General features: G+C 41.0%; 1 protein-coding gene across 1 annotated transcript; it reads right to left on the reverse strand.

Annotated features, from left to right (window-relative positions):
• Positions 1-23447: 23447 nt before the first annotated feature.
• On the reverse strand, positions 23448-105039 carry LOC133771346 (ras and EF-hand domain-containing protein). The gene is made up of 17 exons (XM_062207093.1): positions 104609-105039; positions 71792-71938; positions 66957-67047; positions 63744-63839; positions 60092-60169; positions 57600-57715; positions 55399-55467; positions 53741-53825; positions 52082-52170; positions 48804-49038; positions 48371-48508; positions 48110-48257; positions 46259-46340; positions 44381-44495; positions 39985-40104; positions 37592-37668; positions 23448-23553 (listed from the first exon to the last, which is right to left on the reverse strand). The coding sequence occupies exons 1-17, from the start codon at positions 105037-105039 to the stop codon at positions 23448-23450; spliced, it is 2223 nt and encodes a 740-aa protein (XP_062063077.1).
• Between the last annotated feature and the right edge of the window lie 39140 nt (positions 105040-144179).

Below are 144179 nucleotides of genomic sequence, written 5' to 3' on the forward strand. Positions count from 1 at the left end.
TTCTCCCAAATGACTCCCCAACTTTCTAGTCACCATAAGCTATTGTCATACTTCAACTATATTCTTTCTATATTGGTTTATACCAGTTTCTGTGCCTAGAACCCCTTCCAATGCAGCCCTTGACAAAGGGCTCTGATGAAAGGTCTTTGGAGGGTACCCACCCCCCACCACATATACATATTCTCTGAATGTTTTCTTATGTCTAAATTTCCTCTCTCTCCCCAAATTCCTTCCTGACTTTTGAAGCCTTTCCTTAATACCTGCCTTAACTGGTATCTCTAGCCTTTATATGAGACACACCAAATTGAACTCCTACGCTGCCACCTGGTACTCACAAAATGAGACATTCAGACTCACTCATTCCATGTCCTCCATGTGTGACTGCGTCTGGTGACAGCTGAAACCAATAAAGCCTCATTCTGAAAGGAAGAGTGGATTGTCCTTGGGAGGAAGGGTGTGACTTAACTCTGCTCACTGCTCTCCACCCGCCTGCCTGGAGGAGTGTTTCTTCCCAGGGTACCAAAAACCCAGCTGGTTTCCATGATAAGTTATCTTCTGGAGCTATGCAAAGCTTGCCCTCTCTGCCAACAGCCAACCTAAGGAGCAACCCAGGACTGATCTTACAAGCCCAACTTCACCCCAACACCTAAACCCTGTCTCTGGCCATATTGTCCTGAAGGTGCACTTGCTGCTTCCCTGGGTCATTTTAATATTATTTTTATTATTATTTGACAGAAATACATATAATGTTGAGGTGACCGCTAAGATAATTCCTGGTGCACAATTTCACTGCATTCCTCTGATCTCGAAGTTTCTGCCCTGGTAGAGACTGTGAGAGCTTCAGTTCATCCTCCCAGTGAGAAATCATTTTCAGTGTGGATGTGGGTGTTTCTTAAGGAAGCACAGGATCAAACTCATTGCATGCCCCACCCCGCCCCCAAAAAAAAACACCTCTGCTTGTGAATTCTCACAAGTGCACTTGAAGAATTGAGAGTCCCAGCAGGTTCACTGAGGGTATGAGTGTCTCAGGAGAGTCTGTATAATGTGATTCACCTTATCTGACTCTTTCCCATTGAATTAATGGAGGATTTAATTTAGCTTTTGAACACATAATTGAAATGTCCTTATGCATAGATTGTTCCAATAAAAACAAATTCATTGCTACATCACACAAGTCTGAAATTGACAAATCTAAAACCTTTCTAGGGATGCTCTGCACATTTCATAGGGACAAAGCAGACCGAAGGAGTACTTCTACATATTTTGCATAGCATGGAAGTATATGTTTTTGCACAGGCATTTTATAAGTACATTCTTCACAGATATGCAAATCTAGGCTCAGTGATAAAGGATTAACTATCTTGTTATACTCCTGTTGCATATTTATTTTTCTAAATTCATAATTTTCTTTTTTTTTTCCTATTATAAACTGTCTTCAAATCTTTAGAGTTCTGAAATACCAAAATCTGAGAACTGATGTTAAGTGTCCTGGACTTTCAGAATTTGTTTTCAATGTGGGAGGACAGAAGGTGTCTGAGATGAAACTGTCGAATCCAGATTTGATTATTAACAACTTGCCACTGACCCAATGCATGACCCGGGCACATTACTTACCCTCTTGATGCCATGTTCCTTCATCTGGAAAATGAAGCTACCGTAATAAGGGCTCCCTGCCTCACAGGGCTGCAAGGAAGGGTCATGATTAATTCATTTCTCACATTGAAATCTAGAATTGTACAGCACAGTCATAAAGTATAAGCAATGAAGACACAGATGTTTTCGGATCCTTAAGTTAATGAGCTAAAGTATTATTTAGCTTTCAAATGCAATGGCAGACATATTTCAAAACTTGAGTATTATTAAGCCTTAAACTGGAAAGAAGGTACTTGTGAAGCAAATGTTGGGTAGGGTTTCTCAGGAGTCTTGACCTCACTTCTATTGCCATCTCATCACGCACTCCCTGCATGAGCTCAGGAAAGATATTAACTCTGTCAATTTTTCATTTTCCCCATCTTTAAAATGATGACTTGGATTCACAGTAGCTGAGTTCCCTGCCGGGCCAGAAGTTCAAGGATTTCTACCATGGGGAAAGGTCTATTCCTGTCCTCCTTAAACATCAATAGAAATTACTTCATTTTACCTTATAGTTCACTTTTTGGTGATCATGTATCTAATGATAGGCCCGAATAAGCTCTGTATTCACCAAATTGCAAGGGACCCTTTTTTGAAAGAAAATAGTTAACTTGTTTTTATCATTGTCAAATAAGATCCAAAATAAAGTTACATGGACATGTTTTTAGAAGGGCCAGTAACTTGTTATCTTCCTTCTTTTGTGAGAGAAATTTAGTATAATTTCCTCCATAGCTTTATGAGGATACAAATCAAATGATATATTTTAGTATGTAATATTTTAATAAAAATTGATATGTATCATGTATACCTATTATGAAATTATTTTTCAGAAATCCTTCATAGCCAGCAAGTAGAGATCCAGTATGTTCTGTTTTTATTAACTGTGTTATTTTCCACCATGAGTCTAGATCACAATATGGCCTTCCTTTTGATATACGTATCTACTTTATAGATATTTTGATTAATATATATATATATATATATATTTAATCTAATATGCCCCAATCTAAAATTTTCTGTTCAGAATATCATGGTACACAAGATATATCTTGGTACACAAGAATGATTATTGCAGAATGATTAACCAAAGACAGGAATTTGAAATTACCTTTTCGGAGGTGTTGTTTTATTTAATAAACCAACTTGTCAGTATGCACTACTTATTGGAACTCAGCACAACACATTGTCCTGTGAGGCAGATGAGAGTTGTATATAAGCTATTATGTATGATAAAAACGTAATTAGCCATTTGCCTCCAAATGATCATATCTTTTTTAAAATGTCTGCCACCTTTGTTTGCTATAAATATTCATTTAAATACATAAAATGTACTAAGCAGCATTTTGTGTGCACCCATCAAGCAAATTCATTGAGGCGTGAGGGCTACATAGGCAGTGGAGCAGAAGACCACGCTATTACATGGATAAATGCTCCGGAGTTACTGAAGCAAGACAAAAACAATCGCAGGAACATGGGTTTCAGAAGATGTGGAAGCAACCATGTTGGGGGCAGGGAAGGAGAGACTGCTCATAAATAGCAAAAACAGGGAACCTGTGTTTTTCCAGAGTGGTCACTTTGCTTCAGGTAAATTGTTCTCTTATGCTATCTGCCTATCATATATTTTACATTCATCAAGAAGCGCTGGCCATTTAACAGACACATATAATGGAACGTTTTATAGGATGATTTTCTTTTAATCACCCACAGGTCTAATAGGGTGGTTGGTCTGCTTCCCTAATAAAATTTAAATAGCTTTTGCCTCAGGTCAAAGTGAAGTCGTCTGTCCTAAGAGGAGTTCAACTGTGACGTGCATAATAGCTGCCCAGTCTCAAGAGGCGATTTGAGATTACTGCTTCTGTCAGGAAAATAAATACACACACACGCACACGCACACGCACACGCACACACGCACACACACACACACTCTGCAAGCACCGGTTTCGTAACTGCAGCAAATATCAGTTTAAATCTGTATCTTCCCTTTAGTAAGTCCCCAGGGAGCAGCACAACCTCCTACAAAGGCACTTCAAAAAGTTCAAGGAAAATAGAATTTAAAGATAGCATTTATTTTGATTCGAACGATTCGAAATCCATGTAGTTGTTTTCACAGTATGCATTTTCCGTAAACCCTCTGAGGACCCCTCCTATGCGCTCCTGGCTTGGGAACCCTTGTGAGTCCTTCCTTGTCTACTGCAAGGACCAGAATCGCCCTGTGAAAGAAACCTCCGCCCAAATGCAGCAGCTCAGAGCCTGCTTGTAGGTTCTGTTCTTATCCGCCAAGCCCTCCGCTGTGTCCTTAAATCTCTACCTCTCTACCATAGTTCTGTGGCTTCCTGCCTACTTCCCCCCTCTTCGCTTCATCCGTGAGTTCTGACTTGTGAATCATCCCTCAGGTCCTTTCTCTACAGTGCTGTGTCCAGGACCTTTATCTGGGAGGAGATTGGACTTACAGAGTTGAGAAACTTTGAACTGGGCAATCACACACAAGGAGTGTGTATTTTACACTCAAGTATCTAAGTGTGTATTTTACACAAATGTATCTAAGCATGTATGGTTGAGCTTGCCAGGTTCCATTTATGAGTAAAGCTCCAAAGCTTTCCCCCAAGATGTGCCTTCTCTCCCTGCACATCTTAAGTCTATTTTCTCCTTGCAGGTATGTTCCTATCCTCGTGGTGGTAAAATACAATGGGTGGCAGCTCTAAACCTTTTGAGTTCAAGCCCAGCAAGAAAACATCTCTCTCTGTCTCTGAAATTCCAGAACACATTTGGTTCTACATTACTGGCTTTAAGTCTAGCTCCTGACGCTCAATTTGGTCAAGAAAATTTTAAACACTCATGCCTCCCAATTTCACCCAAAGCACAATAGTAACAGTTGAAGAGAATCTCCACAGAAACTCTTGATTTGTTTCTGGGATAATGGCGGGGTGAGTGATCAAGCACCTGTAGATCAAGATAACCAAATCACTCACTGTATATTTTTTTAAAAGATTTTATTTATTTACTTTAGAGACAGAGTTACAGAGAGAGGGAGAGACAGAGAGAATTGTCTTCCATCTGCTGGTTCACTCCCCAATGGCCATAACGGCTGGAGGTGTGCCGTTCTGAAGCCAAGAGCCAGGAGCTTCATCTGGGTCGCCCACATGGGTGCAGGGACCCAAGTCTCTGGGCCATCTTCTACTGCTTTCCCAGGCCATAGCAGAGAGCTGGATCAGAAGAGGAGCAGCTGGGATTCCAATGGGTGCCCATATGGGATGCCAGTGGCAAGAGCCACAGCCCCTTGCTGTACATTTTTGTGCTAATTATTTAAATTAAGAAGTTATTCAATTAAATAGCTTTAAATACAACATCAGGTAGTAGGAATTCTTAGCAATCACATAGTTCCTGGCTATTCAAATTGTGCTTCATACAGCAACAACCGCAGGACCAGGAAGTTTGTTGAATCGGAGAATCTCCGGACCGACCCCTGGACCTACGTAGTCGGATCTGCATTTTACAAGACCTCCAGGATGTACCATAAATCAATGATCCTAATTAAACCTTCAGTTTACAGTTATGGAAACTCGGCTGAAGCAAATGAAGAATCTTGTCCCAAATCATACCACTATTAAGTGATAGAACTGGCACTGGAAATGAAATCCTGATCTCTTACCATTTGGCGGATGGTGTACTGCAAGTTGACATTACTTTGCAAGATGAACTTCTCTGTTAATCACAGTATGTTAAATATGTTTTTCTTTTTTATATATAATAAAATGAGTAATTTTTTATTATAAACTTTTTGAAAAAGCTGCATTTAAAGACTAAGCTTTATATCTAAATCCAAATTGGAACATAGTTTTGTTTTGGTTTTTTTTGAGAAGTTTCTTTTTTTTTATTATAAACACTTTTATTTAGTAAATAATTTTCCAAAGTACAGTTTATGGATTACAATGGCTTTTTTAAATATGTTTTTCTTATCAAAATGTTCAAATCAAGATAGATGACACTATAGCATAATGGCTCAGATGTACAACTGTGCAATCTTAGAGGCCTGAATTTAAACCCTAGCTCCAGTATTTTGCATCTGAAAAATGTGGGAAAGCAGGGCCAGTGTTGTGATACAGTGGATTAAACCACCACCTGGGACAACAGCATCCCATATGGACACTGGTTGCAGTCCTGGCTACTCTGCTTCTAATCAGTTCACTAGTAATGAACTTGGTTAAGTAGGAGAAGTCCTTGGTCCCTTGTCACCCAGGTGGAGGGAGTTCCAGGCTCCTGGCTTCATCATGGTCCAGTTCTGGTTTTGCAACCACTTGGTAGTGAACCAGCAGATTGAAGCACTTTCTCTCTCTCTCTCTCTCTCTCTCTCTCTCTCATATTCTGTAACTCTGTCTTTTAAACAAATAATGTTCAAAATGAAGAGAAATTTGACCTCTGTGAAACATTGTTTATTTATCTATCTCAAAGAATTATAGAAATTGAAAGATACAAGACATCTATGTTCATTATATATGAGGGGTCTTCAAAGTATTTATTGAAAACATGTATTATTAAAAAAACTACGTGTGGATTTCAAACATGCTTTGCATCAGAACTTATTTTTAATCCCATTTTCTATGAGCTTTTAAAGTATCTACCAGTGTTAAAAAATAATTAGCTTTTTGAGCACATGGAGATCTGAAGGCAAATTAGCTTTATAATTATTTTTCACAGGAAACTTTCTATATTCATTCTTTTTTTATCCATGTCTTTTTGGGCATCAGAAATGAATGTAAAGGTGAATAAAAATGAGTACGTGACATCTAGGACTTCCTACTATATTGGTAGAGATAGAGTAGAAAAAAAAAAAAACTGCATTGTGACAAACCCAATGATGTTAGTGGGAAGAAAGTGCATCCCAAGTGCAGAAAAGAAGCAGATAATTTCACCCAGAAGAGGAGTATAGGGCTACACAGAAAAAAATTACATGATCCTGGCCTCGGATGGGAGCCTGGTAGTCTCTCAAGGTAAATAAATACACCTAGTGTTTGAGGCGATAACATTCATTTGGTGTTGACTTTTGATGGCTCTAAAGAGTGAGATAGTGCCCCAACAGAACCACACAATCAGAAACTGTGGAGCTCACCCTGTCCTGTCTCCCCACTCCCTTGCGGTAGGGTGGGCCATGTGAGTAGCCGTGAGCAATGACCGAGCAGAAGTGATGCACCTCGGCTCCAGAACACAGCATGGTGGAGAAGGCCCAAGAACACATATCCCATATGGTAGCATTTCAGCGGTGGCCTCTTCAACATGAGTTAGATGTGCCCTGTGAGTCTGAAATGCACCCTGATGGTGGTACATCCCTCAGCGTGGGAGTCATTAGTTCCCACAAAAGGGCCTGGACCAACCCGACTCAACCCCCTGGAGAAAATGTTCATCCAGAGTGATTCTGCATTTCACAGCGGGGCACAGGGAGACCTCAGGAGGTGAGTGGGGGAAGGTGGTCAGGGGCAGCAGCTAATCTGTCTACTTATTTTTACTAAGCCTCAGTCTCCAATCAAATTTTGCCTGCTTACAGAGCAGTAGTTTTTAGAATTTAATCTTGAAATTCTAATAAGGACACAAAACCTGATGTGGCCAATGAAACAAAAATATGTCACTGGGTCATGGCGCATTTCAGGATTAGCGAGCTATGAATTGCCTTAAGCAAAACAGATCCATCTGTGTGACTTCGCAGGCTGCTTCAAAGCCACCCAGCCATCTGAAATCAGACTTCTTAGGAATAAAACTGCTGCAAGGTTGAGTCCCAGAGAGTGTCACTTTTAACCTCTAGCAAATTTTCACAGCTGAGTGGTAAACTCCTCCTCAACAACATTTCTAATGGGAGGCTGACAGACTTCTAATACAAGCAATTCCAATGTGCCACTATAATAACCTACTTCTTTTGATTGCATTTATTTTTAATGATTATTTTCCCTGCATGCCAATCCAACCTGTGCTGCCAACCCAGAAAGCGGGGGAGGGGAAGAAGCCGAGGACAGAGATCGTTGTCTTGGGCTGCATTGCCACCTAGAGGTCGTGCTGCGGAATTGACCTATTCTGTCAGCAACAAGAGCTGCTGGAACAAATCATATTAGGAAAACAAGCACGACCATGGGTGTCCAGTGAAAACTATGATTGGCCTTAAAGTGAGAGGTCCTTTAAGAAACAGCTGAGTTTTCTTTTCAAAGATTAGGTTTGATTTGTAACTTGAATTGACAGAAAATCATTTTGGGAATGGATTGGAATTTCCGAAAGTCTGAATAGGTTCATATGGTCGGAATATAATTAATTGCAAAAATAAAATTCATTCAAAAGTTATTCAGGCTCAACTAAGAAGAGAAGAAGTATTGTGCAGGTGGGAGAAAAAGGGGACAAGCCAACCTTGTTTCATATGGGCGCTGGTTCGAGTCCCAGCTGCTCTTCTTCCAATCCAGCTCCTTGCTTATGGCCAGGGAAAGCTGTGTAGGATGACCCAAGTACTTGGAGCCCTGCAGTCATGTGGGAGACCCAGAAGAAGCTCCTGGCTTCAGACTGGCCCAGCTCTGGAAGTTGCGGCCATTTGGGGAGTGAACCAGCATATGGAAAACTTCCCACTCTCTCTCCCCCTCTCTCTGTCTGTAACTCTTCCTCTCAAATAAATAAATAAAGAACTCTTTAAGAGAGTAACTCTAGAGTCCACTTTGAGTCTAAAGAGCACACCTCCACTCAGTGACACAGCTACCATGGAGCACATAACTCCATTTGTCTGAATTCTCTGAGATCGAAAATCTATGTGGAAAGAATAAATCAAAGTTACAAAATAAGAAAAAAGTATTTTGCAGCATGGAAATCGTCTTACTACCCATACACGTACAAGATTCAGAACAAATTCTGAATCCCCTTCTTGGAATATATGGTCATGTGGGTAGGGTAAAACCTGCCACAGTTTTTAACATCTTCTGTTCATCTTAATGCTTGACTCACTTAGTCCTCAAACAATCGTGACTTATGGGTACTGTCATATCTCCATTTATGAGATTGGACCAAGAGACAGAGACAGGTTAAGCAGACTTAGAGGTAGAGCCCGGTGTCTCCAGGGTCTGTACTTGTAACTACCAAGTCTTCCAGTGCCTTATAAAAGAACACTTTCTATAGGACAGCTGAAGAAACTGTCATGATTTTTCCTGTGTTGTTGGAGATGGCGTCTTCATGGGAGGTCACGGCCCAGACCTGCAGCTACCCTACAGGCTTTCTTTACTGCTTAGCTTCCAGTTCAGGTCAGGTCGCCTAGCTGATAACAGAGGCCATGAACCATTCTCAGTGTTTTGGGATCTCATTGCTGTTCTTGCTAGATCCTTCTCTGGCTGGAGCTGAGCCAGCCCATGTGTCAGTTACCCCATAAAGAATTTCCCTTTCCCACCCTCTGTTCACATGCGCTTCCGCCTTCCAGGCTTTCTGAGGTCAATTAGTCTACCATGTCTGAGGTAGGTGTTCAATAAATATTTGAATAGGATCAATGGAGGCATTTCCGAAGCTTAATCAAGCCAGAGGCATTTTCAATATTGATGGGGTTCCTGGCAGCACTTCTAACCTCACCCAATATCCCTGGTGGTTGGAGATAGAATGTGGTCAATTGCCTCCAGGCTTTCATTGCTCCTCCCAAGGCGCCCTCTGGGAGAACTGGAATACTAAGAAACCTCAATAATAAGGATTTTACTGGCTCAAAAAAGCTCAGCCAAGGGAAATAAGGCTCATCTGCAAAGGCCATTAAACTAAATGTCTCTTTGTTGTACCTTGGAGGTCCTTCCCAAGGCTGAAGGTGAAAGTAAGGTCACTGCAACTCCCAGAAGCTGCTACTATTCACACAATAGAAACAGGTTTTATTATTAAAATCTCATGCTATCAGGATATAATGAAATCTAAATTATCCATGGGGTTAGAGAAAAGGAAAATAGAGGCAGAAGGGATCTCAAGGCACAGTCCTAACACTAATCTCAGTGGACTTTAGCTTCTGATTCTCCTGCTTACAAACATTGAGTGAATGAGTGAACAAAAGAACCAACATCTCAACCAAGGATGAAACCAGTGACTAAAAGAGCCAAGATCCCCTAAGCCAATCAAAGGTAAAAGGTTGGCATAGGCTGCCCCACAGGTACGTATGCACAACGGACAACCATGTAGATCATTTTCCCCTGCTACATGGGCAGTGTCTGGAGTCATCAGGAGCAAGCTGTCTGGTGAGCTGCCTGGCATGGCCAGGAGTCAGCAGACCCCAGCAAGCTGAGCTCCATGGAGACAAAGGGTATTCACCGTATCATGCCCAAGATCCAGAGAGCCTTATGAAGTGCACTGTCAGAACCAAAGAGGCTGGTGGTAGGTAGTGGGAATCAGGAGGGAGAACCGAGGTGAGGACTCAAGAGATCAGAGGGCCCCAGAGGAGTGGATGGGCAGGGAGGAAGCTGTGCCAGCACTGAGACACACGTGTTTTGCATGGTTGGACTTTCTTTTTGCTTTTGTGTTTATTTTTAAAAATAGGTAATATAGGTACCAGGAACAAATCTGAAAAGGTTCCAAAGAGTACAGAGTGCTAATTTTGTTCTCATTCTGGTCCCCCAGTTCTCTAATTCCCCTCCCTTAAATTTTTTCTGTATCCTTCCAGAAATAGCCCACACATATATGAACATGTGTGATTCCATGTTCTTTACATCATGAACTATGTTATGGGATGCATGTCAGTCTGTACCTTTCTTTTGCACTTAACAGTATACCTTAGAAACAATATGTGTAGAGTTGGTTCATTCTTCTGGATGGATTGACAATATTTCATTGTGTAGTTGTGCTATTATTTATTTAACTCACTTTTTAAAATGTGTCCAAACTATAATAGATATTATGGTGATGACAGTAAATTTTGGGGGTGTGTGCACCTATCCATAAAAATGACTCTGCTAGATTTTTGTGTATGTATACTTTAAACTGGGAGGGATACTTCGAAGAGATAATACAAGTTAATACTCCAAACTGTAAGTATGCCTGCTTCCTCAGATACTTAGCCACACAATTTATTATCAAGCTTTTTGAACTTGCCAAGCCGATGATTAAGAAAAGCAATATACTGTTTTATTTTTAGCATGCATTTTTTCTTGTAATGAAAGCTAAAAACTGAGATAATAATTGATTAACATTGATTAGGATTTCTTGCATCATGTATATAACAATGGGCCATTTCACAAAGGGGAAATGTTCTGGAAACCAAGACATCCGGATTGGAGTCTGAGATACTGTCCCATTGATGAAGCACCCATTGTCTACAGACTATTTGCTCCACACAATAAGCAGAATTTTGTTCTTTAATAATACTACTTTTTAATTGAAAAATAAACTGAATTATGTTTGATAAGGGGAAGAGAGCTAGGATTCAACTCAACAGAGTCCAAGTCAACTGGACTCTGTATCTTGTACTTTTCCTGAGTCCTGTCTTTAGTAACTGTTCACTTGGAATGAAAAGACCAGCAGATATGAGATTAAAAAAAAACCTGGTTAGGCCTAGATCTCAGTGTAGTCAAACAGCCCTTCTAAGACAAAGAAAGAGGCAGGCGAGTTGGAGAAGGGATGTGATGACAGGTTGGGATGACCCCATTGCTGGACAGGGCCATAGGCAGAACTCAGGCGGCATCTAGAAGCTGGAGAAGACAAGGAATGGATTGTTCTCTAGAGCCTCCAGAAGGGATGCCACCTGCCAACACCTTGACAGGAACCCAGAAGGCTCATTTCTGTCTTCCTGGCTTTCAGACTTTAAGATAACCATGGGGGTTTAAGTCAAGACGTTTGTGGCAATTTGTAAGTTCAGCAATAAGAAAATAATGCAGATCAAGTAGACAAAATAAGTGTTATTATATCTAATTACTATTTTCACTTTTTGATATTAAAATTTAAGGGACATCACATGTAAACAAAGCATAGGGACAAATGGACTTTACATTCTTTATTTTTGAACTTTAGTAGAAAATATCAAAGGGATTAGGTAATTCACAGAATCAGTGGGAAGGCCTAAGAATCCAGTCTGGGTTATAGATGATGAGCAGAACCAAGGGAAACTAGACCCTCGGTGAGAACACAGCTAAGGCCAGGCCCTAAGGAGGCTGGAGTCTAATCAGTGCCCACTGGGGCAGGCATTTGGCACAGTAGTTAAGATGCTGCTTGGGATACATCCTCTATGAGAGCACTTGGACTTGAGTCCACACTTTGCTTCTGATCCCAGCTTTTTGCTAATCTACACCCTGGAAGGCAGCAGATACTTTGGTGCCTGCCACCTATGTGGAAGACCTGGAATGAGCTCCTGGATCCCAGCTTTGACATGGCCTGCCCATCTGTTGTGGATATTTGGGGGGTGAATGGGAAATCTTTCTGTTAATTTCCACCTCCGTATCTATGCCATTTGAATAGATAAAAATCACTACAGAGGTCAGTGTTCTAACAGCAGGTTAGGCAGGTTAAGCCATTGCTTCCAATGCTGGCATCCCATAGGGGCACCGGTTTGTGCCCTGACAGCTCCACTTCTTTTTTTTTTTTTTTAATTTGACAGGCAGAGTTAGACAGTGAGAGAGAGAGACAGAGAGAATGGTCTTCCTTTTTCTGTTGGTTCACCCCCCAAGTGGCCACTATGGCCGGCGCGTTGTGGCCGGTGCGCTGCGCCGATCCGAAGCCAGAAGCCAGGTGCTTCCTCCTGATCTCCCATGTGGGTGCAGGGCCCAAGGACCTGGGCCATCCTCCACTGCCTTTCCAGGGCACAGCAGAGAGCTAGACTGGAAGAGGAGCAGCCGGGACAGAATCCGGTGCCCTGACCGGGACTAGACACTGTGTGCCGGTGCCACAGGTGGAGGATTAGCCTAGTGAGCCACGGCGCCAGCCCTGGCAGTTCCACTTCTAATCCAATTCCATGCTAATATGCCTGGGAAGGCAGTGGAGGATGGCCCCAGTACTTGAGCTCCTGCCACCCACAAGGAAGACTTGGCTGTAGTTCCAGCCTAGCCTAGCCCCAGCCAATTGTGAGTGAACCAAAAGATGAAAGCTCTCTCTCTCTCTATAACTCTGCTTCTCAAGTAAATAAGAAACCATGAAAATTGTTATGAAAATAAAGATGTTCTCATCACTTGCCTCCTGCTACATCACTGTGGTGTGAGTGATTTAATAACTGCCATTCAAGTTTTTATCCTCCATTAGAGCCAGGTGCTCAGTGGAAGCATCACATGAGCTAAGTCGAAGTTTTATACCTACCATTAGGTCTTAGGGTAAAGGAAAAGGCAGTGTTTGTTCCTATAAGCTTCTCTTTAAATCTTTAAGATATACAGGGTTCTGCTTCCCACTAATGTGGCGTGGGATTCCCCGTAAAGAAACAGGGTATTCAGATGCTGCTAGGAAAGAAAGTGACAAATGTCTACCATGTGGTATTAGTCAAGAAATGTCTAGCTGGCGCCGTGGCTTAACAGGCTAATCCTCCGCCTTGCGGCGCCGGCACACCAGGTTCTAGTCCCGGTTGGGGCGCCGGATTCTATCCCGGTTGCCCCTCTTCCAGGCCAGCTCTCTGCTATGGCCCAGGAAGGCAGTGGAGGATGGCTCAAGTCCTTGGGCCCTGCACCCGCATGGGAGACCAGGAGAAAGCACCTGGCTCCTGGCTTCGGATCAGCGAGATACACCGGCCACAGCGGCCATTGGAGGGTGAACCAACGGCAAAAAGGAAGACCTTTCTCTCTGTCTCTCTCTCTCACTATCCACTCTGCCTGTCAAAAAAAAAAAAATGTCAAGTACTGTTGTGAAGACCCATTTGTCTATAGCTACCAAAAATATAGCCACGTGACTGAAATGTTTTTAAATGAAATTTAAATACCTATTGTCTCCCAACTCTGTTCCATAGAACACCAACTCCCCTCTTCCCTCCTCCTCTTTCCCTTCAATTTTTCCCCTGTATTTCTGTGCAAAAGTTTGATTTTAGCTTCCTAGGAGTTTGTGAGACACTCTGTACATGTTGGTTGATTTTGTGACAGATTCCTCTTTGGCTTCAGAGAGGGGAAATATGCGAAGACTCTGGTGTGAGCTGAGCACCGGACATCTGGCCGTGTGGTCAGCAGGGAAAACGTGCAGCACGGTGCTGCTTCTCTTCTTTCCTTCTTGCTTCGTCCCCATGGCCTACCGCCATCTCACTGGCAAGGTAAAAACAGTGCTTTGAGGTGGTGCATCGAGTTAAGCAGCAGGGCGTGAGAGGGAAGGAGGAACTTTGTCAGTACTTCGCACGTCCAGAAAAGGACAGGTAAGAATCTGGGTCAGGCTGCCCTGAGCACTCTGTCCTCAGACAGGAAGACTGAACAACAGCACGCTGTGATGACAGCTCTCTCGAGCCACACTGCCAGGCTGGACCAGCAAGCCTCTGCAAATGGTGCTCCCTTCACTCTCTCCCCAGGTTGGGACTTCATATCATTCTAGTGTTAGGTAAGCGATAAAGGATATGCCATCTCAACCTATGAATCATTCAGATCATTCAATATTTCAGATTCTTGACCAGATTATCCTTGATCTTCCACACACTGTGCCAATGTATAGATGTTTCGCATTTGGATGACTTTGTTTTACTTTTTTTTTTTTTAAAGATTTATTCATTTGAAAGTCAGAGCTACAGAGAGAGGAGAGGCAGATAGAGAGAGGTCTTCCATCCGCTGGTTCACTCCCTAGTTGGCCACAACGGAGCTGCGCCAATGCGAAGCCAGGAGCCAAGAGCTTCCTCCAGGTCTCCCACGCGAGTGCTGGGGCCCAAGGAGTTGGCCCATCTTCTACTGCATTCCCAGGCCATAGAAGAGAGCTGGATCAGAAGTGGAGCATCTGGGTCTCGAACCGGCGCTCATATGGGATGCTGGCGCTTCCCAGGGCATTAACCCGCTGCTGCCACAGCGCTGGCCCCTACTTTTGTTTTGATTTTGAGGGCTTTGTATCTTTTCTTGCTTCCTCTCTTGGTGCTTGTGACTCTAGGAGGTCTAATTAAACCAGGCAAGTTTCAGAGCCACAGGTAGTCAGCATGTAGGCTGACACACATTTTAGCAAAGGTTACATTTTGCTTAACCTTCCTGAATTCATCTGAAGGTCAAGGACTGGTGGCCACGTGTACTCTTTTTCATCCAAGAGATTAATCTTGCAGTGGTATAAAACAGCATGTATGATGTTAGCACCATCATCCTCTTACTTAAAGCTTTCAAGAAACTGTCAGTAGCTACAGATCAAGAATGGGGTGAGCAGTTCACATCCACGGTCCCCAGTGAGCTTCCAGGCTGAGATAGGCCTGAGCTGGGGGAGGATGACAATACTGCTAAGTCAAGCTTGCAATTTTGACTATTACATTAGATTATCATCCCATTATACTGTGTTTGCAGTTTAAGCATAGTATATGTTCCTCACTCAGGGTAGGGATTTTTAACTTGGCCTCACAGGCCCATTGGGTCTATAGAGATGAAAATCTGTATTTCCATCTTGGATGGGAAAGTTGTAGGTTTATTTTCACTGAGTTCTATCTGAAATTTAGCATCTACCATAAAATGCTGATAATAAACTCTGACAGTATTATCTGTACCTGAGACCATGTCACCAACAGAAATCCCAAGTATTTACAATTCACATTGTATTGCTTTCGATGTCTTGAAACAAAGTTTACTTTCATCACTATGTCAAAGGGCATCTGACCTATCATCAGATCTTTTTTTTTTTTTGCTTCCACAACACTTTTCTTTTTTTTTTTTTTTTTAAACTTTTATTTAATGAATATAAATTTCCAGTATACAGCTTATGGATTACAATGGCTTCCCCTTCCCATAATTTCCCTCCCACCCGCAACCCTCCCCTCTCCCGCTCCCTCTCCCCTTCCATTCACATTAAAATTAATTTTCAATTCTGCTTATATAAAGAAGATCAATTTAGTATATATTAAGTAAAGATTTCAACAGTTTGCACCCACATAGAAACACAAAGTGAAACATACTGTTTGAGTACTAGTTATAGCATTAAATCAAAATGTACAGTACATTAAGGACAGAGATCCCACATCAGGAGCAAGCGCACAGTGGCTCCTGTTGTTGACCCAACAAATTGACACTCTAGTTTATGGCACCAGTAACCACCCTAGGCTGTCGTCATGAGTTGCCAAGGCTATGGAAGCCTTCCAAGTTCCCCGACTCTGATCATATTTAGACAAGGTCATAAAAGACAGGGTGAGGATAGTAACCAATGATCCTAAGAGTGGCATTTACCAGGTCTGAACAATTATACAGCATTAAGTGGGGAAGAGGACCATCAGTACACATAGGTTGGGAGTAGAGCCATTGGTGGTAGAGTAGAGGTTATGATTACAAAGGAATGAGGCCCAAGTGTACTAGACAGGGTCTAGAACAAAGGACAGAGTCATTATTAGAGGAGCTAAGAAAGGTGTTGTCTAAGCTACAATTAAGTTTTCTGATTGAGAGGCAAATAGAACCTGATAGAAGGGGCTTGATAATAATCTGGTGGGCTTTAGGCCTTGTAAGTTAAGAGGCCCAGACCTATCTATCTCTTCACATGGCGTATATCCTAAGGGAGGTGTGAACCTCCTAGGGGAAGGCACTCTGTTGACTTTCATTACTTGGCTGGCCTGGGAGGAGAGCTGGCCAGGTAAAGGCAGGGGGCATCTCTAACAAGAAATTTACAGTTCTGCCTGCAATGTTGCTGACCCTACTTGACCATCCCCTCAGCTGCAGTGGTCACTTTGGAAGTTGGGCTGAGTGAAGGGCTTTTCAGCTTGGGGCCAATAAGATCTGTGGCTCTGACCTGGGCATCCTTCGACTCCAGGGCAGGTCCATTTCCAGTGACCCAACTCTTGGCAGAGCTGCCAGGGCTCTTCACAAGCTGACTTCTGCTGAAGCCCAGACTTACCACATTGAAAGCCACTGCAGTGGACTGGCCTGTTGGGTCTCCTTGAGGGCAGATCACCGTACAGATCAGCCATTAATAGGCCTGCCACCCATTGCTTCTGAATATCATCAGATCTTGTAGCTTGACGTGCCAATAAAGCAGCATAAATACTGCTATTCTCATGGAATTTTAAAAAATATTTTGGAAACAGTTTTCAACACCATTCACTTCCTTTACAACCTTATGCCGTTTATTGAGGTCAGTGTCATGGAAAACTCAAGTTCTTGACCATGAAGGATCAGAATTGTTGAGCCTCCTGGAGTGTTTGTCTGGGGTGGGGGTAACTTATCCCCCAGTCAAGTTTCATGGGACATGCCAGATCATGTGACATGCCAGACACATGATAAGGTGATTATGACAAGCAGGTCTGATGAAGTGCTGTGCTGGGCACTGGGGACAGCTCTGCATGGAAGAGAGTGTGTAGCTCAGACTTTGGGCTTGGGCAGAGCTGCTGGGACGATATGGCCCAAACTGAGCTGTGCAGCATGTGGAGCTGGGCAAACTTGAGTGGACATCAGTGAATCAGGCAGAATGCAGATTTTTACTGAGTAAAAGGTTGGTGGTGAGCAACAGAATGGCACGTTTGAGGAAGTTTCCTGCACCTGAATGTCAACTTTAGGATGGAGAAAGGCGGGAGAAGGCAGATGTGGACCTTCTCTGCTTGTATGCAACTTTGTTGTTGACCTCCACCAGGGTGTAGTCTCACTGACAGGCTGCCTTCCCACGGGGCAGAATAGTGCACCGGACACAGCTGGTCTGAGTAACTACTGATTTAATCACCTGGAGGCCGGCAGGAGCAGCACTACAGACAGCTTTAGATACCCTGTGAAGAAACTTTTGGATTTCATGTAAAGGGTAAAATACCCATTTCTGGAATGACCGACCATGAAGAGATTAACAGTAAATGGTAGAACATTAGGTGTCAGCATTGTCACTCGGGGGTGAAGCTGAAGTTTGTAACACCAGCATCCTATACTGGAGTGCTGATTGGAGTCCCAGCTGTTCCACTTCCAATCCAGCTCTCTGCTAATACATTCGGGAAAGGCAGTGAAAATTGGCCCAAGTGCTTTGACCCCTGCCACCTATGTGAGAGAACTACATGACTCCTGTCTTTGGCCTGGCCTAGCCCCAGCAATGGCCCAGATGTCACAACCATTTGGGGAGCAAACCAGTGAATGGACAAATATTCACAACAGCTAGGCAGCAAGGCTGGGCCAGGCTAAAGCCAGGAGCCAGGAACTCAATCCAGGTTTCCCATGTGGGAGGCAGAGACCAAAGCACTTTGAACCATCACCTGCAGTGCATGAGCAGGAAGCTGCATTGGAAGTGGAGTACCTGGGGCTCAACCCTGGCACTCTGATAAGGATAGCAGCATCCCAAGCAGTGATTCAACTGCTGAACCAAGTGTGTCATCTTCCCACCCACCTTCAATCACTGGATTCCACCAACCATTAATAAATGGAGAAGCTAATTATTCCATTCACATTTTTCCCTTCTAACTCTCAGGTTCTCACTTTTGGTTAAATTGTGTCCATTGATACATCAGGATTCTTTTCAATGCCCCAGCCTCTATACAAGGCAACCTGGCAAACTTCTGGAGTTGTTACTCACTGAAGGCAGGACCAGAGTCCTGATTGAGGCCCTTGCCACCAATGGTATTTCAAAACTTTTTTTTCCTAATTGATCAAAATGGTAGAAGTGTCAGGTACTATTCCAAGTCCCTTATATACACTGACTCATAATCCTCATAACAACTTTATAAAGCCACTAGTATTTTTTCTTATTTCGCAAATGAAGAAGCTAGGGTTCACAGAGGCTTACAGACCCTTGCCAACACTTACTGTACCAGTGGGTATGAGGCCAGGATCAAATCCAGGCAGGCTGAGGGCGAACCTATATGACATTAAAATGTGCTGCCTATGGGGCAGGTGTCATGGCACAGCAAGCTAAGCTGCTGCTTGGGATGCCTGCTTCCATACTGGAGCACCTGGGTTCGAGTCCTGGTTACCCTGCTTCCAATTCAGTTTCCTGCTAACACATCCTGGTAGGCAGCAGGTGATGGCTCAGTACTTGGGCCCCTACCACCCAAGTGGGTGACCTAGATGGAGTTCCAGGCTCCTGGCTTTGGCCCCAAAGTCCTGGTTGTTGCAGGCATTTGAGGAGTGAAGGAGTGGATGGAAGATTCTGCCTCTGTTGCTCTGCCTTTCAAATAAGATAAAATGCATAAATAATCACTAAAAATGTCTACTTTCCATGATTATTGTGTCTGTGTGTCTCTGTTTATATTTATTTTCCATGGTTATTGTGTCTGTGTTTGTGTATGTCTATAGAACATCTCAGCAATGCCTGCCTTATTTAACCAGTTAATTCTTTGTTCATCTACTCAGCAATGTAGTGTTAAAGTACTAAACACTGCAGGACAGAAGAGAAGTAGCAGTAGACAAGGTAGGTATGGGCAAGGGACACATGGTCTAACGAAACTTGTACAAGGGCAACAAGGATGATGTAAATTTAAAGAGTACTGCAAAAGTCAGAGCAGGCAGCCTCGTTCAAGTTTGGGGGTTTAGGGAAAGTGCTGGAGGAGTTAGCTCGGCAGTGTGGGAGGTGGGGGGATGGAGGTTCGTGTCAGAGAAAGCACCTCATCTGTCAGAAATCGCGAGGATGGCCAGAGCACATCCTGAAATTCTCCAGCAAAGAGCCTCACTATTCGCGGCTCTCATGCTTCAAGCTGGTGCACCTGCTGCCCTGTCGGCTAAGGTGACTGCTGCGCCACAGGGCTGCACAACATGGTCATTCGTCTCTCCTAGCAGCTGGCTGCCATGGCCTGGAAAGACAAGTTTCATGCACACACAACCTAGAATTAAAATTACTTCAGGGATCTCTGCAGTAAAGCTGAAGGAAACACCCCAAAGGCCAATGGAAGCACGCTTTATTGGATTTACAAGGCATAAAATATTTGTAGTTCCTTAGACATTTGCATTGCTATAAAATTATACTTTATCGTATAATTATTAATGGGTTGAAGAGAAATAAACAGTATAAACGAAATATGGCCTATACTACGAAAATGTAAACCATATAAATCAAAATCATAAAACAATTATTCAATACTCAGAGGCCTACTTAATATACACATAGGAAATTTCTTATATACACATACAATAAAAGCCCACAAAAACTATCATTCTGAAGTCAAATATGAAAATAAATCTTTATCTTTAACCTCAATTTTATCATCGGCAGTACAGCCGTGCAACTTGGGTTTATGCAAATCATGTCTAGTATTAAATAATCAAATGTCACATACGTCATATAAAGCAGCACATGGAAAAATAAATTATGAAAATGCACAGGGCTTGAAGTTAACAGTGAAAAATGTCTCCTTATCCAACATTATTTTCTATAATGAAATTAAAATATTATCCAATGTGTCAGGATACACAAAAAAGGAAAGTAGTATAATTGCAATTTTAAAATCTCTCAAAGGAAAAATAGAGACAAGGTGAGTTACTTCCATAGGAATATGCAAATATTTCAAATAAAGTCTATGATAAAAGCATTAAATATTTTTGTCCTTATCAAAAACACACTTTAATCTGAGGTCTCTTTGATGTAAAAATGTGGGTAATAATCATGATTCCCTGCAATGCAGCTAAGAGCTTTAAGTAGTTTTTCTTTAAACAAGATTGCTAACCAGAGCTATAATTCTGGATTTCAGGGCCAAATATTTATCCAGGTTCAAGCAGTTAACATTGATTAGTTTATCCATCAAAGCCCTCTATGAAATCTGCTAATCAATTTGGGTGCACTGGTAGTACACTGTGGAGGTGGATACTACGGTAATACTTCTGTATTAAAGATACACTCTTATTTACATATTATAAGACAAATATATAAAGAAACACTTCGGAGGAAATAAATAAAGGTAATAGGATAAAACTTAGACTATTGAGGCCAGCGGCTTTGGTATAGTGAGTAAAGCTCCTGCCTGCAGTGTCAGCATCCCATATGGGTGCTGGTTCAAGTCCTGGCTGCTCCACTTCTGATCCAGCTCTCTGCTATGGCCTGGGAAAGCAGTAGAAGATGGCCCAGAGACTTGGGTCCCTGCACCCATGTGGGCAACCCAGAAAAGCTCCTGGCTCCTGGCTCCTGGCTTCAGATCGGTGCAGCTCAGGCCATTTCTACCATCTGGAGAGTGAACCTGCAGACGGAAGACCTCTCTCCGCCTCTGCCTCTCTGTAACTCTGCCTTTCAAATAAATAAGTAAATATTAAAAAAAAAAAAAAACCTTGCCGGCGCTGTGGCTCAACAGGCTAATCCTCCGCCTTGCTAATCCTCCGCCTTGCGGCGCCGGCACACCGGGTTCTAGTCCCAGTCGGGGCGCCGGATTCTGTCCCGGTTGCCCCTCTTCCAGGCCAGCTCTCTGCTGTGGCCTGGGAGTGCAGTGGAGGATGGCCCAAGTGCTTGGGCCCTGCACCCCATGGGAGACCAGGATAAGCACTTGGCTCCTGCCATCTGATCAGCGCGGTGCGCCGGCCGCAGCACGCAGGCCACGGCGGCCATTGGAGGGTGAACCAACGGCAAAGGAAGACCTTTCTCTCTGTCTCTCTCTCTCACTGTCCACTCTGCCTGTCAAAAAAAAAAAAAAAAAAAAAAAAACAACAACAACCTTATACTATTACAGTTTTGAGCAATGGCACCAAAACCCAAACATGTGTTCCATATAGCAACACATAAATATCAGATCCGATCTAATCTGGGTTCAAAAGATGCCTGAGGCAGACAGCAATTGTTTCACCTTGCCACAAATATATTTATAATATGTGTGTATGTGTGTATATATATATATATATATATATATATATAGCCAGGCTCCCACACTCTCATGTTTATTTTGACAATGCTCTATAAGCATGGCATTCTTTTTGGGCAAACATCTATTTTTTACTGGAACCAAACAAAACAAGGAACAGGAGTTCATGGCAGAGTTACTGAGGGGTAGAGTCAACTTTTCAATAATAAAAATACAAAATATTTCAGTAAGGAGAGGTCACACTTTTAAAAGCCAGTGTTGTGGTTATTTATAATCGTTGTGTGTAATGTATCTTGGTCACTTTCCATTTATAAAAATCGAGGCTTAAGTGATTTAAAGTTTGATGATAAAAATCATAAAAGGAAAAAGGCTGCTATATGAAATTGCTTTAATTGAACCTAAAGAAATGTTAACTTATATAATAAATAATATTCATTATTTGAGTTTTTCAGCAAGCTGTATCCATAGGAACAAATGTAAGTTCAAATATCTTATGAACAACTTGATTGCTTCAGGTCACTGAAAGGCAATGTCACTGGCTCTCAGAGACATTTCAGTGAGGATGTCTGGGGAGGTAGTGCAGGCTCTAGAAAGAGAGTAAGACCATGCAGGCCATTGAAAATGATGAGTCGCTTATCATGTAAAATGAAAGACCAAATGCTATGGTTTGGTCAACCTGAGTTGAGCCCAGCCACTCTCTTTCCTGGCTTGCGTGCCATCAGTCTTTCCTGCACACACTCCGACTCCACCATCACCATCGACTGCTCTCCTCAGAAACCAAACTGATGGAGCCATCTGGTCTTGGACGTGAGCCTCCAGGACACTTACGGAGAACATCATCTGCAACTGGGGAGTTAGAGGATTTGCATTATTTGGCAGATTACACGTTGAAACCAGGGGAATGCTTGAAATAGGCATGAATATGTTCATATGGCCAAATGTGGAATCATTCTAAGTGCTAATATTTTAAAGTGAAATAGAGTAATTCACACACTGTAAAATTTACACTTTTGAAGTATACAGTTCAGTGGCCTTTACTTCATTTAAAAAGTTATGTGATCATTACCATTACCATTCTAACTCGAAGACATACCCATTAACTGTCACTCTCAGTTCCTCTCTTTCCTCAGCTCCTGGCAACCACTGGCTGGTATGCATTTTTAAGCAAAGAGAGACCACTTTTCTAGGCATTGTACTTACATGTTTCCATTAGAATTTTAACACTTTGTAAACCGCGGACTTTATACATTTGCAACGTTATAAAATACCTTCTTTAAATATACAACAAATATATTTCCTTTATAAGTATAAAAATAAATTTTTCAGTTTCCACTGGAACCTAAAACATTCCATTTTTTCTTAATTAAATTCTGTTCTTATTTCAGAAGAGAGAAAGACCAATATTCTGATAATAAAAAAAAAACCTCAGGAATAACTAAGAGTTCTTTAGGAACTGTGGGTCCTTGTGCTCTTTTCCCTGGTGCTTGAAATTTCAGAGACTCTGAGAGGCACCAAGGCCTGCAGGGCCTTTGAGGATAAGCTGCATGCTTTGCAGATGAAGAAACAGATCCAACATAGGCTGGCGACATGTCCAAGATCACAAGGCTGGTTAACGGCAAGGCTAGGATGAGAACTCCCTTTTACTAGTACTCTAGTATCAAACATTTTAGGTGAGCATTGTCCTAGGTTATGACAATGTCAGCTATCACATGAATCTGATTAGGCCACTGAGTTTCTTCTAAAGCTTTGATCTGAGCATGTGATTTTTTTAAACTGCATTCAAACACATACCCATGATATTTCAAGGCTCTGTAAGGACAGGACAAGTCTATTTAACCTGAAGGTCCAAATCGCTCATTGAGATACAGAAAGGAGTCAAGGTTGCGGACAGACCCAAGAGCATGGTTCTGACTTCCCAGGCTATACCCTCTGCAGGACTGTGTCAGGAGTATGCACCACTCAGCAAAGAACCAAACAAGACACGCGGATTTAGTAAGCTGGAATGACGACTTCACAGGCCAAAGCCATTTGGTCTTTAACCACTGCAACAATTCTTCATCTGGGCTGACTTTTTGGAACTGGTCCCACTCAGGTTGGCGATGGATTTGCTGTCCTCCTCCTCAGTTCTTTTTTTCACTTCCCTGGAGACAGGAAGAGAAGGTGAGAAGGAGAGAGAGAAAAGATAAACCAACCTAAGCCACAAGCAGTTCTGAAGAAATAAAACTAAATGTAGTTTAGTTGAGTGCAGACATGAGCCATTGGACACTGATCTGAATACTTTATGGGTGTTGATTTACTTAACCCTCACTAGAACCATATGGATTTATTGTGCCTCATTTTGTATGTGTGGGCATAAAAGCAAATGAAGTTAAGAAGTTTCCCTTAGTGGAATTCAAACCATGCAGGCTGCCTGTAGTGCCTGTTTTCTTCTGAGCACCAGTCCCACTGCAAAAACAGACATAGGCACACGCACACACACACATGCCCTAATGTTCTCTCCTGAGGCTACAGGTTGCATTAATAGTTTAGTTCATTGTTTAACACATGGAACTCTGACTTCCATCCCTCAGTGATGCTCACTGCATCAAGAGCAATGGTGGTTTCAAAATCATTCTTACTTATTTTATGTGTATATATGTGTATGTGTGTGTGTGCTTTATTTTAGTTTAGGAATACAAATTTCATGCATTTAATATATTTATACTTTGGAACATAGAGATTCTTCCCTCTTACCTCCTTCTCACCCATACACTCCCTTCCTTTTTTATTCTTATTTTTTACAAAGATCTGTTTTCAGTTAATTTTATGCTCATAAAATTAACCCTACATTAAATAGAGAGTTCACTGAATGAAGAAAAAAGAACAAAAACAAACAAGAAAAGCATTGTTCCTCAACAGTCAGGACACGGACAATTCAAAATCATCGCATCTCAAGGTGTCAGTTTCACCTATGGATTACCTTTTAGGTACTAATTAGTTACTACAGATCAGAAAGACCGTATGGTATTTGTCTTTTTGTGACTGGCTTATTTCACTAAATATAATGGTTTCCAATTGCATCCATTTTGTTGCAAAGGACAGGATTTCATTTTTTTTTTTTTGACTGCTATGTAGTAATCCATAGTGTATATATACCATAATTTGTTTATCTCTTCTTCAGTTTATGGACATCTCATCAATTCCATATCTTAGCTATTGTAAATTGAGTTGAAATGAACATGGGGGTACAGATCACTCTTTCACATGCTGATTTAATTTCCATTGGATAAATTCCCAGGAGTTGGATAGCTGGGACAAATGGTACGTCTATATTCAGATTTTTGAGGTATCTCCATACTGTTTTCCATGGTGGCTGCACCAGTTTACATTCCCACCAACAGTGGGTTAGTGTACCTTTCTCCCCACATCCTTGCCAGCATTTGTTGTTTGTTGATTTCTGTATGAGAACCATTCTAACTGGGGTGAGGTGAAACCTCATTGTGGTTTTGATTTGCATTTCCTTGATGGTTAGTGATCCTGATCAATTTTTTCATGTGTGTATTGGCCATTGAATTTCTTTTCTTGAATAATGTCTGTTCAGGTCCTTTGCCCATTTTTTAACTGGGTTGTTTGATTTGTAGTTGTTGAGGTTTTTTTTAATAGATTTTTATAGATTCTGGAAATTTTAACTGGGTTGTTTGATTTGTAGTTGTTGAGTTTTTTTTTAATAGATTTTTATAGATTCTGGAAATTAATCTTTTATCAGTTGCATAGTTTGCAAATATTTTCTCCCATTCTGTTGGATGCCTCTTCACTTTGCTGAATGTTTCTTTTGTCACACAGAAGCTTCTCAGTTTGATATACTCCCATTTGTTAATTTTATCTTTGATTGCTGGCGCTTCTGGGGTCTTTTCTAATAAGTCTTTCCATATGTCAATGTCTTGTAGGGTTTCCCCAATGTTCTCTAGTAGTCTGATGGTGTCACATCATAGATTTAGGCCTATGATCAACATTGAGTGGATTTTTGTGTAAGGTGTGAGGTAGGAGTCTTCTTTCATATTTCTGCATGCAGAGATCCAGTTTTCCCAGCACCATTTGTTGAAGAGAATGTTACAGCTCCAGGGATTGATTTTTGCTCCTTTGTAAAAGATAAGTTGGTTGTAGATGTTTTGATTGATTTTTGGAGTTTCTATTCTGTTCCAGCAGTCTATACGTCTGTTTTTGTTTCAGAACTAGGCTGTTTTGATTATAATTGCCCTGTAGTATGTCTTGAGATCTGGTGTTATGATGCTTTCAGCTTTGTGTTTGTTGTTTAAGATAGCTTTAGCTATTTAGGGTCTCTTTTGTTTCCATATGAATTTTAGCATCATTTATTCTAGATCTGTGGACCACCATTGGCATTTTGATTGGGATCACATTGAATCTATAAATTGTTTTTTGTAGTATAGACATTTTGATGATATTGATTCTTCCAGTCCATGAACATGGAAGGTTTTTCCACTTTTTTATGTCTTCTTCTATTTCTTTCTTTAATGTTTTATAATTTTCATCATAGAGATCTTCAATATCCTTGGTTAAATTTATTCCAAGGTATTTAAATTTTTGTGTAGCTATTGTGAATGGGATTGATCTTAGAAGTTCTTTCTCAGCTGGTACATTGTCTGTGTTTATGAAGGCTATTGATTTTTGTGTGTTGATTTTATATCCTGCTACTTTACCAAACTCTTTTATGAGTTCCAAAATCTCTTTGTGGAGTCTTTTGGGTCCCCTTTATAGAAGCATGTCATCAGAAAACAGGGATAGTTTGACTTCCTCCTTCCCAATTTGTATCCCTTTGATTTATTTTTCTTGTCTAATGGCTCTGGCTAAAACTTCCAAAACTATATTAAATAGCAATGGCGAGAGTGGGCATCATTGTCTGGATATTAATGGGAATGCCTCCAATTTTTACCCATTCAATAGGATGCTAGCTGTCAATTTGTCATAAATTGCCTTTATTATGTTGAGGAACGTTTCTTCTATACCCAATTTGCTTAAGGTTTTCATCATAAAAGTATGTTGTATTTTATCAAATGCTTTCTCTGTGTATGAGATAATCATATGGTTTTTGTTCTTCAATTTGTTACTGTGATGTATCACATTTATTGATTTTTAGATGTTGAACCATCTCTGCATACCAGCGATAAATCCCATGTGGTCCAAGTGAATGATCTTTCTGTTGTATCATTGGATTCAACTGGCTAGTATTTTGTTGAGGATTTTTGCATCTATGTTCATTAGAGACATTGGTCTATAATTCTCTTTTTTCTGTTGTTTCTGTTTCTGGTTTAGGAATTAAGGTAATGCTGGCTTCCTGGGAGGAGTTTGGGAGGATATCCTCCCTTTCAATTACTCTGAATAGCTTAAGAAGAATTGGAGTTAGGTCTTCTTTAAATGTAGAATTCAGTAGTGAAGCCATCAGGACCTGGGCTTTTCTTTGTTGGGAGAGTTTTTATTACAGATTTAATCTTCATCTTGGTTATTGGTCTGTTTAGGTGTTCTATGTCTTCATGACTCAACTTTGGTAGAATGTATGCGTCCAGGAATCTATCCATTTCTTCGAGGTTTCGCAATTTGTTGGCATACAGCTCTTGTAGTAATTCCTGATGACTCTTTTTATTTTTGTGATATCTGTTTTTACATTTCCTTTTTATCTCTAATTTTACTAAAATGGATCTTATCCCTCTTTTCTTAGTTGGGCTAATGGTGTGTCAATTTTGTTAATTTTTTCAAAAAATTAGCTCTTCATTTTGCTGCTATTTTGTAATTTTTTTGTTTCAATTTTATTTCTTCTTTAATTTTAATTATTTCTTTTCTCCTATGAATTGGGATTTGTTTTGTAAGGTTTTTTTCTAGGTCCCTGAGATACACTGATAGCTCATTTATTTGATGTCTTTCCTGTTTCTTGATGTAGGCACCAATTGCTATAAAATTCTGTCTTAATACTGCTTTTGCTGTATCCTATAAGTTTTGATATGATATTTTGTCATCTTCATTCATTTCCAGGAATTTTTTGATTTCTCTATTCATTTCTTCTATGCCCCACTACTCATTTAGGAGCTTGTTGTTCAGTCTCCATGAGTTTACATACGTTCTAGAGATTCCCAAGCTGCTGATTTCAAGCTTCAATCTATTATGATCACAGAAGATGCATAGTATGATTTTGATTTTTTTGAATTTGTGGAGACTTGCTTTATGGCCTCATATATGGTCTATCCTAGAGAAATTTTCTTGTGCTGCTGAGAAGAATGTGAATTAACATGTTTAATAAAGATTTATTTATTTGAAAGGAAGTTAGAGAGACAGACAGACAGGCACACACACACACACGCACACACACACAGAGTCGGGGTGGGGGGAGAGACAGAGACAGAAATCTTCCATCTGCTGGTTAGCCCTCAGATGGCCATACCAGCCACGGCTAAGCCAAGCTGAAGGCAGGATCCTGGAACTCCATCCAGGTCTCCCACATAGGTGCAGGGGTCCAAATACTTTGGCCATCTTTTGCTGCTTTCCTAGGTGTATGAGCAGGAAATGGGTCAGAAGTGGAGCAGTCAGGATATGAACCCATATGGGATGCTGGAAACACAAGTGGTAGCTTAACTTGCTATTCCATGGTGCCAGCCCCAAGAATTAACTTCTAAGGCAATCCTGCAACACATAAAATCTTTTATGAAACCTCCGGGGAAGAGTCCTTCCAATTGTAGCCTCTGAGGATTTTTGTGAAATATGAAGATATAGATATCCCACCTTAGACAAGTTGAACGATCACCTTAGTGAATGAGATGAGTGTTACACCACATCCCCAAAATGGTCCAAAATAACCCCACTCCTCCTTGTAAGGGCCTGGCATTCCTTCATCAGAGAAGGAGCTTTGCCCCCCTCTGCCTTTGGTCATGGACAGATCTCTGCCTACTTAGAACATTAGATTCTGCAAGAAATCATGCTCCGGAAATCCCATGCCCAGGCATCAGCATGTCTGGCCATTTCAATCTCCTTCCCTTGGAGCCTTGGGCTCGATTTAAGAAATCCAGAATCCTCAATGGACAAAGGCCACAGAATGCTAGTGGGGAATGAGATGCCACACGGAGAAAACCCACAGGGAGAAAAGGAGGAGCACCTGGAGGAAGATATCCAGTCCAAGTGATAGTCTCTGTGACCATCTGACCAAATATGTGTGACACATCCCAAACAAGAACAGTTGAGGAAACTTCCAGCCAACAACTAGCAAACTCTGATTTTAAAATGTTGTTTTAGGCATCTAAGTTTAGGGATGGTTTATTATGGGAGCAGATAACTAGAACTGATGGGAACCTACATATTTATGGTAGAACAATTCTGTTTAACAGAAATACAAAATGATTTTAAATATGTCACTTTAAATTGTTTAGTAGCCACACCAAACAAATGTGAAAATGACAGGTGAGTTAATTTTATTACTATATATTAATATTTCAAACCAAGTATAGCAAAAACATTATCTTTTAAGAATGTAATCAATAAATTACTTTAATGAGTTTATATTTTATATATAATTACATAATTTATGTACTGTGTTCAAAACCCTGTATATACTGAATACGTTTAGCACAACTCAATTTGGACTAGCCACATTTCAAGTCTACAGTGGCTACAAAATTAGCCAGTGCAGCATCAGAAATTTCTAATGTGTCCTCACTTTTGAAAGCCACTGTCTTGTGAGCCAGAATTTTTCTGATTTAAGACAGGTTGGGTCTTATTATCCTCACAAAGCAGATGAAGAAACAAAAATCAGGAGAAAAAAAAGAGGAAACACAATTCAACTTAGAACTTCATGGAAGACCCAGCTCGGACTGCAATCCTGCAGAACTGTCACCCAGTGAATGTGTATTGTTTCAGCCACTACATCTGGGAATTTGTACAGTGATAGGAGAAAATTAATACAACTCAAATACAAACTCTCAGCAATTTTGTCATTCAACAAATGCCCAATTTCTGCCAGTCTGCAGCCCTCCACTACTAAGCTTTAAGGGAGACAGATGTCTACACATTGGAAAGTCCTTAGAGAGCTGCTAACACACATGTGCAGTGTGTTCCAGGCTTCAAGAAACTTCATGCAAACTTTGACATTAGGGGGACCTCTTGAAACAACAAAAATTCACCTTTAGTTAAATGAGGGAAGGAAATTCCAGGTGCAGTAACTGACAGCTGTAAAGGAAAAGGCATCAAACAGCTTCGCCATGACCAGACACAGAGTTTGCTGTGTCTACAGATTATCCTTCACTTGGGGAAAAAGATAATAGATTTGAGCAGGAGGGTCTGTGCGGTCGGGCTGAGAAGGATCACCAACCACAGGCTAAGGAGCAGGGTCTTTATGTCGCATGCAGGACACCAGTATGGGGTTGTAAGTAGGCAAGTAAACATTCATTGGTTTTTTATTTATAAAGATCACCCTGATTATAGCATGGAAGTGAATGATAGTGGAGAAACTGAGGCAGAAACTCTTGCACTAACCCAGGCAGAACATTTTGAGGCCTGCACCAAAGCAAAGAGAGCATGAGAGCAAGAGAGAAATGCATGGATTTGAGAGAAACAGAGAGATCCCTGAATCAGCAGGGCCCCTGCAGAGCACAGTGGAAGTGGGGATTGAGGAAAGGAATAAGGTGCCTAATTTTTTAATCACAATTATGCAATTATGGTAGATTCCTGAGAAAGGGAATACAGGATGATGAACAATTTCCAAAGAACAGTAGCACATTAGGATTTGGAAATGATGTCATGGTGCATGTGTAGTTTCTATGTCTTAGGGAATTTTAAAAAGAAGTGAGGTTAAAAAATATAGAAACTGGAAATCACCAGGTAGAAATGGTTCCAGAAGCCATAAGCAGGAAAGACACCAGGCAGAGAGAGGGTAAAGAGGAAGAGAGTGCAGACTGGAATCCTGAGATCTCCAACATTCCAGTGGCAAGTGACTCGGGCCAGCAGTGAAGAGTTCCGAGTTCACCACTAGCTGGGTCACTGGGAGTAAGCTGAGTAAGCATTCTTTTTTTTTTTTTTTTTTTAACAGGCAGAGTGGACAGTGAGAGAGAGAGAGAGACAAAGGTCTTCCTTTGCCATTGGTTCACCCTCCAATGGCCGCCGCGGCCTGCGCGCTGCGGCCGGCGCACTGCGCTTATCCGAAGCCAGGAGCCAGGCACTTCTCCTAGTCTCCCATGGGGTGCAAGGCCCAAGCACTTGGGTCATCCTCCACTGCACTCCCGGGCCATAGCAGAGAGCTGGCCTGGAAGAGGGGCAACCGGGACAGAATCCGGCACCCCGACCGCGACTAGAACCCGGTGTGCTGGCGCCGCAAGGCGGAGGATTAGCCTATTGAGCCGCGGCGCCGGCTGAGTAAGCATTCTAATACTGTTTTCTCACCTGTAAAATACATACAATAATGGTACTCTTCTCACACAACAACCTGCATCTCTCCCTTCAGGGAGGTGCAATGGACTCTATCAGCCACATACCACAAGGTGGCCTGGTAATAGAAAAGAGTACGTCTAAAAGGTCACAGGAACATTGAAATAAAAGATAATGTGCATTTTCTGTAAGCTTTTTGAAGATCATGCATATTTTTCATTTTTTCCCCACTAATGTTCATACTCAAAGCCTGTCTTTTATTTCCTAGATATCTCTAGTGAATGTAGCATGGGGCTATCAACATGTTAAGTACTGGTAATAATATAGACATTAATAAACCTGAAAGCAAGTAGTAGGGAGGAAAAAGACATAACCTAACTTTCATCAGGCATGTATCACTTTAACAAAATCAGAAAGATCTAACTCCAAACACTTAAAATAGGTTTATGGTTGGGAAAAATGAAGTGACCTCACCAAAAATTACCATATACTTACAATGGTGCTTTAGACGACCCAGTCTATACAGAGATTTACACACAACAAGGTCAATTCTTGTGCTAAACTGATACAGCAGCCCAAGTATTTGTGTTTTTCTCTAATATCAGGCCATTGATCAATTAATTGACCATTGAATTGAGCTTACTACAAAAGGTTTGAAGCCTGCAGTCCTGGTGATGGCAAACTCCCATACCAATGGCACAATGGTTAGGAAAGCGAGCCTGTCAGCACAGCAAGGAAGTGGCATTTCTAAGATAAGCATTTCCTGGGATTGAAAGGTTTTCCAATAAATGGCTGAGTCGTTCAGTCTGTTAATCAAACACTTCTGTCCTCCCTTCAACAATGAATTCTTTTTCAGACAAGGCAAATCTATGCATTCTTCAGTTTAAGTTTGCCAACATTACATGGCATAGAAGGAACTGAAATTTAAATTGAGGACTTACAAGGTTTACATTTATATGTAACCTTCTGAAGATTGTTAAGACTTCAATAATTGATAATTTTGCCCATAGAGACTGTAACGTTTCCATTTAATACATGGGTGCTTTCACAAGCAAATCTGAAGACAGAATGTAAAGCAGTTGGACTTTGCATATATTTGCTTTATTTATTTTAACATTTAACACTGTTTCCATAACCAGAGGCTCGAAACCAGGCCTTACTACACCAACAATAATAATTTTTAAAAATGTTTGGTAATTCACAAAAGCTTGTCTGATTTCTTTAATTGTCAAAAGCTTTAAAACTAACTATAACATAACAGTATTCAACTAAAATGACCTTGTTATCCAAATGCCTTTGCCCACAGTTTTTTAAGCAAACAGCACAAGCTGCTGTCTAAGTACTACAAGCAGGGCTGATGCCTGCCTGCCTCGACAGGGCACACAGGAGCAGATGGAAAGGAAGGCATAGGCAGTCTAGGCCACTCCCAACTTTATGATACAATAAAGAGAATCGATTCTGCACTAGGTGTAACTGGGGCCATTTAACCATCATGTAACCCCTTAAGATAACTGAGCATTAAACTGTCATTATGTCATTCAGTGGAGTACAGGCTAGAATACAAAAGGCCTTCAAAAAGTTTATGGAAATGTGTAAAGACTGCAAGGACAATGCTGTCACAAGGATTTACAGAGAGCCTCCACCTGTTTGGACAGGCCCTTGGAGGGGAGGGTCTAAGGGACTCTCTTGAGGGGGTTGAAGAGATTATTTATTTGCTAGTCTGTTAACCTACTTGAGACTCCAATGTTGGGCATCTGACTAGTGCCCTTAACTTCCTAACAGAATGTGGCTACAGGTGTCCAAGGAGAAAGAATAACTAGTCTGTCAGGAAGCAATTTATGACTCGTCGTCACTCTGCGGAACAGAGACTGGCCCCAGAGAGAATACAGGCTGCACAGCAAATTCCTACTCCTACAATCTGAAGACAACTTCTGCATTTCTCTAACAGGTTATGAATACCTAGGTATGGGGAAGTCTCTGTAGAAGACTGTCAAGAGTGAGCCAAAACAGGGACTCCTCCATTGGGAAAGAGAACAAAACACAGCCTTTATCCAGGTACAGGCTGCTATGACTAAGGTCCCTCACTATGTTTGCCAAACCCAGTCCTTCAAAATGGGTAGACTTCAGACATGCTAACTGCTTCCCAAGGGGGTGTCTGTGACATGCTTCAAGACTGTTGATTTTGGTCAATCCAACTAGACAGATATAAAACTGTATTCAGCATTTCCTGAATGAAGTCAAGACAAACAGGGTTAAACAGAGCTGGAATTTCTGGCTTAGCACCGGGTCATGGAACTCCTGGTTGTTGTCTCTTTTTGGCTTGATAGCTCTCATTATCTTACTGTGTCTCTTTATATCAAATGTCTTTAATGTACTGGTTCATTTTTTTAAAGATTTATTTTATTTACTTGAAAGAGTTACAGAGAAAGGTAGAGTCAGAGAGAGAGAAATAAATGTCTTCCATCTGCTGGTTCACTTCCCAAATGACAACGGCCAGAGCTGAGCTGATCAGAAGCCAGTAGCCAGGAGCTTCTTCCAGGTCTGAACCATGAGGGTTCAGCGGCCCAAGGATCTGGGCCATCTTCCACTGCTTTCCCAGGACATAGCAAGTAGCTGGATTGGAAGAGGAGCAGCCAGGACTTGAACCACACACATATGGGATGCGAGCACTGCAGGTGGGGGCTTTACCCCACTGAGCCACAGTGTTGGCCCTGCACTGGTTCATTTTGTCTCTAAAGAATAAAAGCTGTCTAGCTCCAGAGAGTTGTGAGGCAGGGCTTCCAGCTTATCCCATTGGACAACATGCCCAGTCCTCTGGACTAGGCAGGACAATCTTTTCCAAGGCCACCTCAAGTACCACAGGACAGACAGCAAGAGAAGAATGCCCACAAACAGCTCCACACCCCAATGCCAGGTCAAAGAAAATACAGAAGACGGCGCTTCACCCATGCTACTCCTGTAAGATCATGGGTCACTTCTCTTGAGGGAAGAATGGTAAGGTAGATAGGTAGGCATTAGCCTATGTGTGTAAGAAGGGCTGAAGAAAATCCAAAGTTTTTGAAGAAAAGGGAATTTATTTTGTGCAATGGAATGAGGGAAAATGTAGAAGCAAGCCTTGGAAACAGACCAGTATTCAGACATCAAAAGTCTTGCCCTTGTTGCATACACTTGTTGGTGGATTCCAGCCCTCTCCTAGGGATACCTTATGGGAAACTTCCCAGTCCCACACTGAAGAGGCTATGAGGTTCACTATGAAGTTCTGGGAGGAATTTCAGGAATTCCACACGCAGGATGCACTTCACCCAGGGATATCTCCCACAGGGATGGGAGAGAAGAAATGGAGAGTCCATATTCATATCCATGAAAACTCCAGTCATAGTACAGACTGGTCTCTCAGTTCTTTACAAAGATGGCCCCCTTGTCTGTCAGTTGTACCCTCTTCATTAAACTTGGCTAGCATACTTACTGCACAAGGAAGGTATGAAGGAAGGAAGGGAAGGAGGAGAGAAGGAGAAAAAAGCTGCGTGGTTTTTCAAAATTTTTTCACCAAAATAAACATCTTTCCATTCAATTTACCAATAACTTTTTGAAGTCCCCTCATGGATACAATCTCAGACTGTTAGAAAGGATATCTGAGATGATTTTATTCAACCCTCTTCCTCAATGGAAAGATTTCAGGTGCCTAAAGAGAGACAGGAGCTTGTTGAAGACTCCTTAGCCATTTAGGAGTAGATTCAAGAAAGAACTTCAACTCTCCTTATATCACAATCCTTCGATATTCTGGGCAACAGCCTGTAATCACATATAAAGGGACTTCAAAAAGGTTATGGAAAACAGAATTTCAGATGTCTGCTTGGTGGAAAAAATGTTTGAAATCCATGCAGATGAAGGGCCTTCAAAAAGTTCATGAAAAATTGATTTATGAAAAAACTACACATGCATTTAAAAATTTTTTTGCAATAAAATAAACTTATCATTTAATTTGATTTTTCCACAAACATTTTGAAACACCCTGCCTGGTGCAGAATGAGTATCTCTTATCTGAAATGCTTGGGACCAGAAGTTTTTCATATATCTGAGTTTTCCAGATTTTTGGAATAATTGCATAGACTTTACCAGCTGAGTATTCCTAATCCAAAAATCAAAAGTTCAAAGTGTTCCAAATGCTTAATTAAGTTTTAAAAAATTATGAGAGAGAGAGAGAGAGAAAGAGAGAGTGAGAGAGCCCAAGATCTCTCCCACTGGCTCACTCTCCAAATGAATGTAACAGCCAATATTGGATTGAGCTAGAACTCAATCCAGGTCTACCACATGAGTAGCAGGGATCCAACTACTAAGCCATCAGAAGTCAACTCCCAGGGTCTGCAATGGTCAGAGTCAAGTATTGAACCCAGTACCACTGGGTTGTGGGCATCTTAATCACCATGCCAAAACACCTAAGCCTGCCCACCCCCAATTCCCCCCACACGCACATATACTCAAACTTTTTCAGTGTACATCTGTACTCAAAAAGTTTTGGATTTTGCAACACTATTGGATTTTGGGATTTGGGATTATGGATTTTCTCTTGTATAAAGGCTGACCCTATTGCAACCTTCCCAGCTTGTGGGAGCATCAATTCAGTACTCCACTGAACAAAGCTAAGGCAGCACTGACACTGTGTTGAACCTTGGGCCCAAGGATTCTCTAAAGACCTGCAGGACCTCTCCCATTCCTCTCCCTATCAGCTACATCACCTCTGTCCAAGAATCCTCAGGTATATACTCATGAAACACAAACACCAAACATCTACCTTTAGTAAAGTCAAACACCGAATTTCATTGAATTATTCCCCCTTTATTGAATGTAGCTTTCTGACCAAAGTACTTTATATTCCCTAAGAACTGCAAAGTGGCAGATTACATTACCTGACCCACCCTACAATCACATGGATTTCAACTTTTTGTCCCCAAATGAAGCTTATCTTTTAATTCCATTTTCCACTAAGTATTTGAAGTACCCTCACATAAAAGTTTTACTCAGGGACTTTTTTTGTCAAATGTGATATTAACTCATTATTTTCTTACCAATCACAGGCCACAGAACATGTAATTATTTGAATCTAAACACGTTTAAATATTTTATTTTTTCCTACCTGTTGTAGGAAACACTCAAAGTTTCTGCTTTAAACAGAGGATGTCTGGTGTTATGGGGAAGTGGGTGGTGGGGTGGGAGGTATCATAGTTGGACTGATGTCAAAGGGAAAGATGTTCAAAGACACTGGATATTAGCCTAGGTCATCTGCCAAGCCCTGCCACCTAAAGTCCTGGCACCTGTTTCTCAATCCTCTAAGGTGAAGGCAAAAACCCCAAGTCTCTAGTCCAAACATTCCACTAACAGAACACTGGTCTATTAGGCATTAAAAATACCAAGTCACTAATTCAAAACCAGCACTGAAAATACCACAGTAACTGTCAATGTTTACTAGCTGAACAGGTCAATTATCACACAAAAGATTCTAATAAAATCTCACAAGCACTCAAAAATATAATTGCACATTTAAAATTATGTTTTTGCTTTGTTTGCAATTGGAGATCATTGTTAAAAATTTTATTACTGTCTATTTTTATTTTTCCTTTCTTTTTTTTGATATTTAATCCCAGTAGGACAGTAAAGGATCATTTTTTCATTTGTTGCAAAAACTATGCAGAAGCAATAAATCTAACAATAACATTGTTATTTCCTAGAACACTTTAAAAATTAAAACATGAATATTTATATTCAAGTTCTTAAATAACATAATTTGTATTCTAATCTGTATTCCAAAATGTTATTTATTATTTAATAACACCACTATCAACATAATCATCACCTAGGTACTACTCATTTTGACATTGACCCACTACACCACTCTTCTTAAACTCAGGATAACGTCACAAGAGCTGTACCCATAATAGTCCCTAGTGTTTAAAATCTGGTTCCTGAAAATAACTCCTATAAGTCAACTATTAGCTTCATGGTGACATTTTCCAGAAATGTCAATGGCACTTCGGATACACCTGTTTTGTTTGACAGTGAAGATATTTTGCCAATGTTCAAAGAGAACAAGCAGCATTACCAGCTTTTATCATATCCACGCGTATTTGCTTCATGGTTGAAAAAAAAGATGATATTTCCTGTTGTATATACATGGACACCTCAAAAAATTCATAGAAAATGGAATTAAAAGCTAAGTTGATTGCCTTGCAAAAATTTTGAGATCCATCTATATGAATCATCAAAAAGTTCAGGGACAATACATATTATGAAAAAGCTATGCATGGATTTTAAAAAAAGTACCAAAGTAAACTTGACTTTTATTTTAGTTTTAGAAAGTTATTTATTCAAAAGACAGAGATACACCCAGAGAAAGACAGATAGACAGATCAACATACATACACAGAGAGATCTGCATCTAGTGGTTCACTCCCCAAATGCCCATAACAGCCAGGACTGGTCCCAGCCAAAACTGGGAACCAAGAACTCGATCTGCCATCTCCAGGCTGAGCATAGCAGAAAGCTGGAGCTGGAAGCAGAGCCAGGACTCAGCCCCAACACTGCAGTAATCACAAGTGGCATCTCCAGTGTTATGCCAAGTGTGTGTCCATCCCTATTCCTACCTTTCAACTCCTTTCCCATAAAGCTTTTGAAGTATCAGTATATTCTACCTATGCAATCTGGTCAAGAAATTTGACATATGCCCTACCTAGGTAGAAATGCAATCTCACATTCCAGTTTTCCAAATACAAGGCCAGACTTTACCGAGCAAGATGTAGAACAGCTTCCACTACATTGGAACCATCTTTGGCACTTGTTTCACAGAATAAGGCACCATAGGTCTGTGGAAAAGGAATGCACACAGTTAAACAGAGCCTTTAACTTGCAATTCCTGGAATTTCAAATCAGTAAGATGAAATAAAAATATATGTTCCCTTTAGCATGCTGAGAGACTAACAGTTAAGGATTTAAAGTCAGAGTTTCAATATTTAAAAAAATCTTTGAATGTAGTTATTCTAGAAATAAGTCCTACAAATTTTTACTCTGCATTAAAACAACACATATTTCATGCTTTGAGGTTTTATTTCCAGCATTCACACACATGCTATCAAATTTCATCAAATAATTTGAGAGAGACAAAGATGATGGCTGAAGGTAACCACTCACGAGTTTGATGTCAATCAGAGAGAGGTTTCCTTTTGGCTGGCAGGACAGGAACATCCTATTTCACATCACCATCTTTTCTACCAGAATTTGACATCCTGTGTCTCACTAAAATTAACATGTGTTTTCTAGTCCTCTAATATTCAACCTCCCAGTGGTTATGAATATGATCACTGATCAGATCATTCTCCTTCTTCCAAACTTTTTTTTAATTATATATTTAAGTTATACAAGTTTCATCTTTCAGTGACTCCTGGCTCTTCTTTAGGTAACGTTTAAATGATTTTCCATGGCTAACATGGCCCAGTTTGATGTGCCCCAATCAACCTCCCACAATTCCCCTGTAGCTGTAAAGCTCCTGTTACCCTGCAGTGCTCCAAATTCCCTCTGAACTCAGGACCTTGCACCTGCTATCCCATTACCTAGGCTGCTCCCTACTTCCTCCACCACCTTCACCAGGCTAACTACTTCCTACAGTTTTTTACTTTACAGTTTTAATTTTTAGGAAATCCTTCCTTGAAGTTAAGATTAACACTTTTCAAACCCTGAGAAGTCTTTACTAGGTCTTCTTAGAAAACCTCACAGCACTCTGTATTTTTCCTGCATCGTACTTGCTACTGTTGCAACTGCTGAAGTTATCTTTGTGTGTCTTTGTCTAACAAATTGAAGATGTTTTCTTTTTAAGCAAGGAGAACTGAGTGCACTGTGTCATTGGGTGTGGGTTTTAAACAACCTAGTGTGGGACAAGGCTAGCATAAGATGATTTCTCTGGAGCAGGGAGAGAAAGAAGCAGACATGGGAAGACTCCCTAAGGGGATATATATCCAGGAGACCCCAACTACATAGAATATCTATATAAACCATAAAATGAACATATTCTCTAGCAGAAGCAGCTGCAGCTGCTGCTTACTTCTATGAGCAGGATGTTACCGATACAATAGAGCCTGCCTCTGAGGATGCATGGGGGTGGAGGTCCTGAGATGCATAAGCAAGCAAACCCTGGGGGCTCTGCTAGTGTGGGGCAGAGTTGGGCATGTGGATTACACGAGTTTCACGTCTGTCTCTTCCAGACAGTAAACTATGAGATGGCAAAGACTGTTTTGCTTGGCACATAATGAAGTGTTTGCCACACGGCAGATACAACTTCATGTATGTTAAATGAATCTCTTCCTTAATTCACTGTCCAGTTTTGATGATTATCACATCCAGTTAGCAATTTTAAGATTTAAAACAAGACTTTCCAACTTAAAAGAGTAAAACTTAAAGTTCATACACATATGCTACAGAATAGTCCTTTCATGGTGCTGATGAGCGACCACACCACCATCAGATCTGACCGGGACAGGGTGAACTTGCTTGGCCCAAGGTGCCTCTGATTCCTTGCACAGGTCAACTCATAGGAGGGCTACACTACATCCTGACAGGATGACAGTATACAGGAGCAAACACGGCCCACAGTAGCAATCTGGACAGGATTGTACTGCATCCCTTTTACACGCATAACCCAAATTAATTTTAGACCATTTTAAATAAGCACGAATCTTCAAGAAAAAAGTCTTCTGATTCCCTTTCACCCAGGTGAGGCCCTGTTTATCTCCTGTCCCCTGGTATGGTAACCCCCTGAGGTCAAGCACACGTTTTCAGAACAGGACTTCCGTTCATTTTCCTTTACCTGGACTTCAGGACTAGAGAAGGATTCCAGGAGCTGGGTTAGAGGGAGGAGGATGAGGACAGGATTATTCCAGCTCCTCTTTGTAGTGATGCTCAGTGGAGGAATTGAGCATGTGCATGTTTTCCTTTAAGAGGGAATCGATCACACTCAAGGGGAGGGCGCTGGGAGCTCTGCCTGCGTGAGGGGGACAGTGCCTCATCAAACGGGGAGGAGGTTCGACTGAGGCTCTCTCAAGCAAAGGTAGACAAAAGGGGAAGGGCATTGACTCCAAAGTCTTTACCCCCCCACAGTCCCTCCCAGTTCAGACCACCCTCATGCTTACCATGGCCAGTTTTTCTCCAAAGTACCCTGAGACACACTTTTGCCCTTCTGCAGAAGCAGAGTCTCGAAGGTCAGCCTTGTTTCCCACCAGCATGATAGGGATTGTCTCATGGGCTGCATCCTTCCATGAAGAAACAAAACAAATAAACATCAAACATGGGTCACATGGAGATCATGACGAGGACAACCAGAGCAGGAGCAGTTACCGTTTTCCAACTGTCCCTTGTGTGCAAAATGATGGATTCCACACTTGGTGAAGTAAACGCAACACATAAATGTTAGCACTTTCAGTGTGTGCATAACTACTGTAAGTCTTATTTCTGTAGAACAAGGTGTCTTATTTATCCTTGTCAAAGTCTTGCTGTCAACTATAACAGAATTATTTACATTATATTGAAGATTATATCTTTAAGTCTCAAAATATCTCTAAACATCCCCATAGTCTCCTCCTATTCACAGGTGAGAAAATGGAATTCAGAGAGATTGAGTAAAAAGGTGTAAGGACTGGGGCCTGGTTCCACACTAACTCCATAACCATGCTACTCAGACAAGGTTCCATCCTTACATTAATGACAAGAGAGCAGGCACTGGGATAAGTCCGTTTTATGCAAAGGAAAATTGGTATTTACTAATTTCTTATCTCTAGCACACAAATACAAACTAACATAAATTAAGAAACATGACCTCAGAGTTCTATTTGGCTGTAGTACCCACACAATTTTCTACCTTATACTTTTATTTCAAACAACAATGATTACAAGTCAATGTCACTAACCCAGGCATAAAACACACAGATAATTTTTCCACCACTGTGGAACAAAAATGTAGTTCAAAAGTTCCACAACATGGGGCTGCCTTGGTGGTACAGTGAGTTAAGCCTCAGCCAGTGATGCCAGTATCCCATATGAGCAAAGGTTTGAGCGAGTCCTGGCTGCTCCACTTCTGATCCAGCTCCCTGCTAATGCTCTCGGGAAAGCAATGGAAGATGGCCCCAGTGTTTAGGAACCTGCCATCCATGTGGGAGAACCAGATACAGTTCTGAGCTCCTGGCTTCAGCCCGGACCAGTCCTGACAGTTGTGGCCATTTTGGGGTGAATCAGCAGATGGAAGACTCTCTCTCTCTCTCCGTGTGTGTTGTAACTATGCCTTTCAAATAAATAAATAAGTAAATCTTTAAAAAAGTTCCATATTCATTGCTCTTTGGTTTACAACAAAAGCAAAATGCAGAAATCCTAAAGATCAATGTTTGTCTGGTTCCTAAATAGGAGTGGCAGCAGCCCTGATTGACATATGTGAGAACTAGTCTCAGGGAGCCTACAGATAGCCGCTGCTCACTCAGTTTGGGACTACCACGATGACTAGAAATGAGGCTTGTGGTTGGGACCATGGCATAGCAAGTAAAGCTGCCGCCTGTGATGCTGGCATCTCATGTGGGCATTGTTTCAAGTCCTGGCTGCTCCATTTCTGATACAGGTCCCTGCTAGTGTGCCTGGGAAAGTAGTGGAAGATGGCCCAAATGCTTGGGGCCCCTGTACCCTCGTGGGAGACCTGGATGAAGCTCCTGGCTTCAGACCTGCCCAGCTCTGGCCATTGTGGCCATTTAGGGAGTGAACCAGAGGATGGAAGATCTCTCTCTCTTGCTGTAATTTTGCTTTTCAAATAAATAAATAATCTTTAAAAACAAGGAAACAAGGCTTAAAATGAAATTAAACTTGACTTCCTTTCTCTTCGGACAGTGTTCCTTTCACTGTAGTCAAAGGGAAAAGAGAATGAAAGGCTCTTCCAAAAATTGCTGGCTCCACCCATGAATGTGTTCATCAACTGTGCTCTTTGTTGATGTCAGGATTCAAGGGGGCAAGATTTAGAAGCCATTGACAAAACATTAACTTAAGTAAGCCAAGAGCGTGAGCCTCTAAATGACTTACCACATGTCACATAAGTAATATTGGAATCTCCTGCAAGTTGTGGCCTAAGTAACACCTCCACCTCACTAATGAAAACTTCAGCCCACCCCCTCCTCATAAGGCTGTATTCTGTTCTCCATTTTGTTTCTATAACATTAAATACTTTCCAGCATATGTTTCATTTATTTATGTTTGTTGCTTTAAAACTGCTTTCTGCACTACAATACAAGCTCTATAAGGCCAGGGCTCTTATTTCTATTAACAGATACATCTCAAGTACATAGAAAAGTAAATGCAGTGGAATCACTCAAAAAATATTTTTGATTGTGTAAAAGTTAGGACAAGGTCTTATATCTCAACTATCACCATTTAGGTTCTACCTAACTATTCAAACAACAAAATATTCACTATAGTAAGTAAATGGCCACAATTCTATTTAACCCATAATTCTAGTACAAGACTTTGTAACCCAGCAATTTTGGATCAAAGTGTACAATGATTAATTCCCAGGGTCCATTCACCATGTACATTTTACTGTTTATCAATCCTCTGGCCGACTGCCCAAGATTTGTTTCCAGCCATATGTATTGTAAGCTATTAATCTTCCCTACAGGATCTCATCAGAATTCAAAAGTGAGACTTAGAGAAGCTTCATTATGTTCTCTCTCTCTCTCTCTCTTTTTTTTTTTTTTTTTGGTAAAGTAAAAGGCAGATGCCACATGCTACCTAATTTGTCTACCATAACTAATTCAAAAAGTCATCTTGAATACAGTTTTCTACCTTTCCAGACCCTATGGAAAGGTGGTAGCCACGCTGAAAAGGTGACTTCACAACATGCAGGTGCTTAGCCAATTATGGCAGTGGAAGCCCTGGCACACACCATGGCTGACAACTTAATGTAAGGGCTGTGAGGAGTCTTCAAAAGTTCACAGAAAATGCACAGAATGAAAAAAACTAGGCACAGATTTTAGATAATTACACCATAATAAACATTTTAATTCTATTTTCTATGAACTTTTTCAAGTACTATCATATTTCACCGTGGCTGATCTTGCTAAAAGATTTTAAAATGAAGGCTAAGTTCAAAACTTCAACAATAAAAAAGCTTTTCTGGAGATCTTAAGTATCAGTGTGTGTGAGTCAGCTGGGATTGTCCCTTACTCTCTGGACTTATTGCTCTAGTCCAGAGAGCTGCACTTATTCCTGCACGTTGGAATTCCTTTCCTGACACAAATCCTTGCGTTAATTTGCTGCTCACTTTGGTGCTTTATTGCAGTAGCAGCCAGTGTTGACTAAGGAAGCTCCATTTGAGCACCCATTCTAACACTAAATTTCTACAAGCAAGTGCCTTATACTTTCTCGGTCTTAGTTTTCTAATGAAAGGTAAAAATAATGTCTCTTACTTCCTTTCTCAGATGTTACAGATGAATATGATAGAAAATTTTGTGAAGTAAAAATGTAACATAAAATAAGAATACATTTCTATTATTTTCATATTCACTGTAAGACATTGACGTTGATATGGATAAGCTGATAATGATATTGATAAGTAAATGCCTATTTATTTATCACTATCAAAGTCTTATTACCAATTGCAGTCATTTTCCACATTACTTCTGTAGTCAGAAAGAGAACATTTATTGCAGAGATCAACTTGAGAGTAAACAAAAACTGTGCTGTCTAGCCACTACTGTTATATAATGCCTGATTAAAATTATAAATAACGTACTTATTGCAAAAGTTGTATTAACCACTGGTTTAGTTTTCAAGAGAGTCTGTTGACAGTAGCTCAACTGTAGATTTCTATTGATCAATAACCTTTGGCAGCATTCTAAATGTGGTTAAAATAATTTGCTACCTTTAAAATTAGTTTACCATGAAATCAAGGGATATGAAAGCATCTCCAGATGGAAGGTACCACCTTATTTAGGCAAGGAAAGCACAGGTGATATGCCACACGTTGGAAATGCCAACTGGTATTTCAGGGGTACCCTAGGGTATCTAAAGACCCACCTTACTTCCAGATTAAGGTTGAGAACACCGTTGGCTCTAGATTTTGGACCCCGGCACACATGCACATCCAGGTGATGTATACCTCTGATTCTGCTGAGTGTGGAAGCCCCTGTGTACATGCAATCATACTATATACCAACCATACCACCTCCTTGCTCGTAAAAGCTTCTTGTTTTTAAATAACCTGCCTTTGCACTTGCTCACCATGGGTTTCTGACCTTATCTATAAGAAAATCCAGAGGTTTTATTCTCAGAAGCCCTCTTCCACAGTGTCCTTTGGGGGAACTTGTGCAACTCCCAAGGAAGAGGCCATAGCTGCCAACTGCCTTTGGAAACAGCCTCTAGCATCCAGTTCAACCTGACAGTTTCAGTCGCTGGCCTCTAATCAAGTTCACTTTGACAGAGACAAGCAGTAGCATTTTCTGAGATGAGCTATCCCGCTCCCGTGTAACTGTCCAGTTGTCCGTTGTGGTTCCTTACCGCAATCATGTCTATCCATTCTCGTACGTTAAGAAAGCTCTTCTCACACGTAACGTCATACAGCAGCAAAACACCGTCCGCTCTTCTGAAGTAAGATTTGGCAATGCTTCTGAACCTGGGTACAGAAAAGGACATAGGTGGTCAGTCTGCTTCATACAGCCTCATTCCCCATCTCTTATGTAGCAAACAGCCGCTTAGTGCTTTGTCCTGGACTACACCCAGCCTCAGGATGGGGACAGAGGAGGAGGGCAGCCCTGCTGCAGAGGCCAGAGCAGGAGCTGGAGGCCCCCGGAGCCCCTCCCCACACTGTGATGTCCCTGCACTGCCCTGCTGTCACAAACAGCATTAAGGAGGCTGCCGGTGGCCTGGCCTCGTGCCCAGAGGCTGAGCCTCCCAGGCTGCCCGCTGCCCACCCGCGAGTGAGGGGAGGGCGAGGGGCAGCCACTGCTGACAGGAAGCAGGCGGCCTCTGCCCTCCTGCTCCCACACGTCCTCGCTTGGAAACTTCTAGCAGCAGTTTGAGCTACCTAAGGAGGAGGCGTGCGGGAAGGGCATGTCCCATCCCCACGGAAGGCTCCTGGGGGCAGAGGGGGCCTCTCCCAGCAGGGGTGGGCGCCCTCCTCAGCCTGTTCTCTTCCCACCCACACCCCCAGGCAGGGTTGGAAATGAAGGACTTTTTTAACCTTTGTTTTTGTTTTTTAAAAATAAATCTGTAAAATCTCAAAAAAAAAAAAAAATCCTTTCCGCTCAATGTCAGTCCCAATTGATTTCTTCTGATGCCAGTCCCAGTGGAGAAGAATCTAACACAAAATAATGCCAAAAAAATTGCCATCTCCACGGCCTTGAATGGCCCAGTGAAAGTTAACAGGATGGAAATCTGGGTGACTGATCTGGAAAAGTCAATCATTTTCTCCACAATCTCAAGAACGTCTACAATCCCCAAAAAACAACCAGGACAGGGTGTAGGACATAAGTTCTAGAAATTTCAACCTCAGCAAAAAGCTACCAGAACCCACATGTTGGACCAAGAGGAGCCTGGGAGGAGAGCACATTTGAGAAAAATTGCCTTTATGGTGGTGGATAGGGAATGTTTTGGTTATGCGAAAGAACTGACAACATCCAAAATCACAACGTGCCAGAACACTCATGGGGTGGAAGGAATGTCTGAAGGAAAAAGCACATCTCAGCACACATGTCTTCACTCTGAACCAAGTGGAAAATGTGTTATGAGTGTTTCAGTAAGGCCATGTCAACCACAAATATTTTTTAAATGCTGAAACTCCCAGTCTGCCTGAGATTATAACCTCCATGAGGGAAGGTATTTGTGTCCATTAGTTCACGTTTTCATCTTACAACACAGAATGATGCCTGCTGCAGTGGCAGACACTCCCATACTTCTGTCGAATGACTGAATACATTCTGTTCCCAATGAGCCAGACAATATTAAAACCTGTTTCTAACCATGCTCATGGGCAATGAATGCGAGGTAAGGTAATTTCACCATATGTGAGTCTGCTGGTAGATCTGCACCAGCAAATGGATTCTCTTCTCCACCATTTACAGTTGCACAGCTAAGTAGCCCTCACACCATTACTGCATTGGGAGTGTTGCCTCATCTAAATTTTGTCATTAGTAAAGAATCCTCTTTGTAACAAGCAAACATCAGTTCAAAGGAAGCATAAACATCTTCTCCCACAACTGACACAGAAATGAAGAAGAGGATGTAGACAAAGATCAGTATTCATGAAATTATAATACATAAACAATTTTATGTATAAATTACCTTAACTTTATATAATTAGTACAAAAACACTAAGTGCCCTGCAAGTCTTGTCTATGCAAACCTAAGCAGAGTTTGAAGAGTTGTTCAAGTACTTGCCTCTCCTGACCAGCCGTGTCCCAGAGTTGCAAAACTGTTCGCTCTCCATCTACAATGAGAGTTTTCATTTGGAAATCAACTCCTGAAAAGGAATAGGAGAGTGGAGAACATGAGATAAATAATCCATGGGATTGTATGTTTAAGCTGTCCTCAGATGAGACAAAGCCAATGAGCCAGAGCTTAGTGAGATAAAGAGGAATAAACATGACCTTCATGAAGACTGGCCTTTAATGGTAAGTAGAAGTCAGACCACACATCATGTGCAGATGCACCATCTACAAGTTGGTTAAACTGGGGATGGTCCAACCTAAGGCCAAAGTGAAAATTCCTATTTTTATAGATGATTAGAGAGAAATTAAGTTATATGTGTGTGTGCTTACATGCAAGAATGTGCATGTATATATCTGTATTTATTAGGGTACATCAAAAATTGTAGAAAGTGGAATTAAAAGATAAATTTATTTTGGTGCAAATGATTTTGAAACACATACAAACGGGGTCTTCAAAAAGTTCATGGAAAACATATATTATGAAAAAACTATTCATGGATCTCAAAATTTTTTTGGCATCAAAATAAATTTATATTTTAATTATGTCCTTTCATGAACTATCATATATATATATATGTAGGTAAATCTATATGTATGTGTGCATGTGTTTGTGTGTATATATAAATGCATGTGTGTAAACACATGTAAACATACATATGTGTTATAGCCTTTAGCAACCAAATAACAAACTGTAGTCTTGTTGTGTGTTGAATTGATGTGAACTTTCAGCTTTGTTATCTCGAAGGGTGTATCAGAGAACCATAAATTTACATAGACGCCCATTGTAAAGAGGCCAATCTGTTCTAACATTTCTAGTTAACAAAATAACTCTAGAAGAGTAAAGTAAATAAATGATAATTTTCATATCTTCAGCTTCTTTTACTGACTATTATACAAATATGTGAAGTCAGAATAATATGGGGCGAGCACTGTGGTGTAGCAGGTGAAGCCGCCGCCTGCAGTACTGGCATCCCATATGGGTGCTGGTTGGAGTTCCGGCTGCTCTTTTTCTGATCCAGCTCTCTGCTGTGGCCTGGGAAAGCAGTGGAAGATGGCACAACTCTTTGGGCCCCTGCACCCACGTGGGAGACCTGAAGGAAGCTCCAAGCTCCTGGCTTTGGATCGGCCCAGCTCTGGCCATTGCAGCCAACTAGGGAGTGAACCAGTGGATGGAGGACCTCTCTCTCAGACTCTCCTTCTCTCTCTGTGTAACTCTTTCAAATAAATAAATAAATCTTAAAAAAAAAAAAGAATCATACATATTCTCTTTATTCTGCTGTGAAGGGAACCTGTATTCAGCCATGACTTTGGTCATGACAAACTGACCATCAATACTGTCACTTTATCAACATCAAATGACACCTTAACAGAAAGGCTTGCTTTCCTTGGTCACCCTGTATAAAAACTGTGTCTCTCACCAAGCCTCATTTTTTAATTGTTCCATATGGAGGTAAGTTCCTTGCAGGCTGGAATTTGGTCATTTTAGCACCTATAACAGCATCCAGTTTTTAGTACGGCTCAGGAAATTATAAAGAATAAATGAATCTGACATCTCAGCCTCTAAACTTGGTTTGGCTGATCTGTAGTCCTTCCCTTCCTAAAGTCAGCCTTGGCCAAAACAGAGGACAGTCCTACAGATAAAGACACAGGCACACATGTATATATATATGCACACTTACACATACAGAGAGAGAGAGAGAGAGAGAGAGAGAGATGTTTATCTGTATCAGGATCCATAAAACCTTAAAAAAACCTATGTAAAGAAGGTAATTTTCCCATTATTAACTGAAATTGGGCATACCCAGGGTGGCACTGGTATTTCCTCGAAATTCATTCTTGCAAAGTCTCATGAGGAAACTGGACTTCCCCACAGCAGCGTCCCCAGCAAGCACAATCTTGTAAGCCTTCTGTGGGCTAGACAAGTTGGGGCTGTCATTCTCCGTGTCTGTCTAGGGGAAAAAGCCACAGTGGGTGACACAGGTGGTGCCAGTTTGCTCCTGAAAACATAACATGGCACAGAAAATCAAGTGTTCATGAGTAAGGGTTATGAGAGACTACCTACATGGGGTGAAAGTGCTGAGATGGGTCTTCTTATTGAACCAACCACGCTGCCTTCACTAACAGATCCTTGGGATTTCCAGTCTAAGACAGCAGCCACACCTTCAGAGCCGTATGCCTCTTCATCCCTTATATCAGGGACCTATTTAAATTAAAAACAAGGAAAAAGGCCAGCAGTTAGAAAAGTCCCTCATGACACATGCACATCATAGATTAAAGAGACAAAAAAACACATAGCTGAATTTACAGTCCATCGTTATTGCTATGGAATAGACTTACATATGAGGTTCCTTCCTTAATGTAGAAAAAAAATTCTACTGACTGAACTTCCTAATTATAACATTTAAAATGGATTTCTATAACAGACAAAAGTCAAATATGGTGAGAGATTTCTGACAGAGACAAGGGCTACGAACGTGGTAGTTTCTGGAGCTTACATCTGTGTCTGAAGCATCGCCTGCAAAGCTCTCCTGCGCCCCGTGCGACCTCTGAAATCCCGGCTGGTGTTTGTATTCCACCTCTGAGTCGTACTCGTTGGGATCCCTCAGGGTAGACAAGCCGCTGTCAAAGCAGCTCTCGGGCAGGCTGTCAACTTCACAATTCATCCTGTGCATAGGATCGCAGAGGGCCAATGAGTCACAGTCCTCATCCATATAGGAGGAGCGGGACGACCTGGCGACAGAGGAGCAGACTGCTTGACCTGAGGGCTGGCAAATCTTGACTGCACAGACAGGCAACAGCCAGGATGGAGTCAGGAAGATCAAAATTCTCACTTTTGCTGAGAGCCAGGATGGAGTTCATGATTAAGCATTGGGGCAATAACACTAGTACATCCTATACAAGAATCAATTCACACAAAGGCCCTCAAATCAAACAGTTATTCAACGAAGCTAACTTTTAAAAGTCACCTTCTTTGTGTCCTCATAGAAAAAGTGCCCAAGATGTAAAGTGCAGCCTCAAGTTGTGTTAATAAATGTGTACACAGAGTATGTGAGCCTTTTAATGTTAATGGAGGGTCACATCACATTCCCAATCATGTGTTAAGATTTCCAGAGAACACCTCAAAGGGCATGCTAAGAACCCAGGCAGGACAGCCAATCATGATTGTGTGAGACTCAACACTCTTGGCTATGAGGATCAGGTTAGTCAACTTAGGTCTGAATGGTTTCCCTCTTCAAATACTTAAAGGGCTGACACGTGTAGAAGAGTACGTTCTCTCTCAGGTTGCACAAGACAAAATAGAGCCAAGTGGTAAATTTTTCTGGAGGTCATATTTCTTTATTTGAAAGGCAGAGTTACTGAGAGCGGGGGGAGAGAGAGATCGATCGATCTTTCCTCTGCTGGTTTACTCCCCAAATGGCTGCAATTGCTCAGGCTGGGCCAATTGAAGTCAGCAGTCTGAACTCCAGTTGGGTCTCCTGTGTGGGGGCAGGGACTCAAGCACTTGGGCATCTTCTGCTGCTTCCCAAGGCACATTAGGAAGGAGCCAGATCAGAAGCAGAGCAGCCAGGACTTGAACCGGTGCTCATGTGGGATGCCAGCATTGCAGGCAGAAGTTTAACCTTTTGCTTCACAACGCCGGCCTCTAGGGATCATGTCTTTCATCAACTTGGTGAAAATACTGAACAATGGGAAAAGTGTGGTTCTGAAATGAGATGCATTTTCTGACACTCAGTGTCTACACATAGTCTGGAAACACCCTGAGAAGAGATGTTTCACGGGAGATGTCTCAGACAAAGGCTAGACCTCCTGACTACAGATTCTTGCATTTGTGAAGCTGCTATTTTTTATGAGTGAGGGAAAAATTAACACCAAACAATAAAATTCAAAGAAATTGCATTTACATTTGCTTTTCCATTTTGTTTTTGTAAGAATCCAAGTTTATACTTAAGTAACATTGGCTATAGCTTATTTAGCATCTGCATCATCCTAATAGCATGCAACATGGAAAAGGTAGAATCAGCAAGGTACTAGGTCTGCAAGTGGGAGAAATAAGAAGAAATAAATATGCCTAGGATATATTTATAAATAAGAATATGTGCATCTCAAACAAAACCACATTTGTGGGACTGGGTCAGTGGTGAAGCAGGTTACACCACAATTTGCAATGCTGGCATCCCATATTGGAGCACCTATTTGAGCCCCAGCTGCTCTGCTAGTGACTTGGCTCCCTGTTAATGTGCCTGGGAAAACAGCTGAGAATGGCCCAAGAGCTTGAGTCCTTGCCACCCGTGTGGGAGGCCCAATTGGAGTTCAGTCTCCTGGCTTCAGCCTGGTGGTCCAGTCCCAGCTGATGGGACCATTGGGGGAATGAACCAGTGGATGGAAGATCTCTTTCTGTCACTCTGCCTTTCAAATAAATAAATAATTAAAAAAATACATTTGTGCCATTAGCAAATGTTTAAAATTCACTGAAAAAGTGACTCAACCACCATGCTCTCAACATATTGTTTAATTATAAAGCCTTTATTCTGAGGCAGGAATTTAATATCATACCTCAATCTACGTCACTAGATAGGTGTGGGGGGGTGGGTAGGTGTGTATCTGTATATATTTTTGCTTCATTTATGAAATTCTTCTGAAATGGATTAGTTTGTAAGGCACATAAGAACACCATTCTCAGAGTACAAACCACTTTAGCTCCCTGTTTTCAATGGCCAGAGCTGAGCTGAGCTGAAGCCAGGGACCAGGAGCTTCATCTGGGTCTCCCAGATCGGGGCAGAGGCCCAGTGAGTTGAGCCATCTTCTACTGCTTTCCCAGGCCATAACAGAGAGCTGGATCAAAAGTAGAGCAGCCAGGACCCAAACTGGTGCCCATATGGGAGGCCAACACTGCAGGCAGTGGCTTTACCCACTATACTGCAGCACCAGCCCCCATAAATAAATAAATCTTAAAAAAATGATCACCAATAAGCCTTCCTTTCTGGAATGGCAACTTGACCAATTGCTATCACAAGGATATTAACCACATTATGTTTATACCAAACCTACCCAAATGAAAATTGCTTGAACACTGAGTCATAAAGTTGCAAAGAAATAGAGCACTGGAAACCTTTTATTTATGCTTTCACTTTCATCTGCAAACTCGAGAATCCTACAAGATTAACTTAACTAGGAACACTAGACAACCACAGAAGTACTTTTCAAGTGTTTATTAGTAGGTCTCCCAAAATATAGCCCCCAAATCTTTCACTTGATATTGATTAAATAGTACTAAATTCTAACATTTGATAAGTCTATGTGACTCCTTCAGTGTTGTAGCTCGTGAAGCCACTAGCCAGATTTCTGTTTCAAGGGTTTCCTTTGCCTGGGCACAACTCACAAGACCTCTTAGACACTTACAGACCGTGACAACAGTTTCAAGTTCCTGTACTACATAAACTGCAACGTCATCTGCGGTAACCCCAGAGGCTTCCCTGAAACATCTCCTACAGAATCCACGTCTTGTTACATGGAATTAGGGAACAAAGGAATGGTGGGGCATCAAATGACATCAGAATATGTTTAAAAAAAACACTTTACTGTCTCTGAAGGATTTCTACTTTTAATTTTTACATGGTTCGTGTCTCAAAACATTAAAGTAAGATCCTAGAAAACAGAAATTAGAGCCCCAAATATATTACATTATTTTAATTCATCTGTATGGAAATTGGCCTTCCTTTTACTTGACCTAGAATTCAAATTAAAAAAAAAAAAAAAACAGATGTTAACATACCTGTCATAGCCCAGAGGTTGAGGAGAATGACCATTAAATTTAAGACTGCTTCTAGAAATTGTATTCCCTGGTGATATGTTATTTACACGCTGTAATATATAAGTAAGTATTTGTTATTCCATGTAAACATTTCTCTCTCTCTCTCTCTCTCTCTCTCTCTCTCTCTCTCAAACACACACACACACACACCATCTTCAAAAAGTCCACACAAAATGCATATTATGAAAAAACTAAGCATGACAATCAAGTGGAAAATTGCAGCAAAGATACCAACCTTTTCTCTTTATCATCTAATCTAAGTCTAAGCCTTACTGCATATTCCATTAAGCAGTGCTCTAATTCGCTAGATTTGCTAGGAACCTGGAATACCAACTTCCTTGGACTTAAATCTTTTCAAACCACAGCTCCTCTGCTGATGATATCACTACCATAAAGAATATTCAATCCATCAACCAGCCAGAAGTACTCTCTCCCTCTTTTTCTTTTTTTTAAAGATTTATTTTATTTGTTTGAAAGATAGAGTTACAGAGAGGGGTAGAGCCAGAGAGAGAGAGAGAGAGAGAGGTCTTCCATCCGCTGGTTCACTCCCCAAATGGCCACAACGACCAGAGCTGAGTTTATATGAATATAGGAACCAAGGAGCTTCTTCCAGGTCACCCATGTGGGTGCAGGAGCCCAAGCACTTGGGTCTTTTTCTACTGCTTTCCCAGGCCATAGCAGAGAGCTGGATTGGAAGTGGAGCTGCCGGGACTCAAACCAGCACCCATATGGGATGCTGGCACTGCAGACCAGGGCTCTAACCGGTCCCTCTCTCCTTCCTTTCAAGTGAGCAATATTTTAGCTCTGCTTCCGTGAGATTTTCCACTTGTTCTTACACTATCTACCGGCATACATCTTTTTTTTTTTAATTTTTTTTTTATTTTTATTTTTTGACAGGCAGAGTGGACAGTGAGAGAGAGACACAGAGAAAGGTCTTCCTTTTTGCCGTTGGTTCACCCTCCAATGGCCACCGCGGTTGGCGCGCTGCGACCGGCGCACCGCGCTGATCCGATGGCAGGAGCCAGGTGCTTATCCTGGTCTCCCATGGGGTGCAGGGCCCAAGCACTTGGGCCATCCTCCACTGCACTCCCTGGCCACAGCAGAGAGCTGGCCTGGAAGGGGGGCAACCGGGACAGAATCCGGCGCCCCGACCGGGACTAGAACCCGGTGTGCCGGCGCCGCAAGGCGGAGGATTAGCCTAGTGAGCCGCGGCGCTACCGGCATACATCTTAACTTCCTATGACATTAAACACTCAAGGCAAAGCTCATATTTTATACACCTTTCTTTGGTTCTAAACCATCTAACAAAAGACTTGGTTGACGTAGAGGCATTTATCTCTGCAGCAGGGTAACATATTTTTCTAATTTGGAAAAATATTGCCTTTTGCTATTTTATGGAAATAACTTCTCATTATAAGGATCTACATAAAAGTATTCTCTAAGAAATTAAGTTATTTTCATCCCCTTCAAATTATTCTAATACTACAAGGACTGAAATGCATCGTAAAACGAGATGGTATACCAAGGATTACTACAAGGACTGAAATGCATCGTAAAACGAGATGGTATACCAAGGATTACTACAAGGACTGAAATGCATCGTAAAACGAGATGGTATACCAAGGATCTGCTGAACTTGCTGCAGCTGTTTTCAAGGGCACTCCTAAGACCGTCGTTACTGTCACGAAGCTTCCGGTTCGCTGTTCTGCAGAGTAAAGAGACAGATAATGAGTAAAATGCGGATCGATACCTCCACTACTGTTCCATATCCGGCCTTCAGAATGTGGAATCGCTCACCCCCCTTTTGCAACTTTCTACCACTTCCCTTCACATCTCATAAATCGAGATCCTATTCTTTATTCAAAGTACAACACCTTAATTGATTTGTTATCTTTCTTTGGAGGTCTCATGGTGTTTTAGGAATGAATTGGCAATGCTGTGGACCTCAGCAGCTCAGGGAGCCCCCCGGAGGCCTGAGCCCGAGGGCCGGCTCTCCCACCCCTGTAGCCGGCGTGGATGCAATGTGACATCATGCTTTCTTTGTCCTCCTGGCTACGCCTGGCCTGGCGCTGTTCCATCAGGCACTGTCTTGTAGCAGGTGTGCAGGTTGGTGTTGATCTCAGACAACTTCGGGCTCAGATCCCAACACAGGTGCTCGCTTCCTTGTGACCTTCAGAGCCTGAGCTGCCCCTTCTGCACGGGGAGGACAACAGCGGGGTTGCTGCCTCACAGAGCCGCTTATCTTCCCTTGTTTCAGGCCTGTTCACCCTTCAGAGCTCGGCTCTGTCCTCACTTCCTCCGGGAACATATTGATGCCCTTCGTGGAGAGGTCAAGGCCTCCCTCAGGGCACAGGTGCCTTTCCTTTACCACCCCTCCCCCATTGGCACTGCATATTTATGTCTGAACACTTGACCAGTTTCTGTTTTCCTCCCCAATGAGCTCATGCAGAGGAAGACCCCACCCCCCCTTCTGCTTGTGGTTCTTGCCCTGGCTCCTGGAATACCTGACCTGAAAAGGTGCTGACTGAGAAACCTGTTAACCGAAGGAATGAATAAGAGAATCCCAGGATTGTTGTAGTCACTGAACGCCATAGCTGGCACAGGTGAGGCCTAAGAAGCATTCGAAACGGTAACAACAACAACAACAAATTCCGTCAAGTCTGACTGTGATTGGTTTGAAGGAACTTAAACGAGAAGAAAATACTGCCTGGGTAGAAAATAAAGACAGTAGATAGGGAGGTGGAGGCGGGGCGGGCCAGGCCCTCAGAGCATGGACTCGTTGTGACTTCATTATGAAGTTGACAGAGCAGGAGCAATATTTCTATATAGCGAGAAAATAAGAAAACCTACGAAAAACAGGCCTCTAGGGGCTGGCGCTGTGGCACAGCAGGACAACTCAAGAATGACTGCAGAGGCACACGTCTCGCACGTACCAACGTTAAGAAGTCTGGCCGACTCTCGACGTAGAGAGCAGCAGAGAAAGCTGAGAGATGAGGGCCATGACTCTTTACTGAGGCATAATGCAGACATATGCTCACATCAGCAGACTTGCAAGGACTTTCAGGGAAGAATACGCTATTTCTTGCATTTGAATAATTTACTTAGGATTAGAAAGATCACAAACCTGGCAGATGCACGGAAGGCACTGTAGTGAAACACACACACTGACCTGTGAACCCAGACTCCATATAGGACAACTGTGTTGTACGTGGCATGTGTTTTATTAACAAAAGAAAAGTGGAATGCAAATGTAATGAGGGTTTTATATGAGAACTTACTGCAGTATTTCAATTTGCCTCTCAAGACTATTTCGATCTTCTGTGTACTCTCGGATTATTTCCAGATCCCTGTAAAATTATATTTTATGTTTGAATGAGAATCAGGCGTCAAGTCCTGCCTTCCTTGCACCTACCCTCCCAGGTCCTTGCTCACCTTTTCTCAAAGATGTGTGTCCTTGCCCCTGGTCCTGCCTCATCTGTGCTCCTGCCCTGTTCTTCTGTGACATGAGCAGCCTCTCCCAAGACTCCACAAGCACACCCACACCCCATGCATCCTCCTGCCGGGTTCCACCCTCCTCTGCCACACTCAGCACCCAGCGGCCTGGTTATTTTCCTCACTGGACCTTAATTCTGAGCCCTTGGTCTGCTCCTGACCGTCCCCTCCCTCCCCCCAGGCAGGTGTGGTACAGCATCCCTTTACTCCTCTGAACTTCTCTGCCCACTCCAAGCCTTACAGGAGTCGACTTTAAAAAGTTCATGGAAATTGAATTAAAATATAAGTTCATTTTGGTCCAAAACAATCTGAAGTCCCAACACAGAAGACAAATGTGCATTATTTTAAAAAGTATGCATGGATTTCAACTCCAGCTGGTTTCTCTTTTCCTGTGACTCTTTGTCCTTTCCCTAACTTAACCTCACCCCTGCTTTTCCTCCCCACCTCACCCAAAAACCACAGAACCAGGCTTTCTGGGATCCCCAGCGACTCCAGTTTTACTGCCTCTGTTGCTTTATTATGGAAGCCCTGGGCCTCTTCCTCCAACTGCACTCAGAACAGGTGCACTCACTGTCACCCAAAAGCCCCATGCTCAGCAGACAAACCCCATCACCAGCTTTCCAAAACTCTTGGGTTTCCAAGTGTGTGCACAAAAACCTGTCCATTTGCATCCTGGACGGTAAAGCTAAAACTTCTCGACTGGCTGTAGGAATTCAAATTCCTTAACCAAAAATTCTGGGCCCTTATGTTATAGTCTTAAACTAACATTTCAACTATTTATTTCTTTACATGTTAACAGCCTTCCGCTTCAAAATCTCTGTTTAGTGGCCTGACCACCTCTCTCCAAACCAGCCTTATCCTTGCCCCAGGTTTTGGCTGTTGCCTCACCTGGAACACCTGCGACACTCTCTTTCCCCAGGTATAACGTGTGCATGCTGGAAGTGCCTCTCCCCTAGGGTCCTGGGGGTTGAAGGAGTTACACCTGTCCGGCTGAGCACAGCTGCTGGCCATGGCAGTGCCACCAGCTTCCAGTTGCTGGTGCTGCCCTCAGGGCTGCTTCCTCCCCACTTGCCCAACACAAACCTGTTCCCCAAGTCTCTGCTTTTAAAAAAATTCTTCAGCTCTTCTAAATGGAAAGAAAACTCTTCTGTGACACCACACCAATAAAACCCAGCTGTGACACTGTAGGTGATATTATTTCTGACACTGTTCATGTCTGTAACTTTCCTTTTTTCAAATAAACTTGAAGTTTCCAAAAAGCACAGACCACACCTTTTTTTTTTTTTTTTTATTTACTTCAAATTCCTAACTCTTTCTCTAGCTCAGGGACCTGTATATAGTAAATACTTAATAAATACTTTACTGTTTTCTATTATAAGATCTTAATTCTGATTAACGTTTGTGGAAAAAAAAAAGTAAAATGTATATTTCCCCCCAGTGTACATGTACTGAGGGACACACATATGTAAATGTCTATACGTTCTATACTTATAATAAGTCCCTCTACAAATATCCATGTATATATCCATTATATACATGCGTGTGTGTGTGAGTGTAGCAGGGGTTATTAATACCATACTGCAAAATGAAGAAATTAAAAAATAAAAGTACTTGTCTAACAAATCTCCTTTTCCCTTGTTTATGTTTTATGGTCAGGATTCCTACCTGCAAGGAGCTTTAATAAGCACCGACTCTCGACATTTTAGGATTATTCTTCTAGCTCCCAGAGAATTCAACCATTTTACTAAGCAAGCCCTACACTGTCCTAAACAGCCAATAATTAAACAAATTAGTCTGTCCCTTTAAAATAACTGAAAACACAGAGAACTAGGAATTGTGACACTGAAAGCAAAATAGAAAGTAAAGACCACATAAATAAAGTTAACGGGCACTCCTTTAATCTTACAGAACCGAGATTCATTCACACAGATGATCAGCTCAGCAAACACTGCACCCAAACTGAAAAATAAAACGCAAAGTTTCCTACCTCTCAGAGTTCAGACTTTGGTTAGCATAATCACTTCTCAGAGCGTCTAATTCACTCTGAAGGAAGGCTATGCTTGTCTGTGCTTCTAAAAGATCTTTTTTAACTTTCTGATTTTCCTAGAGAAAAGAAGAAGTACAAGATATTAGATTTAGTGTCTTTAGCCTGGGAGAAATGAAGTGAAGTGAACTGGATCCTCCCACATATCACTCCCACTTTTCCACTATTCCTCAGATCTTACTGTTCAAAGAACTGATTGTCAATTCATAGTAATTTCAAATTAATGTAACTTATTACATTATCAAAAATCTACATCCTCAATGCCATTCTTCAGTTTTTTTTATACTTGACATTAGGCACCAAACAATAGAGGCTTTAGGAAGTTTTTTGGCAAATTAACTGAGATGAAACCTTTGAACACCTACTTTACTTAATGGGAGCTACAAAAGTAATTTTAAACAATCTGTGCAATTAACAGTAGCTATTATAAGATAGATTTTTTTTACAATAAATCCTATGACTTTAACATTATAAGCTTTGCACTTAAAAATAATTCAGTATGTTAGAAAATTTCTATATTTTTCTTTAAAAAAAAAAAAAGATCCTTAGAGGCCTCTGGTTCAAGGTGGTGGACTGAACACATGATTTTATTTTCTCCTTTCTGAAACTGAATTAGCACTGAAATACCAAAGGAAATGGATGCTAATGGAAGAGGGGCTGATGAACAGTCAAGTGACTTAGACACATGCCTGGAAAATGGAAACTGGATGGAAATGTCCTCCCAGGGAAATCCAAAAGTGTGCTGAAGGCTCTACCCCAGAGCACAGAAGACAGAGAGCTGGGATCAGAAGCAGAGCTTCAGTTGTAATACCAAGATACTTCTCCAGGCCCTTCCCCCAGCAAGAACAGCAGCCGACCAGAATCGATTCCAAAGGCAACAAGACAGAGCTTGTGGTTTTAAAAGCGAATGAATGACTCCCATAAGGAAAGCCGGAGCTTCTCTCTGAATATCCCTGCCCCACGCGTTCTGTATCTGGGGCTGACAGCCAGCTTCAACTGAGCTCTCAGAAAACACTTCTCAAGGGAGAAGCCTGGAGGTAAACAGGTTGTTTGTCTGGTTGCAAGGGCCTCCTACACTAGTTCCCTAAAATAATCAATGTAACCTTTCCCTTCAAACTATGAACAGATTACAGAGATCATCAAGGATTGCCAGGTATTTAGAAAACAAACAAACAACAACAACAAAACACAGCAAAAGGGAGAGAGAGAGCGATAGAAAGAGAGGGAGAGAGAGCTACAAAGACTTAAATGAATAAATTCCAGAGAAGTGGGCTTTATAGACAAGTTTTCAATAAATTGTGAGGGGCATACAGATATATTCAGATATTAAAAACTGAGAAATTTTATTTCTCACATACCCTTTCCAAAGAATGTCCCTAGGAATGTACCATACCAAAATGAGGATGAACACCCAAAAGAAGAAAAACTGTGACACAAAAGTGTTACAATTCAGTGAAAGACCCAACGAAAATAAGTTCAGGGATGACATATGAGTATCAAGTCCCAATCAGTCCTGTTAATAACTGAAATGTTATGGATTTCAAAATTAACATTTCCAGGGAGAAAAATAAAACAAATTTCACGAATTGGGAAAAATAAATAAGAAGTCTTAAAATATCACTGATAATAGTACAGTTTTTTTTAAAAAAAAAAAAAAAACTTATTTACTTTATTTGGGAGAGGATGGAGGGGAGACAGACTTTCTCTCATCTTCTGGTTCACCTCCCAAATGCCCTTAACCAGAAACTAATAACCCAATCAGAAAATCCAAGAAAACCAAGTAACTCTTTGAGAAGTCATGATCCAAATATAAAGGCAACTATGGCACATCAACATTTGGAATACAGGGAATTCACTTGACCAGACTCTGGAACCTTCTTTTGAGTCATATAGGGAAAATGAATGGAGAAGAAGAAATGCAAGCCTACAACCTAGTACCGAAGGTCATAAAAAAGAAAATGTCCGTTACTTACTTTAAAATTTTGGAATCAATCTAAAATCAAAGTAAAGAAAATAAGAGCAAAACAGATGTAAATGTTCTCAACTCCGGCAACTGAATTAATAAAGATATGGTCAGCAGAAGATGTAAAATGGGCTGGAATAGAAAAGTTGGAGGGAAGGCAGCACAGTTACATCCTTTGCAAAAAGCCTGGATGCAAAAGAGCTGAGGGGATAAGAATGGCATTTACCTATGCTGTGGGAAGTCCCTGTTACTTTGAATAAAAAAACAAATAACAGCATTCACAATGGGCAGCATATCACTGAGACCAAAACCCAGTATAAATAATATCTTTGCTCACAGACATTTTAAAGACCTTCTCTGATTGGCCTATTCATTTCTCTTTAAGCTTCTATTCCTGAAACAGTGACATAGCAGCACGATTAAGTTTTTGTTGTCTAACAGGAAGTGTAGGTTAATAAAAAGTGATTCTTACCATTGATAAATCATAAATTTGTTTTTTTAGTGCAGTCACATCTTCCTTTTGACTTATGTGTTTTGATTGTTCTTCAAGCTGAAAGAGCAAATGAAAGCTGTTGAATTACAAATTCACTTCAAATTGCTTTGGATAAGTGTAGGGGTATCCTTGAATAACAATATGAGAATTATAGAAGTCTTAAATTTTCAACATATATTATTTTGTATATTACTAGCCTACATAAAATGCATAAGGATTTGTAGGTTTGTTTTAAATGATTTAAGCATTTATAAAAGATTTTAGTGTTAAATGGATTTTCTTGAAAACAACTGAAAGGCCATTTTTGGAAAACACTCAACAAGTAGGCAACTCAATTTTAGCTTTTTTCAATTATGTTCCACTCAAGCCTGGACCTCTATGTTCTGCTTTATAAATTCCATACTTGATACTTCTTGTTCTGTATTATAAGTATTTAAGAATGTCTTAATCTCCCTTCTAAATTGGAAGACTTTTTAAAAGCAGAATTCATGTCAGATTCACCTATGTTTTCTCCATGGCAAACTCAAGAAATGCTTATTGGCCGGCACCGCGGCTCAATAAGCTAATCCTCTGCCTGCGGTGCCAGCACACCGGGTTCTAGTCCCGGTCGGGGCGCCAGATTCTGTCCCGGTTGCCCCTCTTCCAGTCTAGCTCTCTGCTGTGGCCCGGGAGTGCAGTGGAGGATGGCCCAAGTGCTTGGGCCCTGCACCCCATGGGAGACCAGGAGCAGCACCTGGCTCCTGACTTCAGATCAGCGCAGTACGCCGGCCACAACGGCCATTGGAGGGTGAACCAGTGGTAAAGGAAGACCTTTCTCTCTGTCTCTCTCTCTCTCTCACTGTCTACTTTGCCTGTCAAAAATAAATAAATAAATAAATAGAAATGCTTATCAAATTACTGAAATCAAAACCTGTGCATGACATGAAGCTAGACACACACAACACAATTATATAAACACACAAGCATTGGGGCTGGTGCTGTGGCACAACGGGTTAAAGCCCTGGCCTGAAGTGCCAGCATCGCATATGGGCGCTGGTTCTAGTCCCAGCTGCTCCTCTTCTGATCCAGTCTTCTGCTATGGCCTGGGAAAGCAGTAGAAGATGGATCAAGCCCTTGGGCCCCTGCACCCACATGAGAGACCCGGAAGAAGCTCCTGGCTTCGGATTGGCACAGCTCTGGCCATTGTGGCCAAGTGGGGTTGAGCCAGTAGATGGAAGACCTCTCTCTCTGTCTCTACCTCTTTCTGTAACTCTGTCTTTCAAATAAATAAAATAAATCTTTTAAAAAAATACACAAGCCTTGCTTGCTGGTTAGGTCATTAGTATTACTGGAATCAACTGTTCAGGAGCATTTATAACATGGAAAACAAAAAATCTCCTCCAACAAATAGCTCACATCCCCTGGGAACTATGTGGACTTGGGGTGTTCACTTATGGGACATTTATGCACTGATCCCAACGGCCCCATATTTCATCAGGTCTGAGATCTTTGACACTGGACTTCACCTTGTCACATACATCAACAAAAGGCTTTTTACACTCAGCTGTGTCTCAACTGCTATGCGGCTGACGGTGACTGAGAAGAGCCAATGATTTCAAGATGCATTACGACTTCAAAGAAAAAAAACTGTGAGTAAAGTTGACTTCTTGGGGTCACTGCTGTGGCAAAGTGGGTTACGCTGCAGCCTGCAACACCAGCATCCCATAAAAGCACCGGTTGTAGTCTCACCCCTCTACTTCCAATCCGGTTTCTTTCTAATGTGCCTGGGAAAGCAACAGAAGATGGCCCAAGTAGTTGGGCCCTTGACACCCAAGTGGGAGACTCAGATGGAGTTCCAGGCTGCTGGTTTCTGTCTGGGCCAGCCCCAGGCTTTGCAGCCATCTGGGGGGTGAACCAGCAGATGGAAAATCTCTCTCTCTCTCTCTCTCTCTTGCTCTCTCTGTAATTCTGCCATCCAAATAAATAAATAAATCTTTTTTAAAAAAAAATGGATTTCTCAGAATAAGTGGCATATGTTATTGGCAAATGTAATCAATTTTGGGAAACTTTTTTAGGGTTGTTTACACCCTTTAACATACTGTCATAAATCATCTTACTGTTTTGCATAAGAACCACATCAGGCAGGCGCAAAGTCTATTATAAGTATGAAAGCACAAACTGCAGTAAGACAACTCCACGGGGTACTGGCTGTGTGACTTTGAAGAAGTTGCTCAACCTCTCTGGAACTCAATATCTGTAAAAGTAGGATATTTACACCTTCCTGGGAGAAAGTTTGAGAATTAAATTTTCTAAATTGTAAGAAGAGCTTAACAAACTACAGTTAATGAAATGCAAGTTATTGTGGTTGGGCAGGACAGTTCATCATCAACCCCTTTTTTACAGATAAGAAACTAACAATGGTCAGAACGGAGTTTCAGGGAGAAACCGTTACAGGTTGAACAAGGACTCAGTTCTCATCAGTTACTCCCAACACACAGCCTCCATTCAGAGCCAATTGGTTTTCACCATAGATGACATCAGGATAGCAGGGCAAGAAGCTCTGTGTCTCGTATTGCATACACTGTGTTAGTCTAAAGATTCTGGAAGCCACAGGAATAAGTAAAACCAATGACTTGCAGAATCTGTGGCTTTGGCACAAGCAGGAGACTGGGCAGAGCATATAGGTATGAAAATTGAACATAAAGTTGACGTTGGTGACAATTTTCCAAGAAGGCTATTGGGGAGAATTCTTAATCTTGCCAGAATTTTAACTCAGAATAGTTTGCAAAATACAATTAATTGTCACTCAGTCTTACTGTCACATTCGGAACCAATTGTTTTTTAATTACCTGTTTTCACTTTAACTACTAGGTATGCAAACAGCCCACATGTAACAATGGAGTGGAATAATGTACTGGAGACAACTTGTACCAGTGGGTGAGCACCTAAGTAAGCATCTCTTCCCAGTTCTACATTTAGGCATGTCAACTTGGTAGTGTGAAATTAATAATGGTGGGAGTCTTTTATACCATGGAAATCAGCAAACTTTAGAAATCCCTCTCATCTCTCTGCATCCCACTTCAGAGTCACTTATTAAATGTCTGACAGCACATGACTGAATGGAACCGCCAAAGCCCAAACAGACCACACCTCTGCTGATACCTCAGCAAGTTCTTCCCTGTCTCTGCTGATCAGGAGGGGTCCCTTAGGTCTTGGATTTCTATTTAAGGAGCAATAGGCATTATGTGACTAATATTCACAGACGAGCTATCAGTTAACTAGGAGTAGGGGAACAGAAGCGCATGACCAAGAGGGACAGTGCCACAAACTGTCAAGAAGTGTGCAGTGCACTCGGCAAAGGGGACTGAAGGGTACCTGGTTGGTGCAAATGAAAGGAATCAAAGTGGGGTTTGATGGACAACTCTTCAAGGGATCAGGAACATTTTTTAAATCTATGGAAAAGCTAGGTGGCCTCTGGAAATGGAGGAGAAACTCAAGTGCCCTTAAATAAAAGTCTTGTTAAGAAGTCAGCTTGACTCTGGAATCTGATTCTATCTGCCACCTCAATGCAGTTTCAAATGTTTTTAGCCATTGCATGAGACACTCGTTGATACTGAGGCTGTTCCTGAAGGTTTGGCTGCTACATCCTTACCTTTTTTAGTTTTTTTATTGTCACCTGCAGATCCCCTACTTCTGTTTCATACTGACGTCTGAGATCAGTGAGAGCTTCCTCAGCTTTGCGTTTTTCCTACAAGAAAAACAGAAATATTTTGTCGATTTAAATAGATTCAGACTCTTAAACAGCCTTCAAGACTCCGCAAGTGAAAACATTTTGTGTCAAATGAAGGCTGACCTCAATTCTCCTACCTGGAGGGAGGGAGGAGTAGGAAGGGATGATAGACAGAAAGCAAATAACTTTAAACATGCAGGAGTTCTGGAGTTGGAGCCTGCAAAAGTGAAAAGCACTGTAGAATCCCCACAACCTGCGTCCATACATCACCCTGGAGTGATAGCTCTGAGACCATACTTACATTGTGATAAAGGGTAATAGCACACCTATTAAGTAATGATGACTACTATTAGTAGTTAAAATATGGCCCAGCTAAGAGCTCCAATATGTGCCTAAATCGTCATGTCATCAGGACTCAGGAAGGTATAGTTAGTGGACGGGCCCTTTTTTTTTTTTTTTTTGGACGTGCCCTTTTTCTGAGAGTGCATGCTTTATCTGAAATCAAATCCTATCACTGCAAATTTCTATGTAAAATGTGTTCCCATTAGCTGGTTTTTCTCCAATATGTCCCTTCTCATTTTTCTCTTATTAAAATGTATAATTGCAAATCCCCTGTTCAGAATTCAAACATCTTTATGTTTATAACCAGTGAAATCTCATGTACAAATATTAACTGACATATCAAGAATGGCCCCATGGACATGGGGACATTGCAAATTGATATTCTAGTTGGGGAAGACAGAAAACAGAGATGACTTCAGGAAATGATACTAAGAAAAACCAGAGAGAGAGGGCAGAAAACAGTCTGAGGGGGGTAAGGGTGGGCACCTCCCCCAAGGTGCACGATCCCACATTTGCACACTTGCTGCAGGTGGGGCTCCTACTGCCTTCTCACTGGCTGTTGAGCCTGAGCAAGCTGCTTAACTTCCTTGTATGCCTCCATTTACTTAAAGGGTTATTATGAGGATTATATTAAATAACCCAAGTAAATTAAATACTCCTTGACAATTACATGCTCCATATAAATTCAAAAAAATCTGTGTGAAATGCTTAGTAGAAAAGCAACGTTTTCCCTACTGGTACTCTTTTTCTGAAGTGGCTATCTGGAGTTCATCCAGCTTTATGGGGGAGGCAACAAGTATTGCCTACTCCCATAGGTAGATGAAGACAGTGAGGTCGCACAGTGAGGTGCTCATGCAGGCATCAAAACAGACCTGGATGCAAGTCTTTCTACCCAGATATAACTACTTCTACAGTTTAAAAAATATTTTATTAAAAAATGAATAAAAGAAATAAACACTCTAGCTTATTCCATTTCCAATTTGTACAAGTAAGTGTGGGGGTGATATGGAGGTTATTGCAGTCATGAGGTGAGAAATAGTGGTGGCTGGGAGAAACTCTTCACAGATTTGTAGCACACTGATCTGGAGGGAATATTTTTTACAATTCCTGCAATGAGACCAGAACTTGTCTGATACCAAAATCAGACAAAGACATTAAAACTACAAGCCATTACCTCATATGAGTTCAGATGTAAATATGATAAATAAAATTTAGCGAACTGAATTCCATAATGTATATAAAAGATAATTCATCATGGCCAACTGGATCCTGTCTCAAGAGTGTCAATTTGTTGGGTCAACAACAGGAGCCACTGTGCGCTTGCTCCTGATGTGGGATCTCTGTCCTTAATGTACTGTACATTTTGATTTAATGCTATAACTAGTACTCAAACAGTATGTTTCACTTTGTGTTTCTATGTGGGTGCAAACTGTTGAAGTATTTATACTAAATTGATCTTCTGTATATAAATAGAATTGAAAATGAATCTTGATGTGAATGGAAAGGGAGAGGGAGCGGGAGAGGGGAGGGTTGCGGGTGGGAGGGAAATTATGGGAAGGGGAAGCCATTGTAATCCATAAGCTGTATACTGGAAATTTATATTCATTAAATAAAAGTTAAAAAAAAAAAAAGAGCGCAAGTTTGTTTTCACACCCAACAGTCAATGTAATTCAGTCAACATAATTCAACACAAACTCTAAAAAAGGAAAAGAAACCTGATCATTTCAGTAGACACAGAAAAAGCACCTGACAAAATCCCAGACTTATTCCTGATTAAAACAACTGCAATGACTCCCAGTGAACTAGGCACACAAAGGAACGTCAACTTAAGATAGGGGATTTATGAACACACCCCTAACACCAAATTTAAAGACAAAAGACTGAATGTAGACAACGATGCCAACTCTCATCATTTTTATTGCTCTAACCAGTGTGATGTGGCAAGAAAAACAGAAAGCATCACTCAGATCAGAAAGACAAGTAAAACTGCCTTCATTCACATATTGCATCAACCTAAAAAAACTACCATAAAAAGCTACTAAAACTACCATAAAAAGCTACTAAGGTAAACAATGCAAGCAACACAACAGCATATAATGGCTCAAATGAGTGAATAAAAATAGAACCTTTAACCTCACACTAACCACTCCAAGAAATATATTTCTATTTTCTGTTTTCAGTAACCATTAGTCACCATTAGTTTTTAAAGGGGAAAAGATAATTATTTATTCAAAAGAAATACTGAAGATAGCATGTGACTTTCAACTTTAAACAGTTCTGCCAGTGCTGAATAAAGGTATATTACATTGCGAAACACCAACGTTTGAAGACAGATTTTTAATTTCATTGTAATCTAGACCTAAACTTGGTAGCAGACAAGGACAGAGAGACAGGTATGGCTATGTCAACCCATCCTCTCCACCAAAGGCTGGTTCCGCCACCTCCTCAGGCCACATTACTCACATCACCTCTACCTCTCTGCTCTTCCTCTCACAACACCTTTTTGCCACCAGTCATCCAACCTCAGCAGTCTCCTCTCCTAGTCACTTCCTATCATCCATGTTGTTTCTCTGCTGTACTTTATCTGCATTACGTATTTCCTCTATTACTCTCTCTCTTTCTTCTTACTCCAACTCCACAAAACACCACCACTAGAAAAACCAGCAATGGCAACATTTGTGGGAGCCTGGATTTGTTGTACCCACACCCACGAGTGCTTGGGGTCTTGTCCATAAAAAGTGCTCCATAAAGAGTTGCTGAATGAACAGCCAATCCAGCCAATCCCACACTTACATCTTTCCGTGTCTTATGTTCTGCAGCCTGAATCCTCTGATCCATTTCCTCTTCCAACTCACTCAACTGCATGGCTGCCTTGTCCTGAGCTCTGAAATGCAAAGGATGCATCTTTCCATTATACACTTGGACTTAATTGCTATAAACTCACCCATTTGGAGGCCCAGATTTTATAGATGAGGAGAAACACACCATTCAAAATAACATTACCCTGTCTTCCATGTAAGAAAATGGGGTTGGAAATTTAACCATTAGGATATAAAATGTTATTAAAGTTAGATACTGAATAATTTAGATTAAATTATATTAAACTAGATTATGGTAAAAATATACACATTTATACATAAATATACAGATAACAAATCACTGGAAGGCTCCCAATAAATTGTGAATATTCTTAAATCCTTTTTACTATGACTTATAACCCTGGACCCTACCCTTCCAAAATAAAAGACTTCATGCCATAGAGATGGCTAGATATAATTTTGAGATGTGAAACTCACAATATTATAGGCTGAAGTTAGAAAGGTAAAAAGGATCTTGACAATTAATAATTCCCCTAAAGTTCTAGATAAGGTAGATATAAGGTTGCGTTTAGAAAAATTCTCTTTCTATTATGCATATTGTTTACTGCTTGAATTTTTTCAAACAAATATCAATGTAAAAAATTTACCTACCCCTACTAATTAATATTATTTTCCTGCTCCAATAAGTTCACAGTCAAACCCACTTAAAACACACAAAGTCTCATGAAAGTCTAACAAAATGCAACAATAATTCATTGTTTTAATTCTAGACAGATCTATTTCCTTCTTAGCCTTATAAACTCATACATCTTTCCATCTTGTTTCCCCCATTCTTCTCCACAAAGGGGCCAAAATGTATGCTTGGGTTTGAGCTGTTTTGTGATTCCTAAAAGTAGCTCTTTAGGGAGCAGACAGCTCTTGTATATCATATCAGGCACCTAATGAGAGGGCTCAGGTAAGAAAACTTTTAAGAAAATATTTATTCATTCATTCATTCATTTGAAATGCAGAATATCAGGGTGGGGGCTGGGAGGAGAGAGAGAGAGAGAGAATGAATATCTGAGAATCTTCCATCAGCTGGTTCACTCTCAAATGGCTGCAAAGGCCAAGGTTGGGTCAGGATAAAATCAGGCACCTGGGGCCGGCGCCGCGGCTCAGTAGGCTAATCCTCCGCCTTGCGGCGCCAGCACACCGGGTTCTAGTCCCGGTCGGGGGCACCGATCCTGTCCCGGTTGCCCCTCTTCCAGGCCAGCTCTCTGCTGTGGCCAGGGAGTGCAGTGGAGGATGGCCCAAGTGCTTGGGCCCTGCACCCCATGGGAGACCAGGAGAAGCCCCTGGCTCCTGCCATCGGATCAGCGCGGTGCGCCGGCCGCAGCGCGCCTACCGCGGCGGCCATTGGAGGGTGAACCAACGGCAAAAGGAAGACCTTCCTCTCTGTCTCTCTCTCACTATCCACTCTGTCTGTCAAAAAAAAAATCAGGCACCTGGAACTCCATTCTGGTCTCCCACACAAGTGGTAAGTACCCAAGCACTTGGGCCTTTATCTGCTGTACCTCAGCATGGACTTTAGCAGAGAGCTGCATCAGAAGCAGAACAGTTAGGACACAAATCTGCCCTCTGATATGAGATGCCTGCATTGCAAATGACAGTTTAAAATGCTGTGCCACAACTCTGCTCTGAAAACCATGTTCTTTATATGTTCTATTTTGCAATGTATTTTTCAGTTATAATATTTTTTAAAACAATGAGAAAAGATTATCTGTCTCATGGCCAGGATTGATTTTAGAAAAACCTTAACACATGTTAAAAGGCAACTTGTTCAAAATGAAGCTATCTTCCATTTCGTATTCCACTTATTCACCCCACAGTATCTCAGAGTAATTTTGGTGGAGATTAACTGGACAATTCATCTATGTACACCACATTTAACAGACTGTTGTGTTTGCCCTGAGAGGCAGGTAACAGGATAATTAAGTCTGCCATAGCCTAGGACCTTTCCCCTCATTAAAAATTTACAATCAAATACAGTGAGAATTGTAGTATTAAAGTGTGATGTTTATTTGTGGGGATGGGTAAGCCAAGATTTACAAAGAGTGATAGAATATTTTTATCCATATTGAACAAATGACTATTTTGGTTTTATAAAATTAAGGTAGGAATGGGAATAATGCCCAAGTATCAGTATCACTGCAATACGGACACTGAGTTCTCTCAAGGTGGGGCTTGGACACACTCTGGCCCACGTGTGAGGTGAGATCCGCATGGCCATTCTGCCTCTCAGGTGCAGGGTGAAGGCAGGACAAGTGAGGGTGTGGCTTGAAGCAGTGAAGTCAAAAGCCAGGCACTTGGACCACATTTAGAAGAGGACACACTGAACCAGTTCTCAGCCTGGCCCTTCCACTGGGCTTCTCACGGCAGCCAAGATGGTTTCCTTGGCCTCCTTCAGGTTGTGTTTGATGTCCTGGACTTCTGTTGCCTTCTCAACATGGTTGTCACTCCTTGCAGCCAGTGAGTTCTCTTCCTAGCCTTCTCCATCACCTCACCTTGGTCCTCAGCCTTACTACTCCTGCAACAGCTTGTGCAGCAGTGGGCCAGGTGGGTGGCTTCACGTAGGCCTGCAGGTCTGGGACAGCACCAAGAGATGGGCCCAGTGGGACATAACTCCTCAGAAGCACACACAAGGAGGATTTCCAAATGCAAAGGGGAGGTTAGTTTGGTGGGGCTTAGGGATACATGCTACAACCTATCCCTGAAGTAAAACCAAGAGGCACTGGAGCAGGAGCTGTAGGGAACTGTTCTTACTAATTTTTCTTTTCCAAATACAATTAATAAATCCCATCTCTATGAAGGCAGAGCATATTGATTTTTTAAAAAGTTAGAAATGGAAAAATGTGCGTTATAGGGATCCCACAATTGCTTTATTTAGCAATTATCTACTATGGAGATAATCATCACTTTACAATGGTGGAGGGTTCAGATTAAAACTTAAATGTGTGTGTGTGTGTGTGTGATTTTCTTTTGTCCTCTCATAGCTACATGTCCAGTTATCAAGCTTTTCACATGAACGCATCTTGCCTACTTTAGTAGGTTATCAGTGACTTGAAAAGCAGTCACCATTGGCATTAGACTTGATTCATTTAAACCAATAACATGCTGTTAATAAAAGGTAGGAGATAGAGCTTAAATACAAGACCTCCTCCACCTTCTAGTCTGATGCACCTCTGTTGTACCATCTTAATTCTTTTTATACTTACTTTCATCTTCACAACGTGTGCATTAGTTTAACTTCTACATAAAATCACACAAAAATGCTGTGGGTGGAGGGAAAGACCCCAGTTTTATATATGTAAAAATGTGACTAACAATACTGCTTTCTGACCTTGTTTACCTTCTGCTCTCCTGAAATCCTGCCCAAGGTCATGTTAACCGTTTGAAAATTATTCTACTTTCTGTTTATGACACCTGCTATTGAAGTCTAAAGATTATGTATCTCCACAGAGCTTTATTTTTTTAAAAAAACAACTCTGGGAGGGGCCAGCACTGTGGCCCAGCGGGTTAACGCCCTGGCTTGAAGCGCCAGCATCCCATATGGGTGCCGGTTCTAGTCCCGGCTGCTTCACCTCCCATCCAGCTCTCTGCTATGGCCTGGGAAAGCAGTAGAAGATGGTCCAAGCCCTCAGGCCCCTGCACTTGTGTGGGAGATCCAGAAGAAGCTCCTGGCTCCTGGCTTCAAATCGGTGCAGCTCCAGCCGTTGTGGCCAACTGGGGAGTAAACCATCAGAAGGAAGACTTCTGTCTCTCTTCTCTGTGTAATTCTGACTTTCAAATAAATAAATAAATCTTTAAAAAAATCAACTCTGGGATTATCAATTCTCTCTTTGCCATCATCCTTTTTTCCAGCTATTTCTTTTAGGTATCCAGTCCAAAACATGTGGGACTACTCCTCAATATTTTCTCTTTGCACTTCTTCATTCTAAGCAACTATTTTTTTTTCCGGTAAATCAGGGTAGTCCATAATGATGCAGCATTTGTTGAACGATTTCTAATTCCTATTAAAATGTCTAGTGTGCTAGAATCAGCCAATGTTATCTACTTCCAAGTTCCAACCAGGACACTGGGAACTCATTCTTCAGGTGCAAGTGCAAAGCTAAAAAACTGAGACCTACCCTCAACACAGAAACAAGGATAGATGGTCCCTGGTTACAAGTGCAAGGGCTGGTTCACAAGCAGCCATTCAAACAAATCATGAAAGAGGGGCCTTTAGAAGATAGACCCTGATCAGGTGAGGTGGGCTAGTGAGAGGCAAAGTAGCACTGCTGAGTAGCCACCTCTGTGCTACACACTAAGTCAGGGGCTTTGTCCCAGACATAAACTAAGTCTCAACCCCCTGAGGATGTGAATATTTTCATCCTTTTACAGATGCAAGAACTGAGGCTCCAAGAGATTAACAAAGCTGCCCCCAAGGCCTCACACCCATAGCTGACCAACACAGGCTTAAGATGGAGACTTGCCTAACTCTGTTATTTCTCACATGCTTGGAGTGGCAAGATACACAATAAATCTCTGGACTGCTGTGTATCAAATAACTGCTTATGGAGAATTTATACACTAGGATCACCATGACCTCCTGACAGATGGCTGGCTGCCTCTGTAAGTCCCCGTCTGACTCAACTTCCCCTGTGCTGGCTTAATTGGGAAGGGTTTACACTCGAGTTCAGCAAGTCCGCCTGTAGCATCCTGTGATACTCAGTCCATTTTCCGCCCCGTTCACAGCCCCTCTTGTCTCTCAGGAAGGAAGGACTTCCATACCTCTTCACTGCAATGGCCAGGTTTTCCATTTCTGTGCTCTGAAGTCTGATCTCACGGATAAAGTTCTTTATGACATGTTCATACGGCTGAATCAGTCTTGGCTCCACGAGGTTGATGTTTTGATATAGGATACCAACTTGTTCTTCCCTGAAACATAAAAATTGAATTAAACCAATTAAAAAATATAAAGAGGCAAAATTTAAAGAACACTCTTGGGAATGAGAAACATAGGCAAGAAACCAAGGAAGGAAAAAACAATAAAATAGAATGATTTGTACTGGGGGGGAAGAGAGCAGTCAGAGCCTTGTTCCTTTTTCCTCCAGAATCAAAGACAGAGGCCTCCAAGGACAGCGGACATAGATGAGAAGGGACTATAGCTAAAGAGATTTCTTTTGGCTACTGCTGTTGTTTTTTCAATAGAGAAATAAATAAATTTACAGAAAAATTAGGCAACATTAAACCAATTACCTAATTCTGTGTTTTACCAATCTCTAATAAGATATGTTTTAGCATTTATGACCCTAAGACTGGATATACCCATTATTCTATGGTCAGTTAAAAAATTACTTCATCTAAATTCATATTTATAGGAGGGGGTCTTCAAAAAGTCCATGGAAAATGTGCGTTATCTTTTAATTGTGTTTTTCGACAAAACATTTTTGAAGTGCACTCATATTGGTATTTGCACTTTTTAAAAGATTTTGTTTATTGATTTGGGAGGTAGAATTACAGACAGAGAGAGGAAGAGACAGAAAGAAAGGTCTTCCATCTGCTGGTTCACTCCCCAATGGCTTCAATGGCCAGAGCTGAACCTATCCCAAGCCAGGAGCCAGGAGCTTCAACTGGGTTTCCCAAGTGGGTGCAGGGAACCAAGCACTTGGGCCAACTTCCACTGCCTTCCCAGGACATAGCAGAGAGCCGAATCAGAAGAGCAGCCAGAACACAAACCGGACCCCATATGGGATGCATAAGTCCCAGACTATATTTCTGACCAACTGGCCATAAATCAGGGCTTCCTCAAATCCTCTCTGCAGATTCCATAACTGGTGGAACTACTCATAAAACTCAGAAATACTTTACTTATAAAGAATACAACTCAGGAAGAGTGAAATTGAAGAGATTCTTAGGGCAGGTTATAGTGGTTGTGGGTACAGAGCCTTTATGGCCTATCTGGTCACACCATCTTGCCAGCACCTTGATGTGCTCACCAGCTGAGAAACCTTCCAAAGGCTACCCTTCGGTGTAGGGGGTAAAAGCCACTGTCTGCGATGCTGGCATCCCATATGGGCACCGGTTCATGTCCTGAATGCTCTGTTTCCTAACCAGCTCCCTACCGGTGGCCTGGGAAGAGGAACAGAGGATGGTCCAAATGTTTGAGGCCCTACCACCCATGTGGGAGACCTGGATACAGTTCCTGGCTCCTGGCTCTGACCTGGCTCAGCACCTGTCCTTGAGGCCAAATGGGGAGGGAACCAGCAGACAGAAGATCTCCCTGTTTCTCCCTTCCCCTCTCTGTAGCTCTTTCAAATAGATACATAAAAATATTTAAAAATCAAACAAACAAACAAAAAAGAGCCACCATTCAAGGTTCCTTTGCAGGCTCCATTGCATAGGTGTGATAGATTACTCACTACACAGTGGTGATGACCTGATCATCACCCTCCCCCTATTCCCCAGGGGTCAGGGATGGGGTTCAAAGTGCCAGCCCGCTTTGTCTTTTTGACTGCCAACCTCCAAACTGAAGCCTGGGAGCCACCAGTCATCTCATTGCCACAAGAAATATACTTATCACTTTGGAGATTCCAAGAATAAGGAGGTGTGTGCCAGGAACCTGAGTCAAAGACCAAATACATACTCCTTATTGTATCTCAATATTAATGTGACAATCCCCATACTTGTTACTCAGTACTTTTTATTAAAATATAAAAAGATGGGGCCAGCGTTGTGGTACAGCAGATTAAGCAACCACCTGTGATGATGGCATCCCATATGAGCACCAGACGGAGTCTAGAATATTCTACTTCTAATCCATTTCCCTGCTAATGTGCCTGAGAAAGCAATGGAGGATGAACCAGGTGTTTGGGCCCTGCCACCCATGTTGGAGACCTGGATGGATTCTAGGCTCCTGGCTTCGGTTTGGCCCAGCCCTGGCTGTTGTGGTCATTAAGGGAATGAACCAGTGGATGGAAGATCTCTCTGTCACTCCCTCTATCTCTGTAACTCTGCCTTTCAAATAAATAAACAAATCTTTTTTAAAGAAGCAGAGGTATTTCAAAGTAAAATTGACAATATCCTATAGCTGATCTGTTAAAAGTAAAAGAGGTTAGGTGCTGCGGCTAGCAGTGCCCTTGGCTCACAATTTAGGAGGGGTGGGCAGTAAGTAGAATCTGGCAGATTGCCTTTCATGTCTAGTTAATGAAGCCTGTATTACTCAGCTGCCATCACTGAGGGCCACTGTGCTGTGTGGGCCCAATAAACACACATTCCCCACCACATTCAAAGCTTCCCCTGACCAATGGGTTGTACAACCTTGGACAGCTTACATCACTGACCATGCAAACCAACATCTGTCAAATTCAGTGGAGAGCTGTGCTTGCTAATATTTAACACAAACTATGACTGTATGGTGACAGTAGAAGCACTTTTTAAAAGTGAAGAGCATTTGTACCAGTTGAAAAAAAATGCCAGAAATTTAGAAAACAGGGAATTCTTTGGACCTGAAGATGATCACTCACCACAATCCCAGCAACAAAGAACTCTACCATAATTCTGTTCAAGTCTAGAAATGTTAGTGATAGTTAACAGTCATGGGAAAGTTAATTATTTTCACTACTTCATTATTTAGCATTTATCCAGTCATTTCCAGTGCACGATTTTTTTTAAAGATTTACTTATTTATTTGAAAGTCAGAGTTACAAAGAGAAGGAGAGGCAGAGAGAGAGGTCTTCCATCCTCTTGTTCACTCCTCAATTGGCCGCAATGCCTGGAGCTGCACCAATCCAAAGCCAGGAGCTTCTTCCCTGTCTCCCATGCGGGTGCAGGAGCCCAAGGACTTGGGCCATTTTCTACTACTTTCCTAGGCCATAGCACAGAGATGGATCAGAAGTGGAGTAGCTGGGACTTGAAATGGCACCCATATGGAATGCCAGCACTGCAGGTGGCAGCTTTACCCGCTATGCCACAGCACCGGCCCCACAATCTATATTTACTGTAATTTTATAGTTACTTTCCTGACAATGCAAAATGCCTCTGTCTCCTGCTCCTGATAGAAAGAGATTACTTTTCTCCAGGTGCTTGCCTAATGCTGATAAAGCTTCTGGGCATGCCACTATAGGAATCAGGATCGATAAGAGCATTTCATCACTACTTATGGGTGCCTAATGACACCGAAGCAGCAGCCAATGAGGACCACTCAGAAATCCCAAACACAGTTTATACCCATTCCATCATCCACATTCCCAGGGCTTCTGGTCGTGTTGTGTGTTGGTTGAAGGCAGTCTATTAAGGTGCTAAGAGAGTTCAAGAAACAATATGATAATCTCAGGCCTCAGTAATAAAGAGGTTATATTTCTCAACAGGAATAGATGACACACATATAATAAGATTTAGAATAAAATAGTTCTAGTTAGTGAATGCTCATCATATTCCAGGTATTGTGCTAAGCAATCTATGCATTCCTTTTTTTTTTTTTTTTTTTTTTTTTTTTGCTATGCACAGTAACCCCGCGAAGGATTTTTCTTACTTTTTGCAGATCAGGCAGGGCTAAGGGCATGTTATGGACCGAACTGTGTCTTCCTCCACATTCTTAGCTGAAGTCCAAACCCCTAGTACCTGAGAAAGTGATCCCATTTGGAGATGGGGTCTTTCTGGAGATAATTACGTTAAAAGGAATTCATTAAGGTGGTTTTCATCCAATCTCTCTGGTTACCTTATAAAAACAAGATAATTGGGCCCAGACACAGAGGGAAGCCCGAATGGAGACCCAGATGAAGAGAGCTGTCCATAAAGGACAGATGCCCCAGGGGAAACCAGCCCTGCTGGCAGCTGGACCTCAGACTCTGAGCCTCCGGGATTAGGATGAAAGAAATTTCTGCTGCTTAAATTCCCCAATCTGTGTTTGTTACCACGCATATCCAAGCAGGCCTAAAAAGCAAGTATAGTGCCCAAGGTCACTGAGTGGCAGAATTCGGTTCAAACTCAGTCTCATCCTGGAGGCGTCATAAGCAATCGTGACACTATCTTGCTTCCTAGTTGTGGTAAAACCTGAAATTTGGCAGAAAAAATAAGTAAGCAGATGTTCAGATCAACCCACAGGACTATGAAACACTGCAGACCATGGGCTCATTAGCTCTGCAGCTTAGTAAAGAATGGCCCTACGGTGTGACTGTGCGACTGTGAACTTCCCGGGTTAACTCTTGTAGGTAAACTATTCCGTCTGTGTAGGTGCCAATTATGAGTCAAAAGAACTGCTCAAGTGAAATATTAATAGACCTACAGGAGTATGTCACTTTGGTAATAAAAGACAACAGAAAATACATTCTTCCCTGACATCAGAGCTGAGGGCAAATACTGGTTTTTGAGTGAGCCCTATGTATTAGAGAACAGGAAAAAAAAATTTTTTAAACTGCTCCGAGACCGCCCCTTGTAATTTCACTGCACAAAAGGATCATTAGCTTCTCTGCCTGTCATTTACTGACCACCAGGAGGACGTGAAGCATGAAACTGTGCTCTGTAAAAGGAACCCAGCTGTCAGGGACGGCCATCAAGATGTTGTCACCTGCAGTCATTGTTTGCTGGCGAACCGCACCAAAATACAAGTGTTCAGAAGTGAGATGTCTCAGTAGATTCCCTCACTTTCTGCAAATTTCTAAAATGAAGAAGAGACATCACCACACACCCATTCTCTTGGGTCCTTTGCTGGTCCTAGCATTACACGGCATTTCAGGAAGAGTTGACAGGGAGGTGTACACAGAGATTTATTACAGAAAATGTCTGCCTCTAGCAGAAAATACGTGTTGTGATCCACCGTTGTGCCGGAACTGCTGGGATGCACTATCTGGTGTCTTATGGGATGTACAGGGTGACTTGATTTCCCGGAACCCAGGGCACAGAGGTTGCAGCTATGTGACAAATTCTAGGCAATGGAATGGGAACAGAAATGGTGTGCATTTGTCACTTCCATGCTTGGAACCCAAAATCCTTTGCAATATCCTAGCTCACAGCCTTTCATTCTCTCTCTTTCTATCGCCTCCCTTGCCCCAATTCTGCAACTCCCCCTTCCTCCCACTGTTCCACACCATCATAGCTTTAGTGAAAGACCTCCATACAGCAAAGGCACACATGATGATGGAATGTACTTGGACCCCAGAAACACCAAATGGAGAGAAACCGCTCAGGAGCCCTGTACGACCTCACCCATCAGCCCGACTGTCTGACACAGACAGAAACAAGCTCTCTGATCTTGTTAAGTCACTAAGCCATGGAAGTTCTTTGTTAGGTCAGCTTGAGCTGGGAAAGATGACGTTATGATTTCCTACTTTGGCATTTTATCATCCTCTTTCACATTAAAACACTTCCTTATCCCCTTACTTCATAGCTTCATATTAACTAAGTCATAAAACTTTTATTGTCAGGGTGAGTCTTAACCACCACCGCCCACTCCCTTTAGAAAGGAAAAACAGGCTATCATGCAGCACCTCTACAATGAAGCAGACATTTGTTCAGTACCTTATATTAGTCCCTGCGCTGATTCTAAGCGTTCCCACATACTCTTCTCTGAATCCATCTGACAACACTATGAGGCAGTCATTATTATCATCCCTCGTACTGAGAAGGAAACTCAGGAAGAAAGAGATGAATATATTCTTGATAGCAGAGCTAAAGTCCCAATTCAGTCCATCTGGCTCTAGATTCTGGATCTCTGAGTTGGGGTGGGTGGGAGGACGGGTTGGTTCCTCACATAAAAGTAAGTGCTAGCCGGCGCCGTGGCTCAACAGGCTAATCCTCTGCCTTGCGGCGCCGGCACACCGGGTTCTAGTCCCGGTCGGGGCACCGATCCTGTCCCGGTTGCCCCTCTTCCAGGCCAGCTCTCTGCTGTGGCCAGGGAGTGCAGTGGAGGATGGCCCAAGTGTTTGGGCTCTGCACCCCATGGGAGACCAGGATAAGCACCTGGCTCCTGCCATCGGAACAGCGCGGTGCGCCGGCCGCAGCGCGCTACCACGGCGGCCATTGGAGGGTGAACCAATGGCAAAGGAAGACCTTTCTCTCTGTCTCTCTCTCTCACTGTCCACTCTGCCTGTCAAAAAAAAAAAAAAAAAAGTAAGTGCTAGACTGCTTTTGAGGGGTCCCAAGTAAATACTTCCATTTAAGAAGATCTGATGTACCATCAACATTTTTAAAAAATTACTTTGGAGGAATATATATATATATATATATATATATGCTACAAAGACAAACACATTACAAAAGAACTCCTTGAAAGTCTAAAAGCATGATTAAGATTAAAATGGGGTGACTTTATAATATTTAGTTCTTAGAGCTATTTGGGAAAACTTTATCTTTTTTTTAAAGATTTATTTTATTTATTTGAAAGACAGAGTTAGAGAGAGAGGCAGAGACAGAGAGGTCTTCCATCCACTGGTTCACTCCCCAAATGTCTGCATCGGCCAGAGCTGCGCCGATCTAAAGCCAGGAGCCAGGAGCTTCTTCCAGGTCCCCCATGTGGGTGCAGGGGCCCAAGGACTTGGGTCATCTTCTACTGCTTTCTGAGGCCGTAGCAGAGAGCTGGATTGGAAGAGGAGCAGCCAGGACTAGAACCGGCACCTATATGGGATGCCGGCACATCAGGCCAGGGCTTTAACCCGCTGTGCCACAGCGCTGGCCCCAAACTTTGTCATTTGAAGTGAGGCACACTTCCTGTTTCTACTCTGCCTCTATCTGTCTGTGGCTTCATTTGGTTTGTTTTGTGAAACTAGAGAAATATCTGGATTATGCTGAGATATTGCAAAATAATGCATTTGGTGATTCTTACACTTGATGCAAAAGGCAGAAACAAAATAAAAACAAACCAAAACCCCCACATCATCACAGCAAGAGATAATACTTGGTCTCTTGATCTAAGATTTAAATATTGTGCCCTACATAGGTAGCTAAACACCCATAAATTCTTCAACACAGCAGACCTAGTGCTATTACTTGGTGTCAAGATAATCTTCTGGGGGCTGGTGTTGGCGCAGAGGTAAAGACACTGCTGGGAAAGCCTGCATCCACTGTGTTCTAGTCCTCCCTCTCCTTCCGACACAGCTTCCTGCCAGGACATACTTGGGGGCAGCAGGTGAAGGCTCAAAAAATTGGGACCCTGTCCCCATGCAGGAGACCTGTATTGAGTACCAAGATCCTGGCTTTGGTTCACTTCTAGCATGAGTGAACCAGTGGATAGAAGATCTCTGTCTTTGTGTGTGTGTGTCTGTCTCTCTGCCTTTCAAATAAACAAATGCAATGTTGTTAGTTTTTTTTTTTAAAGAGAGAGAATCTTTTGTTCCACTTTGAGAGTACAGTAGTCACTGACCGCTCCATCATCCTTCTCCTGACGTCAAAGACTGTTCAAGCAGAAACTATACAATGGCAGCACACACAACTGTTTCCTTTTGGACTTGACCCAAGTTAGTGCATGTGAATGATAAGAAGGGTGCCAAGTAGTGACTTTTAATTCAGGAATATCTGGGCCTCTGCTAAGGCCATTATACTTGGATTCACAAATGCCAAGAAGACCTACTTACAGGCGTGCTTGACAAAAACTAGGTAAAGATTGTCAAATCATATGCATTAGTCAGGACAAAAAACTGACTCTACTTTTGTGCTGACAAAGTAATTAACACTAAAAGCAGTCTAATTTATATAAGAAGATAACAAGTGAAACACTGAAAAATGGACTCAGAATTCCCATTCATTTTTAGGTATATAAAGTTTAAAAGTACTCATTTTCTTTTTAATTAACTATAAGATGGTGTGTATGAAAGACAGTGGTAATGGCTAATTATTGACGCAAATTCCTAACAAAATTTTAAAATGAAACCTAGGAAATTAGCATTTTAAATTGCAAATATTCTCATTGAGGCTGAGTGGGAAATGAGGTATATTTAGAAGGAAAAACAGGTAAACTTAACATGTGAGAACATTTGACGAGGTCACATACTTCCAAAATACTAATATTTATTGAGAAGAACATGTACATTTTTATGTTTATGGAATTGTAATGAAGTACCCTGGGACTTAGAATGCCTGGACTCCACTGGTCTCAGGCAGCCCTGAGCAAAGTCGAGTGCAGACAATACCACTCAAAGTAAGACACCCATGGAGACCCAGTAGGCATGCTAGGACAATTGGCCCTTAGATGCCAAGTCTTGCTGCTTTAAGCAAAAAATAGGAAGCTAACCTATTTATTAACACCATATGCTATACAGATCTGATACCCAAGGCAGTTTTTTGCAAACAAAAGCAAACATTCTTACATGTCAATGTCTTCATCACTGTGCACTAAGGAATGTAACAAGAAAACTGATGCTATCGGCCTGACATCTGAGCACGAGAAATTAAAACATCCGTGCCATCTAAGGGCACCATGTGAAATCTTGGCAACGCTAGGAAGCAGACTGAGTTCTGTGAGGATTAAGGACAAGATGCTCTGACAGTGCAGGACAGGTGATGTGGGAATTACCTGCAGTGTGGGTAGATGGCAATAGCTAAGCTGAAAGCAGCAGGTGGGGAGGGGATGGCCGGGTGGGTTGCGGCTGTTCCAGGTATCAGTCAGCTTGGGCTGTGCAAAGCTGTAGGCAGCGGGGGGTCAGGGACAGAGAAGAGGCCAGCAGTTCTCATCAGCTGCAGCTGGAGAAGAGTTAGCAGGAGCCAGGAGAGCAGTGGTATAGGGCCTGCAAGTGCACTGAAGACATTGTGGGGTATTCTTAGATGACAGGAAATCACTGAAAGAGGTGACACGATCAAGTTTGCCTCTGAACTGCTGCTATCTTCACACAGGTTGGTTGAAGTGGAGAGTTAAGGAAAGGATTTTGAAAAAAAAAAATTTTTTCAGAGCTTATTATCATTTAATCCAGAAATATGAGACTGCAGTTTTCATTAGCTTCCATTTTACCTTAGGATCGGTGAATTATGGATAATTAACATCTGATAGTATAATTTTTTTCTCTTGGGGGAGAAGAAGGGTACAGTCTTCCTAATGTAACACCAGTTGACCTTTTAAGGTGCCCTCAAAGAACCGCATGGTTATTCAGTCAGCACAAAAAAGGCTTATGTTTTCCCACATGCAAATAAATGTTACTCATTTTAAGATGTACTTTTATTACACAGAATACATACTTCTGCAATAAACCTCAATTAGCTGGAAAATAAATCCCAGTGGTCAAATCCAGCTATGTTCCTAGAAGAAGGCAGCCCATGTTCTCTTTCTGAAGTTCAAGCTCTGCCACGCATCATGGGAAGGGCTCCTGATCTGTATTATCATAATAGGCCTCTCCCTTCACTAACTCAGTTACAGGTGGCTCATTGCCTCTGCATTCTAGAGAAAACAAACCATAGCCTCAACTTGGCTCCCCCAAGACTTTGGGGCTGCTGTCCTGTGCCCACTATTGTGGGCTTTCCTGGTCCCTGTTTTGCTAGAGCTTGGCTAGAGGAGGATCTAGTCCAGGTCTTAAAATACCTATCCACGCTCCACCTAGGGGACCCTGCCCAAATACACCTCCCCCAACACATGAAATTCTTTCCAAAGCTGTGCCACCCTGAAGGCTACTTTACTTACACGAACACTTATTTAGGTAACATTCCCCCCAAATAGTTTTAAAATGTAAAGTTAACTAGATTCATTCAAAGGCTAGAAACAATTCAGATGGCATATTGCTTCCTATTTAAAATCACTGACATTTAGTTACTGGGCATTTGCCAGTGGAGGCAGGAGAACAGGAACAGCAAGAGGCATTGTGCTGAAGGTTTGCAGGAGACACGGCCTCCATACAGCCACGGGCTTCTGAAGCCATGAATGAACATTGCACTGGATATGCATGATGGCCTGGCCAGACTGAAACACTTCTCCCCTTGCATCTTAGCTTTGGGAGCCAGGATGCAACATTTTTCCTCTGTAGCTTCAGTTTCCTTGACGATGGAGTGGGTTTCATGAGGGAACCAACCACATGGGGATGTGGTGAAGAGGAACCCTATTTAAGCACACTGGGTTAAGCACGTGGCATACCGGGTCATCAGTGAACACTAGCCATTATCACTGTCTGTTATTACTCTTAACACCACCATCCAACTGAGTTACAAAAACGTAGATGGTTGTCTCCTATCTGTCTGTTGTGTTTGGCGAAAGGAAGAAAGTCTTGTGGTGTGGGCACTGGCTCACTAGGTACTGAAAAAGATGCATTGGGTCATGTCTGAAGTCAGTCTACAAAGGTTACAGTCCAGGGAAGTAATTAAAAAAAATAAATAAAACACCAGATAGAAAATATTTTAGAACTTGTAGGCCATCTGATCTCTTGTGGCAACTACTCAGCTTTATTACTGAAGGGTAAAAACAGTCCAGGATAACAACTAAATGAATGAACTTGGCTATACTCCACTACAACTTCATTTACACAAACAGGTAGAGGTCCAAAAGGGCCTTGCTATGCTGATCACTGTTAACAGGCCCTGGGCAGAGGCATGGGAATGGGGTAATGCAGACCTCACCCTTCTATACCCAGGAAAATAGGCTTTTGTTTACATTCTGCTCCTACATCCAGTAAAAAGTTTTTTCACATATAGAAGTTCAATCTGTTAATATCACACTATTCATGTACTGTGAGAATATGCACCTCTTTAAGAGTACAAGGGATTTTCAAATAGTTGTAGAAAATGGATTTAAAACATAAACTTTAATTTGGTGCAAAATATTTTGAAATCTATACATATGAAGGGTTTTCAAAAAAATTTAATGGAGGCCAGCACCGCGGCTCAATAGGCTAATCCTCCACCTGCGGCGCCTGTACCCCAGGTTCTAGTCTCGGTCGGAGCGCCGGATTCTGTCCTGGTTGCTCCTCTTCCAGGCCAGCTCTCTGCTGTGGCCCAGGAGTGCAGTGGAGGATGGCCCAAGTCCTTGGGCCCTGCACCAGTATGGGAGATCAGGAGAAGCACCTGGCTCCTGCCTTCAGATCAGCGCAGTGCACTGGTCGCAGTGCGCCGGCCGCAGCGGCCATTAGGGGGTGAACCAACGGAAAAGGAAGACCTTTCTCTCTGTGTCTCTCTCTATCTCATTGTCCACTCTGCCTGTCAAAAAAATTTTTTTTAATGGAAAACAGAATTAAAGATGTTTATTCTGGTGTATAATTTTGAAATCCATGTATGGTGTTTCATAATATGCATTTTCAAGAACTTTCTGAAGTACCTTCATTTTTTTTTTGCAATGTACATTTCTCTTTTATCAACTTACCTTGCTTCACATTAAATGTAAGTATAATTCACTAATGTTAGTGCAAGCAGGTGTACCATAGCTATTTTTCACTGAAAATCTTCCTTTTCTGGTTAGAAATATAAATGTTGGGGAGAAAACAAAGAGTGCAATTTCAGTTTCCATGCAAAATTTCCCTTTAGATGATATCTTGTCACCTTGCCTGGGACAGCCCTGTTTTGAGTTTGTTGTCCTGTATCCTGTTCACTTCAGCATTTATCCAGAATTTTCTCTGCTTTTAAATCAAAAAGCTGTTATTAACCACTGTGAAGCTCTATACTAATTAACAGTTGTATTAAAGTTAGCCTGCATGAGCTTGGCAGAGCTCTACTTACTTACTTGCTTTGTGAGACATCCACTCAGTGAAGGATTTCTCATTAATATGTGGCTAAATGAGAAGGCAATCAGTGATAAACCCATCTCTCCTTTCCTGACCCTTCCAAACACAATTCAACTAAGACTTCCTTTCAGGAGCAAGAAACACAATGCTCACTGATAAAACAAATTAAGCTCAGATTAGACATGCTGGTGACAGATAACATCTTCAGGACATAGATGGTGGTGGATAAAGACTGGAGGCGGCTGCTTCTGCTGCCTACCTGGAGAGCCAGCCACTGTGCTGCAACCTATAAGATGCTCAAGGCTGGCAGGCAACCATGTAGTCAGGTAAGCAGGAGACCAGGAAACTACAGGCACAGTGCACATGAAATAGGTACAGAAACAGATGTTGGGTGGTGCTGCCTCCCAGAGCAAAAGGGAGACTGCAATGCTCTTGCTACCGTAACGTAACCAGTCTTCACATGACTCAGTTATATAACTAGACGTTGTATTGGATAGAAATACTGTCATATCTTGCAGTGATCCTTTTGGCAGTGATGACCTTAAAGAACACAAAGAGCATGCTTTAAAAAATGTGATTAAACACCCAATCTCAGGCCAGCGCCGTGGCTTAACAGGCTAATCCTCCGCCTTGCGGCGCCGGCACACCGGGTTCTAGTCCCGGTCGGGGCGCCGGATTCTATCCCGGTTGCCCCTCTTCCAGGCCAGCTCTCTGCTATGGCCCGGGAAGGCAGTGGAGGATGGCCCAAGTCCTTGGGCCCTGCACCCGCATGGGAGACCAGGAGAAGCACCTGGCTCCTGGCTTCGGATCAGCGCGATGCACCGGCTGCAGCGGCCATTGGAGGGTGAACCAACCTCTCTGTCTCTCTCTCTCACTATCCACTCTGCCTGTCACAAAAAAAAAAAAAAAAAACAAAAAAAAAATAAACAATAAAAAAAAAAAAACACCCAATCTCCTTTCCTCAAGAAGGCTGATAAATGTAACTGCTCAAAATGTTTAACTGTCACAGCCAAGAGGAGCTTAAGGACACGTGACAACTAAATGTAATGTGGCGTCCTGGGTGGATGCTGGAACAACCACAAAGGACATTAGAGAAAAACTGCAGAAATCTGAAACAATTCAGACTTCGGTTAATAATAACGTGTCAATATCAGTTCACTAATTGGAACAACGTACTGCACCAAAGTCAGATATTAATAATAAGGAGAAATGCATATGAATTATATAAGAACTCTGTACTATTTTTCCAACTTTTCTTTAAAGCTAAACTCATTCTGAAAAACTCAATTCACAAATGCTCATCCTCCACCATGGTGGGCTATGCTGATATCATTAAACTCATGGACATCAGAAAAGAAAAGTTTCCTGCAGGAGCATTAGCAACTAAGTCTTTTAAGAAAACTGCGGGGCCAGACATTTGGCATAGTGGTTAAGAGGTTGCTGGAGATGCCCATGTCCTACATTATAGTACCTGGGGGTTTCCAGGTTTGCTTCCTGCTAATGCAAATACCCTGGGAGGTAGTAGGTGCTGGTTCAAGCAGTTGGGTCCCTGCGTCCATTATAGGCAACTTGCAGGGAGACCTGTCTCATGGCTTCAGCCTGGCCCAGCCCTGGCTATTGTGGGTGTCTGGAGAGTAAAGCAGGGGATGGGAAACCTCTCTTGTCTGTCCCTATGTTCCTCTGTTTGCCTTTCAAAAAAATTTAAAAAGCCGGGTTAATTAAGTTAAGAATGTGCTGAGTCTGCAATTTTACTAACATACTGCAAAAGGTTCATTTACAGACCTCCTGTGCACTGTAACTTTTCCTTAGATTGAGGGACTACTTAAAATTAATTCTGTGCACTTTTAAAAAAATATTTACGTATTTATTTAAAAGAACAATTTGATGTCTTTCTATGCACAATATGGAATTAAATTGAAGTTTTTGGAAGCTCACTATGGAAGATAAAACATCCAACCTTAGCACAAATGCTTTTATAAATTCAGTGAAAAATAAAAGTAAAACATTGTGGTGGAAATTATAGTTTCACAAAATCAAGAAATCTGTGAAAAACACCTGTAATTGATGGCACATATAACTGCATTCCAACACACTTTGAGTCTCATTAACAGAGAAGGAGAGACAGAGAGAAAGATCTTCCATCCATTGGTTCACTCCCCAAATGGCCGCAATGGTTGGAGTTGGGCCCATCCAAAGCCAGGAGCCAGGAGCTTTTTCGGGGTCTCCGATGTAGGTGCAGGGGCCCAAGCACTTGGACCATCTTCCACTGCCTTCCTAGGCCATAGCAGAGAGCTGGATTGGAAGAGGAACAGCCGAGACACAAACTGGCACCCATAGGGGATACCAGTGCGGCAGGCAGAGGCTCAGCCGCCAGAGCCACAGTACCAGCCCCAGTAAAATTAAACAAAACAAAACAAAATCAAAACCAAAAAACTAACCCTGCAAATGGGAAGACACTGCAGAACTAAACAGACTAAATGATGACAGCATAAATGCACAGATTGACTTCTGAAATTGAGCATATCTCAACTTCCAGGAAAAGCCTTTCTATGGACCTTCCATGATTAAATCTATTTTCTAGAACAGAAAAGAATAAAATTGAAAAGTTCTACAAGTTTGACGCATCTGAATAAACATTCAAGAGTCATACATGGAGAAAACCCATTTGACAAGTCCTATAAAAGTTATGAAATTTATCAAAGAATTTATCAAAGAAAGTACTTCAAAGGGAGGCAAAACATAAAACTTGTACATAACCTGGGCTGAAGTACTGACAGATGTCAACATTTACACATGTCAATAACAAAAAGGAAAAAAAACGAGGCTATCGTCCAGATATCAGAATTTGTTCCATGCTTATCCTCGGGCAGTGTCTTCAAGTAATTTGCACTGCTGGAAGTACAACGTGTATCTTCAACAAAGGAGGCAACGTGCAGATGAAACATGTCATCTTGGTTGATTTCTTATCACCTCATCTTTTACCCGTGGGTTTTTTTTTTTTCCAATTTTTAAAGAAGATTTATATATTTGTTTGAAAGTCAGAGGCACACAGAGAGAGGGAGAGACAGAGACACAGAGATCTTCCAGTTGCTGGCTCACTTGCCAGATGGCCACAACAGCCAGGACTGGCCCAGGCCAAAGCCAGGAACCAGAAGCTTCATCAGGGTCTCCCACACTTTTGTGGCTGTGGCCCATACACCTGGGCCACCATTTGTTGCTTCTTGCAGGTCATTAGCAGGGAGCTGTATCAGAAGTGGAGCAGCTGGGACTTGAACCTGTACCCATATAGGATAGCAGATGTTGAAGGGGCATAGCAGGCCCCTTCAATTTTGGAGAATGAAAAATGTTGAGCAATGCTTTATCCCTCCTTAGTTAAAGAATTAATATCACTCTCTATTCAGAATCTGAATTTCTTCTATTTCTTATCTAGAACTTAAACCTCATACATCAGTCAAGATTCTATTGAAAGTCACCTCCTTCATGAAGCCTGCCCTGAGAGCTCCAGCCGTAGGAAGTCCCTCCTCCTCCGATCCTGGGCCACACTTGAACTGAGTTCCATGCAGTGAGTTTTTTGTGTATGCTCTACCTTCCCAGGAACATTTTCAGTCCCCATATCTCTTGCAGCATCCAGAACCCACATATTTGGCCTATAGCAAATCTTCAATTAATGATCAAAAGAGGGAGGAGCCCTGGGGAAGCAAGACTTGGTATAAACTGAAGTGGAGCCGGTGCCGCGGCTCAACAGGCTAATCCTCCGCCTTGCAGTGCCGGCACACCGGGTTCTAGTCCCGGTCGGTGCGCCGGATTCTGTCCCGGTTGCCCCTCTTCCAGGCCAGCTCTCTGCTGTGGCCAGGGAGTGCAGTGGAGGATGGCCCAAGTGCTTGGGCCCTGCACTCCATGGGAGACCAGGATAAACACCTGGCTCCTGCCATCGGAACAGCGCAGTGCGCTGGCCGCAGCGCACCAACCACGGCGGCCATTGGAGGGTGAGCCAACGGCAAAAGGAAGACCTTTCTCTCTCTCTTTCTCTCACTGTCCACTCTGCCTGTCAAAACAAAAAACAAAAAAAAACAAAAAACTGAAGTGGGAAAGATGGAATTTAGGACAGGACTTGAATTAGTTGAAGCAGACAGCAGACGAGCCTTGCTGGCCCCAGGAACAGTAAGGAGAAGCAACTATGGGAAATCTGAGTGCCAGCAGAAAAGGGCAATCCCACACTGACCACAATGAACAAAGAGGAAATCCCAGAGTGCATGGCAGACCGCAACTGAACAAGCAAGGTGTGCACTTCTCTTCAGCTGCTGGCTGCCCTCTTGGTTTTCCCCTTTTCTCCTTTCACGTAGCTTCTGATGGAGGAAGTGCCCCATCCTGATCATTTAAACTGATAGTTGTAGGTGGAAGAGGTCTCAAATCTTCACCTTGGCAAGCTGTCTGTGCTGCCAGGATTTGCAGAGAACACTTCAACACACAGAGGCCCTTTGTCTCTTTCCACGTCACATCTGTGTTTTTGTGGGTTGAGGAGCTCACGTGCAAACTCCAGCTGAGCAGCTAAACTAACGTCTTAAATTCTGAAGAGATTTTAATAGTAAACAGAGATAGACTTTTTAACAAAATATTTATGTTCATTTAGAAGTATTATAATGTATATGCAAGTCCCAAAAACACAAACTAAATGACATAATTTTAAGTAGCTCAACAGTGACTTAAAATATGGCACTCATGGAAAAACCACCATACGCTTCTATAAGAGATATGATTTTGCTTACCATTCTAAAATTCTCAAATGATTTCTTTGTATACTATAGAATTATGAGTATCAGCAAAGAGAACAATTTCTCTGCCAAGATTAGTACATTTGAGGATATGAATGCATTCTATGTGTTCACTCAATGGTAGATGTTATTTCCTCAATGAACATCTGTTATATATTGAATTATTTAATAATAATATAAAACATTATTATATGTTGAATGCCTACCACTAATTATCAAATGGTTGGCATTTAGACTATTGTCAGTATCACGGCAGGATATTATTCAACAGTTAAATAAACTTTATGTTTGAGTATAGATGATACTGTTAAGAAAATGTTTTGGAGATTGTATACAACCTGCTCTGGCCTCTTTAAGTGTCTCTTTCCAATGTTGCATGAGTTTGCTATGAAAGGTCAGGTTATTAAGAAATTATTTTCTATGACTACATTTTTGAATCATCTAAAAATTTACTTGTCTTGGCTGTTGAGGAACTTTTTTTTCTTCATACTATTTGCTGAACTCTTTGTGTAGGGTTAATCTTAGTGGAGGGTTAATCTTATGACTATGAAGTTAATTGAAAATAGATCTGTAAAAAATAAGAATGGGAATAGGAGAGGGAGGAGAAAGAAGGATGTGAGTACGGGCAGAAGGGAGGGCAGGATGGGAAGAATCACTATGTTCCTAAATTTGTATATATGAAATGATGAAGTTTGTATTTCTTAAATAAAATTTTTAAAAAAGCTTACTTGCATATGTGGCTGTTTGTTTAATGACTCTCTAGAAAGACATGTCACAGAAAAAAAGTTTTTCAAACTGACTTTTCATCTTAAGAACTTTGATTTTTCCTACCTATCTTACTACCTAACCATCAAACAGAAAGCTAACAGTTTTCTAATCCCTCTGTTTTATGCAAACCTACAAAAGTGGACCAAATATCCCAAACGAAGGGAAACCTGGTTGCAGAGCTTTTCCTACAAGCTTTCTTGAACACACCTTGTCTTTGAAATAACATGTTGACATCTGTAATTTCACATTTCAACAGTTAGGACCTTGCAGGCCCCTGGTCTCCCTCACTGGTGCTTGGGGTGTATTCTCCACAAGGTACAAGCTTCCCTCCCTGCGCTTCAGCTGTTCATTTCATTGCTTTCCCAGTATCCTGCTGGAGAGTTTAATTACTTTTTCATTTGATTTTCTGCAGAACTGAAAGGTGATTTTCTGGATGTGCTTTAAAAAGAAGGTAGCCAATACTCTTCTTGCAATCTGACCTTTTCATATTATACAGGGATCAGTTGGCATGAAAATTGGCCCACTTGAGTTCCCACATGTGCACTCCCTAAAAAGGAAACAGCCTTCAGATCTGCATACACTGCCTGCTGAAGGACCCCAACCCCAGCCCCCTGACCCCCACCCAGGAGAGTCAAGAAAAGCAAAACCAGTCTCCTCTTAACCAAGTCATCATCTTCACTCACTGACTTACAAGTAAAAAAGCAGTTCCAGCGAGAGGTGTTTCTGTGGTTTTGTATTTTTTCACCCCACATCTTCAACATTCTCTTGGTTTCCAGTCCCCCTTCCTTGTGGTCTGAGCTGCACTAATCTCTGACCTGCTTGGATAATGTCCCTTCTAGGCAGGAAAGTTGGCCCACATGCTGCTAAATCAAATAGAAATAAATGCTTAACAGTTGCTTTAAATTCAAGTACTAAAGAGGGAACCATAATAACAATATTACAATAATTCGCCTGAGTGGACAAGGAAAATGCACAAAGCATTCGTGTACTGTTTTCCAGGCATCTCCGTCCCCACCAAGACTCAAAAAAAAGAGAGAATTAAAAATAATTTCAATGACCAAATATTAGGCTGGGGTGCCAAGAGACAGAATGACAGATTCCCAGAGATTCATTTAGGCAAGAGCCAGGCCCCTTTGTGGCTAGACAACTACCCCTTTTTGAATTAATTAATTAACTAGCTAAAATAATTAATTAGTCATATTTGAAAGGCAGAGAGCCTGAGATTGCCCATCCACTGGTTTACTCCTCAAATGCCTACAAGTGACAGGATGGGCCAAGCCAAAGCCAGGAACTTACTCCAGGTATCCCATGTCGGTGCTAGGGACTCAGCTCTTTGAGCCGTCACCTGCTGCCTCCCACAGTTTGCATCAGCAGAAGCTCGAATGGAGAGCAGAGCTGGGACTTGAACTCAAGACACTGACAGGGGAGGCAGTATTCCAAGCAGCAGTTCAACCACTGCACCAAACACCCATCCCGAAATACCTACTTCTTATCTGTACAAGGGCACTTGAAAAAGCTTTTTGGAAAAATGGAATTACAAGATAAATTTATTTTGGCACAAAAAAATTAAAACCCAGGTACAGTTATTTCACAATATACATTTTCCATTTTCCTTGAACTTTTTGAAGGCCCTTTATATTTATTTGAAAGTCAGAGTGGCAGAAAGAAAGGGGAGAGCTAAAGAGAAAAAGCAAAGAGAGAGAAAAAGCTCTTCCATCCACCACTGGCTCACATCCCAAATGCTGGCAACAGCCAGAAGCCAGGAACTACATCTGGGTTTCCCACAAGGGTTGAGAAATACAGGTACTTGAACCATCATCTACTGCCTTGCAAGTGCATTAGCAGGATCACAAGTGCAGAGCAGCCAGGACTTGAACTGGCACTCTGATAGGGTAATCAACTGCACCATCATGCTTATACTGATCCTGTGTATTTTTTTTATTAGACAGGCAGAGTTAGACAGTGAGACAGACAGAGAGAAAGGTCTTCCTTCCGATGGTTTACTCCCCAAATGGCCGCTATGGCCGGCGCGCCAGGAGCCAGGTGCTTCTTCCTGGTCTCCCATGCGGGTGCAGGGCCCAAGCACTTGAGCCATCCTCCACTGCCCTCCCGGACCACAGCAGAGAGCTGAACTGGAAGAAGAGCAACCAGGACTAGAATCCGGCGCCCATATGGGATGCTGGCGCCGCAGGCGCGGAGGATTAACCAAGTGAGCCACAGCGCTGGCCCCATGATCCTGTGTATTTTTAATCCCATGTTTTACATTTATATTTTCAGATGGCATAATTTCTTTATATATATATTCTTTATATATATAAATATATAGGTATATATAAATATATATTATATAATATATATAAATACATAAAAAATATATATTCAGATGAATATGAAAAAAATATATTTCAGATGGCATGATTTCTTTATATATATTCTTTATATATATTATATAATATATACACATTTATATATATTTTACATATATATATAGAGAGAGAGAGAAAGGCAGCAAGAACAGAAAATACAAGGGAACTTCAAAAAGTTCATGGAGAAATGGTATTAAAAGGTAAGTTCATATTAGTGAAATATTTTTAAAATACATGCATAGGTCTCCATACTTCATGTTTCCTATGAACTTTTTGAAGACCAAGACTTTTACACAGAGGAACTCAAGAAGTCAGGACAAACCACCATGTCTACAAATTCTGGGGCTATTACTACACTATGCCCAGGATAAAACTAGACTTCATAATCGTGACCCTCAGTTAGCAAGGGAAGCTGCAAATGATTACTTTAAGCAATACATTGCATGTGTCCACATTCACCAAAAGACTTGAGACAGACTGTTCACTGCAGAGTTCTATGGAATAGCCACATATTAGAAATAACCCAAAAGGCCATTAAGAGTAAAGTGGATAAATGCATTGTGGTAGTTTCATCCAGTGAAACATTCTATTAGAAGACCAACAACTACAAGGGCATGGACACAACGTTGAGTGAAAGAAGCCAATATACAAAGTAAAATCGCAGGTGAAGAAAAATGACTACTCTGGGGTGACGGGATTGTATGATAGGAAGGACGCCCCTGGGGCACTCTGAGTGCGGTAAATGTTCTGATTCTTGTTCTGGATGCTGTCTGTGAAAACTCAGCAAACCATGTACTTTTACTCTTGGTGCTGTTTTGTATGGGCATTTGTCATAGAAGGATATATCTATAAAATACACATTAACTCAAGAAAGACAAATTTCTTATCTTTGTGATAAATTTTTGAACACCTAAAAATTTATATTCCTAATAAATGAATGGCAACATTTTTAAGTCAGTCAAATTTATCTTTCTTGCCTCAGTTCAGTGTTCTCTTTCTGGGGCTTTTCTACCTTTTTAAAGCAACTCCCAAGCAAATGTGGCCATATCCCATATTATCCTCATTTCCTTAGCAGAGTTTAAACACATACAATCCACCAGGGATCCTGTTAAAAAGCAGATGCTCCAGGGGCCAGGATTGTCGCATAGCGAGTAAATCCCACTACCTACAACACCAGATCCCATATGGGCACTGGGTTGTGTCTCTGTTGCTCCACTTCCAATCTAGCTCCCTGCTAATAGCCTGGGAAAAGCAACTAAAGATGGACCAAGTACTTGGGTCCCTGCCATCCACATAGGAGACCCGGATGCAGCTCCTGGCTCCTGATTTCAGCCTGCCCAGCCCTGGTCAGTGCAGCCACCTGGGCAGTGAACCAGCAGTTGGAAGATTCTCTCTCTCTCTCTCTCTCTCTCACTCCTCCCACCCCTCTGTGTGTGTGCGTATGTATATCTCCTTCTCTCTGTAATTCTGCCTTTCAACTAAATACATAATCTTAAAAAAATAAATGCCCATGCACTAGTAGGTCTGCTGGGGCCTCAGAGCAGGCTCCCAGGTGTTGTACAATGCTGCTGGTCTGAGGCCCTTGAGAAACAAAGCCTGAGAAAAGACCTGATTAACAAACAGTGTCCTCTGAGCTCCTCAGAACCAACTAGGAAATCCAGCAGCTCTCCTGTGGCTGAGTTTAGAACCCGTACCTGGTAGAACACTTGGGGGTTTCCCTGTGCCTCTCAAATCACATTCCTGTTCAGCAACCACGGATTTGGGGGCAGAAATCCGTAATTGGAAAACAGCAGAATAAGATCCCATTCCTACTATAAGAAAATTCTTATTATTCCTCATGAAAATGGTAGCCTTTGGATTTCTTGGCACAGTGCCTTTCTTTCACAGAGATTCTGCAGATGGGAAGGATGGAAGGAGGGAAAAGGGAGGAGAGGAGGAGAAGCAGCCAGCCAGGAAGAAGTCAGACTGCCTGGGAAAGTCCAGGACTATCCAACGTCAGCATGGCTTGTCACATGACTGAGGCTTGCCAGATGGCTTAGGTCCAGGGTGTCGCCTCTGGGAGGTACTCAGTTTGGAGTTAATTTTTGTAAAGAGTGGTCTTGTAGGATAAGGAAAGAGAGGTAGAAATAGTGGTGAACAATAAGCCTCTCTGGAGGGCATCTCAGAGCCAGACACTGATGGAAAGCAAAGCTTTTCTTGGCAGACAAAACAATGTTAGTAACTTTAAAGTCCCCTAGATACTTGGTATGTTGTATTGAAGTGTTCAGTATTTGGAAGAGGTGCAAAAGGTTATAATGCATGGCAATTTTTGCAGATTCAAATAATTCTATACTTTTGTTACATATTTTATAAGCTGGTAGCATTAAAAAATGCCCTCCGATCTTTTCAAAAACAAATCCTACCAACACAGAGAATCTCAAAACTAGAATATATGAAAAAAAGTTTCTTAGTGGCTGTGGTTAATTTGATGTATGTCATTTTGCTAGGACCAGGTCCTCTCATGTTTGGCAAAACAGTCTGGAAGTTGTCCTGAAGGGAGTTTGCATGTGAAATTAACATTTAAATCCACCTGGATTAGGCCTGGCCCACCTTGTGACATCGGCTGCCCCCTGGGTCTCCAGCTTGCTAGTCTACCCTGTGGATCTTGCAGTCGCCAGCGTCCACAGCCACGTGAGCCAGTTCCTCAAAACCAATCAAGCTCTCCCTCCTCCCTCACCCCACTCTCTCTATGTACACACAAGCACGAGCAGACACAGGCACATATGTGTGCACATGAGATCTTCAAAAGCCTCACAGAAAACAGGCATCATGAATATGCGTGCGTTTCAAACTTTTTAAGCCCAAAGTAAACTTAACTCCACTTTCCATGTGTGTGCCCTTGCGTGTGCATGTGCATGTGTGCATGTACACACACACCTCTTGGTTCTGTTTCCCTGGAGAACTCTGATTCCTGTGGTTTACAGCACTGCGCTGTCACAGAGATCAACCACACACAAACAAATGTACCAGCTTTGTGGTGAATATCTGTATGCTAGCGCTCACTAAAAGAGCTGAGGAAGAACTTCAACCATTGCCAGATAAAAACTAATTTTAAATATCATTTAAAGGAGTAGGTCACTCTGGCCACTTTCTGTGACCACGAATGCTCAGCTAACTCATGATATTTTAATTCTAGCCAGGCTAGTCTGTGGGCTGACAGACTTTTATTAAGTTGAAGACAGTTTATTCTTGTATTCCTGTGAGAGAGGTGATACATTATCCTCTCAGATCAATATAAAAAATTGAATCTGTATATACACAACTTACTACTCTTTTTGGTCTTTGTACCTTACTCTTTTTGGTCTTGCTATACCCTCCCATGAATTTGTACTCAAGGCTAGGACTATTCCACCATAATACCTGTGGCATCAGACAGCTCATTCACTAAGTCAACAGGTGAATGATGACAATGTGAAAATAACTTTCCCAGGATGTTAATCTTCTATCTCCCCAAGTAAAGGCCCCCAGCTGAATGCAACAGGTGCACACTAAGACAGCGCTGGACACAATGACCAATCTCATGCACTTTGTCTGGATTCTCTCAGATCTTTGTGCCTTTTGTCCTTGTCACCATAACTATGCAGTCATGACCCATATATCCCTTTCCATTATATTACCTTTCCCCCTTAAAAAAATTGTGTTTTTTTTTTCAAACATGATACAGGTATTCTCTGTCTACTAAAAATCTAATGCTACTATTTTCTTGTTACTGGTATTGTTTTAGGATTACTGGCATTAGTATTTTCTGGAAACAGAGTTGTAAAGATATTGAGTGGTGTGTGCCATCCCTACTTGTTTGTTATAGGCCCTGTGTGTGTATAGAGAACATCAGGTCTTGCTGGAATGCATACACTGTGATAGAGTAGAAACACCTGTTCTATAATTCATTCATGAGCATCTCCAAGCTAATCTTAACAGCCAGCCTAAAGTTCGCACTAGACCAACAGATCACCAAGGAGGAAAAAATCCAAGAAGTGAATGTCTGTCAGAAAATACAACACAAGAATGTCCTAAAACTTGGATTTCTTCAGCCAAACACAGAAAGGTGAATACCTTGTGTGTGGGAGGTAAATTTTTTTAAAAATCACAAAACAAAACAAAAAAAAGATCTTTATCTTTTTTATCAGTATTGCTGCAAATATAGTTTGTCAAGCTTTTTTCATACCTTTGACAAACTAATGGTTAAGAATGATACTATCGGGGCCGGTGCTGTGGCGCAGTGGGTTAAAGCCCCAGCTTGAAGTGCCAGCATCCCATTTGGGTGCCGGTTCTAGTCCCGGCTGCTCCTCTTCTGACCCAGCTCTCTGCTATGGCTTGCGAAAGCAGTACAAGATGGCCCAAGTCCTTGGACTCCTGCACCCGCATGGGAGACCCAGAGGAAGTTCCTGGCTCCTGGCTTCGGATCTCTGGCCGTTGCAGCCACCTGGGGAGTGAACCAGCGGATGGAAGACCTCTCTCTCTGTCTCAACTTCTCTCTGTAACTCTTTCAAATAAATAAATATTTTTAAAAAAGAATGATACTGTTATAGTTTTAATGTTTTGTGATTACTTTTAAATTTACTATATAGGGGTGAAGTAGGCATTTTTCATTTGAATATTGCTTATAGCCCTTGTCCATATTTCTACTACACCAGGAGTCTTTTTGCTTTTTATTTAAGTTGTGCTCTTTATTTACTGGAGCATTTAGTCCTTGACTGCAATGTAAATTAGAGATATGTTATCTCAAAAGTGAAGGGGGAAAGGAGGAATGGAGAGAGAGAGGGAGTGAGAAAAGAGGAGTGAGGGAGGAAGAAAGGTAATATGATTATATTCTCAGAACTGTATCTATGAACTACATTGAATCAGTTAAAAAATAAAAAAAAATAAGTAACACATGGATATCCTAAACAGTGTGGGTTGGTTTTTCCTTCCCCCTTATCCCAGAGCAGACTGGATCTCTATTCCAGAGAAAAATGATGAGGTGACTATGTCATGTCAGGGCGTGAGACAATGCAGTGGGCCAGGCCTAAGCAGGTGGGCCACAGAACAGGAATGCTCCCCCCAACCTCCCAGGTGTACTTCTCTCCTTGGACTGGGAAGCTTGCAGGGAGCCAGCAACAGGTGGTACTTTCGCCATAGCCTCCAGATTTCAGAACAGATAACTCCTTTTGCACTTTCTGTGTTCTATCCAGGACATTCTTGGTCAAAAAGATAACATTCTAACAAAATGGCCATGTGAGCCCACACTGTAAGTTTACACATGTAAATGTATCAAGGTTGAACATTCTCATATAAGGTCCCAAAATTAAATTTGAAAAACTGACATTGAAAGGAGTGGCTGCTCTTTGTATGAATATGGTCAGACGAAGCTCATGGAAGACCAGGCCAGATAACAGGGAGTACATTTAAAGTGTAAAGCTTAACAGAAACTGTATTTAGGACTGCTCCAAAAAAAAAAAAAAAAAAAAAAAAAACCAAGTATAAAAGAAAACAAGACATTCAGCTTTTGTAGCTATTCAAATTTGTGTAAAAACACTTTCATCCATATGGCAAAGTATTCCAACAACAAAAGAAAATAGCACTACAATACCAAAAAACAACAAGCTCTCCTAACTAAATGCCCTTATTTTTAAATCATTACATCCAAATTGACCTTTTATATGTTTTAAAAACTGTGCTAGCCAGTTACTTGCAGCCCCAAGTGAAGAGAAAGAAAATATCAGGATAGAAGGTGTCCTGGGCACCACAATGCAATGAGAGCTCAGACCTTCTCCAATAGAGATAGATCTTCTTGGTGGCATAACATGGAGACAGGAAATATTACATATATGTTGAGCTTGACCTGCAAAGTTAAAAAATATCCAAGTGCAAAAAAGAGTTATGACAAAATACTATCCCAATAGTTGCAAAAGGAAGAAGTAGCACAATTAAACTTTTAAGTTAGGGTGCAATGGAACCCCATGCTTGAATCAATATGGATCATACCTCACACTTGAACTTAACAGGGTGCTGGAAACTGGACAAGTTATCTTTCCCAACTGTGTGCTTTGACCTTTCATAGTGTATGCATTGCTGACAACACTGAACCTACATGGCAGCAGCTGTCAGGAGCTGAGGAGTGGTGGAACGGAGACAGAGGCTCTCCCTGGACCCAGACTCCATGTCATAGGATCAGTTAACTCCCTGGCCATGAAGGTATCTGGGTTTGTGGGCCCCACTGGACTACATCAACCATAGCCCATAAGTGGGTGGTAAGAATGGAAGTGAACTTGGAGATCATCTGACAGGGTCCAAGAATCTCTTGATAGAGCTGTTCCACCATTACAAAACATAAAGAGCTTTGGCAGATGTTGGCCTCCTGCAGGAAAACATGAAGGTGTGACTTCTCTATAATAGGGAAGAGGTAGCGCTGCAGGTAGCTACTCTGCTTGATCTCTGACCACTAGTGAGAGCTGGACCCTGGCTATCCACCCTCTGATTCTTCCTAGTCTGTATCCTCACAGGAGTCATCACCTACTGGATGGAGGGAAACTGGTTAGGAAATTTTGATTTTTTTGAAGGATACTACTTCTAAGCATTAAGTACTTGTTGCAGTCCCGGGCATACGGTAGATACTGAAAAATGTTTGTTAAGTGAATGAATGCACGAGAAACAGGAAAAGGTAAGACAAGCAGGGTAGGTGTTTGACCTAGCAATTAAGAGACTGATCGAGATATCTACAACCAATGTGTGCCTGGGTTTGACCTCGCTCCAGCTCCTGATTCCAGCTTCCTGCTAATGCAGGTCCTGGGATCCAGTGGTAATGGTTCAAGCAGTTGGGTTTCTGCCACTCATGTTGGAGATCTGAACTGAGTTACCAGCTCTGGCTTCAGCCTGGCCCAGCCCCACCTAAAGTTAGCACCTAAGGAGTGAACCAGCAAACAGGAGCTCTCTTTCTGTCTGTCATTCTCTTTCTAAGATAAATTATTTTGAAAAAGCAAGAAGAGTTCCTTCTGTGGTAAAATGAAGGTGATATTTCTTGCTTAAGATTGGATAATTTAACATGAAGTTCTTCCATAGTATATGCTGTCAATTTAAATGATGGAGGTGATTGATACACAATGGAAAATAGAGACAATTGTTTCCCAACCAATATAGTTTTTGAGCATTTCACATCCTTAAGAATAATATTTGTCACACTTGATTATCATGTAGACCTTATCAGAGAAAAGTGGATTCCACAGTTGGCTTATTTACTATATCACATTACTTAACAATGAACAAACATAAATCAGAAATAAATTCCTTGACTGATAGCTCCAATATGTTTATAAATAAACACTCACAAAATTAATGAAATGAAAATTAGCAATGTTCAGGTAATCAAACAGAGGTAGAGTTTTAGTGAAATTGGGTACCCATGTCCAATATCAGTGCAGTACTAGTAGGTGGCTTCCTTGTGCACACTTCTCTAAGCAAAACCCCATTCTCCTAATACATTCCTATTAAGAATACAGAAAATCCAACACTGTATGTTGTCAGTCACCTGCAGTTTACATGAATTTGCTGTTTATATGCCAAGTCCCCCTTTCTGCCTTCTTTGTCAGACCACAGAAATACATATAATGCCACGGGATGCCACACAAACACAAAGGCAGACTTGGAAACTGTGTGGCAAAATTTGCAATATTGCTAGTCATCCAGGTGATTCTGAATGTGCTCACGTGATTATGACACAGACATCTGACACTGACATAGACACACACAGACATGGACACTGACAGACACATGGACCTAGACTTGGACACTGGCACTGACCTAGACATAGTTGTTAGAGTCCTAGTTTGAAACCCCTAAAAGGCAGAGGAACCTCCAGAAAGCCACATTACTGTGGACTTCTAAATCCCAAAATCATCAGCAAAGGCAAAAATTCCACATAGTTGAAACATCCTTGAACCTCCTCCAGGACTGGGGTAAACCCCACTTTCATGTTGCAAGGGTAGAACAAATTGTATATCCTAGAATGAGAATGAGATACTACTGACCATTGTGTAAAAAAGATATGTTTCTCTTGAAATAATATATATACTCCTTAGTGCACCAAGATGCTCATGTGTTGAAGATACTTAATCGTTGAGCCCAAAGACAGAAGAGCTGATTTCCCTCTCCCGTCTCTAGGTGACCCAGGACCATAAGCTTACTGAAGGAGAAAAGAGGAGAAATTGAGACAGGATTACACCAACAACCCTGTCTCCATCTCTCCTACATCCATTGTTCACCTCTGTCTTTCAGAATCTCTCAGTTGCCTCTTGGCTGCCAACACCCCTCTCCCTTTCCCATCTCGCCAAGCACCACATCAGGTAAGTTAAGTGAGCAAATGAAGCAATGGCAGTATTACAAAGGATGACAACCACACTGGAAAGGGCTACACTAAAACCCATGAAGGGGAAACGTACAGAAACCCTGACCAGTACTGAAATTCTGCCTCTACCAACTGACTGGCAGGTACTTGTTTTGCAAAATTTCACAGTTCAGTGTGCTTGGTATCCAATTATTGAGCCTTTCCTCTTTAATTTCATAATTGCTTGATTGATAAGGGCATGCTGAGTTAAACTGTTTTGCCAGTTTGCATACAGTTCATACATAGGTAGCTTGGCGAGACTCAGTTAAATGTCTTGTTTTCAAATTGTTAAATAAAATACTCACTTCCAACATTGTGCAGGCAGAAACATCACAAATGATGTAAAACAGCTAATAGGACAGAACTTATTATGGTGTCTGAACAAATCCTGCCCTAGCCTTGCCTGGTAGTCACAAATCACAGTGATACCTATCACGTGACATGGTTCTGCCCCTGATTTAGCTACTGCTGAGGTACCCATTCACACATCCACTGTGGTCCCAGTGCCAGCTGCACCACCACTTTTCCCTTGATATGAGTTGAGACTGTAAGCTTACTTATCACAGTGAATCAATCTATAAAGAACACTCAAAATCAAAAAAATTGTAATGGAGAAAACTCTGAAAACCTTTGGGTCTGACTAAAGGACAGAAATAAAGGCCCTCCTCACTCCCCCAAGCCATCAATCAAATGCTCAACAAACACACAAACCCTATTTCCTTCTAGCTTGGCAATCTCTGAACACCACCACCAGCTCACACCTGGAACTTGAACCAACAGGGAGGGAATCTGAAAGAATGGAGAAAAGGCACACAGCATGAATTCAACGCTTATTTTCTCTCTCTCCCTTTCTCAGTAAAAATCAGGGGACTGGACTTCAAAAAGTTCATGAAAAATAAGGTTAAAAGATTAGTTGATTTGGGTGCAAAAACTACAAAATTCATGTGTCTGCAGGATCTTCAAATGTTGATAGGAAAATGTACTATGAAAATACAAGTATGGGGCCGGCGCTGTGGCATAGCAAGTAAAGCCGCACGTGCAGTGCAGGCATCCCATATGGGCATCAGTTCAGGTCCTGGCTGCTCCACTTCTGATCCAGCTCTCTGCTATGGCCTGGGATAGCAGTAGAAGATGGCCCAAGTTCTTGCGCCCTTGCACCTGCGTGGGAGACCCGGAAGAAGCTCCTGCCTCTTGGCTTCGGATTGGCGCAGCTCTGGCCATGCAGCCATTTGGGGAGTGAATCAGTGCATGGAAGACCCCTCTCTCTCTCTTTCTCACTGCCTCTCCTTCTCTCTGTGTGTGTAACTCTATCAAATAAATAAATAAATCTTTTTTAAAAAAATACAAGTATGTATTTGATTTCAAATTGTTGCCACCAAAATAAATTTATCTCTAAATCCCATTTCTCATAAACTTTTAGAAGTACCGTCATTGATGAATCAAAGAATTAAACAATACAGACTGATTCAATTTATTCAGCAAACGCTGATCAAGTACCCACTGGGCATAAAACTCCCTTTCACCAAGATAACAATTCTGGCTGCAGAAATCGGCTGGGTTACATCTTAAATCTACTCTCGTCTCCCCTTCCTCCCATGTTCTCTCCCTAGTTCCAGCACTTTTCTTGGCCTAGCACCCCCTTCCTGCCTGTATTCTTTTACATAATCACGGTGCCTCACCCATTCTAGTTGCACCTGCTGGCAGACCTTATTCAAGCTTACCAGGAAGTGGTAACAGCCCATCCTAACCTTATAGACCATTTACACCTGCCAGATTCAGGTTAACTGTGACACAATTCCATAGGCCATTCCTCTGCCCAGCCTCTAAGGGAATGGGCCCTTCAATATTCTAAAAGAAAACAAACAATGTATTGGCACACATCCCATAGGCCATTTTCGTCCTATGACAATGCAAAGTTATTCTCCCTCTAATGTCACAATTACTTGGGACTAGGGAGCTTAAGTCCAAACAGCTTAATGTTTTGCTTAAATGATCTTGAGATGGAAATCCTATCAACACTATCACACTTGCCTCTGCAGGAACCAGTCTTGTGTCTACTATCTGTTCTCCAAGAGAACATGAGTGCCCCAAGGAGAGGCATGGGGCAAGGTGCCGCCAGGGATAAGATGAGCTGTCAGGTGAAAGACAAAGCCACACGATACAGTGACACCTCTTCCTGAAGAAAAAACTTTCCCTTCAGAAGAAAAGACAATATTTTATATTAAAATTAGCCCCCATATACGATGTAGTAAAATGAACAACTAAATTTTTTAAAGTTTAAAAACTCCGGACTTTGAGGAAAATTCCTGCTTGCGGTACTCTGCGGAGTTATGTCCACAGTACTGGTTTGTGGTGTTTCCTGTAAGTGGCCGTCTTACTTTCAATATTCATTGATACTATTTTTTGGAGATTTCATTTGCGTTACAAACTTCTTGATTCTTGAGGGCATAAACTTAATCTCATCCTTCTCTTTGCCCTTGGGGACCTAGGACAGTACCTAACAAATATCTGATACACAGCAGGCACTCAATGATAGTTACCTGAAATAATGGCAATGGCATTATTGTTAACAAAGAATTTTTTTATCACATTTTGATAGGAGCGAGGGAAGATGAACAGCCCTATGAGGAAGTGGAATAGAAGCAATATAATTTACCAAAACAGCTCATAGCTGCCATGGTAACAATCAGATGAAGTAACTCAGTTTAGTTCTTTTCCACTTAAACAAGTACATGAAGGCAAATATTGTACTTGCTAATCTCAGATGAGAAAGAGGTGGGGCTTAGGACACAGGTCTACCAGGTGACACTAGCATTATATTTAATGATCTGTGAAGAGTTTGGAAAGGCATCGTGATAATAATAATGCCACACTTATATTAAATCCTAATTTGTACACTGTTCCTAAGGTTATTCAACTCATTTAACAATTAAGTGTCCAGTCTGCTGCTGAGACTTGACAATTGTGAGATGTAGATTCCTATAGAATATTAAGGATGATGTGGGCTCACCCTGCCTCACTCCTAAGATTGTTACTTAAGAAAGTTAACTGAGGGGCCAGCACTGTGGCGTAGCGGGTAAAGCTGCCGCCTGAGGTGCCGGCACCGATTCGAGTCCCAGATGCTCCATTTCCAATCCAGCTCCCTGCTGATGGCCTGGGAAAGCAGTAGAAGATGGCCCAAGTCCTTGGGCCCCTGCACCCGCAGGGGAGACCTGGAAGAAGCTCCTGGCTCCTGGCTTCGGAATGGCTTAGCCATTTGGGGAGTGAACCAGCGGATGAAAGACCTCTCTCTCTGTCTCTCCTTCTCTCTGTTTGTAACTCTACCTCTCACATAAATAAATAAATCTTAAAAAAAAAAAAAAAAAAGGTAACTGAACTCAGGCTACAGTACTGATGAAAGATGAACTCCAAGCATACGATACACAGCAACGCTTAAACTTTCCTACTTTCCTGGTGGAGACATTTCATGTTATTTCATTTGTAAACAAACAGAAAAGATCGGCATCACACCCACTTTCTGCACACAATCCCTCTTACACTGCAGTGAGTCATTCTCCATGCCCAGCAATCCCCTGGGAGGGGGAGGAACCGGTGAGCACAGCAGGTGTAACCTCTGAAGCAAGGAAGGGGCACACTGACACCTTCAAGGGCTATTTCCTGTTCTGATGCTCAGGTGTCAGATAAGCAAACTGCCAGTCCAAATGAAGATCTGAGAGGAATCACTGAAATTTCAGGCTCAACGAAGGCTCAGCTAAAATCCAAACAGGAAGTGGAACAAGAGGGACGGCACCGCAATGTCTGAATTGCTTGAGGAACAGGTGGAACTGGCAGCCCCAGACATACCATTACACCAAGGCTTGTATCATGGAAGCAGGCAAATGAAGTTCAGAAAGAAAGCCTGAACATCTCTCCCTCCAGGCACTGAAATCACACCTGTAGGCAAAGCCTTTCTCTCTGAGAATTGTTAGCGACTTGGTATTATGCCCTTTGTCTAAACTGTAGAAGCACAGAATACATTGTATGATTCTATCATTTTATTCTGTTGTATGAAAAGGGACCTGGGATCCATTCACAAGATCAGATCCCTGCTGTGTAATTAAGTGAGCAAGTCCCTTATGGTCTCTGGGTCTAAATTTCTGGATCTAAGTTGCTCCTTCAGCCACACAAGAAAGCCTAGGGTGGTTGTGCATAATCAAATGCGCGAACCCCGTGAAACGCTTACCACACAGTAGGCATCAAGGAGTGTCTGTGTCCAGTAATAAAAATGTCCAGCAAAGTTTTTTTTGAAAACTGTGATAGAGGATGTGGAACTGGCAAACTGCCAGAGGCTGCAGCCCCAGGGCGCAGCCAGGAGGCCTTGGGTGATGTAATCAGGCAGGTGAGACTTGGGAAAGGCCCAGAGCCAGACGCTGAGCCGGCACTGCAGCAGGTGCAATTAACTTCAGCAAGTCAAACTTTCTCCCCAAACCCTGGCTCCCTGAACGCATTAACTTGTCCTAACTTAGGGGAATCGTCTCGGAAAAGTCAAAGACAGCCGGCAAGCGTTAAAAAGCAACTTGGAGATGAGAGTAAGGCCCTTTGGGGTGCACATCACGCCAGGTGACGAGCGACACAGGACAGCGCACCAGGGGAGGCAGCAAACCCATCCATCACTTCCCATCCCCAAATGACACACGTACCTGGGGATGAACTTGGCTTCGTCCCCGAGTCGCGCCTGGAAGTCCTGCCAGGCGCAACCGGGCCTCGCCGTGTCCCACGGGGCGGCTCGCGCGGCCGCCGCGTCCTCGTCACTCTCGTCTTCCCCTCTGTCTTCAGCCTCAGTGCCCACGTCCGCTGCGGCGGGAGAGGACTCCCGCGGCCCCCAGCCCCGACGCCGGCCCCCGCCCCGGGCCCCGCGGAAGCCGCGCGCGAATTCCTGGAAGGTGATGGCACCGTCGCGGTCCGCGTCCAGCCGCTGAAACACTGCCTCGGCGTCCGCGGGCCGCACGCGCAGCTCCGCGCACAGAGCGCTGAACTCCTCGCGCTCCAGGCGCCCGGAGCGGTTCGAGTCGCAGGCGGCGAAGACCGAGCGCAGCTGGGCCAGCTCCTCCGGGTTCCCGTCCGCCTCCATCCGGCCCGGAAAGCTCCGGACGCGACGGGGCGCGCGACAGCGGGAAGTCCGGGGCCACCACCTGCTGCGGCCGGGCCGGGCGGCAGGTTGGGCTCGTCGGGCTGGTTTGTCCACTTGCGGTCACGTCAGGGCCCGGCGAGGAGCCTGGTTGGGTGGGAGGTGGCCAGGTGGCGTGCGCTGAGGCTGGTCCCTGTAGGACCCCAGCTGGCCCTTGGAGAGGCGGGGGTGCTCCCGACTCTGGAAGCGCGCAGTAGCCTCTGGCGACTGAGCGCGGGTGGCCGTCCCCACACTCCCGCCAGTGCCAGAGCGGCTCCGCCCAGGTGGGGAGGAGGGGCGCCTGGCTCGGGTTCCCACGCCTGCGGGAGCCAGCCTGGGCTTTGTGTGAAGGAATCTGGGCCCCTGGCCGGACTGGGGCTGGCTGGCGAGGCAGCGTGGGCCTTCAGGGAAAACGCCGTTGACTGGGGTAAAGCCCAGTGGCCGGCTCCCCTGGGACGTGGTGCTGTCCTGAGCTTGGGAAGGGAACTGGACAGGTAGGTAGTGGAGGGACAGCCAGTGGGTTAACGTGTGTGCCTTTTACTCTTCTCAGTTCCAGAAAATCGATCAACTTCTCCAAGAGTGCAAGCAAGTTATCCAACAAACTCAACACAAGGTTTACCAGGAGATCCTGTTTTCTAATGTTCCTGGCTTTTGTTAACTCCGGACTCGTCTAGCATTAAGGCCCCGCTAGTTAATAATGCGTATTTGAAACCACATCAATCTTCCAGATCCACAAATGAAATTTTTCTCAGTCCTTGTCTCCTAGAGACTATTAACCTAAATCGCTTAGCAGAGTTTTTTTTTTTTTTTTTTTTTTTTTTTTTTGGACAGGCAGAGTTAGAGAGAGAGAAAGAGAGAGAGAAAGGTCTTCCTTCCATTGGTTCACCCCCCAAATGGCCACCATGGCCGGTGCGCTGTGCCAATCTGAAGCCAGGAGCCAGGTGGGCCATCCTCCACTGCCTTCCCGGGCCACAGAAGACAGCTGGACTGGAAGAGGAGTAAGCAGGACAGAACCCGGCGCCGCAACCAGGACTAGAACCCAGGGTGCAGGCGCCACAGGCGAAGGATTAGCCTATTGAGCTGCGGCCTGGGCCTATCTTTTGATTTAAAGCCAGAGAGAGGGAGAGGGAGAGAGGGAGAGAAGGAGCGAGAAAGAGAAAGCTCTTCTATCCCCTGGTTCACTCCCCAGATGCACCTAACAGCCAAGACTGGCAAAGATAAAGCCAGGAGCCTGGAACTGGATCCTGGTTTCCTGTGTCAGTGGAAGGGACTCAAGTACTTGAGCCATCATCTCTCTGCTGCCTCCCAGGATACATTAGCAGGAGCTGGATGGACAGAGTAGTTCGGACTCCAAATATGAGACGCAGATGTCCCAAGCAGGATGTGTCACAGCATCTGCTCTACTGGTGGCTTTTAAATACTTATTTTGACAGTACTGTTGTTTCTTTAACAGACCACTGACTAGATGTGAAGTCTTTGAAATTCATCTATTTTGATACTGTATGAAATAATCTTCCCCGTCTCCAGGAACACCCATCTCTCATACTGCTTTATGCATATGTTCCTGTGGCTGATTCTTACAGACTATGAAAATAGTTTGCAGATGCAGGCCCTCTACATTTTAGATTTTTTACTTACTGCCATTTATTTTAGTTATGACTCTGTGTTTTCCTTTATTCTCTTTATTTCTTACTATTTTTATTTTTTTAAAATAGGAAACAAAGGGAATTTGATTCACACAGTTCCTCTAGGCTAGGTTTTAAATTTTACTTTTTAAATTGATCTGACAGGTAGGGAAATACCCACAACAGCCAGAAGCTGGGAAGTCAATCTGGGTCTCCCATTTGGGCGACAAGAGCCCAATTACTTGAGCCATCACCAGCTGCCTCCTGGGGTATGCATTAGCAGGGAGCTGGAATGGGAAGTGAAGCCGAGACTTAAACCCAGGCGCTTTGATATGACAAGTGTGTATCCCAATGACTGCACCAAATGGCTGCTCCTGGCTTCTTGTTCTTAAATAGAAAGCTAAGAGCTGAACATCTCAGAACTGTTTCTTCTTGAATTGTAGAGCAAACATGATCAATACTCACAGCATTTATGAAGCTGCAAACACTACTGAACCTCCTTCCAAAAATACAACTGGCAAATTATGAGACACATTCCATTAGAAGCCCGGTTTTAGCAACCTAGTTGTTAAATGAATATAGTTCTATTGAAATGGAAAGATAATACATTGAATGAGTTTTATCATTAGTGTAACATAAAATGTTATTGATTTCAATTTTATGTGCTTTTCTGTTAATTCTAAAGATTAATTTTTCCATGTAAAGTAGAAAGTTGCCAACTTGGTAATGCCTTTATAGCTTTACATATATACTTGTTACAATGAATATTTGAAACCCTGTTATCACTATACTGTTGTAACTCCTCCAGCAGAAGTGTTTTCCTGAAGACTACCACACAACTTCATTCCTGAATTTTTATTCTAACCTTTGTGGTCATTCTTTCTGAGTTCTTATCACCTGTTTTGCCCCTCCCCCAACCCATTCATTAGAGATGTGGATTACTGTTGGTAGGTATGTAAACCTACATACATACAGTGGTACAGCCACTGTGGAAGACAGTATGAAGATACCTCAGAAATCTGAATATAGACCTACCATATGACCCAGCCACCTCTCTCACTCCTGGGAATTTATCCAAGGGAAATGAAATCAGTATATAAAAGAGTTATCTATACCCCCATGTTTATTGCAGCACAATTTACATTAGCTAAGATATGGAATCAGCCCAAATATCCATCAACTGAAGACTGGAATAAAGAAATTATGGGATATATACACCATGGAATACTACACAGCAGTAAAAAAAAAAAATGAAATCCTGTTGCTTGCAACAAAATGGATGCACCTGGAAACCATTATACTTGTTGAATAAGCCAATCTCAAAAGGACAAATACCATATGTTCCCAGGGATCTGTGGTAACTGACAGAGCACCTAGGTAATCTATATTAGTGAAATTGACACTTTAAGATAGGATGACTTTGAACAGCCCTTGTCTGACTGTTGAGGGACAGGATTTTTTTTTTTCATACTATTTTTTGAACTCTTTACTTAGTATAGAATTAATCTTATGTGTATAAAGTTAATTGAAAATAAATCTTAGTAAAGAAAAATGGGAATAGGTGAGGGAAGAGGAAGATGGGTGGGAGTGAGGGTGGGAGGGCATGTATGGTGGGAAGAATTACTATGTTCCTAAAGTTGTACTTATGAAATGCATGAAGTTTGTATACCTTAAATAAAAGGTTTCTGGATTAAAAAAAAAAAGATGTGGATTATTCTAAATGTCTTAGGCATACATCTTCTTATTTCCCTGGATATTAATCTACTCCAGGCATACTATATATCAGTTATCTATTACTGCATAACAATACAACCAACACACAGTGATTTAAAACAGAGGCCATTTATTTGTTTATAATTCCACTGTCATCAATTTAAAATTACAATTCAATTACAAAGAACTACCTAGTTGATAATCTTACTAGTGCTGAGTTTGAGAAAGCCTGCCCCCTGGTTCAAAAACCCCCAGTTGTGGCCAGCTCCGCAGCTCAATAGGCTAATCCTCTGCCTGTGGCGCCGGCACCCAGGGTTCTAGTTCTAGTCCTGGTCGGGGCGCCGGATTCTGTCCCGGTTGCCCCTCTTCCAGGCCAGCTCTCTGCTATGGCCCGGGAGTGCAGTGGAGGATGGCCCAAGTCTAATGGCCGTGGCAGCCATTGGAGGGTGAACCAACGGCAAAGGAAGACCTGTCTTTCTCTCACTGTCCACTCTGCCTGTTAAAAAATAAAAAAAATTTTTTAAAAAAATCTTAAAAACCCAGTTGTGCCTCAAGTAAAACAGAGCCAATAAAAAGCTTCATCTGAGCATCCAAAGTCCCCTGCAACCTGGTCTCACACAGATCCAAATAGTTCTCCTTTTAACCACACTTTATCACATGATTTTATCTTCATAGTTCCTTATCATCATGACACAACGCCAATTATCAAACAAATGCTTTAGCTTTTCTCTTTTTGGCCTAACCAAGCTATATCCTAACTGTTGTAGAAAAATTAGATCCTGCTTTTTCTACCAAAGGTTCCACAATTTCATTGAGACCTGTCACAAATATATTGCTTAGCATGTATTATGTCAGCTCAAGTAACAGGTTGCAGGAGTCCTTTTTGAATATCCCCAGCAATATTTGAAGGAGGAAGCCAAGGTTAAATAATCTGTCTCTACCCCCTCACTCCCAAGAAACAGAAGAAAGAGAGAAAAAAATAAAGAGGAGGCATTTCTTTTCTATTTTAGCATCCAGAAACAACTAGCCAGGAATTGGAGATAACAGAGCAGCCTTTGAGAACCAATGAATTGGTAGGTAAGGTGAGATTGCCCACAGTTATCATCATGACTTTTAGAAAGATCAGCTTGCTCTCTGGGTGCTCATGGAATTTACACATCAGCGATAATCCTCTTAGAGCCTGTTTCTCAAAGCAGTGAAAAGATATCTTTGGAAAGAAGGAGTTTTGAGATCAAATACATTTGTAAATCACAAATAAATTTGGAAAAGAATCCTACTACATTCCTTCTTAGATGGGATAATGAAAGCTGTTTAATATTTCCTGAATTGTTTAGCTATGTTAGCTTTTAATTTGAGGTTGGGTTTAGTTTCAATTTCTATGAGCTTTCCACAGACTAATTGCTCTTGGGAATATACTTTAGGAAACTTTTTGTTAGCTAATGACTGTGGTGGTGAGTCCTAAGAAATGATACCTTGCTGCCACATAATAAATTGGCCCAACTTTTCAGAATGGGAATGAGCACTACCCCCTTAACCTGCTTTTCATTCAAGAGTGGGAGAAGCTTTTAATGGAATCTCATTGTGATCTTCTGTGTAGGATTTTCCTTAGGTACAGGAGACTTCCTCAGAGCATGACTTAACACTTCAGTTACCCTGCCTCAATAACTGGGTAATGCCATAGCACTGGGGTGGGTGGAGGTGGGGGGTGTAATTAGTAAGTTTAAGAACTCTCTGAAACATACACACCCCTGCAAGACCCCAGGTCTTAGTTTTCTCAAGAATATCTACTCACAGCTTACTGTTCTTCAGAAAGCTAAAAAAACTGTACTGAAGATTCTGCAAAGATTGTGTCAGCAAACTTATATTGTAGCAATCTCCTTACCCTTTTTTTAAAGCATGAAAAAAGATAAAATTATATAGCACCCATAGCCTCTCTCCAATGTGGATATTTTATCATATTTTTCAGATACATTTTTTTCCTTTTTTAAACTTAAAAAAAAAAGATTTATTTATTTGGAAGGCAAAGTCACAGAGACAAAAGAGAATGTTCCATCCACTGGTTTACTTCCAAGAAGTCAGGAGCCAGGCCTCTCACATGGAGGTCAGGGACACAAGGACTTGGGCCATCCTCCACTGCTTTTCCAGGTGCATTAGCAGGGAGCTGGATCAGAAGTGGAGCAGCTAGGATTGGAACTGTGCCCATATGGGATGCCCACTAAGTCACAGTGCCAGCCCCAAGATGTATTTTTTTCAAGTAAAATACTATAGACCCAGTTGAAGTTTCCCATTGATTGCATAGTGTTTCTGTAAATAACGCATTAGCATTGATGTGTATGCAGTGTTGGCAGTCATTAGATTTGGTAAGTCATTGCAAAAAGTTAAATATTTTCTATAATGCTCCAAATAAGGTCAAACAGCAATTTGCATCACAAGCCACAGAATAGGTGTACGACATGTGAGAATTTAGTGAGAATTGCTAAGTTTCAAATTTCTGATCTCATTATGAGAAGCTCAAAATTTGATCCTTCTCACCAAACAAGACTCATGTGTCATTTTAATATATTTAGCAAACCGTATGTCTCATACATCTTGCTTCTCAGTGTGATGAAAGTTTGTATTTTATATTATATATGTAGGAAGCAAAGAGGGAGAAAAATCCGATGCAGTGAAATATATAGCCATCATTCAACTTGAAGACACCAAAAACCAAAGCCAAAACCAAAAAAATAAAAACAAACAAAAAACTATGATAAGCAGAATTCTACAAGGCCCCCAAATTCCTGCCCCCTGGAGCACATGTTCTGCATAATCCCTTCCTTTTCAGAGTGAAAGGGGCCTGTGAGTAGGATGAGAGTCACTCCTGGTATTACATCAAGTTATATGAGGAGGTCTTTGAAAAGTTCATAACAAGCACATTATGAAAAAAAAATTACACCTGGATCTCAAAAATGTTTTGCACCAAAATAAACTTATCTTTTAAAACTGTTTTTTCACCTAAAATGTATTTTATCTTTTTTAAAGATTTATTTTTTTTTTATTTGATAGAGTTACACAGAGAGAGAAGGAGAAGCAGAGAGAAAGTCTTCCATCCACTGGTTCACTCCCCAGATGGCCACAATGGCCAAAACTGAGCCCATCCAAAGCCAGGAGCCAGGATCTTCTTCTGATTCTCCCACATGGGTACAGGGGCCCAAGGACTTGGGCCATCTTCCACTGCTTTTCCAGGCCACAGCAGAGAGCTGGATAGGAAGTGGAACAGCCAGGACTCGAACTGGCGTCCATATGGGATGCCGGCACTTCAGGCGGTAGCTTTACTTGCTAAGCCACAGCGCTGGCCCCAAAATGTATTTTATTTTAAAAAATGTATTTTAGTAACTTGAAAGGCAGACAGACAGACAGAGATTTCCCCCCTGCTTGGTTCAATCCCCAAATGCCTGCAACAGCAGGGGCCCAGACTGAAGCCCAGGCTGAAGCCAGGAGCCGGGAACTCAACCCAGGCTTTCCACATGAGTGTCAGGGACCCAAAAACGTGATCCATCACCTGCTGCTTTCAGGGTACACATCAGCAGAACACTGGCATCAGGAGTGGAGCCAGAACGTAAACCTAGGTAGTTTCAAGTGGGATATGGTTGTTTCAAGTGGCAACCTTACCACTATACCAAATGCTGGCCCCTTTCCTGTGAACTTCTTGAAGTGCTCTCATGTTAAGATTCCCTTCCCTTGCTGACTTTGAGGAGGTGAACTGCCACATCATGAGAACCCAGGTGGGTAGGTGACTTCTGGGAGCTAGGGATGGCTGCCTAATCGCCACCAAAAAACCTGGTACCTCAGTCCCACAACTGCAAGGAACTGCGCCCTGCCAGTAATTTCACTGATCCTAATGTGGTTTCATCCTTGTGAGACCCTGAGTGGTGAAGCCAACTAAACTGTCCCCGGGTTTCTTACTATAGAACCATGAGGTACTCACGTTGCTCATTTTAAGGGCATTTATTTGAGGCAACAGTAAACTAATACACAAATGTTAACAGTTTTCTTAAAGAGACAGGGAAAAGCAGGCAAGATTCGAAGAATCTGACAAAGGAATCTGGTAGGGAAATGTGACGTATACACCTCCAGAAACTACTTGTCATGAGATTTTAAGTTAAAGCTGATTTGGGGAAGTTTCATTTTGGCCTTGTAAACTTAAGGCATTTAATACTGCCTCAGTGTAATTGACAACACTTTTTGTAAATAAAAATTGTTTGAGCCATGAAAGCGAATACTACTCTAGAGGAGAAAAATAATTTCTTATAAAATTGTGAGGATGCATAAGGAAGATCCCACTTGAGAGTCTTCAGCATAAACTGCCGCTGAGAATGCAATCATTTCTTACTCATTTTAATGAAGTGACATTTAATAAACACGCACCCATTTTAACTCTTTAAAATGACTTTGGACAGATGTACAAAGAGTTTCAAAAATCCCTAGAAAATGTGTATTATGGAAAAAACTGTGAATGGGTTTCATGGATGTTTGAACTAAAATAAATTTATTTTTAATTCCCTATATAGGTACTATATACCATATACTACTACTTAGTCAAGATATAGACTATTTCAGTAATCAAGTGTCTTTGGGTCACTCCCTAGATTACTACCAACCTGTGTTTGCCCACTATAGAGTCAGTGTGATTCTGTCCTTTCTATAGTGTTACATAAATAGAATCATACAGTATGTACTCTGTGCTGGTTTATTTTACTCAGCATAAGATTTGTATATATTATTGTGTATTTCAGTACTCCATTCCTTTCTAGTAAAAACTAGGATTACATTATGTATTGCACCATAATATGTTTATCGTTTCCTTTGTTGACTGACAATTGGATTATTTCCAAGTTTGGGCTATTATGAATGAAAGTATTATGACTATTCCTGTGCAAGTATTTGTATGAAGGAACCTATGGGTTCATTTCTTCTGGGTTCCTTCTGAGTAATGACATTTCTGGGTCATATGGTAGGTATCTGGTAAATTTCTAAGTTACTACCTGTTTTCCAAATTGTGTAATTTTACATGTCCACATAGTAACTCCAGTTTAAAGCTGGCAGTCATAAGTTTCAGAAACCTGGACTTGCAACTGGATCTGAAGTGGGGGCAGTGCTGGAGGCTGAGTACTCAAACTGTGGGCTCTGACACTACTTTCTTGTACACAGTGTCACAACTGAATGGATTAAAGGACGCCCCACTGGTCACTGCTGCAGAATGGGTTGTTTGCTTATTGGGGGGAGAAATACTCAGATCTTTTGAGGTCACATTGTGATAGAGGCCTTCTCAAAATAAAAATAAAAGAAGGAAAAAAAACTTAACCTGGGACTAGAATGTGATCATTATCTGCTTGCCTGTGACTGTTTTAGCTTCTGTTTGGTAACACAGAGCCATGGTGTTGACCCTTGCCAGTGTCTTAGTATGTGTATGGAAGAAATATTAGATATAATAAGAAAAAGTAGTTAAACATTATTAGTAACTACATATCCATGTGCAGTACTGTATCAATTCCTATAGCCACCATGTAACATTAGAATATCCAGTTAAGTGTATGCTTGTAACCATATATGGGGGAACAAAGAAACAAAAAATATATATAAGAAAATACCCCTTCTTTGTTCAGGCCTCAGCCTCTTTGGATATGAATCCAACTGAGCCCAATAATAACAATTATTATTATAATAACAACAACAATAATAATAATATTGTTTCCTATTAAAAGGCCTTGGTGTGTCAGCTCTGTTCTGCTGTAACATGGGTCTTTTGTGTTGATTTTGGTGTGAGAGCAGAGGAAATGCAGTTCATTTCTTCCTACTCCTGATCCATTTAATATGCTTTGGACCATCCAGATTTGCAGAGCTATCCCTAATGTTTTCTTCTAGAAATACTATAGATTTATCATTTATTACTGTATGTATGACCATTTTGTGTACTGGGTGAGTTGGCAGTTGAAGTTATATTTTATCTGTATGGATATCCAGTTCTTCCAGCACTACTTGAAAAAAAAAACCTGTCATCTCCCCATTGAATCACCTTTGTGAGAAATAAAATGGCCATAAATATGTGGGTCTCTTTCTGGGCTCTCCATTCCTTCCTATTGATTGATCTGTCCTTTCTCCAATACTGTGTGGCCTCTGTTACATTGTTTTATAATAAACTGAATACAAATCTTAAAATCAAGTAGTATCAATCCTTCAAACTTGCTATTCTTTTTCAAAGTTGTTTTAGATATTTTTGGTTCTAAATTTTGCCAATAAATTTTAAGATAAATTTTGTTTTTTACACAAAAATAAGTCCTGCTGACATTGTGACTGTGTTAGTTCTTAAAGATCATTTTGGGAGAATTGATACCTTATCAATGTTGAGGCTGCCTTTCAGTGATCATGGAATATATCATCTTAATTTATTTAAGTCTTCTTTAATTTTTCTCAACATTATTGTATAGATTATGATTTATAGGTCTTTCGCATATTCTCTTAAATTTATCGCTAAAAATACCTGATTTTTAATGCTATTGTACAAGACAATGTGCTTTTCATTTCAATTACGCATTGTTAGTATATAAAAATTCAATTTAGTGTTGTATAGTGGAGGAACTTATATCCTAAGACCTTGTTAAACTCATTTACTGGTATCAGCTGCTATTTCACAGAAATAGATTTTTCTTATACACAATCATGTTGTGTGGAAAATAAACAGTTTTACTTCTTCATTTATAGTGCCTATGTCTTACTTTTTACTTCATTGCACTGGCTTGGACTTCCATAACAATGTAGAATGGCAGTATTAAGAACAGGTAGCCCTGGGGCTGGTGCTGTGGCATAGTGGGTAAAGCTGCTGCCTGCAGTGCCAGCATCCCATATGGGCGCCAGTTTGAGTCCTGACTGCTCCATTTCTGATCCAGCTCTCTGCTATGGCCTGGGAAAGTAGTACAAGATAGCCCAAGTCTTTGGGCCCCTGCACCCACATGGGAGACCCAGAGAAAGCTCCTGGCTCCTGGCTTCGGATCGGAGCAGCTCCAGCTGCTGTGGTCAACTAGGGAGTGAACCACCGGATGGAAGAACTCTCTCCCTCTCTCTGCCTCTCCTTCTGTCACTGTGTAACACTGACTTTCAAATAAATAAATAACTCTTAAAAAAAAAAAAAAGGTAGTCTTGCTTTGCTCCTAATCACAGAGGGAAATCATTCAGTCTTTCACCATTAATTGTGATGGTTTTGGATGCTCTTTATTGGTTTTAGGAAGTTCTCAGTTTTTCCATTGCTGAGAACATTTATTATCAGTGGATTTTTTATCTGTTAAATGCTCCCAGCAATGACTTAGATGCTCATGTTTTTGCTCCTTTATTCTGCTGATCTGACAAATTATCTTTGATGCATTTTCAAATTTTAATCCAACCCTCACTTTCTATATGGTCTCTGGCTTCTTCACATGGTCTCTCATTTGGGCCCTTAAAGCATGGCACAGAGGCTGTTTATGGATGTTCGTGGAGCAGCGGGTCAAAGCTGAAAGGCTTCTTAGCCTCAGAAGTCCCAGAAAGTTACTTTTGCCATCTTCTATCAGTCAAGCAAGTCATTAAGGCTAACCCAGACTCACAGGGAGGGTAATTTGTCTTGTAATGGGAGGAATAATAAAGAATTTGAGACCATTTTAATCTACCACACCTTTCTTATTTTGAATTTGGCTTCATAATATACCTTTTATTTTTTCTACATATCTGCATGTTTAAAGCAGGGAGTTGTATTTCCCACTTCAGCTCAGTCCACCAGATATCCTCCCCGCTTCTTTAGTCCTCAAATTCTTACCACTCCTCTGGTTTTCCTAAAAGAGATTAGGTTTTTATTTTATTTTATTTTATTTTTTTGACAGGCAGAGTTAGACAGTGAGAGAGAGAGAGAGAGAGACAGAGAAAAAGGTCTTCCTTCCATTGGTTCACTCCCCAAATGGCCGCCACAGCTGGTGCTGCACCCATCCGAAGCCAGGAGCCAGGTGCTTCCTCCTGGTCTCCCATGCAGGTACAGGGCCCAAACACTTGGGCCATCCTCCACTGCACTCCTGAGCCACAGCAGAGAGCTGGACTGGAAGAGGAGCAACCGGGACAGAATTCGGCACCCCAACCAGAACTAGAACCCAGGGTACCGCGCCGCAGGTAGAGGATCAGCCTAGTGAGCTGTGGCACCGGCTTTTTTTTTTTTTTTAAAGATTTATTTATTTATTTGAAAGAGTTATTCAGAGAGAGGAGAGACAGAGAGAGAGAGAGGTCTTCCATCCACTGGTTCACTCCCCATATGGCTGCAACGATCCGAAGCCAGGAGCCAGGAGCTTCTTCCGGGTCTCCCATGCAGGTGCAGGGGCCCAAGAACTTGGGCCATCTTCTACTGCTTTCCCAGGCCATAGCAGAGAGCTGGATTGGAAGAGGAGCAGCTGGGACTCGAACCATTGTCCATATGGGATGCCGGCACTTCAGGCCAGGGCGTTAACCTGCTGTGCCACAGTGCCGGCCCCATAGGTCTCTCTTTTAATAGTTCCCATGGGACCCCATTTCTACCCCATACTTTCTGTGTCATACTGTTTCCCAAACACTTAGTACTCTTTGAAGAGTTCATATTTTCTTCATACTGTTCTCTCTGCCCCAGATCCCTTCAAAACTTAACCATCATTCTATTCAACCCTTTAGACACTCTTCATGAAATAGATTTCCCAGTTTTAGAGACAAGAAAACTAAGTCACAGATGAGTTATATGACTGCAATCACAAAATTTATAGGACTAAGATTCAAACAACCTGAATTGACAACCCAATTCCAGTTTGTTACACATTTCCCTCCACTGGGCACGTAGCAGATGGTGTCTTGCTCTGCCCCATCCCCTCAGAGCCCCTGTGCTTTCAACCCAACAGCCAGCCCTTGTCTTTGCTGCTTTCTGACTTCTAGGGTTTGTTTGCCTATGTGTAGAGAGAGCCATAGATGCCTGACAACTGGTATCCTCTGTGGAATTAGTCCTTGCACACTGTATAGTACAACAGATACTTTCTTGTGCTCTGTGTAGAACAATTCTGAGGTTGACTTATAAAATCTTCAGTAGAACTGAGACAGTCAATCCTCCTGCCTGGGTGGTGGTACTTGTTGCCAGTGTTGCACTGTGGCTTATCCTCCTCTCCCCAGTTCTGCCTTTTCTTCCATAATCTTCCACATGTACATGAATTCTCACAAGCTAAGGCAGTGCATAACTGCTTCCTTGGCATGAAATATTCTCTGGAGATACTGTAGTCTAAGTGTGCTGTGGTGTCTGCAGTTTGAGAAAGGATTTATGTGCTATACTGGTTATCTAAAAACCATCTCAATGCCTTGGCATAAGTACTGCAGAGATCAGCACTGCATTGGGCATTGATGTGATGCGTATAATGCCACTGTTTATACAACTAAATATTTATGGGATATAAAAGAGTAGATAATCCTTCTAGAATTAAGTGGCTTGTCCTTCTTTTATGATACTGTTCTCTCAGTGTCTGAAAATAAATTGCAGTATGTACATTAATAATCTCAGATAAGAAATTAAATATATTACAAATGGATGATGCAAACAAGCAAGAAACTACCAATACTTAAAATCTGTGCTTTTTTACTCCATCCTGAATTGAAGGTCGGAGGGATAAAGGAAGTGTTAAATATATAAAAAAGTGTTATTTTCACATGCAATTATTTCATGATTATCTATTTTCAACTAAGCTAAAAAATAGTTTCCAACTGGAACTGTAAAAAATTTTGGGTTTACTTAACTAAGTAATTTTCAAAGTCTTTGTTGATGGAAATTCTGTTTTCACGAGATGATAGCAGTCAATGTCAGAAACGTCATGAAATATTTTAACTTCTTCGTAAACTTCTTTTATGTGACTTAGGTCAAAAGTGATTTTGCAGCCACAGAGATGAAAAATCGTTAATCTAACAAAAGAAAAAAAATAAAAGGCTACAGATTATGTGGAGTGGATATGGTTGTGCCGAGATTTTACGCATGATAAATGAACGAAAAGTATCTCAGTGGTGAAAATATTGAAAGTTATGATCCACCATATAACAAAGGAAGGGTCCTCCATTGAGTGACAGATACTTGAACTCTATGTCAGCAGTCCAGCCTAACACCTGCATTTGTAGGGCATTTGCAATGAAATTGGTTTTCATGTTTACCGCTGCTGATATATACCAATGGAAAAATATTTTGGCATATGAGAAGCTACACAAAATTCAAATTTTATTGTTCATAAATAAAATTTTGTTGGAAAACAGCCATGTCCATTGTTTTCCCATTGTAATAAAACAGTGCAGTAGCTGTGGCAGACACATACAACCTTGCAGAACCTAAAATTTTTATTCTGTGTCCCTTTACAGAAAATTTGCCAGCTCCGCTCTGTAGAAAGAAGTGTAGAAAGGGCGTGTTTCATTTATTTTCCCAGCACAGGTCAACTTTATGCCTTGATAAGCAGTCTCCTTATTTCCAAACTACCTTCAGGACCTCTAAGAATTCTTCAAAGCTAATAAATATATACTGATTTAACTTGCAGGGAAGGAAGTGAAGTCACCACAAGGGAATGGTTTTGAAGGAAGGAAGTCTGTGGAAGCTAAATTAATGGTAACATATTTAAAATCTTTACAAAAGAGAATACTGCTCCATCAGCATATGTAGAATCTTGTGCAATTTTGTGGGATTAAGTTTTTCAGATTTTCAGTATTACAGAAGTATCCAGTGACAAACTCTTCTAAGACTATAATGATTTTACCTTAAAAATTTTTTAAATATTTTCATTTTATTTGAAGGACTGAAACAGAGACAGAGACTCCCCAAATGCCCTAAAAAGCAGGGTTGGGCCAGGCCTAAACCTAAAGACAGGAACTTAATCCAGGTCTCTCACGTGAGTGGCAGGATCCAACTAGTTGAGCCACTACTTGCTGCCTACCAGGATGTGCAACAGCAAGAAGCTGAATTGGGAGCCAGGCAGGACTTGAACCTAGGGAATCTGATATGGGATGCAGTCATTACAAGTGACTACTTCAGTGCTTGCACCAAATATCTGCCTTGCGAAGCCTCTTTTTAGAAGACAAAAAGTTCCATAATGTTCACTTCCCATTTTGTTTACCTGCCATAAGATTTCAGTTTACAATATGATAGCAGTGCTGCAGCCTTATGGTGTTAAACAGCAGTTCTCAGCTCGATCAGAATTCCATTTCTACTCATTTTCCAGCTGGTTTATGAACAAACATTTTCAGAATAATTTTAAATTGCCTAGATGAATGCACATGCATGAATTTGTTTTTGACTATAAGACACTTAAAAGCTTTTTTTAAAAGTCGGAAGGCCTGGCCGGCGCCGTAGCTTAACAGGCTAATCCTCCGCCTTGCGGCGCCGGCACACTGGGTTCTGGTCCCGGTTGGGGCGCCGGATTCTGTCCCGGTTGCCCCTCTTCCAGGCCAGCTCTCTGCTATGGCCCGGGAAGGCAGTGGAGGATGGCCCAAGTCCTTGGGCCCTGCACCCGCATGGGAGACCGGGAGAGGCGCCTGGCTCCTGGCTTCGGATCAGCACGATACGCCGGCTGCAGCAGCCATTGGAGGGTTAACCAACGGCAAAGGAAGACCTTTCTCTCTATCTCTCTCTCTCACTATCCACTCTGCCTGTCAAAAAAAAAAAAAAAAAAGTTCAAGACCCAGCAGCTCCACTTTTGATCCAGCTCTCTGCTATGGCCTGGGAAAGCAGTACAAGATGGCCCAAGTCCTTGGGCTCCTGAACCCAGGTGGGAGACCCGGAAGAAGCCCCTGGCTCCTGGCTTTGGATCAGCACAGCTCTGGCCATTGCAGCCAACTGAGGAGTGAACCAGCGGATGCAAGACCTCTCTCTCGCTCTGTCTCTCCTTCTCTCTCTCTTTAACTCTGACTTTCAAATAAATAAATAAATAAATCTTTAAAAAAAATAGGAAGACTGTATAAGTTATAAACATTTATAAACAATGATGAGGCAATTTTCAGAATGATAATTATGGCAACGTTTCCTTGGAACTCCCTAATTATTTCACAGCTAGTTAGAAGAGACACACAGCTTTTTCTCAAGCTTAGATTCTTAACAACAGACACGTCATATTCAAAGAACACAATGGATTTCTTCCCAGGGAAGCCTATGAATTTGATCTCAAAAACTCAAAAATTACTTTTAACTCCTGGGAATGTCATGTGTGCATTGTTAAATATATTTATAAGCAACCACAAAAATATGGAAATCTATGTTTCTGTGTGGCATGGATGTAGTCCCCAATACTATAATAAGAGATGTAAATGTTAATCTAATTTTTAAACTAAAAAATATAAAAGCTCTTATTCTCAGCAATACAAAAATAAGACAAACCAGGTCAATCAAAAAGAGATATGTAAAATTCTAAAACCATTCCTATTCCTCTGGAAACATTGTATAATTCAGTATATATCCTTTGTATCTGTCTTTGTATCCTGTTTCTATCAATACCCTAGAGTCACAGGTTAGCAGTTAATTAGCACGCTAATTTTTGTTACTGACATAGCAATTGAAAATATGGAATCAGGATTAGTAATGTTGTTACATGCATTTACTAATCTGCAATCTTTAATGTCATAGAATATGGTTGGATAAAATGCAGAGCTAACTATAAAAACAAAGAGGTCACATTGCACCATAAAATGAGGTAGAAGAAGAAGACAGAATTCTTCTACTACCAACTCATTTGTTGAGAATGATATGTCTTCAGAGATGATTTTGTTTAAACAGTTTAGATTTCACTATGTTTTCTGAAGTCTCAATTCATGTTTTTTCACTAATAATCAAATTGTTAGTTAATACTTCAAGATATTTAACCAATGGGAAACCAAGCTCCCTCAAGGTGTTCTTCCACTTATTCTGTATCTGCCAATGTCCAGACTGCCATATAGACGCATGTGCTCCATGGATGCCTGCATTCCATGAAAGACTCATCACAGACACCTCACATTTCACCCAATGAGCTCAGATTTCACAGAGAAAACTAGAACTACTTAAATAAATCCTAACATATATTACACCTGAAATGATCATTTCAACTTTTCTAACTCCTGAAACATTTTTCTTTCCTGAGCTTATTGTGTAATTCTGCTAAATGGTATTCTAAGGATAGAGGTCACTCTAAGTATTTCCAATTATTTTTTTCTGAATTCCAAAGTAAAAAAAAAAATTAATATCCTTTCTGCTGTTGGAAAGGTCATGAAAACTTGGTTTACTCCCAAATGAAGTTATCAGAACTTGTTTTCTAAGAAATATTTGATGATTGCAACAGCTCTGATAAAATGGAAATAGCCATTAGGGCTTATGGAGAAACACAATCCATGCACAGCTAACACCAGACTTCCTCTTCACTTTGTGATAACAATGAGACTTTAATAGACCCAAATGGGCATACTAAATGCTCTCTTACCTTATGCAGTGTTTACAAAGTTTTTAACCCACATCCAAGGTGACAGTCTTACAGAAACTGAGTTTTGTCCATTCCAAACTAATATGACAATAATTAACCACCAAACTCTAGCAATGAAGAAAAGGATTTTAAAAGATATTAAAGCTAGCTATTAAATATAATACTTTTTACAAATATCAAAATACAATAAAAAGTATTTTAAAAGTTCATGAAAAATAGGATTACAAGATGAGTTCATTTTGGTTCAAGATGTTTTAGAACTTCATGTATAGTTTTATCATAATATATGTTTTCCATGAACTTCTAAGGATTAGTTTATTAGCTCATATTTATTTGGCAGGGGGGGAGAGGAAGAGAGAGGAGAGAGAGAGAGAGAGGGAGAGAGAGAGAGAGAGAGAGAAAGAGAGAGAGAGAGAGAGAATGAGAATCTCCTAATCATTGGTTCACTCTCCCAAATGCTAGTAATGGCTGGGGCTGGGACAGGCTGAAGCCGGGAGCTGGGAACTCAATCCAGGTGGTTGGCAGGAAATCAATTACTTGAGCCATCACTGCTGTCTCCTATGGTCTTCACTAGCAAGAAGCTGAAGTCAGGAACTGGAGGTAGGTATGGAACCCAGGCATTATGATCCGGGAACTCTTAACCAGTTAGGCTAAATGATTGCATCCACCCCCTATCCTCCCGGCCCATGAATTTTTTAAGGCCCTTTATAGCTATCAAGGACTCAAGTCTCAAACTTACATTGGCTCTGGCATATCCATTAACCTCTCTCTTCCTCACCTACTGCCCCTCAATCAACCAGGTTGAAAAGAGATACACAAAGAGAACACATCTAATAAAATCTCCAGACTGAAAAAAAAAAAAAAATCAAGCAAAAATAAAGAAACAGAAAGAAAGAAAGATAGGCAAAGATCTAACTCTGTCATCTTCATTTCAAGATTATGAGAGACATGATCCAGAGAATCAATAGAGTGTTATAATTTTAATGTATATTGCATTAAAATGAGGGGGAAGTAATCATTATAATGTCTGGCACCAGAATTATTCCTTGGAGGGATCCAGATTTATTTGTGATAATAACTTGATAGACTCTTGTCAAAAAATTCTACAGAATTAACAGAGATAGCTCTGTCACTTTTCATGAACAGGAATGGGTTTTTATTCCTTGTGACAGGTGGGTGTTGCTAAGACAGAGGAGAGAAAGGAGAGGGAAGAAAGAAAACTGGAGAGTCTGAGACCAGCAAAGTAAGGCGCCTTCACCCAAACAGTTGAAAGACTTGTAGAAGTGTTTTTCTTTGCTGTGAGTCCTCTGAAACATTTCATTTAAATTTGTTTTGCTCACAAATGAACTATAAAAAGAGCTCAAGGTAACATTAACCATGTGAGGGAACAGAAGTCTAGGAAGCAAAAGTAGATGGAAACATTAACCATGTGAGGGAACAGAAGTCTAGGAAGCAAAAGTAGATGGAAACATTAACCATGTGAGGGAACAGAAGTCTAGGAAGCAAAAGTAGATGGAAGGAAAGGAGATGAGAGAACATCAGTCCACTGAAGAATCTTTCAAAATTGCAAGCATGAAATTTTGATCATCGTAGGCAAATGCTTACCTACATCTCCACAGTGGAAAGAAAAGCAGGTCTCTTGGACATACGGGATCTCTGTATAACCTAAATTACCAATTCTCAAAAGATGGTTCCTTGGCAACCAACACCAATATCTGGGAAATTATTAGACATTTTGAGGCTTCCTCCCCTGACTCACTGAATCAGAAACTCTGGGGGTGGGGTTCACCAATCCATGTTTCTTGGAATCATTGGTAAATTAATATGGAGACCAAGATTGAAGAATCCTTAACCAGACAAAGCCAGCTGGGTCTCATAAGTGACCTTAACCTTGCTTTATTTGTAAACATAAGACTTAACTTGAGCTATTTCTTATAAACACCTGTATAAAAGAAATAAAACTTAAAGCTAACCAAAGGGGAGCTAGCAACTAACTTACAGTTATGTAAGTAGGGATTTTCCAGAAGATAGAACAAATGAGGCAATGGTATAATTGTAACAAATTAATTTTTTTCTTTTCTTTCTGTGCACTGCCTACAAAGGTTTCCCTTTGCATTCCTTCAGCAAGGCCCACAAAATCATGAATAACTGTTCATTCAAATTATTCAAAATTTTATCATTCCTCAGTTTACCTTTAACAAAGGCTTGCCCACATGTTAGAATTTACCTGTGACATGACACCTATATACTATAAGTTTATGATACTGCTCATACATACTGGAATTATGGTATCTCACTGGGTTCTGGTAAGCCATTAGACTGATGACATCTTAGGGAATAGGTCTTCCCTGTAATAACCATGAGAACCCAAAACACCTCATAATGAGTTTATTCAAAGTGAGTAGTACTAAACAGTTTTTGATTTCTAAAAAATAATAAGGAGTCAACATGGTGGCACAGTGGATTAAGCTGCCTCTTGGTATGTTGGCATCTTATATCAGAATGATGGTTTGAGTCCCAGGTGCTAAGGCAAATTGGAAACAGCAGATGATGGTTTAAAGTGTTTGGGCCCCTGCCACCCATGGGAGAGACTCAAATGGACTTCCTGGCTCCTGGTTTTGGCCTAGCTGAGCCCTGACCATTGCAGCCATTTGGGGAGGGAACCAGGGGATTGAAGGTCTTCCTGTCTCTCCCTCTCTCTGTCACTCTGCCTTTCAAGTAAATAAATGAATAGATAAATAAATGTTTAAAAAATAATAAAAGGAGAGATGTCATCTTTTCCTTAAACTAATAACATGAGTTCTGTACAATGAATAATACACATTCCTTGGAATAAAAAACTCAATAGTATTAGAAACAAAAAGTGATGCCTAGCAATGTGCTATCCATGTACCAGGCCCCTAATATTTTTCTCTGCTAGCTTACTTAATCCCCACACCGACTCTGAGGTCCACGCTGTTAGCATCATTCTCAATGTTACTGATGAAGAAACTGAGGAAGAGAGGCTTAATTGATTTAGCCAAGGTCACACAGCAGATAAAGGGTTGGTTTGGAATTAGGCTCCTAAGTACAAATTGCAAATCAATTCTGCCTTTCAAATTAAATGAAATAAATGATTCAGACTACTTGGGCAAACATGAAATGAATCTCTCTCTGAACATTTTAGTTAGAAATAGCATTGCTTCACATGGCAAAGATAATCTAATCTGTCCCTTTTTTTATAGTGCGTTAGTATGTGAATAAAACATGAGTCTGTTTTTGTATAATTGTTCATGTTTATTTATGGCCTGGTCATAAACAATAACATAAAGTCCTTGTTATTGCACCATAGGATGCTGACACATATTTGTATCGTGTGTTTTCATGAGCTCAAGAATGGTATCTCATGTTTTTCTCCAAGAAAACAAAGTCAGTTATGTAAGGAAAATCACTAAAGACAGGTTTGATTTTTCTGTAATATGTTTCTCTCGAATTATTCAACTATCATTGGAAGTTTCCATCACTTTTAGAATAAAACAGAACATTCTATTCTCTCCTAATAATTACTGCTAAGATAGACCAACTCTGCTTAGGAAGTATCAATGATCCCAGAGTGGTAGCAAAACAATGAGACAGCAGAATCTCTGGTACCTGTCATATATTTACCTATTTGGCCACCTGTGTATAAATTAAACTACTGAACTATGGTTTGAGTGCATTAACCAATGCAACATAACTAGTTTTAAATTCACTTTTTAATAAACTCAATGTTTTATTTAATGCAGGGAAGTAAAATATAAATGGGAGACACTGTGGAGGCATGACCACATAATCCTATAAGAGACTACCAGGAGAGCCAAGAAAATTGGGGATGTTACCATAGCTACCAGGAAACAGCCTAGACGCTCAATACCCAAAGATAAAGAAAATATGGCAAAATCAGCTCTGAAGAATGGAGTCATTCTTTTCTCTGTACTTTAATTAGTGTGATCTTTTGGCCTTTGGAACTAAGCCCAAATGAGAAAAAGCATCTTCAGTCTGCCTGTTGACAACATTCTATGCTGAGGACATTTTCTCTCTGGAACCTGTGTTGCACATCAGTGTAATTAGAGACACAGGCTCCTGATAACAGGAAGATAATTTCCTAGTTATCTAATTAGAATGAAACTGACCTATCCATCACTAAAGGAGCCCACCTCCTTTGGTATTGCAGGGAAAACTCTGATTCTCATTGAATAAAAACACTTATTAGTTCCTTTTTACATTTTTTAAACTTTTATTTAATAAATATAAATTTTGAAAGTACAACTTTTGAATTATAGCAGTTATTCCCCCCATAACCACCCTCCCACCCACAAACCATCTCATCTCCTACTCCCTCTCCCATCCCGTTCTTCATTAAGATTCATTTTTAATTATCTGTATGTACAGAAGATCAACTTAGTATATACTAAGTAAAGCTATCAACAGATTGCACCCACACAGACACACAAAATATAAAGTACTGTTTGAAGACTAGTGTTACCATTAATTCACATAGTACAACACATTAAGGACAGAGATCCTACATGGGGAGTAGTTGCACAGTGACTCCCATTGTTGATTTAACAATTGACACTCTTATTTATGACGCCAGTGATCACCCGAGGCTCTTGTCATGAGCTGCCAAGGCTATGGAAGCCTCTTGAGTTCACAAACTCCGACCTTATTTAGACAAGGCCATAAAGTGGAAGTTCTCTCCTCCCTTCAGAGAAAGGTACCCCCTTCTTTGATGGTCCATTCTTTCTGCTGGGATCTCACTCACAGGGATCTTTCATGTAGGTCATTTTTTTGCCACAGTGTCTTGGCTTTCCATGCCTGTGAAACTCTTATGGGCATCACTCATAGGAGCTACTCTTATTGCAGCAGACAAAACTAGTAGTACAGCTCTAACACCAGTGTGCCCATTTTGCACAGCAACTGTATATTCATGTTTTCCTTTGTTATATTTTAGATTTAAAAGTGGAATTCAACTATGTGTAGGAAGTAATAAAAGGGATCCTAATCACAAATCTTTATCCAGATATTTACAAATGAAAGAGAAACAGAAAGACAAGTTGTTAGGCCTAAATTAAAATTGGACTCAAGGCTACAGTGCAATAAATTTTTTATGCCTTCTTTTCTATTTGTTTTGACTATTTTTCTTATATAAATGTTTATTGACTATGGAAAGTTTACTCTTTCTACCAACTATACACAAATTATGAAAAAGGTAAAGGGTAGAAACATAATTAGAAAGATGAATGACATTGGTAAAGTAGCAAAAGGAGGTGGAAATGTAAATTTGTAAATCTAATATAAGATCACATGGCTAGTGATTTGCACGGATAGGAAGATATGGTAAATATATCTGTAGTAAATGATTAAAAAATATACATGGGTATTTTGAATTTGTCTGTTTAGTCTGGCCCTATTTTTCCATTCAGGTCAATTTCTGAACCTTGTATTTGGTATATGTGCAGTTCCAAAGGAAGAAATTGAGTGCAGTCATTATATTTCTTATAGAACATCAGTGAGTCAAACCCTAAAATCATGTCTTACATCAGATGAGCTGCATAAAACACTCTGTGTGCAACTCTCCCAAACTGATAAATGCTTGTTTCACGTGTTATCTTTCATAAATTTTCAGGTTTCAGAATTTGGTGCATTATCGTTGTATCACATTTTGAAGAGCATATTTTTTTACATATTCAACCATATTCTACTTTAAAGTATACTCAAGGTATCATTAAAACACAAAAGAATCAACTGGAAACCTTTTATAAAATGGTACACTTGGAAAAATATCTACAAAAGAATCCAAAGATCAAATATTAGCACCATAATAACCTTAAGGAACATTTACAGATCTTTGATATATATTTCAAAAGCAAACGGGAAAAATAATTCATATATAGACACATAAAATACAAAAGAAATTTTAAAAATTTAAAATGCCATTAGGCATTTTACATTAAGAATGTAAAAATTATTATCAAGAATCATCTGTAGGGAGGAAGCATTTATCTTAACATTTAACATACCCATGTCCCACATTGTTCTCAACCCCTTGCTCTGGCTTTTGACTCCAGCTTCCTGCTAATGCAGACACTGGAAGGCCGCAGTGATGGCGCAAGTAACTGAGTCCCTTCTAGCCCTGTGGGAGACTGGATTGAATTCCGAGCTCCTGGTGTCAGCCAGACCCAGCCCAGGCCATTGCAGACATGAGGGGATTGAACCAAAGCTCCCTCTTGCTCTCTTTCTCTCTTGCTCTTTGACTCTCTGTCACTCTCTCTTTTTTTGTCTTTCAAGTAAGAAAAAGAGTCACTAGCAAAACGCAATAAGACACTTCCAATATAAAGCTGGCTATATATTTAAGACAGACATGAGGTTTCCAACATTGTAATGATTAGCACTTTCATATTCTACTATTGGAAAAAATACACTAATACAGCACTTCTGAGAGGAATTTAGCAATATTTATTATAATCATCAAAAATGTTACTTTCATAGCTTTTAAACTAATAATTCCATTTCTAGGGATTTATAATAAATTTTATTATATTTATAGTAAATTTTATTAAAATTAAATAATCAAAGATGCAAAATATGTATAAGGATATTTCCTGCTATGTTATTTCTCATAACTAGAATTAGAAGCAATCTATAAGTTTGATAATAGGATAACATAAATAACTTATTTCACAGTTACATAGTAGAATATTAAAGGAGCATCAACATATTCAAAGTGATGGATAGCAAAGAAGACATAGGATAAGTTTAGATAGAAAAAGGAAGGATACAAAACTACACATATGATGGTCTGTATTTAAGTGAATTGTAATACTGCTCTATCTTACTTTCATTATAATGAAAATGAAAATATTTATTTGAAACATTATCAGGATCCTAAGTTGGTGGTTAGCACACTTTATTATAGGGCCAGGTAGTAAATATTTTAGGCTTCATAGGATTTAATGTGTATTTAATCATGAATCAAGAGGCAAAGTCAGAGATATCATACAAATTCTTATATAACCATTTAAAATATAAAACTATTTATGAAGTTGTAAAAAACAGGTAGCTGGCTACCATAAGCCAGTAACTCCTGTCCTCCATTAACAAATCTGGAAAGTTCTCAAGTAGCCTTCTGACTTAAAGTAACCTGCGTGGTAGGTGGGAATACCCACATCTGCCCTAAGAACAGGGCATAAGGAAGGTAAAAGGAACAGGGCATATGCAGGGTATAAGGAAGCTTTTGGCAAATGTAAACTCTTGAAAAGTCATATCTTAATGTGGGAAAATTTACTCTCTCCTGGAGGTCTTTCCCTTTTTTTTCTGTCCATCTAAATATCACCAGTCCTTCAAGGACTACCAGATTAAAACCTGTTCCAGAACTCCTCACCACTCTAAAAGCTACATCCATCCCAGCCTTCCTCACAGTATGTGTGTGCCATTTGGATTTTGCATGATTATATTTTTTTTAATAAAATCAGATTACATGATAAGTGTTTGATACATTTCCTGTTACATGACAAAAACTGAAATGCTACATATGCTCCAAGAATATTCAGGTATCCTAAAATGAAGACTTAACCACAAAGCAGTCTTTTATTTGACATTTTAAAAAGATGTATATCAATAAGAATAGGAACATGAACAGCATTTAGTGTTTCCAGGAAAACAAAATTGCTTCCAGCAAACCACAGCCTTTTCCATAACCCCCTAATTCACATCTAATAAAAAACAGCAATGATAATAATACCTAGAAACCAGGAGGCCATGGAGGTCTTAACATCAGAAAGGATCTGATTCTCTATAAATTCAGTTATTGTAAGCTGGTGTTGTTTTACAGATATAAAATAACAATTTCCATGTGATAAATTAAGGAACATAAAAATTGTTCCAAGTCTTTATAACGTAAGTAATGATGTGTGTGTAACCCTTCATGCTGCACACATTCCAAACTGAGCCCCCATTTACACTCCTTATTTTATTATTTTTATCTTAAAAAAAAAAAACCTTTCAATTAGCTTTGGAAAGGAAGATGTTTTAAATAACGAACTAAGAATTATTTAGTGCTCACCCAAGACCTAACAATGTATAAAATGTGTTAAGTGATACGGTAACATAAAGAGGAAGACGAAACCACATAATAAGTAATCTCTGTAGCAATTTCAACTATTTGGAAAAAGCCCAAAATGAAGATAATAGAACAGAAATAAAAGTCATGGAATCATTGTTTTAAAACAAGGAGATGGGGCTGGTGCTTTGGCTTAGCAGGTAAAGCCGCCATCTGCAGTGCCCCACATGTTCAAGTCCAGCTGCTACACTTCCAATCCAGCTCCCTACTAATGCACCTGGGAAAGAAGTAGAGGATGGCCTAAGTCCTTGGGCCCCTGTACTCATGCAGGAGACCTCGAAGAAGCTCCAGGCTTCTGGCTTCAGTCGGGTCCAGCCGTGATTGTAGTAAATTGGGGAGTAAATCAGTGGATGGAAGATCTCTCTCTCTCTCTCTCTCTCTCTCTCTCTCTCTCTCTCTCTCTCTCTCTCTCTCTCTCTCCTCTCTATCTCTGTGACTCTGACTTTCAAATAAGTAAATAAATCTCAGTTGTGATAATCCCTTATGGCATTCATTGTCCTAGGCAATATATGCATGAGACCCCTTACTGTATGACCTCCTGGCTCCATTTTGTTAGGGTTTGACATAAGTGACACTGTTTTGTTAATAACAGCTTTCACAGTAGTATGCACTGCAAGAATATTTAGGTAACTCATTTCCCCCAAATTAATCCTAGTGACATAAAACCTGCATGATTAATTTAAAGCCCCGAGGCTTGCAAGCATTAATGGATCACTACTTGTAGCTGGTGTTATTGGCATTTACTTTTTTTCACACATATAAGTGGTCTTAAAAATTCTTGGAAAATGCTTATTGTTGAAAAACTAGGCATGAATTTCAAATTTTTTGCACTACAATAAATATATTTTAATTCCACCTCCCCATGAACTTTTTTGAAGTACTCATGTTGTCTTATATGGTTTACTACTTACATGTGTTTTGGGAGCTTCCTCTTGGAAAAATTTAGTTCCTAGAAAACTTTATTAAGGGCACACAGAAAGGTGAATAGAGAATGCTGAAGTGTTCACAGGTAAAGGTAATATATCTGGGATCTGCTTTAAATTATTCCAAGCAACAAATTGCTAAAGTGAAAAGTATTGATGACGTAAGATTGAAAAAAATTAATGGCTGGATGATGAGTACAGGGGAAGTTAGTATACAGTTCACTTTTTGTTTATTCATGAGCTTGTTCATACTGAACATTTTTAAATGCAGATTTAGAAACTAAGAAAAATAAATATTAGATATTAACAATAATTGGAAGACTTCTATTAGTAAAAATTCAAACTCTGCACTATGTTTGCTGTCATGAATCTAAAACCCATCCTCTTTCCTCAGACTTGCACAGGTGACTTGATCTTTTCACTGGTTCCAAATAGTTTCATGCTAATACTGACTTAGGTGAATCAAATTCTTGTTGTAATACATTTATGTTAAACCATGAAATTCCTAGTGGTAAAACTGTAATCAATGCGTTATGACTGCTTTACAATGAGAGGGCCTATCCAAATTTCCCTAATCAAAGGCCCTTCACTCTCAAGAGAGCTTCACTGAGTAGCAGTGTTGGCTTCTTAATTAGTGACGTTTAAAGATCCTTTAGAAACAGGGTCAAGAGTACATTTATATCTGTGCCAAACTGACAGAACAATCCTTCAAACACAGCACTTGGTGTGAAGATTTCTCTAAGACTCATTGACACAAGAGAAAGAAAAATACATTGATGATATTATGGAATTTTCCCTTAGAAACATACTAGTTACTGGCTTTATACAAGTATATCCTAAAGTTTCCCATAAAATTACCATTTATTTTTGCTTTAGAAAATTCCTTCCCCAAGTTCATTATTCTTATTTGAAGACGTAAAAATCCTTTTTAAAAATTCTTGAACCAGGCCAGCACCGCGGCTCAATAGGCTAATCTTCCGCCTGCGGCACCGGCACCCCGGGTTCTAGTCCTGGTCGGGGCACCGGATTCTGTCCCGGTTGCCCCTCTTCCAGGCCAGCTCTCTGCTATGGCCCAGGAGCGCAGTGGAGGATGGCCCAAGTGCTTGGGCCATGCACCCGCATGGGAGACCAGGATAAGCACATGGCTCCTGCCTTCAGATCAGCGCAATGTGCCAGCCACAGCGCACCAGCCTCGGTGGCCATTGCAGGGTGAACCAACGGAAAAAGGAAGACTTTTCTCTCTGTCTCTCTCTCTCTCTCACTGTCCACTCTGCCTGTCCAAAAAAAAAAAAAAAAAAAAAATTCATGAACCAAAACTATGCTAGTCAACAATACAACAACAAAAACTAGCTATTATCTGATAGTCATCTCTTCCTGTTGTGTAAAACTAATGAAAAAGATTTAAAGAAACAGGCAATAAAAATATGTGAGCAATATAAAGGATCTTCTAATGCTTCTAATCAAAATGCTTTATGCAACTATAGAGCATTTCATAGTCAACGTGTCTACTGCAGGGAAGAAGTGTGAATTTACTCTAACAGAGGTGGTGGTATCATTCCTATCAAACTATAAAGAATTATTTCCTATTTCTTCCCATAAAAGGAAAATAGCATCAACAAATCGTAAAAAAAAAAATTTGTTTTTTCTGACCAAACAATTTTGAATTTTCCAAATGATTAAATTCTTGGAAGACCACATTAACATAAAAGTCCCTTCTTTAAGCTTGTGTATTGTAATACAGCCTACAATGATACCAAAATGTTGTCAGTTCTCTAAAATACATTTAATTGCTTAGGATATCCAGAAAATATAACATAAAACAGATCATACCATTCAATACCTGCCCAGTACCAAGAATGCTTTGCCTTGGAAAAAGATCTCTTTAGACTCTTCCTGTACTTTCAAACTTCACTTCGGTGTCAAATAGAAACAAATAGTTGAGTTAAGAAAAGAAATGAAAACCTCACAACTGTTGAATGGCTGCCTTGTTCCAGGTAAGTATCCACAGCTCTCATTGTTAACATGGAGGAAAATGGCATTCAGCTGGTTGTTCGGTAGCTTACTCAAACTTGGGCATCTGTAAGGGCTTCAGTTTCAATACTTTATGCTCTTTCCACCTTCTTTTGCTCCTTCTGAGGCCAATCTGGGTCTTAAGTTACTAGACAAATGTTTAGAATATTTGCTGCCTCCACCTCACCTCAGAAACAGTCACAAAGCCAAATGAGATAATATAGGATTCTATACTGGGCAGCAATATGTTCAAGGGGAAAACATGGAGGAAACAGCCAAAAGTCTAGAGAATAGAATAAAGATACAACTGCTAAACTATTTTCAGTTTCACACATTCAGAGTCACTGAGAATTGACAGAATATATACTGATTCTCACTCCACAAGTTTATTTATCAAATTTAAATCCCCATTAATGTGCTTTTCATTTCCAATTGACAAGCCAATTAACCTAACAGAAATGATTAACCAAAAATAAAATCATATTTTTCTCAGCAGGGATTCTCCAAGAATTTCAAATAAACAATAAAAGAAAATCTTTGTTTTTTGGAAGGAAAATTAATAGTATAATGCGGGATCATATACTTGAAAGAACACTGTGAAATTTTGTAAAGCCTGTAAGCACTATTAAAATGTGTGCTTGCATTATTATAGATGCCAGCCAGTTGAGTATTATGCTAGGATATACAAGTTGAAAACAGTCTTGGCTAGGAATTCTGGTTATAAGGTTCCATAATAATAAGGGTTTTCACATTATTTCACACATTTGCTGGAAGATTACAGACTGAAAGAAAACCACCAAAGGCCAAATGTCTGCAGCCACTGAGACCAATATCATCTAAGCCCACCAAAGCCATCTGGAAACAAGATCCAGCACCTCTTCTCTTTGAAGAGATTGGCTGTACACCAGCATTTATTTTAACTAGCAGCATTCAAAGGATAAGTCTCTGGCCATCATCCTCTCTTGCAATCTCATTCCTTTTGATCAGTACTCCTGGTGCCATGACCCAGTCCATCTCTCCCTCACACTTCAAAACTTTGACCTGAGCTTTCTGGAAATAATACTCCACATACTAAAATCCTTTGTGAATTCAGCTTTTGATGCTCAATCCTTTCACCTTGGTTTATTTTTTAATTTTTAAAATTTATTTTCATTTTATTTGGAAAATAGACAGAGATCTTCCATCCACTAGTTTACTCCCCAAATGTCCACAACAGTCAGGTGTGGGTCAGGCCAAAGCCAGGTGCCAGAACTCAACACAGGTCTCCCCTGTGGGTGGCAGGAACCCAAGAACTTGAGCCATTACCCCACTGCCTGCAAAAATGTGCATTAACAGGAAGCTGGAGTTAATAGCAGGAGCTGAGATGAAAGCCAGGCACTCTGAAATATGATGTGGGCATCCCAAGTGGTGCCTTGACTACTACACCAAAAGCTCCTCCCCCCACTTTTGTCTTAAAGAAATCCCTGGGGGCTGGTCTTAAGGACCAATGGGTTAGGCTACCATCTGCAATGCTGGCATCCAATGTGAGCACCAGTTCAAGTCTTGGCTGCTCCATCTTGAATCTAGCCCCTTGCTAAGGTGCCTGAGAAAGCAGTGGAAAACAGCCTAAATACTTGGTCCCCTGCCACCCACATGAGAGATCTAGATGGAATTCTATGCTCCTAGCTACGGCCTGGACTAGCCCCAGACATTGTGGCCATTTGGAGAGCAAACCAGCAGATGGAAGATCTCTGTCTCTGTTTCTTCAATCTCTTTTCTTGCTCTCTCTCTCTCTCTCTCTCTAACTCTGCCTTTCAAATAAATAAAGAAATGTTAAAAAGAAAAGAAAGAAATCCCTGATGAAAATACTTTCCTGCATCCCTCAAAAGTGGACACTGTTCGTTCTCTCACAGTTGGGTAGTTCAAAATGAGTTCACAGAGTTTTGTCCTCCCCATCACAACTTTTCAACAATTACTATGTCCCCCTACCATGCATGTTAGTTGGTTCTCTTTTCTCTTTGCTGCCAATTACCATACTTCCTATTATTCAACAGCCTCCTTTTTTTTAAAAAAAAATTATTTTATTTATTTGAAATACAGAGTTACAGAGAGAGTTAGAGAGAGAGGTCTTCCATCCACTGGTTCACTCCCCAGATGGCCGTAATGGCCGGAGCTGCGCTGATCTGAAGTCAGGAGCCAGGAGCTTCTTCTGGGTCTCCCACGCGGGTGCAGGGGCTCAAGGACTTGGGCCATCTTCTACTGCTTTCCCAGGCCATAGCAGAGAGCTGGATTGGAAGAGGAGCAGCCAGGACTAGAACCAGAACCCATATGGGATGCCGGCACTTCAGGCCAGGGCTTTAACCCACTGTGCCACAGTGCCGGCCCCCTACAACCTCCTTTATCCCCCATCATCACCATTCATAGAAAACTTTGGGACATGACACAGTCTTCCTCTCTACCCCAAGGTGACTTCGATGGATAACCTATCTCATACCTTGACCTTGGTTTCTTCACTACCTCATCACTAATGACCTTCTCTTTTACATCAGTCACCCATTCCATTAGATGGCTTTGGACTCCAACATGTTTTGAAATTACTACCAGGGGAATCTCCTGTTTAGATCCTGGCATCTTTTCCATTCAGATTAGAAACTATTTTTTATTAACTATTCCTAACGTAAATATTCTCCTACCTCATTAAGGCCTACAAATAACTGTCTTCTTTACTGTCACTCCTATCACCAGATATATGATTTATTCACTTTTATTCCCTCCCCACTTAAATTCCATCATCTACCATTTCAGTGATAATCTGGCCAGTATCCCAAAGTTGTGTTTCACTTGCCTGACATAAATAGAATCTACACAAATGATACTTGTGTTCTCTGGTGTTACACTGGAACAAATCATAAAATACACTTACATTTGAAACAAATGATTAGCAATTTGTACGTTTGATGTGTCAACATAATGCACTCTCCACAATGAATATTTTAAATCTTTCTTCTCTAAATATGTCCTCACAGCCTCAGCTTTCTTTGGCCAAAGCCAATGAACTCACTTCCTATTTCATGAAGAATGTTGAAGCCCCAGCATCCCAACACCATATCCTTCCACATAATTGTTCATTTTTTCACTCTTCTTACACTCTCTCTTCCAAAAATTAATTTCTCATCTTTGGATATCATCAATCCCAGTATTTTCTAGATTGACATGCTATGCTATCATTTATACTTCTTCCATCTTGTATAGCCAATCATTCCATGCCAAATGGATCTTACTAGAATTTGAACATGCTCAACTTTATTAAATTATAAATCAAAAGCTCCTGTGACTTCCTATTCTTATCCAATTATCACCTTATTTTTCTTTTCTGTCCTGAAAATAAACTTCAATTTTCCTACTTATCATCTATTCAACAATTAATGTCAATCTTGCTTTTTACTTTGTCACCACACTAAAGCAGCTCTCAAGAAGATCTTTAATGATTTATAGCAACTAAGTTTAACAAACATTTACATAAATATTTTATATAAACAGCAATGGACACTGCTAATCACTATATTTCTTAAAGCATTCTCTTTTCTTCATTTGAAACACACACAGATACACACATTCTTCTGGTTTTCCTCCTATTCATTTGACTGTTTTTTCTTCAACCTTTTTGAGGACTCCGCTCCCCTTATCAGACCACTTGTAAACTGGAGTTCCTCAAACCCAATGGCAAGATCCTTTTCTTCTGTTACACTACAATCTACCTCCAGGCGTCAAATGTGGCCATGAATTCTAAGATTTACCTGTCCCAATCTTGCTCTGAGATCCAGGTTGTAACACTACTCACCATAGCTATTTGTGTATAGCAAAACTCTTCATACTCAGTATAGTTAACAATAAAGTCTTTCCATCCAAAATAATATTCATTCCCAAGTTTGTCAACAAATGCTACTATAATTTATATGTTATGTAAGGCAGACCCCTAGGAATCAAAACATATTTTCTATTTCTCATGTATTGTTCAGATTTCTTAGCAACCTCGATAATTCTGCTCATTTTAATTCATAAATATCTTACCTTTCTATTTTTTAAAAATTAATGAATTAGTTAATTAATTATTTGAAAGGCAGGGTTATAGAAAGGCAGAGGCAGAGAGAGAGAGAGAGGAAGAGAGAGACAGAGAGAGAGAGAGAGAGGCCTTCCATCTGCTGGTTCACTCTCCAGATGGCTACAATGGGCAGAGTGAGCCAATCCGAAGCCAGGAGCCTGGAGCTCTTTCTGGGTCTCCCATGTGGGTGCACAGTGCCAAGGACCTGGGCCATTCTCCACTGCTGTCCCAGGCACATTAGCAGGGAGCTGGATCAGAAGTGGAGCAGCCAGGACTCAACCAGTACCCAAAGGGGATGCCAGCAAGGCAGGGAGCAGCTTTATCCACTTCACCACAGCACCAGCCCCTTATCTTTCTTTGAGTTTTCATTGTTATTATCTTTGGATGGCAACATCTTGGGTCTACAGAGCATCAATAATATTTATTGGACAAGAGCTCTACTACTGAAAGCATATTCCACATGAGACTATTGCCAGTGGCATTTGAAAACTTGCTGGATATGCAGATTCTCAAGCTACACCCAAGACTAACTGAATCATAATCTGGATTTAAACAAGACTTCCAGGTGGTTCAAGCGCATGTTAAAGTCTGAAGAGCACGGACTAATGGACATTAGAATCTTCTCTGTGATTCTACGGGTAAATAGAAGTATAAAAGCAAATTGATTTTTACTGATCCAAAGGTAAAGACAAACAAGAACCCTTAATCATTAAGAATAGTAACTTAAACCTTTAAATTCTCCAATGAGAAAGAACACTCTAGTTTACATCCTTTATTTTGGTAATCTGTAGTAAGTGTTCTTGCATTATAATTTGTGTGTTCATGGTTCAAGTGGTAGGAGGATAGAGACAGGAAATATTTTATAGCTTTTTATGGCACCTAGTCTAGCACTATAGACACCAAAAAGACCAACAAGCTCTTATTTAAGCAAGTAGCATCTTCAGAAACAAGACTCATACAAATGAGTCAGAAAATATATATTTAAGATGTGTGTCTGCTCAAAACCACAAGTGAATCTCAAAAACATTATATTGCGTGAAAGAAGCCAGACACAAAAAAGTACGTACTGATCTACAACTCCACTTAAATGTAAAGGTAAATCTATTATGATAGAAGAGAAAAGAATGATTATTTCCAAGCAAGGGAGGGAAGATTATGATTTAAAAGAACTTGAGAACTCTGTGGGTTGATGGCAATGTTTAAGATCTTGATTTAGGGGTAGCAATATGGGTGTATGTATATGATAAAATTCATCAAATTGTATACACTTAAGCTGTTTTAACTATAAATTATACTTCATTAATAAAGAAAAATAAATTTGGATAAAGCTCTTATGTGAAATATGGTTTTTATACAAGGGAACACTTGAATGTAATTAGAACTATATTTTGAAAATTTATTACTATCAAATCATAACCTAAGCCAAGATGTCAGAGAACTGGGACCACCCTGTTTTATTGGACCAATGAACTGCTTTGTTCCAATAAGATTTTATTGGAATATAGCGATATATATTTGTTTACTGAAACTGTGTATTCTTCAAAGCCTCACATATTTCCTATCTGACCTCATTAAGAAAAAGTTCACATTGACCTAAACCAATGGTTCACAACTATTTTGAGTGTGTTCATGGATCTCTTAGAGAATTCAAAATTATAGATTATCTCTTTAAAAACACACAACTTCATAAATATATTACTTATAATTTCAGGAAGTTCATGTGCCCTCTGAATCACAGTCCTCAACCTCCAGATTAAGATCTTTTTTTTAATTTTTTTTTATTAAACTTTTATTTAATGAATATAAATTTCCAAAGTACAGCTTATGGGTTACCCCTCCCAAAACTTCCCTCCCACCCACAACCCTCCCCTTTCCCGCTCCCTCTCCCCTTCCAATAGATTAAGATCTTTTGTTCCAGGTTTTCCTTACAAGTTACTGAACTACTCTACTGAGAACATCCACATGTTGTCAATGTTCTCTTTCAGCCACACCTGACTTCCATTTCACATTCTCCTTTACACCATGGAATTACTGATAATTAGAACCAATCACGGAGTTACCCAGGTTAAAATAGATAGTCCTGTATCAATCTATTCATTTTGCTGTCCCTCAAGAAAACTACACACACACACACACAAACACACACACACGTCAATTTTGAAAAGACTTTTTGAAAATGTATGTAGTTGGGCACCAACACAGATGAAGAACACAGAAACAACGAATTGGGAGTCCCTCATATCAATACTAGGAAAAGCACAAGGTAAGAGCTTACAGACAGAGGAGTAATCAGAATACCATTCACATATGAAAAACTTTGGCAATCTATTCAATTTCAAATATATTCAAAACAAGAATAAAGAGGAAGCAAAAACATGCACAGAGTAAACAACACGGTGCATGTGGAAATCGTGGACTTTTTTGGAGCAGGGCCATACCCATGCTTCTGTTTAGTTCCTGTGGTGGCTTGCACATTGTGTGAACCTAATAGAAAATAACAAAATGGATAAATTAAACCAATGTACAAAAACAAAAGTCATTATTTTGTAAATGGGGTAGGCTTCCTGGGAGTAATGTGATAGTGTTCTTTATTTTCCTTTACAGAAAAAAAAAATTATGAATAATAGGACACACTTCCCGTGTTTCTATAATTCTGATTTCACACTAATGTGCGTATACAACATGTATTATAGGGTCACTTAGGAGTAACTGAGGTAAAGCGCTCACAGAAGTCATTTGCTGAGGACATGACATTTTTTGGCCAATTCCTGAACAATAAAGTCTTCACACATTATAGACAATCTTGTCAGCATGACCTCTGATCTTTCCGACTTCTAAAATTTTTCATTACTGCCTTTCGAGCTGTTGTATGAACAGTGGGTGGCATTATAAGAAAGCTGATTACTGCTGTGATTTGAAATTGCTGAAAATTGAAGAAATGTGCCTCATGCTGACAATTTGTTAATCAAAAGCTGTCATTTCTACCCTTACAGCTTCAGCTCATTTTATAAAAAGCCAGGCACATTTTTTCCCGTATGCCATGTTATAAATTCTCCCTTCAATGAGATGGATGCTTTTCCCCTAAGAATAGAAAGGTTTTATGGGTTCATCATGAGGCTACATCTCTTCTAATGAATCAACTACCAGACTGTAAAGAACATATTTTAGTCTATCTTTCCTATTTGTCATATCACTTTTAGAGGAATCCCCAGATCTGTGCTGATACTGAACTCTTGTAAGTTTTTCAGAAAAGCATTTCATTACTTAATTTTATTTTTTAGGAAAATTAAGTGACTCTAGCTCCTGTTGATACTTTTAGTAGTTAGCATTATTAAAGCCTCAGAGCAATTAGCACACAAGGCTATGCCAAGTGCGATTTTGATATATAAAGATGATGACTACCAGAGCAACCACACTTCAGAGCCGGAAGAGAATTAAGAAACTACAAGGCAGACACAAGGCATTAAGGCTTCTAAAACACAGGAGACATGACACCAATACTAGAAGACACCATGACACTTCCGGATTTTTCCCCAAAAAAGGGGACATGGGAGTGAGTGGTACTTAAGCCCTATCCCAAATCCACCAGTTTGAATCTTCAATTAGGCCCTACCCAGAATGCCACCTTCTATCCTGTAAAAGGATGGGCCCTCAGAAAGAGAGGCTACCTGCATTCACACCTGCGTGTGTACTATTCCTTTAAATAAATCCTGCTCCTATATACCTTTATGCCTCCCCCTTGAATTCTTTTATCCTGTCTAGGGAACAGTCTGATACAGGCCCAACTGGGGGTCCAGTGCGCCACAACAACTCCATCATCAAAGAACAATCAAAAGCAAAGATATGGCACTAATATCTCTCATTGATCTCTCTCTCTCTCTTTCTCTCTCTCCTCCCACCCTCCCATCTTTCACACACACACACACACATGACATTTCAGTCTTTGAGAACATTTGAAGATGTTAATCAAGATTTAATTTTATTTCCATTTGGTCAGACCCAGAAATTCCTAAATAGTCATAAAAAGGGGGGGGGGTTGGAATATCAATGCAAAAAGATGGCATCACTGTAGCAGCACTTACTTTAAAACATTGGAAATATTCCAAATGTTAAAAATTTAAGCTAATAATGAATAATGGCTAATTAACACATGCAAGTGCCAACATGATGCCAAACTCTTAATGAGGAAAATACTTGTTAAAATGGAAAGACAGAAAAAGCTACAACTGTTAAACACCCTATGCATTAAATACAATTAGAAGCAAATATAACTGAAATAATAAAAGTTTTGTGAAAGAAACAGAGGAAACTCACTGAGACTTTTCAAAACCAAAGCATTAGTATTAAAATTAAAGAGTGAAGGTGAGATTTGAAACTGTAGCAACAGAAACTGCTTTTGCAATATTCTGCCAAGATATCATTACTAGTTTTATCTTTCCACTAATGTTAACTTATGTCAAAATTGTTCAAGCATCTGGATTCAAAACACTGCAGATAAATCAGAGAAACCAGAGGTTGGCAGGCAATTTAAGAAATATTGATATTCTTAATTTACTTTTATGCTTTTCCAATTAGATTTCAGTTTGATCAAGTATTTATTGGTCAAGAACAGCATTTTTTTTTTTTTTTGACAGGCAGAGGTAGACAGTGAGACAGAGAGAAAGGTCTTCCTTCTGTTGGTTCACCCCCCAAATGGCTGCTACAGCTGGTGTGCCATGCCAATCTGAAGCCAGGAGCCAGGTGCTTCCTCCTGGTCTCCCATGTGGGTGCAGGGCCCAAGCACTTGGGCCATCCTCCACTGCCTTCCCGGGCCACAGCAGAGGGCTGGACTGGAAGAGGAGCAACCAGGACAGAACTGGTGCTCCAACTGGGACTAGAACCCAGTGTGCCGGCACTGCAGGAGAGGATTATCCTAGTGAGCTAAGGCGCTGACCAATAACAGCTTTTTTTAATCACACAGGCTGTGCTTGGTGTGTTCTTCCATCAAAGAAGCCATCACACAATCCACTAGATATTGACAGTCTGGTACAGGCACAAAAATAGACATGTAGGTCAAAATAATAGGAACAAAAATCGCAGAAATTAATCCACACAATTACAACCAACTAATCTTTGACAAATGAGCTAAAATCATTCCCTGGAGATAAGATTCTCTTTTCAACAAATGGTGTTGGGAAAATTGGATTTTCACATGCAGAAGTATGAAACAAGATCCATACTTTTAACCTTATAAAAAATCAACTCTAAATGGATCAAGGATCTAAATCTATGACCTGACACCATCAAATTACTTGATGAAAACATCAGGAAAACTCTGCAAGACATTGGCATAGGCAAAGACTTCATAGATAAGACCCCAGAAGCACAGGCAATAGAGGCAAAAATAGACAAAAAAAATAGACAAATGAGATCACAGCAAGCTAAGAAGCTTCTACATAGCAAAAGAAACAACAAAGTAAAAAGGCAACCAACACAATGGGAGAAATGTTTGAAAGCTGTGCATCTGATAAAGGATTAATATCAAGGATATATATAGATAGAGTACAAATACACACATACACACATACACACAATAAACTCAAACAATAGCAAACAAACCAGTTAAGAAATGGGCAGACATGAAAATATGAAAACTAGGCATTTTTCAAAGCATGAAATACAAATGGTCAACAGACATGAAAAAAAAATGCTCAAGATCACTAGCCACCAGGGAAATGCAAATTAAAGCTACAATAAGGTTTTACCTCACCACAGTTAGAATGGCTATCACATAAAAATCAAAAAATAATAAATGCTGGTAAGGATGTGAAGAAAAAAGTACCCTAATATACTCTTTGTGAGAATATAAGCTAGTACAACCATTATAGAACACAGAATTGAGATACCTCAGATCTGAAAAAAAAGATCTATTATATGACCCAGCCACCCCACTCCTGGGAGTTTACCCAAAAGAAATGAAATCAGCATATATACCTGTCAAATAAAAAGAAAAATACCATGTACCATTAAATTAGACATTCCCAGGCTGATAACCTTGGAAAAAATGTACTTTAAAGCTAACAAAATATTGAAGAGAAGACAACAGGATCTACAGGGAATTACTTAGATGTAACTTCTTCTTGTCCAGGAGTTGTCTATGCATAGAATCTGAATCTTGGTTTCCACAAAGGCAAATCTCACTGGACTCCTTTTGGATGGTCCATAGATTAGAAGCTGACTTAAATTAGAGGAACAACAATCCTCTAACCTCACAATCATTCTAAATCAGAAATACGAAAGAAGCCCATGCCACCGTCCATGAAGGGTTCTTTTTCAATGCTTTGTGGAACGTGGGAACATTAGAGAATCAGCTATTGCCCTGACAGAGCAGACAAGGATCTCTAAAGCAAGCTTATCTGAAAATGTCTCAAACCCCAGCCTGATAAAGCTTCAGGCCATCAAAGTCAAATCTCATCAGGCCCTTTGGAATATAGCAAGTCTGGAATGCCTTCATATAGGTGCCATCTGGTATTGTTTGTCATAGTGTAGTGGGTGGATAATTCCTCTCAGAGTGGGAAAATATCTCCTGAAAATACAGCCATTCAATAATCTTTTCATAACGCTTAAGTAAATACATGGTATTAACTCTCTCAGTCCAAGGCAGTGAAAATCTAATCATGATGAGGAAATCTCCAGTTATTTGCAAATAGCATTGCTCTGTAATAGATGAGGTGTGAAACAAGAGGAGAGAGAAGAAATGTTTTACAGATGTTTGCTTGGAGGTGTGCTGTGACACGTCAGTTTCTCAACTGACAGATATGGAAAATGTCTACTCCAGACCGTGCTTGATGGAAATATAACATAATGTAATACAAATAACATAAGAATTCACTCTGTAAGCTGATAGGTGATACAAACATGTAAGGTAACATGTAAATGAAAAGTTTACCATCATTACCTGTTTCCACACTTTTTCACTAAAGCTTCAATAGTTTTAGTAATCTGGCACCCATTACTAGTGAGTCCTCAAAGACTAGAAGATTGAAAAAAAATAAATTCCAAGTCACTGATGCTTTTATTTAAAAAGAAGGATTTTATATCCAAAGATTGACATTTATTAGTCATTCAAATAGCCTCAAAACAAAAATATTC

The sequence above is a fragment of the Lepus europaeus genome, chromosome 12 (assembly GCF_033115175.1).
Source record: "Lepus europaeus isolate LE1 chromosome 12, mLepTim1.pri, whole genome shotgun sequence".
Lineage (NCBI taxonomy): Eukaryota > Metazoa > Chordata > Mammalia > Lagomorpha > Leporidae > Lepus > Lepus europaeus.

Excerpts from the sequence above, each read along its gene's own strand:
- LOC133771346 (XM_062207093.1), bottom strand. The coding sequence starts at position 105,039 with ATGGAGGCGGACGGGAACCCGGAGGAGCTGGCCCAGCTGCGCTCGGTC. Across the intron at positions 60,170-63,743 it reads CAATAAAAAAACTAAAAAAG|CTTGAAGAACAATCAAAACA; the intron begins GTAAGGATGTAG and ends TTGCTCTTTCAG. Across the intron at positions 49,039-52,081 it reads CAACCTCTGGGCTATGACAG|GTCGTCCCGCTCCTCCTATA; the intron begins GTATGTTAACAT and ends CTCTGTCGCCAG.